At 43.3% G+C, this 144,179-nt stretch overlaps 4 protein-coding genes and 1 long non-coding RNA gene across 12 annotated transcripts in view; 3 read left to right on the plus strand and 2 right to left on the minus strand.

The window, feature by feature from the left end:
- The first annotated feature begins 748 nt into the window (after positions 1–748).
- Positions 749–13,453, plus strand: FAM83C (family with sequence similarity 83 member C). The gene is made up of 4 exons (XM_053243658.1): positions 749–1,297; positions 3,996–4,163; positions 6,871–6,995; positions 12,458–13,453. Exons 1-4 carry the CDS (start codon positions 749–751, stop codon positions 13,326–13,328), a joined length of 1,713 nt encoding a protein of 570 aa, XP_053099633.1. The 3' UTR covers positions 13,329–13,453.
- A 7,183-nt stretch (positions 13,454–20,636) lies between these two features.
- On the plus strand, positions 20,637–31,834 carry EIF6 (eukaryotic translation initiation factor 6). Its single transcript, XM_053243602.1, has 6 exons — positions 20,637–20,888; positions 22,469–22,554; positions 24,397–24,572; positions 26,125–26,301; positions 28,284–28,465; positions 29,395–31,834. Exons 1-6 carry the CDS (start codon positions 20,782–20,784, stop codon positions 29,402–29,404), a joined length of 738 nt encoding a protein of 245 aa, XP_053099577.1. The 5' UTR covers positions 20,637–20,781; the 3' UTR covers positions 29,405–31,834.
- A 2,584-nt stretch (positions 31,835–34,418) lies between these two features.
- MMP24 (matrix metallopeptidase 24) lies at positions 34,419–80,858 on the minus strand. Of its 7 annotated transcripts, none has more exons than XM_053243595.1 (10): positions 80,650–80,787; positions 68,214–68,290; positions 66,947–67,095; positions 64,089–64,205; positions 55,628–55,932; positions 45,199–45,360; positions 43,303–43,514; positions 37,015–37,153; positions 36,197–36,463; positions 34,419–35,679 (listed from the first exon to the last, which is right to left on the minus strand). In XM_053243595.1, the coding sequence occupies exons 3-10, from the start codon at positions 67,048–67,050 to the stop codon at positions 35,342–35,344; spliced, it is 1,644 nt and encodes a 547-aa protein (XP_053099570.1). In that variant the 5' UTR covers positions 67,051–67,095; positions 68,214–68,290; positions 80,650–80,787; the 3' UTR covers positions 34,419–35,341. The 7 variants fall into 7 exon arrangements, with proteins under 7 accessions (XP_053099570.1, XP_053099572.1, XP_053099569.1 ...); XM_053243597.1 differs by having other exon boundaries at positions 68,202–68,290; XM_053243594.1 differs by having other exon boundaries at positions 80,617–80,747.
- A 9,145-nt stretch (positions 80,859–90,003) lies between these two features.
- The window catches only part of LZTR1 (leucine zipper like transcription regulator 1), a 67,117-nt gene continuing 12,941 nt past the window's right edge, over positions 90,004–144,179 (minus strand). Inside the window, exons 5-20 of one of the 2 annotated variants that reach the window (XM_053243590.1) lie at positions 141,777–141,885; positions 138,160–138,243; positions 137,719–137,776; positions 126,651–126,790; positions 125,610–125,811; positions 124,370–124,480; positions 123,033–123,125; positions 120,101–120,196; positions 119,505–119,688; positions 108,556–108,725; positions 102,659–102,815; positions 100,754–100,880; positions 95,185–95,334; positions 94,248–94,353; positions 92,895–93,048; positions 90,004–90,278 (exon numbers count right to left, since the gene is read on the minus strand). In XM_053243590.1, coding sequence (XP_053099565.1) covers positions 92,896–93,048; positions 94,248–94,353; positions 95,185–95,334; positions 100,754–100,880; positions 102,659–102,815; positions 108,556–108,725; positions 119,505–119,688; positions 120,101–120,196; positions 123,033–123,125; positions 124,370–124,480; positions 125,610–125,811; positions 126,651–126,790; positions 137,719–137,776; positions 138,160–138,243; positions 141,777–141,885 — 1,940 coding nt within the window. In that variant the 3' untranslated portion in view covers positions 90,004–90,278; position 92,895. The remainder of the gene's footprint in view (positions 90,279–92,894; positions 93,049–94,247; positions 94,354–95,184; positions 95,335–100,753; positions 100,881–102,658; positions 102,816–108,555; positions 108,726–119,504; positions 119,689–120,100; positions 120,197–123,032; positions 123,126–124,369; positions 124,481–125,609; positions 125,812–126,650; positions 126,791–137,718; positions 137,777–138,159; positions 138,244–141,776; positions 141,886–144,179) is intronic. The other variant, XM_053243589.1, reaches the window with a different exon arrangement.
- On the plus strand, positions 102,122–108,566 carry LOC128322417 (uncharacterized). The gene is made up of 4 exons (XR_008305704.1): positions 102,122–102,572; positions 104,101–104,176; positions 105,760–105,859; positions 108,254–108,566. It is a non-coding gene; the product is annotated as an uncharacterized LOC128322417 (long non-coding RNA).

Genomic DNA, 144,179 nt, shown 5'->3' on the forward strand with positions numbered 1-144,179 from the left:
TTAACATTCCTACTGCTACACAAGCACATGTTTTCATTGGAGATTCTAAATAACTACTGTCCTACCCTGAATTATAGCAATTTGACAATCTGTAGCACAGGTGTTCATCCTTTCTTTACAGTGAGTAGGGGGAATGTGTGCTATGGAATGCATGGCAGTCTACTTCCCCATTTCCAGACTGGCTCAGTGTTATTACATGGTTGTGTCATTTGTGTACAGTACAATCATCACATTAATCCACATTGACCTTAGCACAGATTTCAACATTCACATTTCCTCTCCAGGCATGAGAACTGACAAAACAGGTTCCTGGGCCTTGACTACAAGAGATAAACTGGTTTAGGGTTAGTAAGGGCGGGAACTTAACTGAGTCTCATTGCTTGAGGAAGTGTGTCTAAAAGCAGCTACTGCTTAAGAAGATGGAAAAATCCTTCTCTGCATTTCCATGAGGAAGGGAACGTCAAGACAGACATCGAAAACCAGAATTTTGAGTAACAGTTTCTGCTGCTACAGACAAATTGAACAACCTGGAAAGTTTTTCAGAAGCCAGCTTTCTTCCAGGAAGGAACTGATATTGAAAAGAGATTGAGGATAAAGATAACAGCTCACGGGGACTCGGTATCTTCTGTGGATCTTCACTGTAGAAGAGCTTGGATTCTGGGTAACAGTCACAAAGACGAAAGTTAACAAAAAGAGAGAAAGCACGGACTGATAATTTCCCTCAGGAGAGGCGACACCAACTGGTATCATGTTTGGCTATCCAACAACAGATACAATGGCCTGGCTTCACAAGGGTTATGTGAACTCCCAAGGGTCCACTGGACAACTTAGAAGTCGTTTAGAGGATTTGAAAAAACCATGGCGGAAGGAAGTCAGCCCCTCATTGCTGCAGCACAGTGAGACTGCCAGGCTGGCTGTAGATGCTTTTCTGGAACAGGGAGAAGCTGGCTATCTGCGAGCCGTTACTGAAGAAAAAGAGCTGCCATTTCTTTCCTCGTTAGATATGGATTACATGAGCCAATACAGCCAAAGCATTGCAGAGTCTCCAGTTAAGGGGCGAGAGGCAGGGCTCACAAGAGAGGATAGTATGGACAGGGCTTCTCTCCTCTCTGGAGTCACATCTGGAACCTACTTCCCATTGATGTCGGACATTGATCCTCCCCAATTGGAACTGGGTTGGCCGGTGATGCCCCCTGTCAGAGTGTTTGACCAAACAGAAGTCAGCTTGTATTTCCAAAGAGACAAGACAAACAACGTTAAAGAAATACTTCGGTCTCTAATAAGCAAGGCTAAGACAGTAAGTAGAGCACTTGCTAGTATCAAAACCTTTGGTTTAAGATGAGACAATGCTTTAATCTAAAAGTGGGGAGACAAGGCTGCTCAACAGGATTCTTGAGTTACACTGGAAATACAGATATATAAATGGTTCCTATTTTTATAATGTTATACTGTGTACAATTTTATATAATAGATTTATTCTTAGTATATTTTTATTGTGTGAGTTTTGTATTTAGTGAAAGTTGTAAACAGTGAAAGTAGCAAAAGTAAAGAGTTACACTGCAGGCTTTGAGCTTTGATAGCTCAGTATTGTAGAATTCATTATGCTGTAAAAGGTTACAGCAGATATGGTCAGCATCAGTATTCTTGGGGCCATTCTACTGTGGGAAGTCCAAATGCCATAAATATATCTTGCTGCACAATCTGATCTATACATAAATTGTTAGGTTTTGTAGTAAAGTCAGTGCTACCTAACAGAGTAAATTTCACAACTGTGGAGCAAATATGCTTGAGTATGATATGGGCATTTGCTGAGGTGGCACAGTGGGGAAGCAGTTTGCCTAGGGAGCAAGAGGCTGTTAGTTCGAATCCCCGCCAGTGCGCTTTCCAGACTGTTTCTAATAAATATATATTTGTAGTCACCTATATCGGGCAGCAGTGATATAGGAAGGTGCTGGAGGTGGATGCTTACTTCAGCGACAATACAAAGGCATAATCTCATATTGCGCGGGAGAAAGGCAATAGTAAACCACTCCTGTATTCTACCAAGAAAACCACATGGCTCTGTGGTCACCAGGAGTCGACACCGACTCAACGGCACAATCTTTCCTTTCCTATGATATGGGCAACTCAAAGAGAAGCAACTATAAAATGGGGGCTCTCACAATTTTTGAAATACTTTTATTTTCTTTATGCATTAAGTGCATTGACAAAATGCTTATTGCACTAGAATTAAAATTTGTTACAACCTCTGGAGATCATATAATATTGCCCCATGGCTTTTCTCATTACTGTAGCACTGTGATGGAAAAAGGCACACCCGGTGAAATCGATGTTATATGAAACTCTTAGGTAGGGTTGCCATATTCTGGCTTTCCAAATCTGGGTGCCTAATTTGCATATTATGTAAATTGGCTTGAAAATAATTTTTGAGCAGAATAGTGACTGCAGTTTTGCTCCATAACTCCACTTCTACAAGGGCTATTATTTATCTTTTAAAAAAATGAAAGCTGAAATCTGGGCGAATCTGGGTGGACTAAGTAATCTGGGTGATATGCTTAAAATTCAGGCAAAACCCAGAATGTGGGGGGGGGGGGGCATGGCAACTCTACTCTTAGGGCAGCTTCTCATGCTACAAAAGACCATAAATGAGCACACAAACCTTTAATTCTTCCATATTTAACTATTTTAAAAGATGAAGGAAACCAGGAAACCAGGGGGTCCCAACCTGGGTTCCTCCAGATGTTGCTGAATTTATTGTGGCTGGGGGTGCTGGAGGTTATAATACAGCAACATCTGGAGGAACCCAGGTTGGGAATCACTGCAGTAAACAAACACCACCATTGCTGACACCACCCCCATGTGGGGAACAACAGTTAATTGTAGCCATGTTTAGACATACTTCAGATCATGGTGAATGCTGTACCTGGTTCACAATCTGAAGCACACGTGAAGAGGGCTTAACTGAGGGGCAGTTCATCTCTAATCCCCACCCACCTTGAAAAGGAAACAATAAAATTGGCAGCACCTGGGAATAAGGAGGTTTAATTAAAGACAGAGTAGCTCTTAAAAGTTTCAAAAGCACTTTACTAGTCTACCCTGAACAGGCTGGCACTGGAATTGCATTTTATTCCAAAGTCCTCATAACATCATTTATTATTATTATTATTATTATTATTATTATTATTATTATTTTACATTTATATCCCGCTTTTCCTCCAAGGAGCCCAGAGCGTTGTACTACATACTTGAGTTTCTCTTTCACAACAACCCTGTGAAGTAGGTTAGGCTGAGAGAGAAGTGAATCAAGTCTTAAGCACGGGAGGACTACAGAGGAAATACTGAGATGAAATTATTTATCAGCATCAGCATCTGGATTCAATGTAAAAATTGTGTGAACAAAGGATAACAATTCCAGAGGGTTTGTGTGGTAACAACCTAAGAAAGATGGCTTCAAAGTCATATTGCTAACTTGGCAAAGAGGCACCTTTTAACGTGGTGATTCTCTTTTATTTAGCAGGGGGAGAGTAACTGGCCCTGTCCACCCCCAGCACAGTACTTCCAGTGACTGTTGCTGGTGTCTATCAGATGTTTCTTTTTAGACTGTGAGCCCTTTGGGGACAGGGAGCCATCTTATTTATTTATTATAAATAAATTGTTTATTTATAAATATAAAAACATAGACTTGTTTTTATTCTGTTGTAAACCTCCCTGAGCCATTTTGGAAGGGCGGTATAGAAATTGAATTTTTATTTATTTATTTATTTATTTATTTATTTATTTATTTATTTATTTATTTATTTATTATTATTATTATTATTATTATTATTCCTAAAATTGGCCTCTGCCTCACTTTATTTACTTCAATTTTCTTTAAGCAAGCCAAATAACATGCAGAGTTTCTGGAATTCCTTGCTATATTTTTGGAAACATGTTTTAACAGCAAATCCACTGCTGGTATTTTAAAAATGTTATGTGGTTTCCCCCACCCTGTGCAGGTGATCGCAATTGTGATGGATCTCTTTACAGATCTGGAGATACTCTGTGATCTGATGGAGGCATCAAGCAAACGACGTGTTCCTGTTTACTTGATCCTTGATGAGAAGCATCTGAAAGACTTTGCAGAGATGTGCAAAAAAATGGGCCTCACTACGGATGATTTCCCAGTATGTTTCCAGTTGGTGGTTTTTTGGTTTGTTTGTTTTTGGTAAATTCAGGGCAATGTTAAAATAACCTGGGATGAAACATATGAATATGAAAAAGAAAACACACTTTTATAGCTCTCTTTTTTTTTTACCCTTCTCATTGTCCTGAAAAGCTGTTCAATTAGTGATTAGCTCTGTGTTCACTACAGGTGTATGAGAGTAAACTGTAAATTACTGTCAGTTCATGGCACAGATATAACCTTTTATTTGTACTTTTTTGAACCCTGAACAAGGAAGACTTCACTTGTTTCTGCCGATCATGCAGCTGTTGAATGCAAAGGAGCCCTGACAGCAAAAAAAGTGGCAATCTTCAGGGGCGGCACTGTAACTGTGTACACTGCACATGGGTCCAAAGAACCCGTGTGCAGCTGCCGCCAGGGCTGCCTGCAGCTCTTTCTGGGGTCTCCATGACAAGCACCTGGCGGTGCTCCTCCCCTGCATGACACCCTTTCTCTCCACGCTGCCACTGTGAGCACCTGGCAGCAGCCTTCCTCCTGACCGAGCAGCCTGGGGTAGGCTGCTCTGTCCCCACCACTCCGCTGAGCCCCACGTATGTGCGATGGCCACGAACGGTGGAGAAAGGGCAGCTTAATCCAGGCTACTTGGTCAGGGAAGCTGCCGTGCCCACACAGGAAGGAGAGAAGTGGCGCCAGGCGGGGGCTGCTGGGTTGGCGGGGACCAGACATGGGCCAGATATGCCTTCACTATGCCACTTGGGCTAATTCAGAAATACCTATATATTGCTCAGCAACACACAGCATAATTTGCGAGCTACCTTTATGGTAACATGAGAGTTTGGTAACATGCTCTGAGAGTTTGTTCTGTTCTGGCTGTCACACATAAAGTCTTCAGTTGCTGTAAATGAACATTGAATTTGTGTGTACAAACTGATCCAGGGCTTGAAAAATCCCAGGAGCCAAGGAGCCATACCACCTAGAAATTTAACCATGGTGCATAGACTAGCATATTCAGAGACATAGTTATTTAATAAAATATTTATTTATTTATCCCAGGCAAATATGTTTCTGTTCTAAGTGTAAAGGGGATAAATAGAAGTTCATGTACCCACAAGGTCCATCACAAACTCTTCTTAAATTTTAACTAGTGTCCATTGTCTGCCTCCTAAATTTTTAGGCTGTCTCTTAGATCCAAAGAAAAATGATCAAGGCCTCAACAAATCCTTAGAGCCAAACCACATGGGGTGTTAAAAACGTCATTGGAAGTGGACCAGGTCTATTTTCTTTTGTAAATAACATCTGCACTGAAGGGGGGGGGCAATCTGATTCAGAGACAGAAGAGCTGTATCATCTTGCCCCCACTGTGGTGGTCCCAATCCAATTCTCCCTCCCACACATGGGTGCTAATTTAAAGGGGGAAAGTTTCATTTGGTACCAGTGGGAGCTTTGTTTCCTTGTAAAATGACACCTATGGGGGGAATTGGGAATCAGTGGCAGCAAAGTGTTACAGTCCCCTATTATCACCATGGTTCGTTCCATTTTGGCTCCTGCATGTATGTTATTTATTTGTGGGGGAACGGGAGATGAAAAGCTCTGTATCGGGGCGTAGCTATAATTGAGCGGATGGGTTCAAAGAACCCGGGCCCCCAGCTCCACCCTCCCTATTTTCTTCATTATCTCCCTCATTTTGAGGGGCCGCTGGGGAGAGGGGCAAACACGGGCCCCCTCTCCCCTAGCTACACCCCTGAGCATAATGGAAGCACGCTCATTTTGTTTCAGTCCAAATCTGCCTCAATCACATATAATGAAGAATGGGGTGGGGATCCAATTTTCAGAGTAAAGGGGGAGAGTCTGAACCTTTCCTGTGTTCACAGCTTACCTTCTCTTAGCTCCTCCCCTCAAGTGTGTTTCCTGCAGCTGAGCTCAGTTCTGACAGTGGAGCTTGGCTGAGGAGAAAAGTGCCTCAGGGGGCAGAGTGTGAGGAAAGATGGCAGGCACATAGATATCACCCCTCATTTATGCATCCCTCTTACTTTATACACACACACACACAAGCACTCACTGCTTGAAATATTTGGGGGGCAGATTTGAGTTTAAACAAATGGATCTGATGTTGTCACATCGAATTTAGTCCTATTAATAGCTTTTTTCTTCTTCACTTTCTTCAGGAGTTAGAGAACATAAGTACTGACTTTGGGAATCAGACTAAGATCTATCACTCAGTTTCCATTTTTTAATAAATTGTCTGTTTTGCTCTCTTTTCCCAGGCCATACTATACTTGTTAGAGTGTGGAACAGATATTCCACTCTCACAGCTACTATATTTTTCAAATGTCCAAATAGGTCCAGGAGTGAGTAAAATGGTATGTTACACCCAGCAGTAGCTTTGACATGTCCCAGAAATGAGTTCCAACGTTCTATAATCTTAGGGTACTTAATCTTAATGTGAAGCAAATTGCCTTCTACTCCGGCACATCTCTAGCAGATATATTTTACCCTACATATTTAATCTGGATGGGTAACGTACCATCAGTACTGGGTTGTATAGAAACGTTTCCTTATTAACATACAGTGTTGATTTAGGTATATATTACAATAGCCAATCCCAAACTGAATGCTAATTTATTCATACATACACTTCATACAGAAAGGAAAAGGTGCCTATCTTGACTTTTTTTTATCTTCATCATGTTTTCTTCTTTCCAATTCAGAATATGCGCATACGCTGTGTGAGTGGAGACACATACTACAGTAAAGCTGGTAAGAAGTTTACAGGACAAGCTCTTGAGAAATTTGTGCTGATAGATTGTGAACAAGTTCTTGCTGGAACTTACAGGTGAGATATTATGAACCGATGCATCTAAGGACACTTTCATATGTAATGCTAAGAAAATGTTTGTATGTCTAATGTGTGTACATGTGGGTTTGTTTGTTTTTAATGTGAATATATAGTAGTTATGAGCTATCTAACATAGGAAACAGCCATTTTGAATCTATATATTTAATTCTTTAAGGCATACCCATGGCTAATCCCATGTGTGGCAGCTCTCGCGAGAGTTTGGAGAGCTGCTGGATAGGCTAGCCATGAGACGGGTGGGAGAGGGGGAAATGGTGGCGGTAGCAGTGGCCGAAGAAAACGGCTGCTGGTGGGCAGGTGGGCGGCCGGCAGCAGGACGAGCAGGAGGACAAAATGGTGGTGCAGGCGGGCAAAATGGCGGGGGATGGGCAGGCAAAACGGTGGTGATGGCGACTGGGGAAGAAGATGGTGATGGTGGGCGGGCCAGCGGGCAGGGGAAGGAAGAAGCTGGGCACGCAGGGGTGAGAGTGGGGGATAAAATAACAGAGACAGGGGAAACGGCAGTGGCGGACAGGTGGGGGGGAGGCAGCGGCTAGAGGTGCAGAGGCCCTGTGCCCAGCCCAGCTAGTTTGAATTATTCTTTGTGGCTATTTAATGGATGTGATGTGGCAGATGCAGAAATTTTAATACCACTTTTGTTCACTATAGCAGAAAAATAGGCATAATCAATAGTCTGATTCTAATTTTGCCTCAGAGAAATGTCGCATCTGGGAGCAAATATAGAACCGGGCTTCTCTTGAGCTAGTAAACTGTGGGTATGCTATTTGTAAGTGCATGAAAATTTTAAAAATTTAAAAACATGTCAATTTACAAAAATTAATTTAAGGCTGCAGTCATTAGCACGCTTTCAAATAAGCCCCATTGAACTCCACAAGACTTGCTTCTGAGTAAACATGTTTAGGATTACACTGTAAGTATCTCTTGTGAATTCAATCTAAGGCTGCAATCCTAGGGACACTTCCTTGGGAGTAAATCACATTGAATTCATTTGGATTTTACTACAACTTTAGAAAACCACATGGCTCTGCGGTCACCAGGAGTCAGCTTGACGGCATGCCTTTACCTTTACCTCTTTATCTTATCCTTTCTCCAAGGATCTTCGGTTAGCATACACTTGTACCCACCCCCTCACCTGCCCTTCACTTAAGAACTCTGTGAGGTAGGTTAGGTTAGGTTAGGTTAGGTTAGGTTAGGTTAGGTTACGCGAGTGACTCTAACCTAGGGATGTCAAACTGTGGCCCTCCAGCTGTTTTTGGACTACAATAATCCCCACAGTGGCCAATAGCCAGGGATGATGGGAGTTGTAGGCCAACATCTGCAGAAGGGCCACAGTTTGACATCCCTGCTCTAACCCAAGGTCACCCAGTGGCTAAATAGTATGCATAGGATCACGCTTGCCTCCAAGATTCAGATAAGAAATTTCTAAATTGCACAGATTATTTATTTATTTGATTTGATTTATATACCGCCCTTCCGAAATGGCTCAGGGCGGTTTACAATTAAGATGACACATTTCCCCCATTTCTTGCCCTCTTCCTTCCTGATGCCCTTACTACACCTTAATTTCATTGTCTGCTTTCACATCCTTCCTTTGTAGCTGCATGCCTTAATTATTCTGCCACGCCCTGCCGTTGGCTTTGCCATTATGTGGAAATAGCCCTACTTTGTTTTAAGTATAACCAACTGTATTTCCTTGGATTATACCATGCGCTCTCTCTTTCTTCTACTTAGACAATCCACATGTGCTTCCTAAACATTTACAATCTCCTGATGACTCTTCTTCTGTCCTTTACAACCCACAGAATTTTCACATATTTTGAAGCCATCTCAAAGCATACACGGTTCTGTTCAAGTCAAGACATTTTTCCCTTGCAACTTTCAACAGGAAGAATTATAATATTGACCTTGGGTGACTTGGTAGTCAGACATTTTACTGTCAAGGGCATAGGGACAAAATACTTTATTCATAGGCCAGCATTAGGCACCCACAACCAGGGGCGTAGCAAGGTTGGAGTGGGCCCAGACACAAGATTTTATAATGCCCCCCCCCTTCACTGAAGTTCAGCTCATAAAGTAAAGAAATCTTAAATGAGGCTGAATAGTGGTAACAAAAGGCATAGTAAAAAGTGTGTGTGTGTGTGTGTGTGTGTGTGTATCAGGGGTGTAGGAGATATATCTATATCTATATCCTATGAGCCACAATAGAACATCATCCTGAATTATTTTTAAAAAGGTTTTGTAAATTGTGGATGATGGAAATAATTTAATGGTACTAGAGAAAGACATGCTGTTCTGGTAGCTCCAGGTCTTAACATTCACATCAGTTTTGGAGGATGAATACAACTGAAGGAAGCCTGGGCGGGTGCGCGGCTGGGGGAGTCAGTCATGTGACTTGCCTCTGGGCCCCCCCCCAAGGCAGAGGAGCCCCCAGACAACTGTCTCCTCTTGCCCTATTATAGTTACGCCCCTGCCCACAACGTTTTATTGTCCCATCCCTCCAGAATTCCAAAGTTCCTAGGATTAGTTGCATTTCTTCACCTATTCTAGATTTTCAAGCCCTGATGGGGGTTTCCTTTTACTCCTTTCCTTATTCAGCCGTAGGGAGATGATTATATAAGAGATGACAAAGTATTTATTTATCAAGTTATTTATCTCTCTCCTTTCAGCCCTAAGAAACCTCCCAAGGAGGCCCACAGTCAAACTGTATAATAAAATAAAAACATACTAGCTTAACCCATGCAGAGCATCTGCATGCTAGTACTTGATTGCTCCCCTCACCCCCTGCCACAGACTCCCTCAACTCAGAGATCTCTCCATCCTCATCTGAGCCAAACTCCTGCTCCTCCTCCTCCATCTGGTTGATTCCATCCCCCTCACTCCCCTTGGTCTAGGCTGCAGCATTGCTGGCACCTATTGGCCAAGCTGCAGCCCCACTATCCCCAGAGACCTCTCCACCCTCACCCGAGCCTTGCTCCTGCTCCTCCCCACAGGAGTAACAGCAGCAGCGGTTGACCGAGCCCTTCCTCGCTGCCACTGCCACGGCCATTTGTTCCCATCAGGCTGCTGATGGGCCCAGGCCCGCACCTTGCCTGCCTGCCTCCGTCAATAGCCTCAGTAGCCCCAAACAGCAGCAGTGGTTGATTGGGCCCTTCCTTACTGCCAGTAGGCACCACCATGGCTGCTCGTTCCCCTCAGGCCGCTGACAGGCTTGGGCCCGTCCCTTGCCTTCCTCCTTTTTCTCTTCTCTTCTTTTTCACTCTCTCTCTTCTCCACTCACTTTCCCCCTCTGTCTTTCTTCCATTCCCTTCTTTTTCTCTCTCTTTCTCCCTTCCTGAGTTAACAGATCTTGTTCATCTTGTTTCCTCATCTAATTCACACAATGACAGCCTCCTCCTGAAAGGGATCTTTCCTCCCTCATGACTCCCCTCTTCGTAGACCCCTGCCCACTATCCTTTTATATATAGATATTCCCCTCCTCTACAATCAAGAATATCTTCTGACCAGTAAGAGTTGCATTTCAACTGACCTTAACCATCACAGGCTCCTACTCCCTATCTGCATATGGAATCTCCACTGCCCAATCACCACGGTGCTTCTGCTCGCGAACTCTCGCGAGAGCTGCCACACACAGGATTAGCCACGGGTATGCCTTAGAGAATTATATAGCGAGATTATATAACAATTAAATAAGCAATTACTAATCAGCAGTAAGTCAGTACAGTTCAGCAGTACAACCACACAGTGGAGTATATAATCTCTTATTTAAAGCTTGTTGAAACAAAAGTTTTCACTAGGTGGTGAAAAGCCAGGCAGACACTCAAAGGAGGGATGCCACAACCCAAAAGACTGTGTTGCACATTTGTCAGCTTTATGTAGGGTGAGGTAGTCCATCAAATAAGAAACTCTGTAGGAGAGAGAATTTGGGAAGGTGTAATGTCATGCAGGGATCAGAAAATCTGCTCCTACTGAAATTTCCTCTTCTGCACAATGATAGAGGAGCTCTGACCTCTGGTGCCACCCATTGGGCATTTTTGGTTTATTCATTCCTCCTTACTTCTTAGTGTGTCCTAGTCCCCAAATGTGCTGCCTAGGTCGTGCTATCTTAAGTCACCTAGTGGTAGGGTGGTCTTCCTGTTTGTTTTCTGTGGGCTCGTTCAGACGGTAGTAAACTGTGGGATATGCAAAGCATTCATGCAAGTTCCACACGTGATCTTTTTCTCCATACACATGCTAAGCAGGGACATCATGCAGTTTTCACAGCACCAGCTGCTGGCCAGCTCTTGCATCCCAAGAAGAGCCCACCTCTTCCCCCAGTCCCTTCTAGCATGAAAAATTAATTCCATTAATTTTTAATAATGTGTTCTATGAAATTTTGCAGGTAGTGCTGCAACAATCACACAAGGTCCCTACTTTGTATGTATACAGAAAATAAGACCATGCTAGAAGGGAGTGGGGAAGCCTGCTAGAGCGTTTGTATGGAACTTGTGCTAAAGCTTTGCACATCCTGCAGTTTATTGCCATCTGGAGGAGCTCTCTCTGTAGGGAGCAAAGCAAGTTGACAGCCACTTTAATGTACAGTACTACAGAAAAGATAAACCTAGGAAATCTTGGGTGTTGCTGGGAACAGATGACCTTTAGGAGAGGAGAGCTGGTCTTGTGGTAGCAAGCATGACTTGTCCCCATAGCTAAGCAGGGTCTGCCCTGGTTGCATATGAATGGGAGACTTGATGTGTGAGCACTGCAAGATATTCCCCTCAGGGGATGAAGCCGCTCTGGGAAGAGCAGAAGGTTTCAAGTTCCCTCCCTGGCTTCTCCAAGATAGGGCTGAGAGAGATTCCTGCCTGCAACCTTGGAGAAGTTGCTGCCAGTCTGAAGACAATACTGATCTAGATGGACCAATGGTCTGACTCAGTATATGGCAGTTTCCTATGTTCCTATGAGGTCTGCTTGAAGTTACTGAATATATGCCTACAATGCTAATAGCTAGACTGGCTACCTCTTGTTCCTCACTTTTGTTATGAGGATGTTGGAGAGAATAATCTATTACAACTGACCTGCTTCTTTGCATGTTCAAGTAATAGCTTCAGTTATCGCCTAATGAACATAATGTCCTGCTTGTGATCTCATCCTGAAATGCTGATCTTCAAAGTGCTCCAACCATTATTTTCAGTGGCATGTGCACAGAAATAACACAGGTGGCTGAATATACTGTTCAATTATCTTCCAATTAATTCCATTAATTTTTAGTAATTTGTTTTATGATTTTTTTTATTGTTTGTGAACTTTTAAGCTGTGTAACTTTTTAATATTTTACATTTTGTACACTGCCTAGAGATGTAAATATCAGGCAGTATAAAAATGTCGAAAGATTATACATGTTTGAAATTAGAGTGATTTTAATACAGTATATTCATTCATGTCTTTGGATCTTTTCCTTTCAGTTTTACATGGCTATGTAGCCAAGTCCACACTGGTCTGGTGACACACTTCAAAGGCAAAATTGTGGAGGATTTTGACAAAGAGTTCCGATGCATATATGCAGAATCTAGATCTGTGAATAAACTCAATATCCCCAGTGCTGAGAGATCCATACCCTCTCCTCGGAGAATATTTCAAAAAATGGAGCCAGTTTTCAAGCATGCTCAAATGAGTGAGAATGAAAACACAAGCCCTTCAAGTAGCGTTTCCAACTCAAGCATAGGAAGCATAAAGAGATCCCCATATTTGAACCAGTTAACCTCTAATGTACTTGGTGAAAAGAAAGGATTGGATCCTAGTGAAACAAGAGAGAACATTTCAGGCTTACTGCGGATTAGTGACTTGAATTACCAGCCTAGGCAGCAGCTAGACTCAAGTTGCAGCGTATTCGCTCAGTCAAAGTCTCCAGCCAATGATGCTTCTAATCTACTGAGACTTAAGACATCTTTGCTGTCAGTATCTTCACCAATATTAGGTGACAACATAAGAAATTATTCTCACTTTATGCCTGAGAATATTGGGACGAGAAGCAGCAAGTTCTCGTATACTGGTCAACCAATGGAAGATGGAAGCAAAATTCAGAAGGATGAGAAACCAGTAACTCATAAATACAGCAAACCAGATCTTATTAACAAGCCTATTAACCTAACAACTAGTGAGATGACAACCACAATTCCTGGCTCCTATGGCCTCTCTGATGATGCGGCAATGGAAAACAATAGCAGCATACATAGAAATGATAAAAGGATGACTCTTGGCCACAGTAAATTGGATCTGATTACTAACTACAACAAATCAAAAGCAAAACAAATTCACAGTCGATTTGAGTTATAATCTGTATTCCATGGCTTTAGAAAAAATGTTTGTTCTTTATCCAAAAGGAAATGAATGCAAATGTTAGTGGCATTTCATCTGTCATAATTAAGACACAAATATGGAAGTTCAACCTCCCTATCGAGCCTAGTAGTGCTGTTCAGGTTTTTGTGTGGATGGGGTGTTCAGAAGGTGAGACCGGTAAAGAACTAATTCATCTGCCCTCTTTGAGGCCTTTCTGTGCTGTCCAATATAGCATTAGTTCATCAGGTTTAAGGGTGGTTGCCAGCCCAGAACCTAAGCATTTTATTATTATATAATAGGCAGGGGAGGGGCTGGAGAATGGGGAAAAATTGAGATTAAAAAACTGTCCTCCCTACACTATACAAGGATGTTTCATGAAGGGAGGAAAGGAAAGGGGACATCCCCTTTTGAAACATCCCTCTATAGCAGGGTTTCTTAACATTGGGCCCCCAGATGTTGTTGGACTACAGCTCCCATAATCCCCAAGCAAAAGCCATTGCAGCTAAGGATTCTGGAAATTGTAATCCAACAACATCTAGGGGCCCAAGGTAGAGGGAGAAAAGTTTATTAATCTCATGGACATCCCCTCAACCGTAAGTCCCTCTGCTCAGAGATGCTTACAAAACTGCAAGAAGCTTGAGCAAATCAATTCCCCCTCTACCCAGCCCTTCACTTTCCTCCCCACCAGACACCCTAACATATATTTATTGCTCTCTCTTTTTTTGCATTTTAATGGCACTATTCTGCAAAAAGTCACAAAGCAGATATAAAACAGAAGCATACTGTTGAAGCAGGCTCAACTGCTCCCTTCCCTCCAGACTCCAAAAGTAGTGATGTGCACGGTCCGGAGAAGTCCGGACCGGCACCGAAGGGGGGCCTTGTTTCTAGGGCGGGGAGGGCTTGCTTAGCCCTCCCGCCTCCTTGCCCCCGCCAGCGCCCGTATTGAACAGTATAGGGGCGCTGGAAACCAGCCGCCCCCCCCCGCCGCCGCCGCGGCGAAATAACCCCCAAGGTCAGCCAGCCAGCCAGCCCTCCCTCCCTCCCAGCTAGCTGCCCTCCCACCCACCCACCCACCCGCTCGCTCACCCGCTCGAACACTGGATAAAAAACGAGAGGAGCTCCAGCACAGAGCTCCTCTCGTTCGGAAGGCCTCCTGAAGAATGGCGGCTTGCACGCGCGCGCATGCGCGCGCCGCAAAGCACGCCGTTCTCCGGAGGCCCGGTCTACCCGGCGGGAAAGGGCCGGGTAGACCGGGCCTCCGATCGCTGAGTAGACCGGGCCTCCGATCGCCGGAGGCCCGGTCTACCCAGCGATCGGAGGCCCGGTCTACCCGGCCCTTTCGCGCCGGGTAGACCGGGCCTCCGATCGCTGAGTAGACCGGGCCTCCGATCGCCGGAGGCCTGGTCTACCCAGCGATCGGAGGCCCGGTCTACCCGGCCCTTTCCCGCCGGGTAGACCGAGCCTCCAATCGCTGGATAGACCGGGCCTCCGGCGATCGGAGGCCCGGTCTACTCAGCGATCGGAGGCCGGGTCTACCCGGCCCTTTCCCGCCGGGTAGACCGGGCCTCCGGAGAACGGCGTACTTTGCGGCGCGCGCATGCGCGCGCGCGCAAGCCGCCATTCTTCAGGAGGCCTTCCGAACGAAAGGAGCTCTGTGCCGGAGCTCCTCTCGTTTTTTATCCAGTGTTCGAGCGGGTGAGCGGGTGAGCGAGCGGGTGGGTGGGTGGGTGGGAGGGCAGCTAGCTGGGAGGGAGGGAGGGCTGGCTGGCTGACTTTGGGGGTTATTTCGCCGCGGCGGCGGCGGCGGGGGGGGGGGCGGCTGGTTTCCAGCGCCCCTATACTGTTCAATACGGGCGCTGGCGGGGGCAAGGAGGCGGGAGGGCTAAGCAAGCCCTCCCGCCCTTAAAGGCATACCCCCCACCCGGACCCGAACCAGGCAGGGCCGGACCGGTCTGGCAGTTCGGCCATTCTTTGGAATGGCCGCCGGACCGGTTCGGGCACACTGCTATCCAAAAGGTCCTGGAAGCTCACAAGTCTGTAGTGATTTTTCTTTTTCTTTTATAAAAATTTATACCCTGCTGTGTACCTGTGGAGTACACATATCACCCCAGTATGTAAAAACAACCACCTTGTTTTGCGATGGCTCAGTTTCACTTCCAAACTGCACTTAGCTACCTAAATTTGTTGTTAGCACATATGAATAGTGGTTGCTGCTATTATTATTAAAAATATTTATATCCCACCCCTCCAATACTATACTGCTCAGGACAGCTCACAAGAGTAAAAATAATATAACATTTAACACAATAAACATTTAACACAATAAACTCAACAAAAAAACCTTTTATTGCACAAACAAGAAACTAAAAGTTGGTAAATATAAGATGTTTCGGTGTGACACACTACCCTCAGCTAAGTAAAACAAATGAGCACAGATGAAAATCTCAGTTTCCCAGCTGTAAAATTCCTCATATGTGATAACACACAGCTCCCTGAGTGACAGAGAGATTGTGAGGAGATTCTCACGATCCATTAGAAGTTGGCTAAGGGAGCCTCGCCTGCTTTGAGTGGATTGTGTGCTGCCACGGGAGCCGTGCAGCTCCTGGCAGCAAACTCCACTAATTCCCCCTCCCCTTCGCCGAACGCTCTGCTAACCGTGGCTTTTGGATTGTGTGTTGCCATGGCGCAGCTCGGCGCCGCAGCAACTCATGAGTAGACCCCCGACCAGGAAGCTAAAAAGCAGCCTCCTGGCTCGGGGGTCTCTCCAGCATGCCCTGCACACTTGTGCAGGGCATACTGGAACTCCTGGGGGCCGTGCAGCCCCTGAACTCCCAAGTCCACGCCGGCTCCGTGGCCACCCAGGCAGGGCTTGCTGCTCATCTGTGGGGAGAGCGGGCTTAGCCGCAAACCCTCTGGAGGCGGGTCTCATTGATCGTGAGACCCACCTCAGTGAGTGGGGGGAGGGGGAAACACCTGGTTCTTCTCAGAGGCTAATACACTTCATGGCATCGGCCAATGCTGATGAAACAAAACACTGTTCATTGCATATGAAGATTAAACATGAAGGCCAAATGGTGCCCACTAAAATATCTATTTTAGGGATTGAAAGGAACCTACAAGGAAGGAAAATAAAGGAAGTATTATTATTTATAGAGAAATTAATGCTCAGGAGGTGCTGGCCGATGCCATGAAGTTTATTAGCCTCTGAGAAGAATCAGGTGTCCCCCCACATCTCTCCCTCTGCCTTGCACATTATCTCTCTGCCAGTCAGGGAACTATGTGTTATCACATCTAAGGAATTTAACAGCTGGGAAACAGAGATTTTCATCTGTGCTCATTTGTTTTACTTAGATGAGGATGGTATGTCACACTGAAATGTCTTCTGTTTACCAATTTTTAGTTTTTCTTTGTTTGCGCAATAAAAGGTCTTTTTGTTGAGAGTTTGGAGTTAATATGCGCATTGCATCGCCAACATATCGACTTATTAACACAATAAAACACAATGTAGAATAAAAATAATTAAAACAAACCAAATTAAAATTGGGTTGGGTGGGAGTTACAGGATGAATTAAAACAAACCAAATTAAAATTGGGTTGGGTGGGAGTTACAGGATGAATTCTTCCATGACATTATAAGCTTCTAGAACTAATATAAAAAGGTAATATTCTGAAAGATTAAATATAATTGTCAGTCTTATTTGAATGATTCTGCCTTGTGGACATATCTAGAAGTTCTTGGAATAATTTGCAGAAGAAAGAACTAGTGCTCTAATTAGAGTGGTTAGGCTTGGACTAGAAAGACCAGTCCAAGTGCAAATCCCTACTCGGCCATGAAACTCTTCAGGTGATTGTGAGCCAGACACCATCTCTCAGCCTAACCTAGTTCACAGGGTTGTTATGAAGGTAAGAGAAGGGGAGAGGCACAGAACCGCCTTGAGCTCCATGGAGGAACAGCAAGATACAAATGTCATAAGCAAATAAGCAGCACTGATGGCACACTTTAAAGAGTTGGTACAGAGGCTGCACTGCAGGTCTTTGGTGAGACCAGACATCTTGCTGTACCCATTGCTCATTACTTTACAGTGCTCTCTATAGGTTGCTACTCTCCCATTTCTCTTTCCTTCTCACCCACTGGGGCAAAAACACAGGAATTAACATGTGCATAGATAAAAGACAAAATGAAATCTTTAAAGACGAGAAGAAATTCGCAATATGAAATTATGTGAAACCACTGTCTAAATAAATCCCCTTGTCAGTCATAGCTTTGGCTCTTGCAATAAAATCTGATCTGTGGTGTAGGGAGACAAGAAAACATTGCTTTGATAGATTGCATCTCTTTAATTGGCTGGTAAACTCTATGGTGGAACAGAGCATGGGAAGGGACACAATAATTATCTCTTGCCTTTTATGTTTCATAAACACCTTCAGTTGCACGGTAAGGACCTCAGTCATTGGGCATGTTGGTATCAAGTACACAAGCCAGTCCAAAGGGTGGATGCAGAAATGCCCTAAACAGTGAAACCTGTGCAACCTGAATTCTACCCTTGGTTTGGCACATCTTATGATGCATTTTTAAATAACATGAATGCATGTTATCCTAAATAGGTGGGCAGGTTTAATAACGGATGTACATAATCATAGCAGAACACCTTCCATGTGAGTCACTAAAGAAGAATTAGGGCACATAGTCCAGAATTGCATGCTATTTTGCATTTAAATCGACAGGACTTAAAGTCTTAAAATTTGATTATATAGTGCCTAATCAAATTGTTCAACTACTTTTGGCAAAATGTTTGAGATATTTATACAACACATAAAATCAACATGGCATACTCTATTTGTATAGCTTTGTTTACCAAATTTGTCCACTCAGGTCCCAGATAATTAAAGGCAATGGAGCGTGGGGGGTAGAAACCTAATTTCAACCTCGTTGCTTTGAAACTGCTATAGGCCAGTAAGTATAAAGATGGAAGTGGTGGGGCAGGATATACTACAAGAATGAGATTCCAATTTTTGGCATGGGGAATTGTTTGCATTAGGCTGGTGGTGTTTTTGTTTTTTAAATTTTTAACCAACTTTCCTTAAGGAGATCACCTGGCATTCTGTGTGTGTGTGTGTCTTGGGAACATAGGAAGCTGCCATATACTGAATCATTATCTAGACCTGGGATTATGGTCTACCTCAGTATTGTCTACATACACAGACTGGCAGCGGTTTCTCCAAGGTTGCCGGCAGGAGTCTCTCTCAGCCCTATCCTGGAGTTGCCAGGGAGGGAACTTGGAACTTTCTGCTCTTCCCAGAGCGGCTCCATCCCCTAAGGGGAATATCTTACAGTGCTCACACATCAAGTCTCCCCATTCACATGCAAGCAGGGTAGACCCTGCTTAGCTACAGGGACAAGTCATGCTTGCTACCACAAGACCAGTTCTCCTCTGTATGTCTCCCCTCTCCCCCCATCAACTTCACAATGCTTGGACCAATATGAACCAAATTGGGTACAGTTGTAGGGACACATAGGGACACCTCAGTGGTGTCATTTGTGATGATGTCATCCACCCTGATTCAAGGTGGCAAATGCTTAAATGTTTGAGGCGCATGTGGGCTAACTTGTGGACCATCTAACTTATTTGAACCAAATTTGGTGCAGTTGTAGTGAGTGACACATATGGACACCTCAATGGTGTAGCTTGTGATGATGACATCCACTCCGGGGTGTAGCTATGATTGAGGTCCTGAGGGGCCCCCAGCTCCACCCCTCCCTGTTTTCTTCCTTAAGAAAAGTTAGATTATGAGATCACCAAGCTCTTTGTGTGCATGTTTGTGTGTCCTCCTATCAACTTTAGAATGGCTGGGCTGATTTGGACCAAATTTGGTACAGTTGTAGGGACTCGTAGGGCATCTCAACAGTGTAGTCATCGACCCAATTCAATGATGATTATGTCATCCACCCCAATTCAAAATGGTGGACACATGACCATTTGAGCCTCAAGTGGGCTGACTTGTAAACCATCTAACCAATTTGGATTAAATTAGGCAGGAATAGGAAGGAAGCAGTGACACACACTTTTGCAGTGACCACATAGGAACACTTTAACAGCGTAGTTTGTGATGATGTCATCCAACCCAATTCAAAATGGCAGACATGTGACCATTTGAGGTGCAAGTTGGCTAACTTGTGGATTGCCTACCCAATCTGGACCAAATGTGGTACAGTTGTAGAGATACATGGGGACCCCTCAATGATGTAGTTTGTGCTGATATCATCCACCCCAGTTCCAGACAGTGGATGCGTGAAGGTTTGAGGCAGAAGGGGGCTAACTTCTGAAGAAGGTAATTATCAATTAGAATTATGGTGAAAAGAAAATAGGCAGATTAGTTCTTACCAGAACTTCTTGTACACAATGAAATGGGCCTATGTGTAAATTGCTTCCAGATGAGCAGCTGTGTTCGTTTTCTGCAGCAAGAACAACAGAGTGCCTTGTGGTGGTAGCATAAAAACAAATATGTTTGTTGTAGTTTTCATGGACAACAGTCCACTTCATCAGATGAATGAAGTGTTAACATGAGAACAAGAATACAAATGTAAGCAGTAGAGCCAAACAGTCATTAAATGCAAGAGATTAGTTTGTGATAATACTATGTAAAGATTAAATGTATACAAGATTAGCACAGTTAGAATTAAAAGCAAAAGCTGGTGATAAACTCTAAACGTTGATAAGTTACTTAACTCTATGATGTGACAGGATGGACAATGTAAGTTTATTTACCTTTCCTGTTGGTATATTGAAATCCAAATCAGCCTGAGTCAGCCCTACCTCTGCCCTGCCTGCAATATTAAAAATGGGCTGCATTACAGGAGTGATATAAGCCACTCTCTCGGCCACAATCCACTCCACGCCCATGCCACAATGTGGGAATAATGGGCTGTATTTGCATTAGCACTTTAATATTTAAAGCATATTTTTAAGTTAAAAATTTATTTTAAAAATCGAAATTGCCCAGCGAAATAAGTCCTGAGAAAGAGCATGAGAACTCCCCTCCACACTTTTTTATTTATTTATTTATTTATTTATTTATTTATTTATTAAAGCTGTTCGTTCGCGGGACGAGAACGGGCTGCTTTCCAATCACAGCTACACTAAAATCCTGGATTCTTCCATTAATTTCTGTGGAGAGCTCTACTTCCGCTCCGGGGGTGAAATCATGAGAAACCATGAAGTTTTCTACCAGACGCCTGACAATGAGGCGTGTCACTCTGTTAGGTTCTTCCTCTATGGTCACTTCACTCTTTTAGGTGTGACGGCGTAAAGAGACATCCTGGAAGCGGAAGTGACGGGTTTTCGCGTTTCCGAGCGACGCTGTCCGAGGCCTGCCCGCGTGTCTAGGAAACGGGCAAAGGAGGGCGCCGCCGACTTTTCCTCTCTCCGCTTCCGCGGGTTCTTGCGTGGCGATGGCGGTCAGGGCTAGTTTCGAGAACAACAACGAGATCGGCTGCTTCGCCAAACTCACCAACGCCTATTGCCTGGTGGCCATCGGGGGCTCCGAGGGCTTTTACAGGTGTGGAGGGCGGGGGGCTCCCTCCCAATCCAGCGCCGCCGTCGCCCCCTGGCTCCCCCAGCCGCCCCCTGCTCGAGCATCCTGGCCCCGCTCCTTGTCGGCCTTGTTTGTGGAGCGGGAAGAGGCGGTTGCCGCTCCCTGAAGGTGCCCGTCCTTTGGCCTCTCCCGGTCGGGCCCACGAAACCCTTCCCAAGCCTCTCCACGTCCTGGTCGTGAGAAAGAGGCGGCGGACGCCTTGGCAGCGCCTTCCGCGGCTCTTGGGTGTCACTTTCCCCGCTTCCTTGGGTTTCCTTCAAATGTCTATTATTGCTAGATATTTGTGGCTGTCAGAGGCTCATTTGAAGGTTACAGGAGAGAAGGCCTTCTCAGTCGCTGTTTCCAAGACATTAGATTGGTCCTTTCTTTGGGGTATTTCTTCAGCTGACTAAAAGTTATCTCTTTTGGCTGGAAGGCATGTCATGTTGGCTGCTATTAATTTCCTATAGCCTGCTATATATGAGGGTTTAATCAATAGCTTGATTAAAGCCACTCTGGGAGGTTGTGGCTGAGATGATCTCTCACATACTTAACTGTTATCCTGTTATACTACACCAGTAATCAGTGCTGTTTATATATTTGTATATTCTAAATGTGTGTATCCATCCATCTTGGACAGATGCTATGCTGGGCTGAATAGGAACAGTAGTTTAGCCCTTACTAAATATGAGAGTGTAAAAAAGTGTGCTTTTGAGTCGATGTCTACTCCTGGTAACCACAGAGCCCTGTGGGTTTCTTGGTAGAATAATAATAATGATAATGATAATTCAATTTCTATACCGCCCTTCCAATAATGGCTCAGGGCGGTTTACAAGAGAAATAACAAACAAATAAGATGGTTCCCTGTCCCCAAAGGGCTCACATTCTAAAAAGAAACATAAGACACACCAGCAACAGTCACTGGAGGTACTGTGCTGGGGGTGGATAGGGCCAGTTACTCTCCCCCTGCTAAATAAAGAGAATCACCATGGTAAAAGGTGCCTCTTTGCCCAGTTAGCAGGGGATACAGGAGGGGTTTATCATTGCCATCTCCCACGCACTATATGAGCCACCACTTTAAAAAGTGCCTCGTTGTCCAGTTAGTAGGTACCAAGTCTTGTACCAATTAACGTTGGTAAAGGCTTTCATATGATTGTTTGGACTATACATGTGCATTTTCCTAGCCATTGCCTTGCTGCCTCTTTACCAGAGCCTCCCCCGCCCCTCCAGAGAGTGAGTCTGCACTCATCCACCAATATACTGTGCTGGTGTCACCAAGACATTTTGGTGTGCTAGTAGAAGTTGTAAATCCTGAGCTTAAGCAAATGCAGCTGAAGCACTTAGCACTTGATTTCACTATTAACTTAAGCCGTGTTACTTTACTGCTTTGGATTGTATTCTCTCTTTTTTTAAAGATTTCCCCAGATTAGTGATAAACTGCTACGACATTCCCCACTTTGACTAAAATTCTTGATACTGTAGCTAGGTTCAAGTTTGCTTGAATTGAAAAAGGAATTCTGTATGTTCTTCTCTGCACTTTATAATTTCATTCTGTTGTGTTTTAGTGTGTTTGAAGGGGAACTTTCTGATACCATCCCTGTAGTCCATGCATCTATTGCTGGATGTCGGATCATTGGCAGAATGTGTGTGGGTAAGTTGTGTTGTTTAAAGTTGATGATTTGAGTGCCTTTGAAATGAAGATGTTGTAGCTCCTTGCTAAATATCCTTTCTCCTGTTGAGGCCTTTTCTGATGTACCAATGGAGGAGAATATACAGTCACTCAAAATAATTTCTTCTTGACCCCAATAGCTGCACTAATAAGGCATCGGATATAAACTTATTATACCGTATCATTCCTAATTATCCAGGTAAGTTTTAAACCAGACTTTCTTGTAAGCACTCTTAAGAGACTTGTGTGTTTTCTCACACCTTGACTAATACTGCAGTCTTAAGCATGTTGTTTAGCAGTAAGTTTCATTGAGTATAGGGAGCATTTTGTACTGGAGTCTTAACTTTAGGAATTGTGCTTCTGGTACTAGTTTGTGTCTATGTGTGTTTTGTTTTTTCAGGCTGCCTTTCATCTCTTGATCCCCAGGTGGTGTACAAAGAATAAAAACCCCAATCCATAGTGTAGCAACATCAAATAGTGAAAAACTAATTACAGCTAAAACATGCCCAGGAGCAAATAAAACCATGTCTATAACAGTGCCTAAAAAGTTCTCTCAAAAATTATCTCATGGTCCAAAATCTGGAGGAGAAGTGCTCTCTCTACTTGCCTGCTGACTTCTGTCATTGTCAATGAGCAGAGCCCCTAGCCTCTCCTGCCCTGAAGATCTTGTAAGGTGGATAGATTCTCTTGAGAATAGGTGGCCTTTTAGTATCTAGGATCCAAGTTGTTTAGGGCTTTAACAGTCAGTAAAGGTAAAGTGTGCTGTCAAGTCAGTTTCTAGTTCTGGCGACCACAGAGCCCTTTTGTAGAATACAGGAAGGGTTTACCACTGCCTCCTCGCACACAATATGAGATGATGCTTTTCAGCATCTTCCTGTATCGCTGCTGCCCAATATAGGTGTTTCCCATAGTGGGTGGTAGTCTCATAGGACTTATGGGACTATGTTTCCCATAGTCTGGGAAACATACCAGCGGAGATTCAACCGGCAACCTCTGGTTTGATAATCAAGTAATTTCCCTGCAGTACCAGCACCTTAAACAGAACTTGGAAATGACTGACAGCCAGTTTGGTTCTTTCAGTATTGAAAGTAACACAGGTTGATATAATCCACCTATGGTGCCTCTCTGCCACTTTCAAGGACAGCACTGTATGGAGCTCCTTACAATAATCCTGATGTGGCATGACTAAGACATGGGTAATGGTGGTTAAATCTGCTTTCTCAAGGAAGGGTCACAGCTGGCGCACAAGTTGAAGCTATGCAAAGGCACTTCTGGCTATGACTCTGGCCTTCCAGGAGAAACCCCAGCCTTCAGAGGGGTTCTAGCATAAGTTAAACCTCTTGCTCCCTGACTGGCTCTCCTGCTGACCACTGGGCTTACCTGGGTTAAGTTTTGTTTTGTTTTTTGCCTACATCCAGTCCATCACTGCCCCCCAATTTCCAGTTCAGCATGTCTGCTGACTCTGGGATTGGTTGATAGTGTGTGTCATCCACATACTGTTGACATTGCAGCCCAATATTTCTGTAGTCTGCCAACTCTGACTCTCCCCTCACGGTGACTCTCCACGCCCCACACTGTGGCACACTGTGGCTTGGATTGTGTGAATTGACCTGATTGAGGGGAGGGGCAAGGCTGGTGCAGCACGTTCTTCGACTAGGTTTATAGTTGTTTCCTTCTAGCTCTGGGGTTCTGTATTTTTATTTTATTTTTTTGGTCCCACTGGTTGCTTAATGGCATGGAGGTTTGTGGGAGGGATACCTGAAGGCAGGGATTCAGAAGCATTCTTCTCACATCTTAAGTGGACTCTTTCTTCCTTCCTTCTAGGAAACAGGCATGGGTTGTTAGTCCCAAACAATACCACAGACCAGGAGCTTCAGCACATCCGAAACAGCCTCCCAGACTCAGTGAGAATCCAGCGAGTGGAAGAACGCCTTTCAGCCCTGGGCAACGTCACTACATGCAACGACTACGTCGCACTTGTCCATCCAGACATTGACAGAGTAAAGGACTCCTTGTATTTGAATTTGTCAGCAACTAGCATGCTGTTGCCGTAACGTTGCTGCTATTTATATACTGCTTTTCAACAAAAAAAGTTCTCTAAGCAGTTTACATAGAGAAAATAAGATAGTTCTTTATCCTCAGAGGGCTCACAGTCTGAAATGAACATGGGATGCAGTGCTGGGGTTAAACAGGGGAAATAAATAAATCTGGAGGAATAGTTTAGAGGGAAAAGCTAAAGAAGCCTCTTTCTCCAGTTCAGGCCTTAGCAGTTGGGTAGGATTTTGTATGAACAGTTGTCATTCTTTTCAGAAGAGTTGTCAAGCTGCTAGTTGACAGCCCTTTAGATGTTTTAAAATGGGTACTTTGTGCAAAGGCTGGTTGTGCAGGCCATAAGTGGACAAGCATGAAAGTAACCAGTCTACATGCCTCCCAAATAGATACACCGCCTCTAAAAACAGTTTCACCACCCACTGGGGGGGGGGAGTTGAGGAGGGCACTAAGAAAACCAAGCTTGCGGACACAGGCAAAAAATGATGATAAATAGTGTTGCAAAGGCTTGAGAGCCAAAGGACATCTGTGTCCTAGTCTTGACCTGGGAGTTGTCAGTGTTCATTTCTTATTTCTTAGGATGATAATGTCCTTGTTCAGAAGACATTATTTTCTTTCAGTTAGTGCCACTGAGGAGTTTGATAAATTTCTAATTCTTAGCCCTGTGCTATACCTGAATTGGAAGGGCATGGGTAATGGTTTGGGAATTAGTCTCGTCCCTGTGTAATTGTGGCTGCACAGTTGCTAGTAGAATGAAGATGAAAGTTCCTGGGCTGCATCCTGCACACAGACTGCTTAAATCCCATCAAAATCAGTGACTTTGAGCTATTAACTACCGTTGGTATCTACTGCTTTTACATTCTTTGAGTTGGTGTGGAATCCGGATGACTGTTGTGCAAGGGTTGGACCATCAAACTGAAGAAATCTGATCCTAGTATTATCACTAGATAATGGTTAAGTCAGGCAAAGGAGACTTTTATGCTGATAACTTCTGTTGGGTTACTTTGGCTTCTAGATGCAACTATCTTCTCATCTAGATGCCATTCTCTCTCCTTCACCATCAGTTAATTGGTGAAGCAGAGATTGAAGGACATGGATCTGTCCAGGCTAGATAGGCATGCCGACTCCTTCCATTCTGAGCTAGAGATGATGACGAAGAAACTTCAAAAATTACTTTCTCTTGTAGTTGTAGAAGTTTTTCATTTAGTGAGGGTGAACTCAGTATGGATTTTCTTCTAGCAACAAGAATCACAGCCTAGATCCTTTTAAATTCTATTTTTGGAGGCAGCTGAAGCTGACAATGCTCAGTTGAATTGTCCCTCTTAACAATGCACGGTAGCTCCTGTTAATCATGAATTTGGTCCTCAAAAAGGTCTCTATACTGATGTTTTGTTAACACATAAATCAGTTAAAATGTTCAATTGGAGACAGATGACAAATTGGTTTTAAAAAGCATAATCTATTAACAGTCTTGAGTTCTAAACATATCCTCTGTTCTTACAGGAGACAGAAGAGATTTTAGCAGATGTACTCAAAGTGGAAGTATTCAGACAGACAGTAGCAGACCAAGTGCTGGTGGGAAGCTACTGTGCCTTCAGTAACCAAGGAGGACTAGTGCATCCAAAGACATCCATTGAAGACCAGGATGAGCTCTCCTCATTGCTACAAGTTCCCCTTGTGGTAACTATTCATTCTGTTCAGACTTTGGAGTGCTTGGTTCTAGTACTGTGAAGCAGATGACAAGCTGAGACTTTGACATGTTCAGACATCGCTGGATTTTGTTTTGTTTTTTGAGAGTGGACTGTTCATACTGAGTCCCAGCCATTTGTTTGCCAGTGTTTTGGTGTCAATAGCTACACCTCAGTCAATTCAGAAGAAGAGCTCCCTTTCTAAAGTCCTTTCCTAAATTAGTCCCTGAAACTACTTTTTGCATTGTGGTCATCTTGTGCCTCTGTACCTGCCCATAAGAAAAGCCCTGCTGGATCAGGTCCAACATCCTGTTTCACAGAGTAGCCCACCAGATGCCTCTGGAAAGCCCACAAGCAAGAGGTGAGGGCATGCCCTCTCTCTTGCTGTTGCTTGCCTGCAACTGGTATTGAGAGGCATTATGCTTCTGCAGCTGGAGGTGGCCTATAGCTACCAGGCTAGCAGCCCAGCAACATACAAGACAGGCTTTTCCCAGAACAAAAAAAATGCAGGAGCAAAATGGCATGGTAAGAGAACTCTAAAAGAGTTGTGAGGTGCAATGAAAAATGAGGTGAATGTTCATGGTAGGTAGAAACTGAAGAATAAGTGGAGTTATATTTGTGTTAACTTGCACTTAACATCATGTGAAACATCCTACAAGGCAGGAAATGCTTTGGAGTCTGCTGAGAAAGGAGTGACTTAGGGCAAGGTGGTGGTGAATAGGCAGTCTTGTGCATAAGCTCTGGGGTGGTGGTGTGCACGGAACCACGCGGCGCAGTCTGGCACTGAGGGGGGGTCTACCTTTAAGGGCGGGGGGTATAACTTATTCCTCCCGCCGCTCTTCCCCCTCTGGCGCTGCATTTTAGATTGAAGTTTTCAGGGCGGCAGCATTCCTCCCTGCCGCCTCTGCCCCCGTCATTGCCCGGAAGAAGCAGTAATACGAGCATGTGTGCGTCGCGGCGCACGCGCACCTGTCGCCGCTGCCGGAGGGGGAAGAGCGACGGGAGGGGTAAGTTCTACCCCCCCCCGCCCTTAAAGGTAGACCCCCCCCCCCAGTGCCTCCGAACCGGTTCGTGCACATCCCTACTCTGGGGGAAACACTGGTTTTGCTCTCTCTGTTGAATCAGTGATTACTCTGTAACATGTAGTTTGAGTCTGGATGTTGAGGAGGAACATTAAGGTCCCTTAAAATAAAAACACTTACTTGTGTGGGTGGGTGGGGGGAGTTGTTGGGCTCTCGTACAAAAGCGATAGCACTTGTGCTATAAGTTGTTTGCAAATGCTCCCCCCACCCCAACACTACTCAAATGAGTTTGTTGACTGGGATTTGATCCTGAGTCTCCTACATGCCATGGGGTCTTGTTAGAGTACCTTGCTAGAGAATCTTGTAAATTGGCTCATCTGGTATAGTCAAATACTTTGTTTAAAATATTTATATCCTGCCTTTTCACTAAACAGTACCCCACAGAACTAGCAAAATCAATAAAACTAGCTGACCTGGCACAGAGCATCTGCGCCCCTAGTTCTCCCTATCTCCCCCATCTTTATTTCATGCTCCCCACTTCAGCCCCAGTTTGTGGCCCCTCCAGCCCCATTTTGTCCTCCCTTGGCGGTCAGCTGGGCTGCTGCCATCTTCCTTTTCTGGGCGGCCGGCCAGGCTGCTGCTGCTGCCTCGCCTCTTCTCCCCTCCCTTGGCCGCTGGGTCTCTGCTTCTCCTCCATTCCTGCTCGGCCATTCTCCTGGCCAGTAGATTCTGCCTGTCCCCGTTGCTACCGTAATTGGCAGCTCGCTTGCAAACTCTTGCGAGAGCTGCCACACATGGGATTAGCAGTAGATACCTGTTATTTCCTTCTAATTACTATACCATGTCAATAATTGATCTAATAGTAGTATGTGGATTGTTGCTTTCATTGGTAAACACGAGAACACCTTTGTCTTTCATATGAATTAATAGCTCTGGCTACCTTTCTTGCCAGGCTGGGACTGTTAACCGTGGTAGCGAGGTGATTGCAGCTGGAATGGTTGTGAATGACTGGTGTGCCTTCTGTGGTCTGGACACGACCAGTACAGAGTTATCGGTTATTGAGAGTGTCTTCAAACTCAACGAAGCACAGCCAAGTACCATTGCTACAAATATGAGGGATTCTTTGATTGACAGGTAGGTAAAAGTTCTGTTTGCTCTCTCAAACATTTGAGCAAATGTCTCAAAGCTGGGTGGCAGGCTTGGTGATTGTTTTACATGATAATTCTCACTGCTTGTGAAAATGTTGCAGATAGCTCACTTCAGTTTTGCGACACTTTTGATGTCTGATCTTCTAGAAGTAATTCTAGCATTTTCTTAATGTACAAAAGTAAAACAATGTTTGTATCCCACCCCCATTTTCATTCTGACTCTTTGTGGAGCAGTTGGCCACTTGGACTGAAGCTTTCTGTGACTAGATTTTGTCTAGATTATTGGGCAGACTATCCTAAATTACATACATTGGCTCATGCAAAGAGCCTTCCCTACCCTTTCCTCTTCACAGCAAGCCCCCCCCCCAAAATCAAACCTCTCCATGTTGGGAGGAGTGGGATGGGGGGCACAAAGGGCCTGATGGAGGAAGAAAGAATCCCTAACACACTTTGTGAGTGGAGAGACCTTTGTGCAAACATCTTTCTGCTTACACACCTTGGGATCCAGGCCATTGTTCTTTAAACCAATCGGGCTTTCTTGATTTTAACAGTTTGGAACTGCCACCAGTGTGACTAAGTGTGTTTCCATCTTTGGTTTCTGGAATGGTAAAAATGGAAGTGTCATTGGGCTGGCTGCATTTCCTGGGCATGTCAGACCTCTAGACCAGGGTGAGACTTCAACACTGGCACTGATGTGCACAGAATGGCTGTCTTCCTTTCCAGCGCTAAGCATGGTTGATTTTCCTGTGTATATCCAGTTGATAACCTTCAGTGTTCATTTCAGTTCATGTGACAGGTTTTGAATTCTCATCTAGACCTTCCTTGATTTTTAGAGGACAGGAATGAAAAGGAGGCAGTCTTGTTGGAGCCCTATAACTATTTTTGACTAACCTTCATTTATGTTCCCTTTTATAGCTTGACATGATGTGTTCCCTGGCCTCTGGAGGAGCGAAATGCCTGATTATGATCTTGACTGCTCGCTGAAGTTAAATGTTCTGCTATTACTCCTTCAGGCCTGAAACAGGAGGGGCTGCAACTGAACCAACACTGCAAAATTGTTCATTGTTATAAAGTCCCTCTGGCAAACACTGAAAAAGAGGACCTCCTTTTGTCCCTCTTGTTACTACTTTGTTAATGTCGTCATCTGCTTTCATTTATTAATGAAATTATAAATCTTGACAGCTCTTGAGTTTGTTTAAAAGGCAACTCCTTACTGTAATGCATGTGATAATGTTTTAAAGGGCATTCTGTCTTTCCTGTATGTACCAACATACTATCTGAGCAGCCATCCTTTCCTGCACAGAGGTGGACAAGATCTTATCTTTGGAGCTTTTCAAGGCACTATCCACATAACTGGGAGCTTGTATTATTTACTGTCTCACATCCATTTGATAGCCAGAAGCTGTTGTCTACAGGATTGGAAGAAATAATTGAGATTGTCAGTAAGCTTTGCCAATGCCCTAGAATGATGACTGTCTCTAGTCTGTCTAGAGGAGCTGTTTTGTCTATGCTCAAGTTATTCCAAGTCAAAGGTTGCTGTATCTATTATATCTGTGGTTCCCAACCTGGGGGCCTTCAGATGTTGCTGTACTAAACTCCCATCATCCCCAAATCAGTTGTAGCTGGGGAAGATGGGAGTTGTAGTTGTGCAACATCTGGAGGCCCCCAGGTTAGGAACCACTGCATTATATAATTATAGAACCTGATTCTTTGGCAGAAATAGCTGAGTCTAGCTGAACATAATTAAGCTGCTAATGTATGTATATCCTTACCTGTTCTGTCATGCCAAACCACTCTACCTGTGTTTTAAGCATCCAGTCCATGATGAACTGTTTTGCTTTTCTGCTAGATGGGGCTGGAAGAAACTTTAGAACTAGATGGTTACAGCATCTCAGTGAACCAAAAGATGGTTAAATCTTTTAAAAAGACAGAAGAGTGCTTGAATGTTGAATCTGGAATTCTGCATTCGGCTTATCAAAATCATCGTGACGGAAGGCGTTCTTAATGTTTAGCATTAGAAATCTCTCCTATGGCTGCTGAATATTTTAGTACATAGCTATTTGCTTTCTCTTTCTTCCTCTACTGTCAGTGATCATGCCTATTGCACTTAGAGAGTTGCATAACATCAGGCGATAGATCTTGCCTTACCATGGCTGTGATGTGAAAGCAGGCTTGTCCATCTGATGTATGAAAGAGGGGCTTGGTGAGAGCAGTCATTGTTTCACACATTCTGTCATGTCTCTCTGCTTCTGGCTGGACAGTGTACTCTAGAATGATGGTGTAGTGGAGATAATGGTGAAGCACACACATTGCTTCTGGTCTTGGACTGCTGCTTATGCTGACTCTGTTACTTTCTCTACTCTTCCCCTGCTGCACTGGAGCTTATGATGCTGGTGAAAAACAGTAACAATTCACTAAACTTGGTGTTGGTAGGCTTGTGGTACAAGGCTACAGGTTAGCAACATCTTAGCATAGTATAGCAAATAAAAGTATTCTCTGGCTTGTAGTTGGTAGTCCATCACTACAAAATAGTTGAAGCAGCTTATGTGCCAGAAACAGTATGGCAGTTACTAAATTTTGCTGATTGCAATCCTGAATATTGATTTCTAATAAAACAAACACCATCCAAAAAGCTTTATATTAGTCTAAACTTAGAGAGGCTGCTCTAGGACCAGAAAAGAGGAAGAGAAAATGCTGTATCCTAGATATAGCCACTGGTTACTCCAATATGTACAAATTAAAGTGGCATGATGTTCAGTCATATCACTCACACAACTAGCAACTAAGAACTATGGCTGTAGCTGACCAGACATAGGGCCAGACATGATTTCGTGCAATTGTGTTGGTCTGCTCTGTGCTGAGCAATTGTAAGTAGCTGAACCAGCCCCTAAATTTGAAATCTTAATGAACAGGTGAGCAAGAGGACTATGTCGTAGTAACCAATTGCAAAGAGAGGCTATTTAGTTCCATTATTTTTAAACCTATCTTAGTGTGTGCAGGAAAAGGGATAACCGCAAGTATGCTGTGGGGTGGAAGCTGGCTGACATTACCAATGAGAAAATGTAATGAGGGAAGCAAAAGGACTTAAACTGGAGTACTTTATTTTACCAGAAAATAAAAACAAGCTGCCTTAAATTCAGCATATCTATTCAAGTTGGATCTAGGGCTGTCATAACAGTTGACAGACTTACTGGAACAATAAGCTGTGGAATAGATTCTTAAGAGGATTTAGAAACAAAATGATGACATGAAAAATGTCATGAAAGGCCTTTTTTAAAAAACATCTGGATAAAGATTGTGGGGACAAAGGAAGACAAACTTCTTAATAAACTTTGATATTTTGACTCTGCTATAACCATTTGAAATTGCATGGATTAGAAGGTAAGAGGTTAAAGTTTGAATGTGATCCAAAGACTGAGGTGGGAAATTATGACAGTAGCATTTTACCCTGGGAACTAGTGTGAGATCAGGTATCAAAAAGGAGGTATTTTCACAGCAGAGGTGCAAGTCAAAAATGAAATCCTGTTGGGTCCAATATGATCCAAAGCACTGACATCCATCCCTAGAGTTAAATGGATATCCTGACAGCATATGGAGGTAGGGGAAGTATGACTCCACAAATGATAATTTAATTAAGAAGGTTACCGCTCCCTCTTGACAAAGAATGAGCACAGTGCTTAAGATAATGCTTTCTTTGATCCCAGTGATTATACTGCTACATAGATAGCTTCAGAGCTCAGGCCAGCCTAGTTCAAGTGTCAGTAGTTAGAAGTATAGTGCTCAAGGAACATGGGCTTCAATTTATGAAGTATCCACCATGGTTGGGCAGGATCATGTGTAATTTTTATAATGTGGATTAAAAATCCACTTTACAAGTTGCCATAACAAATAAGAGACTCTTAAAAAAAGATTATATGTAAACTATTCTGGTTATTTTATGCTGTTAAATCAAGCCAACTCACAAAATTACAGATAAACCAAGTCCTGGGGCACAGTGAAACCATCATACAAGAGTTTTATGTAGCATAAGCTAAGTCCCAAGTTTGTAGTGTATGGCCACTTTATTCCATCCAATTCTTGGAAGCCTTTGCAGAAGTACAGTGAAATTTCCATGCACATTGATCAAGCAAGATTTGCCATTCCCTGAAAATGCCATATGACCACACATTACCAATCCACATTTCACTGCCTTTCCAGCATCATGAGGGGGGCAATTTTCACACACCTTTACGCTCATGGCACTAATTGCAATAGTCTGCAAAACAAAGCCCATACTATGCTACGTTTTCTATTTTATTCAAAATAATAGGAGCATGAGCTAAGAACCTGCAGTGAAAGGGCTGTGAACAAAGCCTCTGATCTGTAAACAAAAAAAGCAGAAGTATCTTACAGACTTAACTGGTTTATAGCATTTTAAAAGGCAAGTGTTCAAAGTAAGGTAAAGTGTGCTGTCAAGTCAGTTTTGACTCCTGGCAACCACAGAGCCCTGTGGCTGTCTTTGGTAGAATACAGGAGAGGTTTACCATTGCCATCTCCTGCACAGTACGAGATGATGCCTTTCTGTGTCATGTGCTTTAAAGTTGTAAACGTTTTCACTCTTGTAGAATCAAAACTATCTTGAATAAATTGCATTTCAACAAAGCTAACAGTTGGTATAGAGGGTATATCTGCTAGTTCATTGGTTGTGTCCTGCAACCAGGGTCAGAAACAGTATTTTCAGCTCTCTTTCCTTACAATATTAATGTTGGAGCTAAGGGCACTTGCAGGGGAAAATAAAGTGAGAGATAAGCTCATATATCAACACCCTTGCAAATGCCCTGTGACAGTTTCATCTTTCCCCAACGGAGTCCTGAAATTGAAAGTGAGCCCAGTTGGGGAAAATAATCTTGAAGGAGATTTGAGGAGAACTGATGGTTAGAGTCCCTGGGAACTTGATGGGTTAGAATTAGGCATTTTCCTTCCATTGATCCTCTGCAGTCCCATTATCTTGGCAAGTGGAGGGATGGGGCACAACTTTGCTGATTAACATCCAGTTTCACCCTGGCAGAAGTGATACTTGGGTCAGTTCATATATTAGAATATTCCTACATAGAAATAATGTCCATGTTTTAAACTTCAGAATTTGAAGAGAAGATTGTCTGGTACAGTAATCTTTTCAACTTCATTTATAAATGTAAGATCATATAACATGATTGACACAAGATTTGTGTGAATTCTTACCCAAGGAGAGTTCCATGTAGGAATCATTTAACATTGCCCTTTCTTAACCAACTTCGTACAAAAGACTTTTCCAACTTTTTTGGTAACTTAATAAATAACTTCTGTAATTGTCTTGATAAATAAAAATATTTAAATGTACTATATCCCAATGAACTATTTGCCACCAGATACATTGCTCCCCCTCCCCCGAAAGGCTCATGGGAAAGCTGCAAATGGAAAAACTCTAGAAGGAGCCAAAATAAAACATCTGGCCAGCAAGAATGATTACAAAAATATACCACACCATCTGAAACCATATACGTTGGCCTGACCTTTGAACAAGATTGAAATAAAGTTTTATACCTCCATAGAAACTGCCCAGCCTGGTATTCTATCAGGCCATCAAGATTATAATTGCACTCTAACAAGCAGATGTTCCACCTCTCCTTTTTATTTTTTATTTAAAGGGTGCATATATTAGTACCACTTTATGGTACTGATAATATTTTACAGGAACATTTTCCTTCCCCACTTTGGGTTGCTCTCCTTTCAAATTAGAAATGATATGAAGTGAAAGTTGCTTTTCACTGATGCCATTTAAAAACTTAATCTGGCAAGTTTCAGGATAACTTCAACTATGCATTTCCCTGGTTTATTCTCATCATTACCTCAACCAAAATTATTGCAATCCTGGTGATTGATGTCAGCATCCTAGTACACATGCCACTTACTTTTCGAGATGAAAATATCACAGAACTTACATTTAATCTTATAATGGTAACAATTTATTGTTGCCAACTTAAAATAGTGGTAATATGACATTTAAATATTCATTACATGACAGGTTCTTAAAAACAAGAGCATTAAGGGATGCATTCACATCATTAGTGTTTGGACCCAATTGCTTAGTCTTGTAGACTGTTTGAATTCAGAAATTTCTGTTCCTAGGTGCTGTTGTGATCTGATCTGGCTTTAGAGCTTTTTTGAAGTTGTGTTCTACACAGAATTCTCTCCTAAGAGCTCTTCATATGTATCTGCTGTTGCAGAGTGGGAACATGAGCTAATTACCATGAATGTACAAAACATCTGACCAGCAGGTATTGGAAAAACGGTATCCAGGTGATTGCCTGGTTCCTGTAATAAATTAAAATCTTTCAGAATGACTCAGCCTCAGAATGTCTTCTTCAAAAAGGTAATGAAGTGTTCCTTTTGTGTCCCACAGAATTATTATTTTCATTTTTTGATGAGACAAGTGTAGAAAAAACAGGACTGTTGAGAGGTGGTTGGCTACACTGGCAAATGCTGGGTTTAAAAGAGGGCACTGAAGAAGATTGCTCAGGTGAGTTGAAAAAAGGTTGAAGCAAACTCCTCTTGAGGTCTCCGACACTCACTGAGTGGGTCGGTGAAAAATGTCACACCGAGACACACACGGCACTGAGGCAGTCAGTCAGAAGGAAAGCGGCTCCACCGTGCAAGGCCACCTGTGTTTAATTGATTTTTGTTTTTGTTCTTCCATTCCCAGAATTCTGTCTGACTCATCTAAGTCTCTTCAAGAGTTTTTTGTTTGTTTTTTGTTTTGGCAGGCTATCCTTCAATCCATCTTTTAAAAATGTATGCAGCCCATCATCGTCGTCACATTAGCCCGAGTGAGCTGCTGAGCCTGTCATACCCATTCCTGGACAGGTCGTCTGTAGTAGGTCACGCTTTGCTGGACCTCTTTGTTTTTGAACTGGAAGATTGTATATACCAGGACAAGGATACACAGAGATAGAATGCAGGGAATCACAACTGCAATTGCATTGACAGTGCTAGGCACGTCGTTTATAGTCACCATAATATCCACATCGTTGTGAGAGAGGCGCTTGTCTTTGCTTCGTTCAACCTCCTTTTGGTTGCAACCCATCCAGTCCTTGAGGATTGACCTGGGATACCCCGGCTCCACCGTCAGCCTCTGGTTATCAAACTTCCAGTACTCCTTACCTTTATAAAAGTAGGTGTAAACTAGAAGAGAAAGCAGAGGTTACTCCTTTCTATACCTTTCACAGATTACAAAGGCGTGCAGATCAAAGAAAACAATGTTGCATATGGCAGAAGTGGCAACCGTATTCAGCATTTGGCCATACTGGAAATAAGTGTGATAAATCTACATGGCAGAAAATCTATTGTCTTACGTTTTTCTATGCAAAGAAATAATTTTTGTTTCCTTACTTGAGTGAAGAACAATTTGGGGGGCAGGGATAGAAGACAACAAATGAGTATTTATTAAGACCAGAGGAAAGAAATGCACAGATGGATTCCAACAATTAAGCATTTAGGAAGAATACTGAATATGAAACACACAGGTCTGCTTCGAGGTTACCTTGGAGAAGATATGTGCTGCAAGAGTAAGAATCTATCCATAATAATGTGTGTCTACAGTCTTGTGAACTTTCAAGTTTTAACACAAGATGAACATAAACTTCAGCAAAACAAGCATTTGTTACATGTGACCAAACTGATTAATAAGCAACATACTTACAGCCTTCTTTGCTGACAAAAGCTCCTTGTGGGGCTTGTGGGATTCCTTTCCATACGGTGATGGGCTTGGGATAGCCCGGATCTGTTGCTCTCTTGTCCTCATTATATCTCCAATATCGGTCTCCTTTGAAAAAGTACGTTTTGCCTACAGGTTCCCATCGTAAAGCTGTGTCAATCCCTTCCCGAGGAAGACAGTTGCCCAGCTCCACTAGGCTGTGTGGGTACCCTGGCTCTGCAGTCACCTCCTTAAAAACCCAGTATTTATCTCCTAGGCAAGAGGGAGAAATAATACATATTTACTGAGAGCCAACAGTTATCAATCTGAATACTTTCTTTTTCTGCAGGCCCAGCTTGACAGGTGACAGGAAGCTGAGTTAAGATTACCACTTACCAAACAAATTGTATCAAAGGCTCTTAAATTGTGGTATATGAACCTTGGTATTGATTGCATTGGTTATTTGTTGTTGAATTGCAATTTTTTCTGCAAAAGGAAGAAGTTTTAAGAATATAGTCTGCTTCAGTTTAGAAAATAGGCGAGAACCACTGACTTCACTGAAACAGCCAATATATCCCTGTTTATTTAAATGATGTAAGAAAGGCTTCAAAAGTTAGGAGTGCTTTTTCAGAGTTACATTCCTACATAGTTTGTTAAAAACAATCACAAAAGGTTTTGAGATAAACCAAGCCCCATCACAAATAATGAGAAACACATCTCTCCATTATCAGATGAAATTAGTTTTTTGCATTTAGCCATGCTTTTGATGAGTTGATGGATGCACATTACAGTACAATTATACAATTTAAAACAAAAATATGTACCTTTAAAGAAAACAAATTTGCCATCAGATCTTTCATAGGCAGCATCGATTTTGGCAGGGAGGCCTTTCCAAAACTGTTCAATCTGCATGGGATAACCCTCTTGGACACGATTATTACGGAGTCGCCAAAACCAGCGGTCCTACAAAATGGATGTGCAATCCCCCATTTACAGTTTGAAACGATCCAGTCAAAAATTTTACCACTTCAGATTACCATCTCATTCAGTTTAATGTGTGGATCAATTCTTAGTTATGGTTCTGGTATTCTAGAGCTTTCTACCTGCTATCTGAAGACATGGCTACTCCCAGCCACCGTTTTGGCATGTTCTGAACTACAGGGAATTTAAAAGCAGCAGCAGCAGCAGCAGCAGCATTCACTTTCCACAGTTGCGCCACAGCAGGGACCACAATTAGACTCTGCAACTGACTCAACATTTGGTTGATCCAGCCCTGCCTTTCATACATAGATTCGAATCTAGAGCAAGGGTTCCTAACCTTGGATCCCCAGATGTTTTCACAGCTCTCATCATCCCCAGCCACAATGGCCTTCAATGGCCAACACTTTTGCAATTTTCTTGAAGGACAGAGCTTTAAAACTTTAATTAGCTGACAACTGCAGCTAAGACCTAGCTTTCAAGTAAACACGCTCTATATATTCTAAATAGCCAATAAAACCAGTTATGAAGGTAGAATGGCAGCAGGAGAGGGGGTGCTTCCCAATGTATCGAACGGAGGAACAGAAGTAATAGATGTACACTCGGTACAAAGAGCTCCTGGCTCTCAAGGAATAAATTTGTTCCCTTGAAGCCAAGGTGACTGACCTGGAGAAACACAGGAAGACAGATGTATGTGGATGAGACCCTCAGGGATGTGAGAGGCATCCCACTCACAGGCTGAGAGCACCTTTGCTGACATGGAGGATGAATGTCTCAGGGAAGAAGGACATCAGTCTGAGAAAGAAGGGAATGCTCCCTTAGAAGTGACCCCTTTCCTTTGGTGATGCTCCTATATCCTCTTGAACAGAGGATACTCCTCCAGGGGTTGGGGGCCTCTTATTAGTGGGTGATTCAGTCATCAGGGGCATAGATGGATGGATTTGTGACCTGTGCGTAAACCACACAGTGATTTGCCGGCCTGTGCGAAGGTTGTGGATGTCACACAGTGTCTTGATAGGATGTTAGGCAGTGCAGGGGAGGAATCAGCATGTTGGCACCAGTTATGTTGGGAATTAAGTCGAGAGGTTCTGGAAGACAAATTTAGGCTGCTAGGTAGCATATTTATGTCCAGGACCCGCAGGATAGTGTTCTATGAAGTGCCACCTGTTTCATGTCCAGGGCTAGTGAAACAGGTGGAACTGAGGGGTCTCAATGCGTGGATGAGATGGTGATGATGGGAGGAAGGGTTTAGATTTGTTAGGCACTGGGATAAATTTTATTTTATTTATTTTATTTATATACTGTCCTTCCAAAATGGCTGGAGAAGCAAATCAGAGAGGCGTCAAAGAGAAGACAGAGCTGTAATAATGGTTGACGTCAACTAGTCATTCATTGGTTGGTTTTGCCGTTGAGTTGGTGTCGACTCCTGGCGACCACCACAGAGCCTTGTGGTTTTCTTGGTAGAATACAGGAGGGGTTTACCATTGCCATCTCCCGCGCAGTAGGAGATGATGGCTTTCAGCACCTTCCTATATCACAACTGCCCGATATAGGAGTTTTCCATGTTCTGGGAAGAACACCAGCAGGGATTCAAACAGCCGCCTCCTGCTCTCTAGGCAGGTTACTTCCCGTTGCACCATCAGGTGGCTTAGTCACACATCAGTCCTCTGCTAACTGAGCAAAGATTACCTTTTAAAAATGGTGATTCTCTTTATTTAGCAGGGGGAGCACAACTGGCCCTATCCATCCCCAGCACAACATCCCTCCAGTGGCTGTTACTGGTGTCTTTCTTGTGTTTCTTTTTTAGATTGTGAGTCCTTTGGGGACAGAGAGCCATTTAATGTATTTATTTTATATCTATGTAAACCGCTTTGGGACTTTTATTGAAAAGCAGTATATAAATATTAGTCATCATATTCATATTCAATTACCCTCACATAGATTGGGGGTAGTGATAGAGAAGCCAAATTTTGAAACATGCTAAGTTACTGTGCCTTAAAACAGTTGGTCATGGAACCAACCAGAGAAAAGGCGACCTTGGACTTAATCCTGAGTGGTGCCCAGGACCAGGTGTGAGATGTCAGAACTGTAGAACCATTGAGGACCATAGTGTTATCCAATTCAGCTTATATGCAAGTGGAACACTGCCAAAGAAGTCCAACAGTGATGTGTTGCACTTCAGAAAAGGAAACTTCTCAAAAATAAGGGGACTGGTAAAAAGGAAGCTGAAAGGGTAAGTCAGGAAGGCCAAATCACTCTAGAAAGAATGCAACTTATTTAAAACCACAATAAGAGAAGTTCAGTTGGAATGTAAACCAAGAAGGAGGAAAGGTACCACCAAGTTCAGGAGAACACCAGCGTGAATAAAAAGTAGAGTGAGGGAAGCTATAAAAGAGAATAAGACTTCCTTCCAAAAATGGAAGTCCTGCCCAAATGAAGATAACAGAAAGGAACATAAACTCTGGCAAAAGAAGTGCAAGGAAACAATAAGGGATGCAAAAAGAGAGCTTGAGGGAGATTATAGGTAGAAGTGTCAAGGGGAATAACAAAAACATCTTTAAATTGAATTAAAATTAAACTTCTTTGATTTTAACTGTAAATTGATTTTAATTGTTTTTATTTTAATGTAAATCGCCATCCATTATTGGAAGGGCGGCATAGAAATCACATGAATGAATGAATGAATCAGAAGCAAAAAACCTGCCATGAAGGCGATTGGACCCTTGGGTGATAAGGGCGTGAAAGGAGGGTATGGAGATTGCAGAGAAGCAGAATGTTTTCTTTGCATCTGTCTTCATGGTGGAGGATACTGAACATATGCCCGCTCCGGAACGGAGCTTCTCAGGCTTGGAGGCTGAAGGCCAATTTGAGGTGACGAGAGAGGATGTTCTAAACTGTCTTGAAAAAACTAAAAATTAACAAATCGCCAGGTTCAGATGGCATCCACCCAAGAGTTCTGAAGGAACTCAAATTTGAAATTGCTGAGCTCCTAGCAAAAATACATAACTTGTCCCTACAATCAGGCTCTGTCTGTACCAGAGGTCTGAAAAGTAGTTAATGTATTGTTAAGTAGCTTAACTTAACTTAGCTGGGTAAATTGATGGAACACATACCTAAGGGCAAAATTGTTAAACATACAGAAGAACAGGCCTTGCTGAAGGAGAAACAGCATGGCTTCTTCAAGGTAAAGTCTTGCCTCCCTAACCCTTTGGAGTTCTTTGAGAGTGTCAACAGGCATGTGGATAAAGGTGATCCGGTTGACATAGTATACTTGGAATTCCAAAAAGCTTTTGATAACGTTCTCTACCAAAGGCTCTTGAGTTAACTAGCAGTCATGGGATAAGGGGACAGGTTCATGTGTGGATTGGTAACTAGTTGAAGGACAGAAAACAGAGGGTAGGAATAAATGGACAGTTTTCATAATGGAGAGGAGTAAGAAGTGGAGTCCCCCAGGGATGTGTACTGGGACCAATGCTCTAACTTGTTCATATATGATGGGGTAAGCAGTGAAGTGGCCAAATTTGCAGATGACACTAAACTATTTACAGTAGTGAAATCCAAAACAGATTGTGAGGAGCTCCAAAAGGATCTCTCCAAACTGGGGGACTGGAAAACAAAATGGCAAATGCAATTCAATGTAAGCAAATGTAAAGTGGGCAAAAAATATTGTTGCAAAAAACCAATATTGTGGCAAAAAAAAACCCAGCTTCACATATACATTGATGGGGTCTGAGCTATCAGTGACTGAGCAGGAGAGAGATCTTGGGGTTGTGGTGGACAGCTTGTTGAAACTGTCAACTCAGTGTGCAACAGCTGTGAAAAAGGCAAATTCTATGCTAGGGATCATTTGGAAGGGAATTGAAAATAAGAATAGTAATATTTATAATGCTCTTAGACATATTCCGTATGGTGTGGCCACATTTGGAGTACTGCATACAGGTCTGGTCACCGTATCTTAAGGAGGACATGGTAGAACTGGAAAATGTATAGAAGAGAGCAACCAGGATGATCAGGGGTCTCAAGCATCTTCCTTATGAGGCAAAGCTACAGCATCTGGGGCTTTTTAGTTCGGAAAAGAGGCAATTACGGGGAGACATGATAAGGATGTATAAAACTGTGTATGGAGTAGAGAGTGTGGACAGAGAAAATTTTCTCTCACACACAGCTAGAACAAGGGGTCATCCTATGAAACTGAAGGTTCAGAAATTTAGGACCAAGAAAAGGAAGTACTTTTTCATACAGTGCATAATTAATCCATGGAATTCCATGCCATGGGATGTGGTGATAGCCACTAACTTGGATGATGTTAAAGGGGGTTTAGACAAATTTATGGAGGACAAGTCTATCAATGGCTACTTCTCTGGTGGCTATAGGCCACCTCCAGCCTCAGAGGCAAGATGCCTCCAAATACCAGTTGCAGGGGAGCAGCAGCAAGAGAGAGGACATATCCTCACCTCTTGCCTGTGGGCTTCTCAGACACATCTGGTGGGCCACTGTATGAAACAGGATGTTGGACTAGATAGTCCTTGGCCTAATCCAGCAGGGCTGTTCTTATGTTAACATCTGGGGACTCAAGGCTGGGAAACCCTGATCTAGAGTACTACTGAATTCAATACATTTAACTGGGATGGTGATGCATTTTGCAAATCACAGAGGGGGGAAAGTAGAAATAATAATTTTGTAGAAATTATTAAGGTTTTATAACTATTAATTTAGCAGAAATATTAACTTTCTTTTAACTTTTTTATTTTTCCTTTTGGTATGAAGGAGGATGTAAAAGGAATAGAAACTGGCACTTCAATGTTTATTGTTTTTTAGGGCTATCATTATTTTCAAATTAGCATTTTATACAAAGGATTAAGAGTAGAGTCAAACTAGATGTTATGCTAAATGCATCATCTTTCCATTGGTTTTTTACTTTTAAAAGAAATAGCAGTTTTAGGGAGGGGGCCAATACAGATAGGGACCATGTTGCCCAGGAGAGTTTTAAAAAGTCCTTTTTACAGTCCTGATCTGAACTAGACTCCCAAAGCAATTTGCCTTGGGAAAGAAACTGCAGTGAGTGCAAATAGTGAATCTGAGCCCAGTATGTATTGAGATGTGTGGAGACAGGGTGAGCTGGTCTTGTGGTAGCAAGCATGTGCTGTCCCCTTTGCTAAGCAGGGTCTACTCTGGTTTGTATTTCAATGGGAGACTACACGAGAGCACGGCAAGCTATTTCCCTTAGGGGATAGGGTCGCTCTGGGAAGAGCACGGGTTCTAAGTTCCCTCCCTAGCATCTCCAAGATAGGGCAGAGAGAGACTCCTGCCTGCCACCTTGGAGAACCCGCTGCCAGTCTGGGTAGGCAATACTAAGCTAGATGGACCAATGGTCTAACTCAGCATATGACAGCTTCCTATGTTCTTATGTTCCCACTGATACTGCAATCCCAATCTAAACCCCCTATACACAGCTATTTTTCTTTTTAAGTTAAAAGGGGGGAAACTACAAATACATTTCATGTCACATCTAGTTTGACATTAAGAAACTTTTTAACAGAGTGAGAAATCATTTTGCAAACTCTTCATCCAGGGTTTTTCTAAGATGTGTTGTAGTCTCAATAGCCTTCAAATGTTTTCCAAAAATAAACAGGAAAACCACTGTTTTAGCACCACTGATCAGCAAAAAGACTGACACTGTTGTAAAAATATCTTCCACATGTGCTTCATTGCACATGGTTTTGCCTCATTCATTTCAACTGAAGCAGGAGGTCTATCAGACAGAAGAGCTTTTTATGTGAATTGGAGTTCCCACATTCAGAAAGAATTGGTAGAGCAGAGGGAATGCTGAAAACCTAATCACTTTACATCTGCAGGGCTGTAAGCCACACACACAAAAACTTGAAAGCGAGTGAAAATGAATACTTTTGTTCTAAACTGAAGAACAGTTTAGCTTATTTAGGTATCACCGAAGGGGAAACATTATTTTTATGCTCATAAGAGAAACGCAAGCTAATCCACTGCGTGACACCTACCAATAAACCAAATTGCATAAATGAAAGCAATACCAGATGATTTTGTTGACAACTTGTAATTATGTTTACATGCACTTGCAATATATGGAAACAGTTCTGATAGGACATGGCTTTTACTACCTTAAAAACAAACATTTCTCCTCTAAACAGAGCTACTGTATTGAAGTTTCCATCACATATGTTGGGTTTACTGCCTGGAGCAGAAGCCCTATCTAAAGGGGGTCTAGGAGGTCTTGAATGTCTGTCATGCTTTCTGTCTGAACTGGAATGGATTCTACGGGCAGGTAGGGTTGGTAAAGGTCTGGTGGGTTCCAGTGGCTCAGCAGGTGGACCTAAACAAAAGAAAAGAAGAAAAAACTAATTAACAGCCTGAATATTCCCCAGTCACTTAATATATAGCCACAAAGCCTGAGCACTTTTTCCTAAGGATGTTCCAGACATCTTTCCTTTCTACACAGACTTCAACACAATCCTCAGCTTGCAAATACAAGCCTTGTTAGCTAATTTGGCTGTATGAGCACACCTGGTCTGCTTTTTAGTATAATCTACCAACAGTATCTGCACAGAAATTGACTTGTCGATCAGTTCAGCTTTCTGTCCCCAAGGCTACCATGTTTTAGTCCTTTACATCATGCTCTCCCAACACCTTAATTCAAGAGCTTCGTGATAGCCAAAAGGTTCCCATGTCCCTCAAGCAGAATGTGACCAATTATTTAAACAATAATTGCTCTATTATAGTGTCTTTGTCTTGACAGCTATTCCCAGTATCTGCCATTGTCTTTGCTATCTATCATCCTGGGGCCTAGATTACTAGTTCACCAAGCTTATATCAAGTTTATGTAGGTTTTATTTCCTCACCAAAAACCTTGTTGAAATGAATGTTCTATTGCCAGAGTCAGAAGAGGGTATAGGATGGAGTGGCTACCTCCTGGATGCTTTCCTGACTGAGCGGGAGGAAGTGGTATAAAATCCCATGGCTTACCCTAATGCTTTGAAGCCACCATCGGATTTTACACTTCCTCCACTGGGCAGGGGGGGAGGGAGGGAGAGAGGGAAGGAGGGAGAGAAGAGGAGGGGGCAGATGACAGGTGACTGACAGCTTTCCCTCCCCTCCCTCCCTGGTGAATTTGCACACAGATGCCAACTTCCAGAAGGCCTAGGAGGAGTTTGCCAGTGGCGTGTTCTCCAACCAAGCTTTGCGCACAGCAGCTGCTAATGTGGCCACTTGGGCAGTGAGCAGCGCCTTCCAACCATAACGGGAGGCAGGTTGGAATTAGCGGCTGTCTTTAATCAGCCGCTGCTCTTCCTCTGGCTGTATCCCATGATTTACACAAGAGCACCAGGTTCTTGCAAAAAGAGAGAGAGCAGAAAATAGTCTGCCTCTGTGCAAGCCACACTTGTATAGCTGCAATCCTATGCACTCTTACTTGCGAGGAAGCCCATTGAACTAAACCGTTTACTTTTGAGTAAACCCAACAAACATGCAACTGTTCTCAACACTTTAAAAATCAGCTACTATTTTGTAACGCACATACAACGCTTTAAACCTGAATTGCCAAGATACGATCCGAATGCAGGCTGTTGCTCTGTGAACGGAATGTTGCTGTTCCCGTATGCAAGACGGTGTCCAAACCCCAATTGTACGAATGCACACCAAGCCTATACATAGCGAAGCAATTTTAAGTTGCCGTATGGAAAGCACCCTGGTGACGGACATTAACAGCTTATTCCAGATGTTGCAAATTGAAACAGCCTACTCAGGGCCAACCTAGACACAACATTCAATGAGACCAGATGTTTTTAGTCCTGCATGTATGTATGTTTGTGGTAAATAGCAGCCACGGGGTGTGTGAACTAGACTAGGACCACAATTTAGCATTGGGGAAATCAACATTTTGCCCCACCACGGTCTAAATGCAGATTTAGGGGTTGGGAGAGACAGCTATTTCAATACCATGCACTTCCTGAGTGTTTGGGACAGCAAGAGGAATTTAAACAAAGTGAAAACTACCTTACCATAGATCTTCTGGATTCCTTGAAGATCGTCCTGTGGCAATTTAAAGTTGTGTGTTTCCATGTACTGATAGAAAGGAGCCATGATGGCACTGGGGTCATTGGAGTGCTCAAGGCCTAGCGCATGACCCAGTTCATGCACCGCAACCAGAAAGAGATCATTTCCTACAGAGGCAATACGTATAACTATTACTGTCTACAACATGTCAATAGCATCAGTCACAAACCCTCTATACATTCTGAAGAATTAAAACACTATCTCACAACTGCAAAGACTGAGCTTCTCTTTTTAAAAAGAAGCTTCCACAGAGCTGAGACACACCTAGCTCTAATCTGGATCATGTATTGTGTCTCTTACATATTGGCTTACCTACAGAGCAAGAATGCACCAGCACAGTGAGAGAGCAGCCTAATGGAATTTCCCAACTAACTGTAATGAAAAATATTGAAGTGCAATGATCCATGAACTAAAAATGGGCTACAGTGGTATTCAATATATTTTAGTTTTGGTAACTCTCCAGGTAACCAGAAATGGCAACTTTAACATGATCTGTTACAAACTATGAGCAGTGTTGAAACGATCAAGGCTTGATGCATGTTACTGCAACAGCATGAACCCTGAGCACGCAGAAGCAGATTTGGGGAGTGTCAACACTGCCATCACAGCATATGCAATAGGCTTCCTCTGTGGATTGGTTGTGGCACATGGCATGCCAGCATTCATACCAGCACAGTAACTAACCATAAAATTGCACACATTATGGAACCCCTAGCAGGCAGAAGCCATTTTCACAGCAATCACACCACCACTGTAATGCCTAAATTGAGCCACACAAGAGTTTTATGAAACACACTTGTATTTATGCAATTTCTATCTTGCCTTTCTGTACAATGAGTAAGGTAACTTAACCTATAACACAAAACAAAACCAGTACTCAAACCAGGATCTGTACATGCCTATTAAAAACAAATCTTTAAAAATTGGGAGGGAGACTTACTGAAATTATTTTAAAAACCCTGAACATTTTTTGAAGAAATAAACAAGAGACCATTTTGCCCCAGCCTGAGCAATTTACATCCAATTATCTTCCTCCAGCTTTGTGTAACAGCCTCAGAGGGTGGCTGACTTCATACTGTGGTATTAGCTACAAGAAGAATATACTGGGGATTTGAAGGATTTATATTTCCTACATAATCAGCATAATTAGAAGAGAGCATTTTGCACAGAAGTCTTGTTTTAAAAATTAACATTATTTATAGTGCAAACTTTGCTGGAAAGACAGCATGTCTCTGCACAAGATATAAAATCAAATCTTCTGAAAAACCACCAACTCCAAAGATATTTTGGCCTAAATTGAACAATACTCTATCTTCTCTAGGCACAGAGGGTGAGTGAAATTATGCCTTTTCAGTCCACCCAATGGACTCACTTATCTCATCTCTGAAACCCCCAGACATTTGCACATGCTGAACATAAAATTTGGGCAAACCCAAATTGAATGATCTGAATTCCAAAGCCCAGGAAATCACTATGCAACTTGGACCAAGATGTATTTGATTTTAGGTGTGAACACCCTATTCAAATGTTACACCTACACATGAACATCTATAGGTTTTGAGCTGCAACAACTTCATCCATGGGCAAAATAGGAAAGTGTGATCTTACTCTTACACTACACAACAGGGGAAAGGTAAGGGTGAGTAACACAGGAACAGAGCTGTCAAACAGCTTGATATCTGCATAAACTCAGTGTACCAATCTCAAGGAAGGAAGAGAGAGAGAATATACATGGGTGGATGGACGAAGGCCAGACTGAAGAAAAACTAGCTTAATGTACCAGCATTCCTGGGGATGAATGCAGAAGAAAGGACTAGGCTGAGTATGCTCATACATAAGAACAGCCCTGCTGGATCAGGCCCATCTAGTCCAGGATCCTGTTTCACACAGTGGCCCACCAGATGCCACTGGAAGCCTACAGGCGGGAGTTGAGGGCATGCCCTCTCTCCTGCTGTTACTCCCCTGCAACTGGTACTCAGAGGCATCCTGCCTTGGAGGCTGGAGGTTGCCTATTGGCCTCCGACTAGTAGCCGTTGATAGACCTCTCTTCCATGAAGTTATTTAAGCCCCTCTTAAAGCCATCCAGGTTGTTGGCTGTCACCACATCTTGTGGCAGTGAATTCCACAAGTTGATTATGCACTGTGTAAAAAAATATTTCCGTCTGCTGGTCCTAAATTTTCCAGGAATCAATTTCATGGGATGACCCCATGTTCTAGAGTTATGTGAGCGGGAGGAGAATTTCTCTCTATCCACTTTCTTCACACCTTGCATGATTTTATAGACCTCTATCATGTCTCCTCGCAGTCGTCTTTTTTCTAAACGAAATCGCCCCAGGTGTTGTAGCCCTGCCTCATAAGAAAGGTGCTCCAGGCCCCTGATCATCTTGGTTGCCCTCTCCTGCACCTTTTCCAGTTCTACAATGTCCTTTTTTAGATGTGGTGACCAGAATTGTATGCAGTACTCCAGGTGTGGCCGTACCATAGTTTTGTATAAGCGCATTATAATATTAGCCGTTTTATTTTCAATCCCCTTCCTAACTATCCCTAGCATGGAATTAGCCCTTTTTACAGTTGCCGCACATTGAGTCGACACTTTCAACGAGCTGTCCACCACAACCTCAAGATCCCACTCCTGGTCAGTCACCGACAGCTCAGATCCCATCAACGTATACTTGAAGCTGGGGGTTTTCGTCCCAATGTGCATCACTTTATACCTGCCAACACTGAAATGCATTTGCCATTTTGTTGCCCACTCACTCAGTTTGGAGAGATTCTTTTAGAGCTCCTCACAATCCATTTTGGATTTCACTACCCAAAAGAGTTTGGTATCATCTGCAAATTTGGCCACCTTGCTGCTTACCCCTACTTCTAGATCATTTATGAATAAATTAAAGAGCACTAGTCCCAGTAAAGAGCCCTGGGGGACCCCACTTCTTACTTCCCTCCATTGTGAAAACTCTCCATTTATACCTACCCTCTGTTTCCTGTCTTTCAACCAGTTAGCAATCCACACATGTACTTGTCCCCTTATCCCATGATTGCTAAGTTTCCTCAGGAGTCTTAGATGAGAAATTTTGTCAAAAGCTTTTTGGAAGTCCAGGTATACTATGTCAATTGGATCACAATCATCCACACACTTGTTGACACTTTCAAAGAACACCAAAAGGTTTGTGAGGCAAGATTTCCCTTTGCAGAAGCCATGCTGGTTCTCTCCAAGCAGGGTCTGTTCTTCTATGTGCTTTACAATCTTATTATTGAGGATGCTTTTCATCAATTTGCCTGGAACAGACGTTAAGCTAACCGGCCTGTAATTTCCCAGATAGCCCCTGGATCCCTTTTTAAAAATTGGTGCTACATTTGCTACTTTCCAGTCCTCCGGTACAGAGTCTGATTGCAAGGATTAGTTATATATTTCAGCAAAGAGGTTGGCAATTTCACATTTGAGTTCTTTGAGGACTCTTGGATGGATGCCATCCGGCCCTGGCGACCTGCTAGTTTTCAGTTTTTCCAGACAGTTTAGAACATTTTGTCACTTCTATCTGACTCAGTTCTTTAGCCTCCATCCCCGAAAAGCTTGTTTCAGGAACAGGTATATGCTCAGTATCCTCTCTCATGAAGACGGACACAAAGAACTCATTTAGCTTCTCTGCATCTTCCATATCTTCCTTAATAATCCCTTTCACTCCCTCTTGTCTAACGGTCCAACTGCCTCTCTGGCAGGTTTCCTGCATCTGATGTATTTAAAGAAGTTTTTTAAATTCTCCTTGGTTTTCGGCCTTCACCCGGTGGCCATTATGGAGCCCACGCGCCTACATACTTGGCCTCTGTGTGGGTGCGCGGGCTCCATAATGACTGCTGGGCTGCCGGGCGAAGATTGAAAACTGGCTGAAGAGCAGGCGAACCAGCCAAGGGGGACATGAGGAAGGCCAGCGGGTGGAGGAGGAACCACCGCACCCCCACCCCCCGCTGCCTCCAGGAACTCCTCCGAAGTGAATAAAGGTGGTTTTTGTTTTGTTTTTTAAAATTAAAATGGTCCGCGAACCCCCTGGGACGAAACCAAACTGGCGATGGGTTTGAGGGGGTGCCGGGCCAAACTGGCCTGGTTGGGCCAGTCAATTCCATGCGCATCCCTAGTGAGGATAATTGAAACCATCCATTAATACTGCCCTGCCTCTCCTTGAAGCCTCTCTGATTTCCTCCTGCAACTCCCAGTCACTGTCAGAGTTTTGATCCAGAGGGCAATAGCACGTCCACAGCAGCACATTTCCTTTCAGGCCTTGTATTGTCACCCACAGAATTTCTGTGGAGGACTCCGGTCCACCTAGGTTTTCTGTTTTGTTAAATTCTATCCCTTCTTTAACATACAGTGCTACTCCACCTCCAAGGTGCCCCTCCCTGTCCTTTCTATAGAATTTATATCCAAGGATAACAGTGTTCCACTGGTTCTCACAGTTCCACCATGTTTCTGTTATGCCTACTATATCTATTTCTGTGTTAGCAACCAAGCTTTCCAGCTCACCCATCTTGGCTCGGAGGCTTCTGGCACTGGCACTGGCACATAAGCACCTATACGCTGAATCTCTCACCTGTTGTATGCTATCTTTCTTTTGACTCTTTGACCATCCAGCACAGCCTTCCGTCTGCTCTTTATGTGGTTCTGCTCTGTCCCCTTCTGTTTTATCTGAATCCTTTGCAACCTTGCACTTTAAAGGATGGCATTTGCCGAACCGGACACTGTCCAGCTCCTGCTGGCTATTCCCCAGGTGTCATTTTAAAAGATGCTGTGCAACCTTTTTTTATTTTAAGCACCAGCAGTCTGGTTCCATCTTGGTTCAAGTGCAGCCCCGTCCCTTTTGTACAGGACTTGCTTGCCCCAAAATATGTCCCAGTGCCTAACAAATTTAAACCCCTCCTCCTGAACGTCTCATCCACACATTGAAGCCCCTCAGCTCTGCCTGCCTCACTGTATCTGCACGTGGAACAGGTAGCATTTCTGAGAATGCTACCTTGAGGGTCCTGGACTTCAATACGCTACCTAACAGCCTAAATTTGGCTTCCAGGACCTCTCGACTACATTCCCCCACATAGTTGGTGCCGACGTGCACCACGACAGCTGTCTCCTCCCTATCACTGCCTAACAGCCTATCCAGACGCTGCGTCCTCAACCTTTGCACCAGGCAGGAAAGTCACCATGCGGTAAACACGCAGGTCAAAAATCCATCTCTCTATACCTCTAATGATCAAATTGCCCACTACAAGGAGGCCCCCACCCTCTGGAGGAGTATCCCATGTGCGATAGGATATGGGCTCATCATCCATGGAAGGGGTCCCTTCTAAAGGAGCATTTCCCTCTTCCTCAGACCGATGTCCTCCTTCCCCAAGACCTTCGTTCTCCAAGAGCAGCGGAGCTATCAGCCCTGGAGTTGGATGCCTCTACCATGTCCCTGAAGGTCTCATCCGCATGCCTCTCTGAGATTCTCCAGATCTGCCACCTTGGTCTCAAGGGAACAAACTTGTTCCCTGGGAGCCAGGAGCTCCTTGCACTGAGCACACACCCATGACTTCTGCCCATGGAGCAAATAGTCATTCATGCAACACTCTGTGCAATACACTGGGAGGTGCCCCCTCTCCTGCTGGCTTTCTAGTTTCATATGGATTTTGTTGGCTGTTTACAATAATTAGAGATAGTTTATTACAAGGATAGGCCTCTGCTGTAATGGCCAGCTATTTAACTGTCCAGATAGCCTTTCTCAAGCATATGAGGGAGGGATTTGTACTTACTTTATCTTCTCCACTGGGCTCCTTGTGATCAATGGAGCTTGTTTCAGGCTCCCGCGCACACTTCCCGCTAAACTCCTGCAAAACTCCAGCATCCTGTTTGCTATCTCTGTTGCCTATGCTCTGTTCGCTATGTTCTCGGGCCTTCACCTCTTATGTAGAGAATAGGCTTCCAACTGAGACACAGGATGTGTCTGAAAGGAATGTGGGGCCTCCCCCAGCCCTTGCGTACTCCACCCCCCTCCAGGCAAGGACAAACTAAAACATAGGAGTTTGCTCTGTGCAAATGTCTCCACATGCCTCTGGATCAAATGATCCTCATGCCTCTGGATCAGTGTTCCCTCTAAGGCATGCATGTGTGCGTGCGCTCACACGGTTTTTGATGTCAGCTCAGTTAATTTTAGATCCCGCTCAGGTTGAATCAGGAAGCCCCCACTCTGAATGCACACGCAGACACACTGCCTTGATACTGCCACCCAGAACAAAAGTCATTCCGCACAAAGATGAAAAAAATTAGAGCGAACACTGCTCTGGATTCCAGATAGGAACATAAATTGGGGGTCTCTTTATCATACTTGTCCTTATTTGGAAAGTCTTTGGAGCAACTGATTACAAAAGAACATAAGAACAGTTCTGCTGGATCAGGTCAACGCCCATCTAGTCTAGCATCCTGTTTCACACAGTGGCCCACCAGATGCCTTCAAGAAGCCCACAGGCAGAGGGTGAGGGCTTGCTCCTTCTCCTGCTGTTGCTCCCTTGCAACTGGTATTTGCTCGCATCTTGCCTCTGAGACTGGAGGTGGCCTACAGCCACCAGACTAATAACCATCGACAGACCTGTCCTTTATGATTTTGTCTAAGCCTCTTGTAAAGCCATCCAAGCTAGTGGTCATCACCACATATACAGGAGCAAATAATCATAAGTTACAGAAACGATTGTAGGAGAGACCACAAAGTTCAGTAGTAGTAGTGGCTTAACATTCTACAAAATAGCTATGTTTTGGAAGAAAAGAACATTATAAGATAGCAGGAGACCAGTGTTCCCTCTAAGGCATGTGTATGTGTGTGTACGCGCACACACAAGGTTTTTTAAAATGTCCGCTCAGTTAATTTTAGATCCTGCTCAGGTTGAATCAGAAAGGCTCCACTCTGAATGCACATGCGCACAAACTGCCTTGATACTGCCACCCAGAACAAAACTCATTCCGCACATAGATGAAAAAAATTAGAGGGAACACTGCAGGAGACTAAAACAACTGAGACAGTAAACAATAGTAAGCAGTAAACAATGTTATAAATTGCTTAATGTTAACAAAGTGTTAAGGAGCTTTCAAGGAATCACTGGCTTACATCCAGACTAGTGGATCATGTGGTTGAGCAAGAGCAGGGCTGCACAAGTCAAATACCCTGGAACCAACCATGACTTGATAGGCAGGGGCCGAGGTATGTTTTCAGCACATTAATGATTACATTAAAATTGATTATTAAAAATATTAATGAAAGCAAGTATTAGTTACCCAGAGCATGAGGAGGGAAGAGGAGGCTCCTAGCAATCTTTCCACTTCCTTGGCACTTTCAAGTCAGTTTAAAATGGGGTTGACCCCCACCAGGTCCATGGAGCCAGGCAACATTTTGCACCTCACCTCAAGCATCACAATACTTGGGGCCAGCCCTGGGGCCAGCCAAAAAGTCCCCACGGGCCGGATCTGGTCCCCGGGTCTTATGCTGTGCAGGCCTGAGCTAGAGGGAGGACACAGTGAACAGAAAGAAAGGAACATCTGTTGCAGATGAGCCCTTGCGCTGGCAAGTGTTGACAAGTTGCACAGCAAATCACACAACTTTGCATGCATTGAAGAAGTGTGCGGAGCTGCACAAATTCTTGTTGTACTAGTGCAACACTAGTCTGGATGTCAGTCACTGGCAACAACAAGAGAAGACCCTTCACATCAACCATATCTCAGCCACATGCATTCCATGGGGACCGATCACTTTGTTCAGACTAAATGAAGTACTTTTTGTTATTCATCATTATTCTGAGCAAGCGGCATTATCTTTTAATCCTTCATTCACCTCCAACCTTCAGAAAACTCTCTGTCCCCATGAGCTAACAGCTGTACTTAGGAGACAAGCAATTAGTCAGACAGATTTCTTTCTAGTAAAAAGGCGGTGGATTTACAGAGTTGGCAGGACAATTGGAAGCGATAGGATTTATTAATTATTTGAAATCCTCATGATTTTGAAGATTATCAGTATCTACTGTGGTTGAAAAGTATTGAGCTTTCCCTGCTTTGTGAAAAATACTATAAACAACATAATCTGAGAGTATCTTAAAGGCTCAAGCCCACACATTTCTTCTGCATAATCCCCACTGCACATTAAGGTCATCTGAAGAGGTCTGTCTCCAGTTACCACCGGTATATCTGGTGGCGACAGAGGCAGGCCTTCTCTGTAGCCGCTCCTGGGCTGTGGAATGCACTTCCTGCAGAAATCTGTAATTTGAATTCCTTATTGGCTTTCAGGAGAGACCTCTGTTTGGCCTGGCCTTCCAGGGTTTTTAAATAGTTATAAATGGTTTTAATGTTGTAACCTGGTTTTTCAGGGTTTTTAAACTGTTTTGATTGTTTAATTGTTGTTTTATGGTGTTCTATAATCTATAAAATTAACTGTTGGTTAATTTTAATGGTTTTGTTTTAATTGTAAACTGCCCTTAGCCATTTTGGAAGGGCAGAATAAAAACTGAACAAACAAACAAATGAATAATAGCTATGTATACTGTTAGCCTTTAGATGTTAGACCACATAAAAGAAGAAAGGCCTTAGAACACTCAGAACAGGGTCATATAGAGAAGGGGTATGCAAACAGGCTCAAAATCAAACCAGTTCAGTTCAAAGGTTTGGGGTCGAGCCAACCCTCCTCTTCCCACTGGTTTGGCTCGACCCCAAACCGAAACACACACACCCCAGTTTGGGGGTTCAACAAGCCTTTAAAAAAAAATGTGCTGCTTCGGGGGGGCTTCTACAAAGTGGTGGGGGGTGTCATTAGAGGTTCCCCCTCCCCCTGCCAGCCTTCTGGACTTTAAAACCCACCAAGTCCGGGCATCTTCGACCCTTTCCGGGCCTATTAGCTGGTGCTGTGGCCATTTTGGAGGCTGCCGTGACTGCACAGAGGGGATTTTTTTTAAGGCTTGTCGAATGCCGCCCCCCCCCAACCAAACCAAACCGGGTGGGGTGGTTTCTGAAGGGGGCCAAAACCAAACCGGGCCAGGTGGTTTTGTGCACATCCCTGATACAGAGTCTGTTTGTGCTACATTAAATTTAGCAAATACAGAACCAGTTTTTCCTGATCCTTTCCCTCCATAGAGGACTGGAGTCCGCACAAAACAGTGCTGCCCAGTCCCAATCCAGAGAGGTGGTTCAGAAAGATACTAGTTGATGATACTGAAAACCACTGAGGTCCAGCAAAACCAAGACATACACACTCCCCCTGCCTAGATTCCATCATGAATTGACCAATCAAGGTAATCAAGGCAGTTTTCATCCTGAACTGAGGCCAGAAGTCATTAAAATGGGTTCAGATTATCCATCTCATCCAAAACCACCTGTAACTTTGGTGGTGTAAGGTTTGAGGGGACCCTGGGATAGGATTTGAAGATGCACAGCCCCCTCACACCTGACGGAATGCCCCAACTCCACGCCATTCTCTGGTCAAGCCAATGTGACCTGATGGTGTCACTACATCACTTCAGTGAGGCATGGCTGTCCCAATACCAGCCTTACCTCACTCAGCCAGCAGCCTGCTGCAAGTTGGGGTCAGTGGATGGGGGCAGGGAAAGACAGCTGGTGGCCCCCAGGCACTCCCCCTCATCTCCATTGTAGCCACACCCCTGTGAAGCTTCTATAAGCCAGGATAGGTGGAGACAGTGTAAGGGTCAGAAGCATAAGTGGTCAGTTTAACCCACTACCAAATACAGTGCTGTTTTTGTCCACTTCCTCACACTGAACAAGTTGATAAGTATCTATTGCAATAGAATAAGCAGTTTCATCAGACACATCTGCAGCTAGATCTTAACAGCAACTCCACTAAGTTTTTACTAAAAATTACTCTGCATTCTCCCAAGCAAATGGATCCGAGAGTAGCCATTACATCTTAACTCTGTCAGAAGCCCAATACTTCTGACTGGGTTGGCTTAGGGCAGTGTACATGGTAACAACCCTGTGAGATGGGCTAGGCTAAGAGATAAGTAGGCGTGGCTGAATGGGGATTTGAACTCAGATCTCCCTGGCCCTAGTCCAACCACAACACCACACTGTCAATCTGCCTTGTTTCTTTTGGCAGCAAACCCATTTTATTTCTCTTACATGGCACCCTCTAACATTTCAGCACATCCATATTATATTGTGTTGCAGGACTGCATGCTCAGCAGTTATAGGGGTACAGCTTCTGACCTTGAAAAATAAGTATTGTTGTGTTGTCCACCAGTATCAATCAAATTTGGGGTCAATGCTTCAGGCTTCCTTCCTCCTGAAAGTCTACTGCTGAATGAAATTTCATTTTTTAACACATTCAATTATAAAAACTGTACTGATAGAGATCTTACCATCATGGTTAGAATTTCCAAGTGTCCATGGCTCATCAGAGTCAAAATGAGTATCACCTCCTATTCCTGGTCCAGGAAAATAAGCATGGGCTAGGAATCCACCCTCCCCATCAAAAGGAGAGCTGTCACCATGAAAACCAGATGCAAAAAATATCATGATATCTGCCTCTTTTCTGTCACTTTTAATTTCATAATAAGGAACTTCTTCAAAGGTCAGTGGAGTCACCCTCTGCCAAACATCAAACGCTTGCCGAATGGCTTTCCTTGTATCAAGTTCTCCAACCTTGGGCGTATAGTTGTGTACACTGCGTGAAGAAGAGAAGGAATTTAAATAAGGGTCATATGCTACGATATTAAAAGCATATATTTTAATCTAATTAGCAAACTAAGTTTTGAACCCTTTGATATCTTTTGAGAAACTTTCAGGTATGTTATTAGGTTTAGAAATCTCCTCTCTACTAATTTGGGTTTTTTGTTTAGAAAACAACTAAAATATGGTCATGAATTTCAACAGCTAAAGCATATTATCAGATATCATTAGTAAAAGCCTTTTATTTTTTCAGTACAGATCTCAGTATATTCTAAATCCAGAACATCCAAAGATGAACAGAAGAGGAACACATGCAGGACTTCTTCAGAGAGCACTTCCAGAGCACCTGAATGGGTATTGCTATCAGGGATATTTATATACCACTTTGCAACAAGAGTTCTCAAAAACAAGTTTACATAGCAAAAGATAAGAGGAAATAGTTTACTGTCCCAAAAGGGCTCACAATCTTAAAACAACAACAACAAAACAAAAATTGGGGTGGGGGGAGAGAACCAGCAGCAACAGTCACTGGCAGCACTGGCTTGAGTTATAGTGCCACCCAGATGCTGCTGGCCACGTCCTCCCTCACGCCATTGCTGGTGTCAAGGGTGGCACCAGTCCCCCTGATGCCAACGCTTCTTTCTCATTGCCCTTGCTCAGCCTCTCCTAGCTTGCAGTCAGTTTGCTAGCTGGATGGTTTTCTTTCTTTCTTACTCTTTTGCAAGAGAGAAAGGGAGCCATCTAGCTAGCAAACTGGCTGCGAGACAGGAGAGGCTGAGGAAGGGCAGTGTGAAGGAACATAGGGAGCTGCCATATACTGAGTCAGACCACTGGTCTAGCTAGCTCAGTATTGTCTTCACAGACTGGCAGCGGCTTCTCCAAGGTTGCAGGCAGGAATCTCTCTGGAGCAGTTCTATCTTGGAGATGCCAGGGAGGGAACTTGGAAACCCTTCTGCTCTTCCCAAAGCAGCTCCATCCCCTGAAGGGAATATCTTACAGTGCTCACACACTTTCATATGGAATCAGGGTGGAACCTGCTTAGCTAAGGGGACAAGTCATGCTTGCTACCACAAGACCAGCTCTCCGCTGTGAGAGAGAAGGAGGATGTGCAGGCATCAGGGGGAAGGGCCAGTCTGCCTCCCCCCATCCCCATGACACCTGTGTGTCCACTGTGTCACCCTTCCCCAACCTCTCCTGGTTTGCAGTGAGGGGCAATGCATTGTGGGGAGAAAGTGGGGACAGCAAGGAGCTGCAGCGTGGCAGAAACAGTAGGCAGATGAAGCGGCACCCATGGGTGGTGGGGCAGGATGCTTGCACCCGCCACCCCAGTGTGCAGGCACCACCTGAGGTCATCACCTCACCTTGCCTCATGGACAAGCTGTCCCTGGCCACCTTGGGAGGAGTGCAATGCTGGGCTAAATATGCTCCCTGCTAGATTTTCAAAGCCAACACTTTGAAAAAGTGCCTCTTTGCCCAGTTAGCAGCAGTTTAGACGGCTTTAAAGAAGAATTACACAATCCCATGGAGTATAGGGCTATCAACAGTTATTAGCCATGATAGCTAAATAGAACCTCCATATTCAGGGACAGTCTTCCTCAGATACCAGCTATTGGGGGCAAACAACAGGGAAGAGCTCTTTCTTTCATGCTTTGCTTGTGAACTTCCTGGAGGTATTTGACTGGTCACTGTTGGAAAAAAGATGCTGAATCAGATGGACTCTTGGTCTAATCCAGGAGCATCCCACCTTTCCATCATGGAACTGAGATGGCCTACATGAGGTTGCCCTGCACTGAGTGGACGGACTTAGACCCACACAGATGTCCACAAGATGGCTATATCATGTTCTCTCAGAACATGCCCTGCACTGAATCTGGAAAGTGAGCCATGCAGATTGCACTGGCCTTATCAGCTACATAGACTTGATGAAACTGAAGCTGCTAGCATTTCTGGACAATGGAGAGCAAACTCAGCACTTTCAATCTCCACAATACTGTAGGAGCTTTCCCAGACAGCAGGCTTCACCATGGGTTTTCTGTGAGGCTTTACTGCGAGTTTGAAGTTGCCCCCAAAAACCAACACAAAAAGTGGATTTTTTTAAACTCCGGATATAAATCGGGCTACACTCTAGCGAACATTTTATTGGAATTCTCTATTGGTAGATATACATTCTCATGTTAACCTATTTTTCCTTCTTTCTTGATTCCATCTTCCATAGCCATTCTACCTGGCCTTTTAAATTAAACCAACCAACTCCACCTTCAATATACCCATTGATGAAAAACCCGAATTGTGTGTCAAGTGCTCCCTGATAGCTTGCAGGGACTTTGTGGTAAATTTAGTCAATATGTGCACACACACACACCTCTGTTCCGAAGAGAAGTGAACTAAAAGCCGGGTGTAAAAATCTTCCAGGAGATTGCCACAGTCTCCATCCAGGAACAGGAATTTCTGGAGATTTTTTAGAAGTCCTCAAAGAACATGCATTGTTATCAAAAGCTCTACACAGAAGCAAACCGAGGAAGCGTGCCCAAGGACAGTGGGACCCACCAACTGCTAAAGGTATTTTTCTCACCACTGGGACCACTTGTTGGGATTCACTCCAGGATCACCCCCTTATGAACTTCGGAAGAGTCAATAGATATCGAGTACAGAATCTTCTAGCACTGTTGGCTTCTTCTGTGAATAATGGTGACTAATTCAGAGACCTTAACTGACTCTGTATACTTCTAGTCACAAGAATGTATTGTCATAGATTTTGTGTGGGATGGAAAGCATATGAAATGTAATAGCATCATACAACTCAGTGGATTGCTTTCATCTAGAATACTGTGATCAGCATAGATGACAACCAAATAACAGGATACTGAAAGATTAGAATAATGTCAGTAAAGGATAAGAATGAATACGGATTCCCACATGAGGGAGGTGGGTTGGGTGAGAATAGAACAATCAAGATTTTAAAAATCTATGAGTCCATAGGAAGGAACTTAATAATAAATAAATAAAAATAATGTATGAGAAAGAAAAAGGATATTGGGAGTGAATGTTTGTATTATACAATATCTCCCTCTCATTTGTCTTAAACTCACCCCAGATTCAAAGCAGGGCTCACCGAATTATGAGAGGGAGATATTGTATCTTTCTCTCATAATTCAGGTCTGAGGATTAAATTTATGCAAATTACCTCAAGTAAACAAGCCCTTGACATAATGGCAGTTCGTACCAACTTGATCTTCCACCATAATCATAAAGTCTTTTTCAGATAATCACTTCTCTCTAGGATAGAATTCCCTCTCTTTTCAATATGACTAACATTATTTTGGTTTAGGTTTAAGACTGACATGAAATATATTAACTATCTTTGTCCTTTACTGATCAACTAGTAGTGTAATACTATGAGTCATCTATTATATATTTGGGAGAATTTGTGCAAAATAAAGCTATACCTCCCAAGTACCTACAGATATCAAATTTGGCATACACACTCCTGCCACTGAAATTAGCAGAATGAACTATTTTTTACCCTAGAATATGCTTGGGGAAATGTTAAAAAATGTATTTTTAAAGAATAAGTTCTGAACATAATCATATTTTAACTGTTTTTGTTTTCAACAGATTTAGTACTCAGTCAGATCAATAATTAAAAAATGACATCATGCCCAAGAGAAGATCTTTCTCAGATTCAAAATAACTATGAATCAAATTTACCATATATGGTAATTATTCAATAAATTGAATGCTGTTTGAAGTTGAAATCCTACAAATTTCAAATTGTTCTTTTACTTCCCTTTTGCAAGCACATGAACATTCTAACAACATATATTTAATTTATTGAACTTTCCTATAAGTGTAATCTATGCAAAATGACTTTGTCCAGACAATGATGGACACACACACACAGGCAATGGTGAGGGCCAACAGTGCTCCTCCATCTGCTCTGAAAGTGCACCTGCAAATTAGTACATATTTGGGAATTCAGGAGTTCCATGACTGATACTCAGAAAACAATGTGGAAAGTGTTTCCTGAAGACTGAAAAATTGAAAAACACAGCAGTAAGTTAACCATTGGAACCACAGCTATCTAAAACACCAATGCTTAAAAAGAGATTGTAGTCATTAGCAACAATCTCATATTTGTATTCATAACAGCCACTAGAGGGAAGCACAAGCACACATTATTAGGTCTGACTTTGAATTCTAAGCACAAACCTGCACACATGGAAAATACTAGCATTTAAGACCTTGTGTCTCTAGTTGAGTAACTACCAAATGTTCAGCTAAAATGTTGAAATAATGCATTCTGGAATCTTACTAGAAATTGACATGAAACTTGAGGCAATCAAATGGAAATCTGCTTTTTCTTTATAAATATATAGGGATCAGCAATTTGCATCTTGCAACTGCTCTAATTTAAGCAACATAACAAAAAACTGGCAAGAGATGAGTTTTTCAAACCATTTTCCTGTGCTACTTCTTACAAAGCAGTTTTGAAAACAACTGGTCCATCTGGCTTAAGACTGTACAGAAAGGGGAGAAGTTTGTCTAGTCCAGCAATTGCCTTGCAGGCCCAACACCTCTTTCAACCTGTAGACTCTCTCTGGATCTTTAAAAAACAAAATAAAAATAAAATAGAAATAAAATAAAATAATAAGGAACAAGAGGCAGTGTAAGAAAATGTTTCAAGAACAAAATGATGTACAAATACTGTAATGGGTTTATCTTAAGGTGCTGTTCTGTGAATGGACAAACTTCCTTTCATGCAATGGAAGAGGGATGATTTTTGCCCATCTCATTTCCCTCTGCAGCCCCTTGTGCCCCCCACATTTGCTCCTGAGGGCTGGGAAACCCTCCAAAACAGGACTTCAAATGGCAAGGTAGTGGGGAGGGGCTGCATATGCAGCAAGAAAAAGACAGGAATCAAATTGCTCAGCTTGCACAATTGCACAGACACTTTAGGGTACAACCCAATGTCATGTTAAAGGATAACGGTGCTTATGGATGCATATCATGATGAAATGTGTTGCCCTAGTACATAAGAAATGGCGACCACTTTACTAGTAAACTATTATCTAGTGGTTTCCTTCTCTGATCTGTACCAAGTGGGTAAATTAAGTCATTATAGCTACTTCCCTGATCCTCTACGAGCATTCTGAGAGATGATGCAATCTCCTTTTTCCAATGGAAGGGTATTGCTAATTTAGCAGCTGCTATTAGATTGATAATTGCTTCCATGCTGTGTGCATAAATATATGATATGTTCAGATATATCCAAGCACATGCAGCAGATCTTTAGGAATATCAACCATCTGTAGCTTTAAGAATGCCAGCACAAATGTTTATACTACTGCTGCACCACCTGCATTTGCCCAACACTCCATCTGCCCACCTTTCTCTCAATCTGCTGCAATAAGGAGGACTCTGCTTGTCCCATTGCAAACCAGCAAAAAAGGTGGGTGATGGAAAGCGCCATGACTGCACTCGCTTGATGCCTGGCCTGGGAGCCCTTAAAAACAAAGGCAGAACTTCCAGATGGGAACTGGCAACCCTCCATGGGCACACAGAAACGAGACTTACAAGGAATTTCATATTTACTTCAATGGAAGGGACAACTTGCATGCAAATAAATGTGTGCATGGATGGTTCAAAGCCCACACACATCATGGCAAAGCATACATGGGATCTGGAAGCCTTCCTTGAAGCCCATGTTAACATTTAAAACCTCCTTTTCCAGCAAGGTCAATAAGGTATAGATTGGAACCATAAATACAGAACCTTCCATTAAAATCCACCACTTCGGTAGACAGGAAATGTAGCATTCTGCCTGAAGGGAACTTGGTAATCACTTCTATCTTGTGAGTTTAGAATAAATTAAGAAAGAAAATAAGTATCGGTTGCTTTTTGAGCTACATTTAGCAGGAGTAATGTGTCAGACGTTAGATCAAAGAAAGCAAAAATAAACGATTAAAGGATTTATTTTCTCCTTTCTTTCTTTCTTTCAAAAGAAAAGGTCATGTCATCTTTTGAACAAAAAGTTGGTCAGATGGGAGGGTCTTTTTCTCCTTTTCCCTTCAACGTTTACCAATTAGTTTCTTTGTAGCGCAACATACCCAGGGCAAGCTGAGGAGCTGTTACAAAAAATAGTCCAAGGATTTTCAGTAATACAAGGTAAGAGCCATACAGAAGACTCGTGATATGCTATAAGATGGGGAAATGTCTTATTCAACCAAACATAAATATTTCCAACTTCAAAATGCACAAATATATTAAACAATCTATAGGGAACCTGTCATCATTTCCAAAACACATCAATTCTACACCCTCCTTCAATTTCTATGCAACCTTTAAAACATCAAGAGAAACCCAGATCTTAACATATGCTACAAGAGCCACCAGAGAATAAACACACTCCTAGAGCACCTGAAGCGACCTCATACTGAGTCAGATCATTGATCCTTCAACGTATTATCTACACTGACTGGTAGCAGTTTCTTTTCCATTTCAGATGGAAATCTTTTCCAGTTCTATCAGACAGATTTCAGAGAGTGAACCAGGGACCTCCTTCATGAAAGGTATATGCTCCACCACACAGCTACAACCCTATCCCTCTTACAAAGAAAAGGAATGCTGGTGAGATGAATGAAAGTTCTAATATCATCTGCAGAGCTTTCAGATATGTTTCTCTCATTCATACTCAAAGCCACTTAGTGAAGTAGACTACCATTTTACAATAAGGACCCAAGGCTAGGAGATAATGACTTGCCCTGGCCCACACAAATCCAGGACTAGGAATCTGCTCTCCAACTCCAAAGCTATCTACTGGACCATGGTAACTCTTAGAACTTAGAATGGAGGGCAAGCAATGTCAGAACACATCTGATTACCCTCTTGTCACATGTATGTTGTAACTGAAGCATATATCGTTTATGTTCTGTTAACAAAAGCACAGTTTTGTATGTACATTTACTCCACTAGTGCTTATTTATTACATTCATATCCTGCCTTTCTTCCCTCATGCAGTGCATATAGGTTTTTCAGGCAGTCACTCATCTAGGCACTAACCAGACCCAGATCTGATTAGCTTCAGCAAGGTGGCTATATCAAATGTCCTCAGACCATGCCCTAGGGCCTAGTGCTGAAATATTTTGTGGAATGCCCCATGAGCCTCTGAAGTGACTAATACCCCCTGGTATTTAAAATCTTTACAATATTTAGGACTATTTTGGAAACAACTTGTATAAGAGAGGGCTACAGCCACTTGCACTTGATTGATGCAATTTGAATGAATGAAGTGCACATAAACCCACTTTTAATAGCACTTACCTGACATTTCCTTTGTTCTCTCCCATGGCGGGGGGAAAACCCACACATATATACAAATCCCTTGGCTACTGTCTCATAAATCATGAAATGAGCTTGGCAATAATCAAGCTTGAAGAAATAGCACATTTGGACTTCATTTGACTTACATCCTTTTCTGCTTGAGTGTTTAGTATAAACTGCTATCACACATTCAACCTGTTTCTGCAACCACGGGGGCTTTTTTTTTTAATATATAAAGTCAAGAGGTTTAGGAGCTTAAAACTAATTAGAAGGCCTCTCTAAAATGCACAGGGGGTAGAGCTACATTACTTCACTGAAGCCATGCAGTCAAGCAACTAGATTATTTGGAGGCCCACTTTGTGAATGGAGTCAGGGGAGCAGGCCAAGACCCGACTCCCATAACTTAAAATGGCCTGCTAGCAAAGTGCCTTGTTGCTACCCATACCATGCCTTAGGCTTTTTGTGTGTTGAAAAATGTTTACCCTGACTACCAACAAAAGATAGAGGTGCTCAAGGCAGCTTACACGATTAAAATAATTAAACAAAAACTAGAACTGGCAATTTGGTGGCTAGACAGTACCTGCTTGGGGGACAGATTTGCCCTAGGGACCTCAAATTAGTGATCCCTACCAAAATGTCCACCCTTGGATTTTAAATATAACCGAGACTATCAGAAAAAATTACCCCAAAATGAGCAGGTATCCTGGCAATTTGTTACACATTACATGACATATATACATATATTCATGTGTGTACATACAGAGAGAGACACACACAATGCTACAAAGCAATATCCATGCACTGAAGTGAAACTAAGTCAGTGGATTATACCTGTATGTGATATGCTTCTGTCTCCATTTTTGTCCAGTTAGTGCATATCGCTTATTCCTTCGTCTATGGCTTAGATGTGGATGATCAGGAACACCACAACGAGGTTTCTTCATCCAGCTGAAAAACAAAATACCCAATATGATTCTGGAAAATATGCTGAACAATACTGTTATGAGCTATGCTATACTGTTCAGTGGCTTTCTCATAAGTAAAGGTAAAAAGTAAAGGTAGAGGTTAAAAGTAAAAGTACAAGTAAAGTGTGTTGTCGAGTTGGTGGCAACTCCTGGCAACCACAGAGCCCTGTGGTTTTTCTTTGGTAGAATACAGGAGGGGTGTACCATTGCCATCTCTTGTGCAGTAAAAGTAAAAGTACAAGTACAAGTAAAGTGTGTTGTCGAGTCGGTGTCAACTCCTGGCAACCACAGAGCCCTGTGGTTTTTCTTTGGTAGAATACAGGAGGGGTTTACCATTGCCATCTCTCCTGCAGTATGAGATGATGCCTTAACATATGCTAATTAGTGGGCATTCAGGATTAGCTAGGAACACAGGTCACACCTAACTGTCAGTTCAGGGGCTAAAACTAATATTTTGTCTGGAAGCTATATGCCAATCAGGGAATAACAAAGTAGTTTTGAATTGGACCAAGGACAGAAGTTTGAGGTTTTGGAGATAGTTAGCTAGCAAGAAGCTGTCTTGAGGGCCTGTTGCTGCTTTAAGGACTGAAGAGATTTTATGACTAGCTTCATGTGTGCATGCCCATTTCTCATCTGTTCAACCTGTACATTTGTAAAGAAATATTCTAAAAGGTTCTGAGGATTTCCACTGCTCTCCCCCTTTACATGGAAACTGCAGAAGGCAGTTCTGGCTGGGGGTCAAATTCATGTACTATTTGTGTTTGCTTTTTTTCTTGATTAAAATAGCAGCTGGGGATACAATCCAAATCGGGACTGCAGGGAGGAGGTATTTAACTCTTTCCCCTCATGCTAAAGTCCTGATTAAAATTACTTACACACACAAACACCCTGAAGCTTCTGCAAGCCTCCGGAAGGAAGCTTCTATTGGTGCCAGGAATCTGGTACAAGGGGAAAGTGTAAAATCTCAATACACACACACCCCCACAGTGCCAATCCTGATTGCCCCCCATGGCTGCTATTATTCAGAAAAGAACAAGCACAAATTATGTGTTTACTACTATATCTGGTTTTACTCTCTATCACTCAGGGAAACGTAAAATACTAATAATGTTACTTTACGTTATTATACATTAGTCAAAGCCTTCATGTTCTAGAGCATCAGTGGATTTACAAACGAGTAAGTCCATTCGTAGGCTGGAAGGCAGGAAGGGAGAAAAATCTGTACCCAAATGACCATGTCAGCTCTATGCTAGTATACATAAACAGCATTCTTAAGGTACTTTAAGAAATTATATAGTCTCTCAGAACATCACCAAGCCAAATGTTGTTATTTACACTGTATGGGTGGGAATCAATGAACTGAACATTTGTCTCCCATCTTACAGTTGTACTCCTTGCCTCCAGTGAGGGAATTTAATTCTTGGAGCAGAGAAAATATTAGAGATCGGCTCCTTGAATGGGACACCAGTAGAGATGCTGCTGCGGTACAGTCTTCAAAGTTCTCATCCTGGTACTGCCATTATTAAAAAACATAGAAGTCTCTCACAGTACCTGGTTAATATTACCAGTATACCACCAAGGAAGGCTTTTACAACTTTCTGTTTCCAGACTATGCCCTCAGCATATCTTGAAAGGAGATTTCACAAACTCCCAGTGGAACAGCGCCTTTGTCCTTGTGGTGCTGGTCAAGTGCAGAACATTATCCACTATGTCTTTTATTGCCCTATTTACGATGTGATCAGGGGAAAACACTGATGACAGATAAGGGGTCAGATGCAGAACATTTGACCTATCTTTTTGTGGTTGCAATTCCATATGTCAGCTGTCAAGTTGCCACCTTCTCTATGCTTTCTTTTAAACTCAGAAATACATTTACATGTTCTAAAATGTAGCTTTGGTTTTAGTTCAACCTAACTTTTTGGTATGTTGTATTTTTTCTTCTATGTTAAGCAATGTTTTGACCTGTGGCCACAACAATAAATTTATTATTTGCACTATGAGTACACATACATTATTTCAGTTTAACTGAAATTGGTTAAGTTTAGATTTAGATTACCTCAGGATAACTCATATGTGCTGAAATAACTTTTCCTCCGAGAGCATATAATGGTTTAGCTACAGAACTGCAGCAGCACCTTCCTGCAGATCAGATTTTAGACTGAAGTTTAAAAAACCCATTAATGGCCATCAAGTTGCTGGTATTATGCATTGTATACTAAGCCTGTTGGTCTTTTTATAAGAACTATGCAATGCAGAGACATATGCTTGTTAAACCAATTTAGTTAAACCAGTGGAAATCCCTCTATGAATACTCTCATGTTGGATTTAACATGGATTATTTCAGTTTATCAGTCAGTTTCTAGTTAACATTCTTTAGCAAGAAAAGGTTATTGACTTGTGTCTCAGAGGATGTTCTCTTCCAGAGGGTTTGGAATTTATGCAGGCCCATATTTTGTGGGGCTGTCTCTAATCAGAACATCACAGACAATGATAGGATTTGAAGTATTAACCCCAAGTCCATACAAAACTTTACCCACCATGCTACACTGGCCATTTTCATCTTTTTTCTCTCCCTACAAGTGGAGCAAATTACTACATAAATATACAGAAAGTCTCTCTTGATTGTAAGTAATCAACCAACAGTAGCTAAACAGTTTCATGCAGCAGTCATTGATTATTTGGGCAACAACAATGCTTTCAAGTATTTGCAAAAGTAGCTCTTACTCAATAGTGGTCTGGTCCAACACTCCCGTTACTGGGATGCCATAAAACTGCTGCATAGTGGTGACTGCAGACTGCATAACTTTTCCTGAGTGCAGAGCAGACATTCGGGTGTCATAAGGAAGCAGATAACCATACGTTTTTAACCAGCTCTGAAAAATATGATAAAACAAAGCCAAATGTACAATTTAGTCTGATTTGACAGAATGTATATAAGAACGTTAGCAATGTTATTTAATAAATGTCATACATTGTTAGTTTTAATGTCAATTCTTAAATAAAGCAGTTGTAATTTCTGTGCTTATTTTACTTTATTTGTCTGAATGAAGGGCATTTTGGGGATAACAGTACAAGGATCGCATGAGCAAAACCTGATTGTAGTACATGCTAACTTCCCAGAGGTGGCTGAATAAATGGCTGTGTGCAAATTTAGCTCTTTTGTCTGTACACAGATCATTAGTGTACAGATCTCAATTTCAGATACCTTATAGTTTGTGGGAAAGGTTGACCTGTTCCAAACTTTTCTGTCACGCTCTTTAAAACTGCACAAATTCTGTTTATGACAGGCATGTCATTATTATGAGAAGTGCTGCACAGGCTATGTACTGTTCAGGCAAGAATCAAGACTGTGATAAAAACAGGAATTTGTGTTCTTAAATATGAATAGTATTTGAGATATTTTCAGGTGACATTTAGGCTCAAAGTAGAGCTTTGAATTTAAAACCAGGTCTGCTCCAGTTGCATAAAATGTGGGGGTGGAGACCCACTTTTAAGAGAAAAAGGAGTGTGTGGGTGGGTGGGTGAGGAGAGCCGAACCTTCCCTCCCCATTCTTATGCCTTACCTCCCTGTAGTCTGCGGCCATTACTTTTTTCCCTACTAGCAAGCCTCTGAAGCCAGAAGTGAGACTGACTAGAAGAAAAGTGCCAGAGGGAAGGGAAGCCGGAGTTCAGCTATCCTCACTGATGCACCATTTTGCTCTTATAGGTCAGGCTCCCATCCCACCATTTCATGTGTAATTGAGGCATACTGAGGTTTAAATAAACAAAAAATAAAATTATGAGTAATTTGAGCTCTGAAATTTGGGTTAATTCAAAGGAAAAACTTGCAACCATTAGCATAGAAAGAATGTAAAGGAACTTGTAAATGTAACAATCTAGCTGCTAGTGAAATAGTTTAGAGTTTAGATTAAAATAAATTAGTTAACAAAATTAAACATGTTAGTTCATCCTTAAAAGCAAATCATAAATCAACCTTAACTGGTATTGCTACCTATGTATCCTATAACAGGTTTCACCAGGATAGTGCACATGGAAGTTGTAAATTCAGATGGCAAGATGTTTATGGACCTGTCAAGTATTGAACAAAGATCACAAGTTAAAGAAATCAACATATTTTCAACAGAATAGTGAAGTCACGGTCCACGACATCAACAAAAACAGCCTTTTGTTCAAATACTGCAGACTATTTTACTTGGAGTCCAGGTCTGGAGCAGAGACAGCAAAGTGGATATATTTTCATTCCCAGTAAGAATGTTAACCCATTAATTATTATTATTTATGTAGCATCATCCATGTGCCTAGCACTTTACACAAAGTGAGAAGACAATTACATTTGCACTCATCAATGAAAAAAAATTAGACAGCTTACTTTAACACAAGCTACAATTTAGAATGTCTCACCCCCACCCTCTGAAACAAAACCACAGTGGTTTGAGACAAGGCACCCTATTTCTAGATTGAAAAAAGAAAAAGAAAACATTTATCTGGCTAAAATGTATGTTTTGCTTACTTAATTATACATACTTTAAAATTGAAGACCTTCCTAAAAATATATAATTAAACAAACAAAAAACCAAAAGGTATGTGTAACTCAATAAGAGTTACACACAAGCAGCCCTACCCAGACCTGCATGGCCCTATCTGGGTAGGGCTGCTTGTATGAAGTGCTGGGATCAAGGCCAATCCCGGCACTGCCCTGCTAGGAAGCACAGGATTCCCCCCCCCGGGGTTTTACTGAGGTAAGAAGGCACACATGCATGTGCCTTCTTACCTCAGTCTCCAGTTGTTTGTTTGCTCAGGCAGCCCAAGCAAACACAGAGCTGGGCGCCTAGAATGCCTAGCTCACAGGGAAATCCCCCAATGTACTGTGCTCCTTGCATGGTGCATTGTGGGATTTCTGAAGGCTGGGCTGTGTTTCCCCAGCCTCCTGAAATCTGCACTGCTCACCACACTGGCGCTCGTCTGGGAGAGCAGTGCGATGACCGGGGCAGTGGTGTTGCTTGGTGGCGGTGGGTGGGGAGGGGGAGAATAATCCTGCTCTCCCCGGATCCAAGAAAAGGAAGCCATGTGTACAAACTCAATCTCTCTTGAAAGTATGTTCCAATAGTATTCTCAGTGGGCAACATCCAGATTAGCACCATTGAAATGAATAAAACAAGTTAGTCATTACTAATTTAAGTCCTATTAATTTCAAGAGGACTTAGTCATAACTAACATAACCTGGATGTTGCCCATTGTTTTTTTAAAAGTAACCAAATTCTCCTTTAAAGTGATTTAATCTATTTTTATCAATTTTAGATAGAAAAAATTACAATATACAACTGTTATTCAGAACTGAAATCTTAATTATATCCTACTAAATAGCTAACTGTTAACAAGTGGAACAAACTATAGAAAACATTTGGCTTGTCCTATACTAGGAGTGGGTTCTGACAATGCGGTGGCAAGTAGAGTTCCATCAACGTGCTCCTGGCGCAAGCCGGAAGTTATGCACATTTCAAGTAGTCCAAACCTGCCAATCTCCTGTTGCCAAGCAGCACTTACTTCCATCACCTGACATCTGCTGCCCAACTTCCAATCTTGATTACAGATGTTGGGTGGTGGAGGGAAGTGCTGTTTGGCAACCAAACAGTGGTGGGTTTGGATGACACAAAATGCACAGAACTTCCAAGTCACCTCCGGATCATGAGTTTGATGATAACTGGCAGTGGATGACACTTTACTTGCTGCCATGTTTGTTTGTGTTTGTTTGTTTGTTTGTTTGTTTATTTATTTTTGCATTTATATACCGCCTTTCGTTAAAAAGATAACCCCAAGGCGGTTTACAAAAGTTAAAAACATACAATAAAAAGACAATAAAAACATCATGTTAAAAGTATAAAAACATATAAAAACAGGCATAAAAACAATACAACAAATACAACAAATAAAAACACAGAGAAGCCGCAGTAGAAAACGATCATGTAAAAGCCTGGGTAAAAAGCCAAGTCTTTAAAAGCTTTCTAAAAGCCGTGATGGAGTCTGAGGAACGAATGGCCACTGGGAGAGCATTCCAGAGTCTGGGCGCAGCAACAGAGAAGGCCCTGTCCCGAGTGCACGACAGCCGGGCCTCCCTCATTGTCGGCACCCGGAGCAGGGTCCCCTCAGATGTCCTTGTCAAGCGGGCAGCAACCCTTGGGAGCAGGCGGTCCCTCAAATACCCCGGGCCCAAACTGTTTAGGGCTTTAAAGGTCAAAACCAGTACCTTGAATTGGACCCGGAAACGAACTGGCAGCCAGTGCAGCTCTTTCAAAATGGGGGTGATATGTTCCCAACGGGCAGCTCCGGATAAAACCTTCGCTGCCGCGTTTTGCACTAGCTGCAGTTTCCGGATATTCTTCAAGGGCAGCCCCATGTGGAGCGCGTTACAGTAATCCAGCCGCGACATGACTAAGGCGTGGGTAACCGTGGCCAGATCTGCCTTCTCGAGAAAGGGATGCAGCTGGCGCACCAGCCGAAGCCGTGCAAAGGCACCCCTGGCCACCGCCTCCACCTGAGCTTCCAAAAGCAGAGCCGGGTCCAGTAGTACCCCCAAGCTGTGTACTTGCTCCTTCAAGGGGAGTGCAACCCCATCCCGAACCGGTAAAATCTCCTCATCCCGATTGGCTCTCCTATTGACCAACAGTACCTCCGTCTTATCCGGATTCAATTTCAGTTTGTTAGCCCACATCCAACCCATCACGGCCTCCAGCCCCCGATTAAGGACATCCACCACCTCCCTAGGATCAGATGACAAGGAGAGATAGAGCTGAGTGTCATCCGCATATTGCTGACAACTCAGTCCAAATCTCCGGATGACCTCTCCCAGCAGCTTCATGTAGATGTTAAACAGCATAGGGGACAAGACCAATCCCTGCGGGACCCCACAGGCCAACGGCCACGGGGCCGAGCAGCAGTCCCCCAGCACCACCTTCTGAACCCTCCCCTCAAGAAAGGACCGAAACCACTGCAACACAGTGCCTCCGATTCCCATACTTGAGAGGCGGCCCAGAAGGATACCATGGTCGATGGTATCGAACGCCGCCGAGAGGTCCAGCAGAACCAACAGGGACGCACTCCCCCTATCTAGTTCCCGGCGTAGGTCATCCACTAGAGCGACCAAGGCAGTCTCAGTCCCATACCCGGGGCGGAAGCCAGATTGAAAAGGGTCCAGATAATCCGTATCATCCAAGACCCTCTGCAGCTGGGACACCACCACACGCTCTATCACCTTGCCCAAAAAGGGGAGGTTAGACACAGGTCTATAGTTGTCCAGGTTGGAGGGATCAAGGGAGGGCTTTTTTAATAGAGGTCTTACCACCGCCTCCTTAAGGCACGATGGCATCCTGCCCTCCCTTAATGAAGCATTAACGATCACCTCCAGCCATCTACCTGTCCCCTCCCTGGCAGCTTTTATTAGCCATGAAGGGCAAGGGTCAAGAGCGCACGAAGTCGCCCGCACACTGCCCAGGATCTTGTCCACATCCTCAGGCCGCACCAACCGAAAAGAATCCAACACAACGGGACCAGATGGTACCAAAGGTACGTCTGCCGGAACTGCCAAAACTCTGGAGTCCAGGTCAGCACGGATGCAACCGACTTTATCTGCAAAGCGGTACACCAGCAGAATCCCCAGCCTATCTCGGAGGCCCACCCTCAAGGACAAACACTCAAAATTCTGAGATTGCCTGACCGGGCACCTGGAAATGGGGAGGGTCTCTCGAAAGATGACCGCAACGCCTCCTCCCCGACCCTCGAGGCGGGGCTGCTGCACGATCTGGAAACCTGGAGGACAAAGCTGAGAGAGACCAACCCCGCCCAGCGCATCCAACCAGGTCTCCGTCACACATACCAGGTCAGCACGCTCATCCACAATCAAATCGTGGATGAGAGATGTTTTTGCGTTAACTGACCTGGCATTCAGCAGCAGCACCCTAATCCTCGAAGGAGTGTTCACAGAGCTCCCTAGGGTCAGAGGGTTGGTAGAAGGGCCGGAAAAAGGAACAGGCCTCAATTGCCTGGACCGTTTTCCCCTGTAACGGCCTGCCCAACTCCCACCGCCATATCTCCCTCTGCCCGCTACCCGTGATATTGCTGCCCCCAATGTTGTCTGAACCTGCTCAAGGTTAGGGAAGAAGAGACAAAAAACAGAGACAGAATTATATAGAGCTTTCCCCCCTTAAACATAAATTATTGAAAATAATAAAAGTGTGGCAGCTAAAGGAGATAAGCAAGTCAAGCATTCAGCCACAATTCTGCTAAGCAATTTACCACCACCATGTATGTGTCAGAAAATGTATTAATGGCATTCTCAGTACAGCATATTAACTTTCTCCTTTAAAAAAAAACACCTGCACACCAGTTCAGATGTTACTGGTGGCAATAGCACTGTTGGTTATATTGGTGCATAACTCATTATATTAACATCACAATCCTAAATTATTTTACTTGGAAGTAAACCCTAGCACTGGAAATCAAGGCCAGAATCACAGCTATGCTTTCTAAGCTTGTGTCTGCATGGTTGCTTTTTCCCAAGGCAGTAAGCACCAGCTTTGCCTTCATGCACAACGCCCCTATTAGTAATGCACAACATGTCACAGCATTGAACTGTAGTCAAGTCAGATTGAGGTGATAACTTGAGTGATATCATACACTCCAGATATGCATGGTCATAGGGTTGGTGTCAGCAGTAGATTGTCCTATATCACAACACCCTACTTTTTAAAGGTGTGAGCTGTCATGCAACCATTCTTTAATTTCCAGTGCATCAAGAGATATAAAATGGCTAAAACATATATAGTAGTAAGTTTATTGCGGTCACACACCAGATTAACAAACAACAACAATTAATAGCATTAATAACAAAATTCAAGAGTTAAAACATATATAAGGTAAAGGCATGAACCCAAAACAAACACTATGCAGTCAGATTCAATATATGTTGATCATTTAGCTGCACAAATTGTTTTGGAATATTTATGGAATGGGTTCCTTCAGATTTGGGACTACCTCTCAATTTCATATGCATATCATTAAAATGTAGGATCCTCTTTATTATTACTGTCAGTCAAAGTGAATATATTATTCTTAGGTTTGTTTCCAAAATTAAAATCCTACCTTGTTTGTCTTATTTATTATCCACGGATTTATTATCCACTATCCTTCGTACATCTAGGTAGTCCAAGTTAAAATGTGGGCAGCTTTGTTAACAAAAGTGTTATTCCTCAGTCCAACCAATCTCCTTGATCTCACACAGATTGCCATGCTTCGAGCTTAGTCTCTTTCGCTTAGGGTTTGGACAAGCCGTCTCTAACTCCAAGTGAAAAGTAGTCCTGTTCCTCAGAGAGAGCTGATGGACCCTCTGTTTTCTTTACGGGGTATATGCTCTAAATACTAATAAAGTGAGAGCAGTGGGCCCATTTTCAGAGCAGAAGGAACAGACTGTCCTTGCCACAATTCCAAAGAAGAATGGATTTCCCCATAACACACACACCCTTTATGACTCCTCTGTAGCTAAGATTTTTGGAAAATGAAGAATTACCTCCATTATTTTCGAAACCGAAGTTTCTTTTAAATCCTCTTGCTTTAAGTTTGTCTCATGCAGACTTTCAAGATGTATTAAGAACAAAAAGTGGGGGAAAGTTAAAACATAACTGCTGATAAAAATAACTGTTGATAATGCAGAAGCATTGCAATTATTAATCCATCTTCTGAAAACAGAAGTTGACAGACTGATTCCTAAAAATCATGAGATTATATGTAACATGAGCATAATTTCATTTCATAGTTAAAAGAAACTGCATATGATAGAAAATTAATCTTAATCATAAACTAAAATGCTTATTATATTGGTGGTTACATTTTTAAAATATTTCACTGGTGGTTACATTTTTGTTAACAGGTCATTAGAGGAAGGATTGTTAAAATATGAATAATAATGGCTGGCAACTAGTTCTGTACACTCTAGGAGACTTTGAGTGTTGGTTTCTCAGGCAGAAAACCCCCCTGCTACATCACAAACTGTATTTAAAGCTAAGATAACTTTTCAAAAACAAGTCACAATATGGGAAGTGGGGGGTCTTCTGTTTAAAGAGAGGGGGGGCTTTTAAAATATCCAAGCCCTTCAGTTTCTCTAGATTCTAGAACAATTCTTTAGATCTTTACCAACAACCTGCAATTATAGCACACATTTCAGATGTTCACAGTATTACAGATACATTATATTAGTATCCTTCCAACAGCTTTGAAACATATGCCAGTTTTGTCACCAAATTTTAGATTCGGGCGGAGGTGAGGATGAGAGAATAGAGACTTGCCCGAGTACTAGTGTCTATGTATTAGAGATGAAATTTGAATCGGAGACTTCTCATCTCACAGTTCTGAAGTAGATCAGAGTAATATAGTACAAATATATATTCAAATTATCAAAAGTAGTTTTGAACTGAAGATACCACCCTAGCTGCCTAAACTTACATTGCAAAATGCTTTTTCCAACCTTTTTTTCTCCAAAAAAGCATTACTCGATAAATTGACCAGGACAAGGGTGATTCGGGGGGGGGCATGGGGGGGGTGCAAGCAGCCCTCCACAAACAAGTGGCTTCCCCCTCACCCACTCCTATATTTGTTTCAGAACGTTAACCTGTGGGACATAGCTTGCCCATGCATAAATGCACTTTGCCCCTTCTGTGCCCTCCCTCAAATTTTTCTGGTACAGCCACTGCTACTCCAACTCAAAACACCTTGTTGCAATGAAGGAAGCAATATTTTTGTGTTCAAAAAGAAAAGGACTATCTAGAAATATATAGAAGATGTTTCTAAACAAATATCTAGAAATGTGAAACTCACTATTACTCTAGAATAAATGTTCACAAATCTGAACTAAAGAACCAAAAAGAAATTGCTCCTGGATCACAACATACATATGTTAAATACCAATTACAAAAAAATGCAGGAAGTCCTTGCTAAATGAACTTCCAGGCTACCTGCCTACTGATGGAACTACCCCTTTCTACTTTATAGGTGGGGGGAAGATTAAGCAACTGCAACTTGTGTGCACAATGTTGCTTCACTGTATGAAGAAGTGCCTCATTTCTTAACAAGTGAAAAGCAGAATAGATTGCTGATTGCTGCCACTCAAATATTTCATGCATTTATACTGCAAATAATGTTAAACTACTTGCCCCAGAGCAATAAAGCTAAACAATTACTTTGAGACTAAAGTACTCTATAATTTAGCTGGAATGGCCAAAAGGCAGAAAGTTCCGGGTTTGAACAAGGACATCCATCTAAAAAATAAAGCCATGCCTAATACTGCAATATTGTTAATTTTTCATTGTTAAACGTATTAATTTGGTATCCATTTTGCCCTGTCAATAGAAGTCCATCATTCCATAACCCAAAATACAGGAATGTTTGGCATAACATATTATATCAAACCAAGTATTTTCTCCCAAACGAAAAATTCTTAGCCCATTTCATTTGAAGCTACTGAGTCGGGTCTCACAATCAGCGAGACCCGGTTTGGGAAGGTAAGCAGGGAGAGAGCCCTGGGTGGCCGCCCACACAACAGCCGGCTCCGTGATGGAGCCAGTGGGGGCTGGGAGAATCAGGGACTGCATGGGCCCCGGAAGCTCCAGTATGCCTTGCCTGAGCACGCAGGGCATACTGGAGAGACCCCCGGAGCCAGGAGGAGGCTTTTTGCCGCCCCTCCGGGGGTCTACTCATGAGTAGCCACGGCACAGAGCTACACCGCGGCTACTCACGATTTTAAAAACTGGGTTTGAGGAGTGCTCGCTCTGCAAACCCGGTTTAAGGGGAGGGGTTGTTTGGTGGGTTAACTGTTGGGAGGCAACCGGGCTCGCCTGCGAGCCCAGTGGCTCCCACGATCAGCCAAAATCAGGCTAGGCTCCCCAGCCCGATTTCGGCTGATCATGGGAATAGCCTCACTAATTACTGAGAAATGCAGTGGGGTAAGTAGGGTTGGGTCATATCATACCAATATTAACCTATCAATTTACTAATCAGATTTCAAAATTGAAATTGAAATCCTCCAAAGTAAACCATTGTTATAAAAATGTTAAGTATAACTAGATGAGAGCCTAAGTCTTCCCATCTTCCTGGTGGAAGTGAGGATAGACATTAGCCTATAGTCACTGTATTTTGAGTTTAAACCCTGTCTCCCCTCTCCCTCTCTCTTTTTCATTGTTCTACAGAGTAGGTGTTTTATAGACAACAAGCAATCCCTTTTATCTTCTCTCTTTTCATTCTTACTGCATTGGCTACACAATCCAAAACACAGTGTCAGGTGAGGAGTTTGACTGGAGTGGTACACCTGTCAAACCTAACACAGGTGTTCTAAGGTGTGCTCAGGGTGCACAGAAACTTTCCGTGGAGCAGAATGGCAAAAGCTTGCTTGATCTTGATTTTCAGTTTGAATACAGTGGTGATGCAGCTCTTTTGAAGACTGTTCTTGCACTTAATTTAATTTTCGTTTCTAGTACCTATATGTTTCTCTGTGATTGACTTAGTACATGCTGCCTCTACAACATATGAGAAGCATATAACACATGAAATTGCAGCTCACACACACTACAGAATTTAAAAACTGATTTCTTTTTTAAAAAGTCAGTTTTAAAAGTCAAAATTTAAATTTGATTTTTAAAACTGACTTTATAAAGTCATTGTCTATGCACAGAATGTGTCTTGCATATATTGTAATCTTGGAGCTATTTCAGGAGCCAGACTAAGTTAGTCGTGTGATGGAAATCAGGTGATGGAAGTTAGCCATAACTAACTTAAGTCCCATTAATTTCAATGGGACTTAGTCATAACAAACTTAATCTACATATTGCCCATAACTTGTTAATATGTTTGTTTGTTTGTTTGTTTATTTATATTTTTACATTTATATCCCGCTCTTCCTCCAAGGAGCCCAGAGCGGTGTACTACATACTTACTTAAGTTTCTTCTCACAACAACCCTGTGAAGTAGGTTAGGCTGAGAGAGAAGTGACTGGCCCAGAGTCACCCAGCTAGTATCATGGCTGAATGGGGATTTGAACTCGGGTCTCCCCAGTCCTAGTCCAGCACTCTAACCACTACACCACGCTGGCTATCTGAAGCTGCATGTAAGATCAGGCAAAGGCTCTTCTTACTTGATGTTTTAATGCTGTGTTGTCAGCCACCCAGAGATCAATTTGTTATGGGGCAGCTAACAAATAAAGTTTATTATTATGTATTATTATTAATAATACTGTATGTGTAGAAGAAATTCTACATAACTCAGAATTCAGCACTCCAGACCTCCCCACTCACCCAGTTATTGCTACTTCATACATTTTGAGCAAACAAAGTGAGCCATAAATGTGTAGGAACATGGGAAATTGCCTGAGAGCAAATTGCCTTAGAGCTAAGTTGGTCCATCTCACTCAGTATTGTTTACATAACTGGCAACAGCTCTTCAAGGTTTCGGGCAGAAATCTCTCCCAGCCCTACCTGGAGACACCAGGGTCTGAACCTGGGACCTTCTGCATGCTAAGCAGGAGGTCTTCCACTGAGCTACAGCCCCATCCCCCACCCCCCAACCCCTAATATCTTACAGCAGACAGCATTCAGCCATTCAAATGCAAATCAAGGCTACCCCTGTTTAGCAAGGGGCGCAAGTCATGCTCACTATCATAAGACTAACCCAATCCCATAGTTTTAGATAGTGTGTACAGTATATCCACATGAAATCTATAATGTGAAAATTCTTGAGCTTCTAAGGGCAGTAGTAGTTATTGTTCACTCACATTGGCGTTTTAACTTGGTCCTCCTAGCCTAGCATGTTTGCAATTAAAGCAAGATCTTCTTAAAATAACAAACTCTACATAAACGAAAATGGATGCAATCTTCACATTATCCAGGCACAAGCATCACTACATCCAAGGGGACTTAGATGTAATTATTGCAGGATTGCAGTCATGATTTTTATACAAAACTACCACTGGAAATGCACATATACTGCAGTAGTTTCTGTGTTCATAGAATCAATCATATGCAGCCATATATCAAGGCATAATGCCTTGACATAGAGAAACTTAGTGACACAAGATAATCAGAGCTAAATCTCATTTGTTTCAATGGTACGTAAACATGATTGGGGCCTTTGAACTGGAGTGTATTGGAGGACATCATCCCCGTGCTACTTTTACTTATATACTGCTCTTCAAAAACAACAACAAAACTTCTCAAAGTGGTTTACATCAGGGGAGGGGGGGATAAGAAGAAGGTGGTCCCTGCTAAAAAGGGCTTGCAGTCTAGAGAAGAACAACCACTATCTCCACCTCAGATTCCCCACAAATAGTTCTATGACCAATACAAAAATTTTTTTTTAAGAAATCAGTTTTTAAATTTTGTATTGTGTGTGCTTATAGCATATAATAATAAAAACAGATGGAAGTTATTTTGAGTAGTCAACATACTCGAGGCTGGGATCCAAATGACTTATTTATTTTTGACATTTATATACTGCTTTTCAGGCAAACCTCCCAAAGTGGTTTACAAAGAAGGTTAAATGAAGAACAATACATCAAACCACAATCCATTTTCTCTCCTCCCCTCAGAGCCTGAGACATGTCCACAGCTTGAGAGCATCCAATGGAATTTTTGGCTTTGTTTCATTGAGTAGCAAACCCCTTCCCCAAAACTACTTTGGAAAGCCTCCTCATTTAAAAGGGGGTTTGCACTGTGGTATGAGGAGTTGCTATTTGAGCAATACACCAAAAGTCCCCTTGGGCATGCAACCAACCACCACAGGTAATGAGTCAGTATTATGAAACAGATCGGTCATGCATCAATAATTTTATGTGCAGGTTAGTTGGCCCAGCTGTCACCACTCCATAAAGGTATAGTAGCTGCAAAGTTAATTCTATGGCATATTGAGACTGTAATATTTGGGGAACTAAGTAAAGAAAGGCAGAGTCAGTAGGACTCAGGAAATGAGCTGTCCTTATCCTCCATTCATTCACATAGCATCATATTATGAATGTCTTCAAAATCTATAGATATAAAATCTATATATAAAATCTTCAAAATCTATATATAAAAGAGTCAGGATCATCACATCTATATAGTTCAATGTTGATGTTCCTGAAAATAAGACTGCACACCTCTTATCTGGTCAGCCTACTGTTTTGCACTTCCTTGAATGCTAAATAAAACTGTTAACAACAATGCTTATCTTCAAGTAATAAAAAGTTGCAAACAGTGGTATTTTCTTTATTTTCCTTTTAAATTAAGTATTCATTAGTAAAAACCCCATACTTGGAAAAAATATTAAAAATAAAAATAATACTGAATGTTCACTCAAGCTGTTACCATTAAACAGTATCCCACACAATGCCATAAAAGCCAGCAAAAAGGACAATTAAGGAATATAATTACACACCAACATCGACAGCCAAAAAAGCCCACTGGTTGTCACAGAGCACAACAATGTACATTAAACCATTGCTCTACTCCAACCTTTTTCTGTTTGTGTGCTGCCTGCAATAAAACAATATGGTCTACTCAGTAACATGCATATATTTTTCTATATTAACAGATTGTTTCACATAAAATCCCACGAATTCTTAACATATCTTTAGGAATTTAGAGAAAATAATCTGTTCAGGTCCCCCAGCTAGGGATGGCTCATCTGTCTGGGCAGAGAAGGGCATAATTCATCCCTCTCCCTGAAATCAATGTGCCCCAATTCACCCTTTTTATTGCTCTCTCTAGCACCCCGACTTCCCCCAGGATGCTTCCCCTAACCCGCACAGTCACCCGCTACCCCACCCCTTATTCCCTGCAGGCAGAGAGCAGCTCAGCCCGTGCCCCGTTCTGCTTCACTACTGCCAGGCTGTGAAGACCCCAAGCCAGCGAGCATCTCTCCAGGCTGGTAACACCCAAACAAATCTTCTACAGTCTTGTTCCTTCCCCTCAGTGGTCCTAGAGATAGCTACTCTAGAGAGAACGGGGTGGCAGCGGGGGAGAGACCCCAAAACACCACCACCACCACCACGGGGCCCCGGGGCGCAACCACGACCCACCCCAGCTTGTTTTAATTTAATTGATAACGCCATGCCAGGGACGGGGGGGAGGGGGGCACTCCAGCCAGCCGCTCCCTACTCTCCAGACAGGAGAAGGCTCATTGGTGTGGCTCCATCTCCCATCACTAGGGCGGCTGGCTCAACCTGCCCCCTCCCTTCAGCCCTGGCACCCAGCAGACCCAGGTTGGTACAGCCGGGGACGGGAGTTGGGGCGACGCCGCCGGCAATGCTGGCCCCCGGAGAAGGCGAGGAAGCGCTCCGGGCGGCCCCGCTGCTTCGCTTATTTGTCCCTCACAACAGCACCCACCAAGGCTGGCGGCTCGCCGTTCCCAGTCCCTACCGGGCCGACGCTGGTGTCCCCAGAAGCGCAGAACAGGACGCTGAGGAGGGGCAGGAGACGGCGGCACCCCCAGGCTGGGGCTCCGCGGCATCCCCGCTGCCTCTGCTCCATGGCGGGGCCCATCCCTGCACCTGCTCAGGCAGGGAGAGCAGGGCCTGGCCGACCGCGCATGCGCCTCAGCCGGAGAGGTAGGATGAGGATGCGATGCAACTCAACCCCGCTCAATTCCTTGAAGTAATGCTAAATGCGCCCACCCTGGCCTCTTGGCGCCGTGGGGCTCGGAGGAGGTGGTCACTTCAGGGATGCCTGCGGATAAACTGAACACGTATGTGATGAGCAGCTATAATATCGTCTCGCTTGGGGCGTGGGGAGGTTTTAACTAATTGCGGTTCCGAGGACACCACCACCACAAAGGTTCCGAGGTCTCAGAAAGAGGTTCCAACCTCAGAACGCATCGTCTTTCTTCAACTTGCTGCTCTGAGTGCCTCAAAGTTGGCTTAGCCTTAGGTACAGTACAGTAGGGGTGTGCAAGAAAGAGTGTGTGTGTGGCGGTTTACTCATGATACCTTTAAGCATAAATAAAGCAGGTCCTAATGCTCCTCTGCTGCCCCACTGCTTTTAGCTTCCTGCACATCCCTACAGTACAGGAGGAGGGAGAAGTTTGATGTGCAGGTGGTTACGAGACCACATTAAAGTTTTTGACAACAGAGACATTCTAAAATTAGTGTGGGAGAATGGCCACTGACATGCATTGGCAATTTTGCTCCTGCTGAATGCCTGTTGGAATGTGATAAATGTCCAAGTGATTGGAATGTTTACGCTCAGGCTGGTTATTGGCTTTTAGGAACTCACCCATATGACAAAATACAATAAAGTACCATTCCTCCAAATTCTCACTAAAATGCATTGGGATGGGATGGGTTGGGAATAATAATTACCAGCTACACTTTTATTTTTACACCCAAGTTGAAGACACATCACCCTGGAGAAAATCTATGTGGTCACTAAGAGTCGACTCTTAATCTATCAATCAATCAATCACTTTTATACTTGGCTGCATATGGTTTTGGTATACACAATCACTAACTGGAACTGCAGCCCAATTCTATGCATGTTACTCAAAAGTCCCACTATGTTCAGTAAGGCTTACTCCCAGATAAATTTGCAGAAGACTGAAGCCCTAGAATCCCTTACTTTATAAAACTTGCTTCAAAAGTATAGAGGGAAATTAATCTTTCATCCCTTGTATCTCCCTAATTATTATGAGACAAAACCATCACAGCAATTTTAAAATATGTTGAGACTAGGAAGAATATTTATATACGGGTTTTCAACAAAAGTTCCCAAAGCAGTCACAAAACATATTTTTGAACATGCAGGCTCTCTCCATCATACCAGCAAGTGAACATCAGGACTAATCCAGGTTTGGGGAATAGGATTAATTTGTTGCTTCTGAAGAAATAATTTCAAATGCGCTTCTTCCTTTTATGCTTTTGAGACAGAGTGTCCAATAAAAGGTACTTGGTTTTATATCTTTGCCTTGCTTCTCACTTGACAGACACAATCAGTTTCACTTGGATAAGGCATATGTACTTATCAAGTTTTTTATACCGATGTGACAGGCATTCATAACTCAGTTCTGCCAGAGGTGGTAAAAAGGTGACAAATCAAGAGATCTCTAGTGCAAAAGCTATTTTCTTTTATCCTGAGACTAAACAACCCATTAAGGTCTACTAGAGGGTTCTGAGCTCCAAGAATCAACGATGCAGAGTCATTTGGCAGTCTCTAAGACCAACAAAAAAATGTATCGTTTACCAGGTGTCTATGACAAGTGCCGTTAGAGATTGGTGATGAATGTACATCAGCTGGAGAAAACTCACTAAAGCCCAAGCGCAAGTATCTTCTAGATGTAGTATTAAAAAACACGTTACAGTCGACTTTTTTTGTTGCATGGACAATTCTGTACACTGCAAGACTTTAATGTTTGTTCTATTAATACCACAGATCATGTCACATATTATAGGTGCCCAGTCAAACTCAAACTACTGTCATACCTGTGTGTTTCATATACCAGTTTTTATACCCATGCAGGAAAAATGTAATGACTCCTCTAGAAGAAGTGGGGGGAAGGCATGACTATGGAAGAAAAAAGGTGACATAAGGGCTTTCTCTGAACTTACATTTGTCAAAAGGGATATGCTAATTAGAATTCTAATCTTATTTTGATTTGGTGGTTTTTATTTTTTGTAAGTGTTATTTTTTGTGTTTTAGTATTAAACCTTGGAAAAAGCCCTGTAAGGAAATGAAGACAATTTACTTAACTAATCTTGGTTCCCTATCCCTTCTTTAAATGATTTCCAACACATTTTCTGCATATATCTGAATATAAAATTTAAAATCTTGGTATTATTTATTTATTTATTTATTTTAAAAACTTTTATACTTTTTATTTATTATTAAAACTTTTATACCGCCCTTCCAAAAGGCTCAGGGCGGTTTACATTAAAACACCATTAAAATCAGTTAATAATTAAAACAAAAATTACAAAGCATAAAAACAATAATTAACAATTAAGAACATCGTAAAACAATTAAATAGTCAGAATAATTTAAAAACAAGTTTTTAAAAGCTGAGAAAGCCTGGTTGAAGAGATGTGTTTTCAGGTGTTTTTTGAAAATTGCCAGAGATGGGGAGGATTGTATCTCAGCAGGGAGTGCATTCCACAATCTCGGGGCAGCAGCCGAGAAAGCCCGTCTCTGTGTAACCACCAAATGAGTTGGCGGCAACTGGAGACGGACCTCCTCAAGTGACCTCAATGGGCGGTGGGGCTCACAGCGAAGAAGACGCTCTCTTAAATACCCAGGGCCTAAGCCGTTTAGGGCTCTATAAGTTATAACTAGCACTTTGTATTTTGCCTGGAAAACTATTGGCAGCCAGTGTAACTCCATCAACAAAGGAGTAATGTGGTCTCTCCGAGATGACCCAGAGACCAATCTGGCTGCCGCATTCTGAACCAACTGAAGTTTCTGGACTACGTACAAAGGCAGCCCCATGTAGAGTGCATTACAGAAGTCAAGTCAGAAGAGGTTACCAACAAATGTACCACTGTTTTGAGGTCATTGATCTTGAGAAATGGGCACAGCTGGCGAATCAGCTGGAGCTGATAAAAAGCACCCCTGGCCACCGCCTCAACCTGAGAAACCAAGGAGAGACATTGATCCAGAAGTACTCCCAGACTGTGAACCTGTTCCTTTTGGAGAAGTGTGACCCCATCTAGAACAGGCAGATCAAAATCGTCTCTAGAGTTTCTACCCTGCACAATAAGTACCTCTGTCTTATCTGGATTCAGCTTCAGTTTATTCTCCCTCATCCAGCCCATCACTGCTTCCAGGCAGGCATTTAGGGAGGATATGCCTACTCCTGAAGTTGACATGGAGAAGTAGATCTGGGTGTCATCAGCATACTGGTAACACCCAGCTCCAAATCCCCTGATGATCTCTCCCAGCGTTTTCATGTAGACGTTAAAAAGCATTGGAGAGAGTATGGAGCCTTGAGGGACACCATACTTAAGCTCAGATTTTGAAGAGCAACAATCTCCAATCAACACCATCTGGAATCTGTCCAAGAGGCAGGAGCGGAACCACTGTAAAACAGTGCCTCCCACCCCCAACACCCTCAGACGTTCCAGAAGGATACTATGGTCGATAGTATTGAAAGCCGCCGAGAGATCCAAGAAGAAATTAATTGTGGAGTCTCCATCTAAGTCGGCCCGTATCCGAGAGATTTTGTCTGCAAAAAATTCATTAAACACACCACAGCGGGTAACTGATGCTTCCAAATTCTGGTTCAAGGGAGAGGGGGCAGATACTAGTCCCCTCACAACCCTGAACAACTCCGCCAGTCGTGAACTCGCAGAGGCAATACGGGCAGAAAAGAATTGCTTCTTTGCCGCATGTATCGCCTGAACATAGATCTTTAAATGTGCTCCGTGTCGTAATCTGTCAGATTCAAGTCGAGTCTTTCTCCACTTGCGCTCCAGTCGCCTACCTTGCCGCTTCAGCCCCCGGAGATCTTTCCTAAACCAAGGGGCCAATTTTGAAGCAGGTTGGAGGGGACGCTTAGGAGCAATTGTGTCTACTGCCCTGGTGAGCAAGTTGTTCCAGTTCTCAACCAGGGCATCAACAGGATCACCAGCAGAGCCAACATTGAATCGCTCCAAGCCTTCTTGGAATCCTACTGGATCCAGTAACCTCTTCGGGCGGACCATTCTAATAGGCCCCTCGCCCCTGCGAAAGTGGAGAGCGGTTGTAATTCCAACCTTAACCAGATGGTGGTCGGTCCATGACAACGGGGAGATCATAGGAGTCCCCACCCATGGAACACCACCCTGATCAGAATAAAAGACCAAATCAAGCGTGTGACCTGCAATATGCGTTGATCCAGAGACCGCTTGGGATAGGCCCATAGTCGTCATGGCCACTATGAACTCCTGAGTTGCCCTGGACAAATTAGTCCCAAAATGAACACTGAAGTCCCCCAGGACCAAAAGTCTGGGAGACTCCAACGCAAATTCAGCGACCAAGTCCATGAGCTCAGTAAGGGATTCCGTTGGACAGCGGGGTGATTGGTACACCAACAGAAGTCCCAATCTATCCCTGGTCCCCAAACTCAAGTACACACATTCAATATGGTTCGATACCCTGACAGGGACCCTGGTAAGGCAGATATATTCCATGAGGTATGCCAGAAATACAACCAGCAAATGTGTTCAAGCCTACTTTAAGTACTTCCATAAATGTAATGCCTGTTTTGGCCCCTCTCCCAGGTCCTGTCCTTGCAAGGAAAGGGGGAATATCCAGTTTAACACAATAGCTCAAGTGTAAGAAGCCACCCATAAGGAGCATGTCCCCAACCTGGAGTGGCAACTAGTGTGGCTGACCCACTGCTCTCGCTGAATGTAGTCATGAGGAAGTTAGAAAGAGTGCAGAATGGGATGCATACATCTCCCTTTCTTGACATCTCTTTTCCCAGACCTCTACATTTCTCCTTTGAGCGTTATAAACAAAACCCCAGGGAAGCAGAGGCTAATTCACTTCAGTTAATGATATTATTTATATACTGCCATTGAATCAAAATGTTCTTAAAGCAGTTGCCATTGAAAAAGGAAGCCGATGATCTAAAAAGAAACACAGGGTAGACATTGGCAACAGCCACTGCAGGAACAGAACAGTGCACTGAGGCTGAATAGGGACAGTTGCTCTCCCTCTGTTAAATCTAAAAGAATGACTCTTTGCCCAGTTAGCAGGGTTGATAATCGGCCCTGAGCCATGTGTGTTAGAGTATGCATCCTCTGACAAAGAAGCCTAATTAGAGCACTGTGTACAATATGTGCAATACCAGGGCCTTTCTGACAAGGTATGGCATTCAGTCTATTTCCCCAGCTGTTGACAGTTCATTCTTACCATTTCAGCAACTTGTTTTGTCTATTCTGCTGCTATGAGGAGGAAGGTGTACTACCTATACATCCAAAGCTTTACTGCTCATAAATGTGCATGTGTAGAATAAGGGCATTAAAAACAATTCAACCATAGGGCTGAAAGGGATAGTCCCCAAATCCATCCTGTACCCTGGCTGAATCCCCTAGTTTAATCCACTCAATTGAGACAACAGTTTTGCTACAAACAGTGCACAGGCACACTAAGGAACATTCAGAAGAGATAGCTCCAGATTAGAAGGCTTCTTGGGGCCTAACTCAAGAAAGCCTATTCATTTTTGCTATATAGTTTTGATAATTTTTGTTGAAAAGCTGTATATAAATATTGTATTTATAATATTATGTTAATATTCTATATAATATTATAGAATATTATGTATTATATGATGATGCTATATAGAGAGAGAATGTTATATATATTATATTAAAATATGATTATATAATATTTATATTCTATAATAATATGTTATTATATTAACACTATAACCAGCTTTCTTGGTAAGCTCCAAGAACTTGCATTCAGGCTAATTAAAGCAACTACCTCTATAGATGTTTAATTATATTCTAATATCATAACAGGAATTAAGGTATATCAGCGCCAAATACCACAATAAATGGATCATAACTGACTCACCTGGAGACTTGTAGACCAAAAACCGCATGTGCCAGGGAAAGCTGCTATCTCCAATGCATCAGGACTATAGTTTTGAAAAATGTCTTCAGTTGTAGAGTCAGTAGTATACACAAGTGTTAAATATATCTTTTGCTCATTTCCGTTGGATAACATATAAAATGTAAGGATGTGCACAAAATTTGCCTGAATTCAATTAGAATCTATTTGATTTGGAACCACTGAAAGGAGTGGAGATTCATTTGAATCTATTCAAAATTCGTCCAAAGTCAAATAGAGTTGAATTGAATTCAAGTGAATTTGCCCAAATTTGAATCAATTCAAATGAATCTCCATTCTGTTCAATGGTTCCAAATCAAATTTGATTCAAATCAAATTCAGGAGAATTGTGTGCACATCCCTAATAAAATGTCCCAAAAACTCAGTTATCTGGCAGCAACACACAAACTGAAAACATTTATCTTGGAAATAACTTCTATTCACACACCTCATTTAAACTGTACACAAGGTTGATAACTAAAAAATGTAATTAGCCATTCTACAGTTATCCCAATTTTAATGAGAACCCATATTTTGGAATGGCTTCCAATTTCAATTACATCTGCTACTGCATTGACTACAATTTCATTATAATCTACTACAATTTCATTGTAGACACTAACTCACATCTCTGCATAATGTTCAGCATGCTAAACCATCTAAATGTTAGGACACAATCCATGGATAAAATATATTTTAAACACCACTGCTATTCCTTAAAACAATAGCATATTAACTTTAACAGTGTGAGTATAGTCAATAGTCTCTTTCAACAAGGTAACACTCTTCAGAAATTAGAGCTGGGAAAGAAAAGCAAATAGCGGGATGGAAACTAAATCTGACAGTTTTGATAAAGGCATGCAATTGCCAGACAGGTCTACAAGTATTGCATGTTTCCTTGAAAAAAAGAGCAGAAAGTCATATTAAAGGAAGGAAGGAAAAGCTGAAACGGATAAAAATGAGGCACTTTCAACAAGTAAATAACTTTTCAAAATTAGTTGGAAAGTCATTTCTGGGGCCAACTGAGATTTTCAGAGGAGCATGGGCACACATCTGAACAATCGAGGCATCTGTTTGATCCAACAAGTAAACAATGTAAATACTGTTGCAGTGTAGTGATATTCTTTGGTTGCCATGGTTTAAAAAAAACCCTGCTTCTAAGTTGTTTATTATTGCACAGATCACATCAATTGATCTGTACTTCTCTTTTAGCACTAACAACTGAAAAGAGATTGAATCCAGAATAGATGGGCACAGGATTCATCTCACTAGTTTCAAAGCATTCATTTCTAAAACGTTTACCAGGTAAACATGGCCCATTCTCCATCAACAATAGTGCAAATATTTTCACCTGTCATGCACACTTAAAGCTACAAATGGTAGGTAGCACAGTATTCAGCATACAGATGAATGCCAACATCTACCAAAAATCTACTAAGTACATGCAGCATGTCATATCCTCTTTATTTAGCAGGGAGAGAGTAACTGGCCCTATCCACCCCCAGCACAGTATCTCCAGTGACTGTTGCTGGTGTATTTCCTATGTTTCTTTTTAGATTGTGAGCCCTTTGAGGACAGGGATCCATCTTCTTTCTTTCTTTCTTTCTTTCTTTCTTTCTTTCTTTCTCTGTGTAAACCGCCCTGAGCCATTTTTGGAAGGGCGGTATAGAAATTGAATAAATAAAGAAATAAATAAAATATGTCTTTTCCTGCCTAAACATAGGCTTGTCTACAGTATCTTAGACCTGTCACTGTATGTATCTGAGTAAGGAAGGAAGAGAAAACATTCCAGAGAAACTAGATGAGATTATTTACAAAAAAGGGCTAAAGATTAACTTGCAACATACCCCAACTCACTACAGTCTTTCAAGCATCACAACAACTGCTGTGCCAACGAGTAAAGTGCAACCAGTGATGTGCATTCAGAAATCCAAGTGGGCAGCTTCCATTGTGTGGAATGTCAGTTGCAGCTGAACTCCATGTGATCTCCCTCACCTCCAGGAGTGTGTACTCTCCTCTCCCTGGTGCATCTACTTGTTTTCCAGGTTAGGAAAAGCTGAGGTAAGACAATCTTTTCTTATTCTTACCTACTTGCTTCAGAAAACACAAGCCCTGAAACTCATGAATCAGAGCATCAAATGCGAAAGCAATGAGCTGCACTTGTATGGCAATTTTAAAATTATTTTTACCCTACACCTGTTCTAACAGTGTTACATTTCAGTGTTTATTTCTCCAATCTGACATACCTATGCCTTTGTTACAAAAGCGTAAATATTTAATTATCCCCCAAACATGTATTTTTAGTTAACCAAAAAGTCTATTTTATTCAAGTACATTTAAAAAAAACCACAAACACAACACGAGAATCCAGAAGGAGCCAATAAAGAGCAAGTCAGCAGCTCAACTGAACCCTGTTTAAAAAAAAAAAAATACACTGCTGTCAATAGAGAAAGAGAGCTTTTACTCTGGCAGACAGAGAGACATATTTTATTGGACCAGTTTCTATGTTCATATTTTGAACTACATTCAGGAGGTAACTATATGAAATGTCAGACTTTGATCTTCCCTAATTAAAAGGAGAAGAATGACTCGGGTTTCAAAGAGCAGTACATATTAGTGCTCCATATTCCAATATAAATGTACAGTTCTTTGCCACTATATTTCGCAGGACGAATATTAAACCTTTAATTATAAATGTACACATACAGTAAAAGGGATGATATATCTGTTTCTAGGTGACATCTGCTTAGACACTAAGAAAGAAATAATTATTAGTCAGCAAATACATGCTGGATGCATTTTGTCAACAGATGCCAGTGTAGAACACAGTTTTAGCTGATCCACTACATTCATTGTTACTGGAAACCATCCCCAGCAGGGCCTGAGGTTGTCTCTGAGGCTTCTGTATTTCCATCCTCCTGTTTATAAGGAATCATGTCAGGCAGCAGAGGGTATGGATGGGAAGGGGAAGCAACTTCTTTGTGCTGTGATACAACTCAGTCCTAACAGTGGAAATCTAAAAACTATATTCTCAATGGCAAAGAATCATAGAGGTATGACTAATACTTATGCAAATAATTTATAGTTTGATCACGGCCAGGCATCATCTCACATCTTCTTTACACCTATAATAATATCAGATTAAAGTTCAAGCCTGTCGACAGAAAACCAGGAAGTTCTGCCACACACTCAGTTATAGTTTTGCTTTAATAAGACCCTGGGTTATATTGCAATGACATTTTCATCAGATCAGTGTGAATGAATGATGACAGAAGTCAGAGAGACAGAGATGGTACATATAGGAAGAGTGCAACTTCTTGAAGAATGAGTGCAAGATACAGGAAGTCTTAGATATCAGAGCCAAGCTCAGCACATTGTTTGTCCGATATGTGATTTGCTAATGACTCTATGATGTCAAGTAGGAGAGGCTGACTGAGGGACCGAAGATTTGGCAACTTGGAGACCTTCAGTAGGGAAAAAAACAACAAAAAAACAGAGTTATCACTAACTCCAATTAATGTCTCAAATACACAGAATAATCAAATCCACAGATGTTACAGGCACCATTATATTCTAATTCTAATAGTATAAGCTATGCTAAACTTTCAAAAAATCACAAAATTCCCATTTGGGACCAACATGAAGGTCTCATTTTTGAAATATGAAGCATACATTCACTATTTGTAATATGTATATTCTCATCTACCCCCTGCTTCCCTAAAATTGTGCCACCTGCAACAAGGTTTTCAAAAGAACACTACACTCCTGGTAGGAGAAAGAAACAAAGTCTTCTGAAAACCTGCTTTGATTTTGACTGCTGTTTTGAAATTCTAAGCCAAGACCATAATTTTCCTATGAGACAGTATAATCTTTACTGAAACAGGAAAAAAACATCATACACCATATTTCCTTTTCTTTGTAACAGTTCTTGTATTTTTTTCTTTACAGCATTAGAAACATGCCATTGTTTTTGTATTATGTCATTCCCTAATATTTTTTCCTACAGTTGCATGGGTAGATGTAAGTAGTAAAGCATAATGTATCTTACTGAAAGCACAAAAATGTATAACAGACCGCTACATATCATTAGTTTCATCCACCTATTTTTGCATCAAGCAAAGGAAAGCTGCACTATAACATTTCTACTTCAGAAATTTATTATATTCTCAGTAAACATATTTGGCTTTATAGGTCAAACGAAGTGGGACAGTAGCAGCATCAAGAGAATGGTGTTCTTAATATTTGTGGAAATCTGCCACACACTGAGGAAGAAAAGGGTACTGCATTATACTGAAGGGTTAAATCTCAAATACACAGAATAATCAGAAAATAAACTCCAGGAAAATGAAGTTATAATTATTTAATACCTAATACCCTTAGAACTATTCTACTTTGGACAAATTTTAATGCATCCATAAAGCTTCATCAAAATCAACATTGTTTCTTTACCCAAGCATAGGGATGTGCACGAATAATAATAATAATAATTAATCATCATCATCATCTTTGTTAGCCACCCCATAACAAACTGTTCTCTGGGCAGCTCACAACACAGCATTAAAACATGAAATAAAACATATAACACATTAAGTCGTAACAGACCAAAAGATAAAAACTAAACACAAAATATAATACAAATCATTTTTTTAAAAGTGCAGATGCACAATGAAAGTGCAGATGTGGACAGGCAGAAGTTCCCTTAATCTGCTGCTGCCCCACCACTTTTCTAGGTGCCGCACCTGGAAAAGCAGTGGGGCAGTAGCGGAGCAGGTAAGGGAACTTCTTAAGGGAACCACTCCCTGCTCCGCTGAACTGGTTCAGCTGCAGGCACCTGAGCCAGTTTGGCGCTTCCCAAAGGTGTTGCTGAACCGCCTTGTGCACATCTCTAACTAAGAAAAGGTGGTCTAAGCTAGACACAGGAAACTAATTCAACAAAACACATTTCATCATATAAGCACTGATGATTGAAAAAGTAGTTGATTCCTAAAATCCCCCCTTCCTCTTTCCTGGTCCTCATTATTCTGCAACTAAGCAAAGCATAGTTTTTCAGAAATCATGATGAGATTCTTTGAAATTCAACAGAAAAATGAAACACAAAATTATGACTTTTAAAAGATGAAACTTAAAAACACTTCCAATAGTTTTTAACGATTGTGTAAAACTAAAATGTAGGTAATTCAAATACAATGGCCAGGATACATACACAAGCCAAGAGCTAGTTAGTGTAATGGCAGATGTAATATAAAAAGAGAATTCATGGTGGGTAATTAAAATAAATAAATAATTTTTAAGAGTTAGAAAAATGCTCCACAGATAGAGAAAAAGTTTCATGGACACTGGACATAAGTGCCATGAACAGCTGGATTCTGTTGTAGCCTTGCAAAGGGTTTTCCACCCCACCCTCCCCCACAAGAATGCAACCCTGGAATGGAAAGGTACATTTAGACTGAACAGTGAGGGCACTACCAAATCAGCCATGGTGCTATAAAAATAATAGATCGTTGCTTCACAAAATGGATTTGAGCTAACTCAAAGGAATGTTTGACTACTGTCTTTTCAGCAGGTGACCCAGAAGACTGATGTTTAAAAACACAGGTCCAAACTTTTTAAAAACACAGGTCCAAGCCTCCTTATACTCACAGAACCAGTTTCACAGTTTTCTGGATCTTGGCCAATACAAAGTATCTTATCATTTCAGGAACACACTTATTATTATCAAAATGGGATGAAAAGTATTCCATTTCAACAGAAAGCTGAGAAAGTTCTATTTACAGTTATTACCAGAAAGTACACTGTATGTGTTACATGACCAATAAACAGCACACAAAGAAACATGTTGGAGACTTTGTACATGATACAGTAAATATTTAAAGAATACCACAGATAAGGTAATGGATGCTGAAAATGCCCTGAGCCATTTTGGAAGGGTGGTATACAAATCAAATAGATAGACAGATAGATAGACAGATAATCTTAAATTTTAAAAATGTCATCAGTTATATATTTTTCAATATTAAAGGCAGTTATAAAAACATAGCACACAGTCCAAAGGGAGGAACAAGAATGAAATGGAGGACTACCTTAAGCTGTTTTCAACCATGGCAGTGAAAGGGGACAGCAGATGCCCAGAACCCCAGAAAACATCCAACCAACCTTGGTGAACTGGTGAACAATGATATGCAGGCAGTGTCTCTTCATGTCCAGAGCCTGGGTCTTGTCAGCTGCCTCTAAAATCTGAAACAGAGCATTAAAGCTTTTTCATCTGTATTGGAAGGTACAAGAAGAGGTTTTACAGAATAAATTTTGCTGTCTCAAAGTCAACAAGACAAATTGGACAGAACTGTAGACTGATCATACACCCTTTCAATTTTATTATATTTTAGATTTTATTTTGTAGCCCTTGTCTGGAAAAACTTTGGACAATTTCTAGTCTCATTACATTATAGACTATTGCAGAAATATATGAAGAATCTGGTCCTTTATCATGGCCTCTTCACATTATGGGGTCAGTCAGACATAATGCTAGATTATGGTTTGGCTGGGGCTAACACACTCTCTCGCTTCCTCTTCCTTCTCTTCACAGATTTAAAGCTTCTAAACTTCTAAACGTTTGCTATCTCATTTGAGCATGGCAAACCATGGCTTGCCCACAAACCAGGCTTGCAAACCATGCAAGACCTCAAAGCTGGGCCTTCACTGCTTGTAGAAGATACATGTGCAATGATTTGTGCATGTGGAGGATCATTACATTATAAACTAAACACAGAAATGGCACAATTTCATACACAGAAGTGGCTTCTTGTAGGGAATTGGTAAAAGGAACTAGGGGGAACTAGTGTGCCATTGAGTCGGTGTCGACTCCTGGTGACCACAGAGCCCTGTGGTTGTCTTGGTAGAGGAGGGGTTTGTCTTGGTAGAGGAGGGGTTTACCACTGCCATCTCCTGCGCAGTATGAGATGATGCCTTTCAGCATCTTCCTATATTGCTGCTGCCCGACATAGGTGTTGGGAAACATACCAGTGGAGATTCAAACTGGCAACCTCTGGCTTGCTAGTCAAGTCATTTCCCTGCTGCACCATTAGGTGGTTGGGGGAACTAGTCACAGCTATATACTGTATACAGAGGTAGTTTATCAGGGAATCACAGTTGCTTTTTTGAACTAAGAGGCAAAGTATTCCTTATCATACTTCTAGATTTAGAGATAGTCAGATGCATTTAAATCTCAATGATTTTACAGAGAACTGTACAGTTTTCTAGGGGAAGGAGTGCATTTAGCTTTTTCTAGCTGTATATCTATCTGGAAACGTGAATTAATCTTAAAAATCCTCCAGGCAAAAATTTATGGACCTTATAAACTATTTCCCATAGAGAATAAGAAACCTGTTAGGGACTAATTACAATTAGTTTCAAACTGATTAGGTGGTAACAATTACCTGGAGTACATTTTCCACAGTAACATTCATTTCCAGGTTCTGCTTACAATATGCTTGGAGTCTGTTATTGTAGAATCCATAATAATAAGGGGCAGCAAAGAGATAGCTAAAAAAAGCCAGTTAAAGAGAATTCATGTTTCAAGTTGCAAGGAACAAAGGTACCATAAACCTAAATGAAGTGGCTATAAGGACGAACAGAGATTTGACCTCTGCCTGCGTTCTCTCTAATGTGTTATTGTTATAATTGCAGCTGGCTGCCTCTTTGAAAGTTGTCCTTGGCTCTGGGCCATGCATACTGCTGCCGCTTTGACTATGCAGCAGATGTTACCAGATTTTCTGTGAACTAAAACATTCTGGAAAGAAACATTATAAGCAAAAGGGGCGGGGGAGCAGAACTGTTGTCCTTGAAGAGAATCAGTTCTTGGGGTGAGCTAGATTCCTGAAAAGAATATCTGTCTGCCTACCTAAGATTAAAAAGGGAGGCGAGGGGGCAGGCTGTACACAAGGTCAGGGAGGAATGGTGCCTTGGAAATTATCCTGAGCTTTTTTTCCAAAACTGAGAACAAAGCAAGTATCCAAACAGCTTCCAGTTTTAACTGTCTTAAGTTAAGAGAGGGGAAAGAAGGAACTTGTATGAGCTTTTGAATGATTGCTCACAAGATGTGGTCTCAATTTATTTTTTTTCTGCTTTAATATTCAAAGAGATATCAATTTCCCCAAAATCCTATTATACCCTTAAAAATTCATTAAGGTAAATCCATTACTCTGGATGTTCGATTTATTAATTGCTAAAGAATTACTGGCTCATACAAGAAAGAAGAGTGAACTTGTACATTTATACTTCAGAAAAAACTGAACTGGAAATACAACAATGCTGTATTAAGTATGTTTTTGCACATTCGTTAAAATGAATCAGCTCCAGCATATTAAAGGATACAGGGAATCTTCAGGAGGCATGTTCACTTCACCATAATAAATATATCTTAGCATAGATTCAAATGCTTGTTTGCTTGGAACCATTTCACCTATAGAAATATTAACTTGCCCATCTTCTGGCATAAAAGAACGGAACATGGCTTCAAAGTAACTGGGAACATGCAAATATAGAAATGCAAGAAGAAAAACAGGGTAAGCAGTTAAAGTGGCTTTTCCACACTTGTCTAGTTTTCATACAATTACTTCACAGATTAAGTAGGGGAGAGGAAAGCTGGTCTTGTGGTAGCAAGCATGACTTGTCCCCTTAGCTAAGTAGGGTCTGCCCTGGTTGCATATGAATGGGAGACTAGAAGTGTGAGCACTGTAAGATATTCCCCTCAGGGTATGGAGCCGCTCTGGGAAGAGCAGAAGGTTTCAAGTTCCCTCCCTGGCTTCTCCAAGATAGGGCTGAGAGAGATTCCAGCCTTCAGCCTTGGAGAAGCTACAGCCATTCTGTGAAGACAATACTGAGCTAGATAGACCATAAGAACAGCCCTGCTGGATCAGGCCCAAGGCCCATCTAGTCCAGCATCCCGTTTCACACAGTGGCCCACCAGATGCTGCTGGAAGCCACAGGGAGGAGTTGAGTGCATGCCCAATGGTCTGACTCAGTATATGGCACCTTCCTATGTTCCTATTTGTTGTCCAGCAAGTGAAAAGTGGATGAACATAGGAAGTTATCTTATTTGGTCCATCTTGCCCAGTGTTGTCTATGCAAACTGGCAGTGGCTTTCCAGGCTTTTCAGATATGGATCTTCTCCAGTCCTACCTGGAGACCCTAGGGGTTGAACCCAGGACCTTTTGCATGCAAAGCAAGTACTCTACCCATCCCAATGAGGATTCTGGGGGTGAGGGGAAGCAGTAGTGGGGTATTCCTAAAAAATGAACCACAAATTAATTGCCTAAGAATCTTTCCTTTTAAAGAAGAATTTTAGTAAATTATCCTTTACTATATTCTATGTCCTCTCTTGAACAATGTATACATTAACTTCTTATCAAATTGATTCCCTTATACTTAGGAATCTGTTACTTCAGCATTTCTCATTGATATTCAGTTTTTGTATCCCTGTTATTATAGGCATTGAAAGGTGGTAGTTTAACTATGGTAATTAAACAGACATTTATTTTACTTGCCACTATAACTTAATCTAGTAATTAGTCAAATGTACACAATCAATAAAATTATCTTTGCTGTTATACTAAAATATAATTCTTAGGGACTGTTTGGTATCACTTCATCCCTGCCCCTCCACCCCAATGCCTATGTCGGGAATCCAAACAGGTTGCGGGCCACCGCAAGAGATCGGGCCGGCACTTGGGAACCTACCCTCCTAGTGTGGCTGGTATTGGTCCCTCCCGGCCATGCAGCCCTGGAGGTGGCTGCTTGCCCTGGCCAGGGAGTATCTGCCTGGCTCCCACAGGATAGCAGCATGGCGTTGCTTGAAGACGGTGAGTCATCGTAGGATCGGGGCAACTCATGCTAGCTCTTGGCCTGAGTTCTTAGGAGGCTTGCCCCACCTGCCAAGGGTTATATAAACCAGAACTGGCCAGTGATGAGGGGCCAGTCCAGGAGGAGAGCTCCCAGGAGGAGCTCTATCACCCCCTTGGAGAGCTGGAAGGCAGCAGTTTTCTGGGGCAGTCTGTGAAAGCAACAGATTGCTGGATGGTGGAACAGCACTTCCCCAGTGGCCATAATTCTGAGGCCATCTGGAACTCTCTACACAGGAGGAGGTGGAACCTTACAACTGGTGCCGAAACCCGGGATAAAGGAACACAGGGAAGTACTTTGGGGTTTATTTTGTGGGATGTAAAGGCACAACTACTGGATTGGAGTATGGATCTAACCCAGTTTGGGCAGTGGTTGGCAGAGCAGCAGGCCAACTACACTCGAGAGTTAATGCAGCAACAACAGACAGCACAAGTGGACCTGGTGAAGGTCATTTGCGAAGGGCTTGTTGCCCAGTTGCCAACTACTGCTAGGGTTGCTGGGGCTGAAGGGCTTTGGGGCGGTTACCACCCCACGGTGTTCCAATTCACCAGGCTAACGATAGATGATGATGCAGAAGCCTTATTACTCACGTTTGAACAGACTGCTGAAGCGACCCAATGGCCTCACCCTCAATGGGCCACCATATTGGGTCCCTATTTGACTGACCCGGCTCAAACTTCTGTAAGGGCACTCCCCACCAAGACATAGTCAACTATGAGGCAGTAAAACAGGCTATATTGGACCATTACAAGATAATGGAGGAGACCCACAGGCAGGGGTTTTGGTCCATACAGTTCCGGCTGGGGGATTGGCCCAGGTTACCAACTGGCAGGACTGGGTTGCATGGGGTACCAAGGGCCCCAACAGCGAGAGAGAACCATTGTGGGTCCCAGCTGTGCTTTCCGGCAGGCCTGTGCAAGCGCTTCTGGACTCCGGGAGCTCTGTTTCAATGATCTATGAGTCATTGGTCTCGACGCAGACACCTCGGCAGGGGACAGGGAGAGTGGCCTATGTACATTGGCACTGGAGACAATTGGATGTGATCCGTTTGCAAGTGATCCTGCGAGGAGAGCAGTGTTCGCCGAAACTTTTAGTGATGCCTGACTTGCTTGTGACTTGTTGGTGGGGTGTGATGCCCTGGGTTTCAGTGCCATGTTGCACAAGGCCACCCACCCCAAGGAACCCCTGGTCCTTGCTGCCGAGGAAGAGGCGCAGTCTAGATGGCCTACTGTGGAAGCTGATGACACTGCAGGCACGTTGGCGTACAAGGAGACGACCCGCTGTTACCTGGGTTCACTGCCAAACCCAACTTTGTCCAAGCCCAAGGGAGCAATCCGTCCTTACAAGTTCTTCATGATCACATAGCTGTAAAAGAGCGGGATGTCCAAGACTCGCAGCTTGCAAACCGGCTGCCCCGGACAGAACAGCGGGATGGGGTTTTATGGCTGGTGACACGGGAGGCAGCAAGAGGGCTGAACATGATACAGCTAATGGTGCCCAAAAGCTACCAGAAGGAGATTCTCCAAAATGCCCACAACTCTCCATGGGCAAGCCATCAGAGACCCCGGGATATGTTGGCCAGAGTGTTATGAGAATTTTTTTGGCCTTCAGTGTGCGAGGGGGTCAGGGCCTACTGCTGCTCCTGTCCAGTCTGCCAAAGAGCTACCAACAGGCCCCCTGGCAACAGGCCCCATTGCAACCACTCCCGGAGAACGCTGGGGGCCCCGTGGTTCCTATCCTCCCACTGCAAAGCCGGTAGGATAATACATGGAGCAATTACAAGGACTGAGAAATGTACAGGGAGCTGCCTAGGTCAACCTCTATGCTGCTAAAGAAGAACAATCATATTACTATAATAGAACCCCTCGGGAACAGACCCTACCCAAGGGCTCCTGAGCACTGGTCTGTGCAGGCGTGCTTCCGGGACCACATGCCAGCTGGTGGTTGGGTCCTTTTTGCATAACATGACAACTAGGGTCAGTAAACTATGAGGTCACCTGTTGTTCTGGCAAGAGAGCCTTGAAACAGTTCCACCTGAACCACCTTAAACAGTGGGTGGAATGAAGGCTGGATGAAGGAGGCCAGTGCTTGCAACAGAACACAGACACCAGTGCAGACATAACCCCCAGGATAGTTCCTGGGGTAATGGAGAGCCAAAAACAGCAGTTACAAGAAGAACTGTCCAGGTTCCCTCACTTATTCTCAAATACACCAGGACGTACTACTCAGACCGAACATCAGATTATAACCCCACCAGGGTGGTGTTATAAGCCATGTGGAGGTCTATGCCGTGGAAACAGAGGGAGGCAGTGATGAGCGAAGTGCAAGCTATGTTGTCCCCTGGAGTCATCGAGCCATCTCACAGCCCCTGGCACAGCCCCATCGTGATGGTGCCCAAGCTTGACGGTTCGATCCAGTTCTGCATAGACTTCTGTGAGGTGAGCAAGGTGGCATCCTTTGATGCGTATCCTATGCCATGGGCTGATCTGATGATTGAGCAACTGGAAGCCTCTGCTTACCTGTTGTCTATTACTCTCACAAAGGGTTACTGGCAAATCCCTTTGCAGGAGCAAGACTGCAGGAAGATGGCCTTCGCTAGTCCGCAAGACTTTTTTCACTTCATAATGATGCCATTCAGCCTTCACGGGGCCGCAGCAACGTTCCAAAGACTGGTCAACCAGATGCTGTCGCACTGTCGGGACTTCACCCTGGTCTACTTAGGCGACACAGTCATCTTCAGCCCCTCCTGGGCTGACCATTTGAAGCACCTGCACACAATGATCCAGGCCCTTACGGAGGCCGGCCTAACGGCCAACCTAAGGAAGGCACTGTTGGCAGCCTGAGAGTTAAAGTATCTGGGATACATCGTGGGACAAGGCCTGATACATCCCCAGGATGGTAAGGTATCCACTCTCCAACAGGTAGAGCCATCACAGACCAAAAAGCTCCTCAGGTGATTACTGGGAACGGTGGGGAATGGAAGTTTGTACCACATTTTGCCTCTCAGGCCACTCCGTTGACCAGCTTACTACGGAAGGGTGTGCCAACCAGACTTGGAACCCTGTGGTGGTATCTGTCATTGATGCCATATCGTTTTACTGTCTGTCACCAAAGGGGGGGGGTGTCGATAATGCCAACATGGATTTCCTTTCAAGAGCCTCCAAGGAGGAGGGAGGAACCTTGGCTTGGCAGTATGTTGGGGATCCCCCAACGGGCCATGGGCCACCACAAGAGATTGGGCTGGCACTCAGGAATCTACCCTCCTAGTGTGGCTGGTGTCAGTCCCTCCTGGCCATACAGCACTGGAGGTGGTTGCTTGCCCTGGCCAGGGAATGTCTATCTGGCCCCTACAGGATAGCAATGCACTGTTGCTTGAAGACAGCAAGTCATCACAGGATCAGGGGCAACTCGCACGAGATCCTGGCCTGAGTTCTCACAAGAGTTCTTACCCACCTACCAAGGGTTATATAAACCAGAGCTGGCGAGTGCTGAGGGGCTAGTCCAGGAGGAGAGCTGCCAGGAGAAGGAGCTCTATCATTCCCCTGGATAGAGGCAGCAGTTCCCTGGTGCAATCTGTGAAAGGAACAGATTGCCGGACAATAATTGTGAGGCCGTCTGGAACCCTCTACATAGGACAAGGTGGAACTTTACAGACATGCATAATAAGATCAAAAATTCTTTGGTCTCACTCATTTCTTCATCCTTTCTTTGTCTATAGAAGTCAATATCCAAACTGGGATGGTGATTTGAAACCAAATAACAATGGTTATTTCAGCATGGGATCTCTCAGGATTTGGATATTGAACCTGCTCAGTTTGTTTCATGTCTAGTGTCAATGGAGATCCTGCACTCAAACTGCAGCAGGATTCCTTAGTTCAGGTGTTCACTTCTACGTGCAATAGGAATAAGGAGGAGTGGGCAGGGAGTGCACAAGTCAGAGGCCTGTGCTCCATTTTCCTACACAGAGAAAAGAAAGTAATGTCTCAACATACCCCAGTTATAATTTTGTGTTAGTGAATGGCTGATTGGAGTGGACACATACCTGGAACGGCCTGCAAGAATAGCTTTATGAGCTGGCCTTGGGTGACCATCTAGGAGTAGTATAATATCACAGAATTCTAGTCCAGCACCTTCCAAGTAAGCTTTCATATCCTGAATCAATGAGGTTCCTTAATAAGAGCATATGGGGAACAAAATATGGATCACAATATATTTAACATTAAGCTTAACCATATCTCTGTGTTGGTTTTAGTTTAGTTTATTGATTGATATATACTTTGCTGCACAAAAATACATTCGAGGCAGCTTATGTTAAAAAAAAAATATTAATGAAAGCCAGCAACATAATAAAGCAAATTCCAGAGAGACTACTTTTACAAGGTCTAAAAAGCTCACCAAAATAATATGATCTTCACTGACTCTGAAGGATATGATCTTCTGCCCTTCCTGGGGTGGGGGGAGGGGGGCATTCTGTAGAGTAGGAACTACAACCTGAGAATGCCATATCCCTATTAGATAATTACCATGCCATCAATGGCAGGGGAACACAAAGGAGGGCCTCCATCGATATATTTAATTTTCTAAGGCATACTTGTGGCTAATCTCATGCATGGCAGCTCTTGCAAGAGTTCAGAGAGCTGCCAGATAGCCACAGGATGGGTGGGAGGGAAGAAAATGGTGGCTGAGTCCAGCTGCAAGCAGGGGGTGGTCAGCTGGGGGGTGGGAAGAGGGCTAGCCAGCCTGAAAGCGGTGGGGGGAGTGGAGAAGCGGGCACGGGGGAGACAAAGCAGGCCAGCTGGCCAGAAGCAGGTGATGGGGAAAAGAAATGGGCTGGCCTGAAAGCAGTGGGAGTGGGGTGGGGGAAGAAAAAGGCGGCCGGTGGGTGGGCCGGCCAGAGGTGCAAATGCTCTGCGCCCAGCCCAGCTAGTAGAAGAATAAAAGTCATGGCTAAGTTTCTATGAGAGGCAGTTTTTAATTCCCCCTGGTGCCAGGCCATTTAGGCCACTTAAAAAGGTCATAATCAGTACCTTGGAAACAAACTTGGTCCAGTATGTAGTCTGTGAAGTTGATAAAAGATCAGCATAACAAAATCCAATCTCTATGCCCCAGACAAAATCTTCTAGGCTACATACTGGACCAAATGAAGTTTTCAGAGTGTCTTCAAGGAGTCGTTCAAACTGGAGATGACTGCACTAACTTACATTTTACCTGGATTAAGTTTGATTTAAGCCCTATTTGGATGTTCAACTCCAAAGAATCCAAACACGGTTACAGCACCGTGATCCAGGCTGCTGATCATGGAAGCACCTGCCATCACAGTTACAGTGTTTCGTTCTTCAGATAAACACCATTGTAACTGTGAGCAGTGATGTAGAGGGGTGAGTGACAGGACATCCAACTTGTTTTGGCACTATGCGTGTTTGGATGCTTTTCAGTTGAATGTCTGAATCGGGTTTTATTCACTCTTCTAATACCAAACTGCCACAAAACACCAGTTTAGAACTTCCAGTGCCTCCCTAGATTATGGAAATGATAGAGCTGGGTGTCATCTGCAATTCTTTGGGGTGGGGGAGGGGAAGGGGAGAAAGGCTAAGCTGAATCCATGTCCCTCTAGCAGAATTTACCCCATTCTTCCTCAAGCTATCAGTAAGAACTAGACAGTTGTCAGATTTCCCTTCCCTCCCCAAAGAAACCTATGGTATCAAGCTTACATTTAAAAATCATATTATTCATCAAATTATTCAGTTTTTTCAAAACATAATTTTCCAGATGCTATTCTGCCCCTACATTTCCTTCTCTACTCTTGTAACAGCTAACAAAGCAGTTATCCACGCAGAACTACAGGAGAGCAACAATCTGAGGTATTCAGCATTCAGTATTTGAGTTCATGTCTACACTCATGCACGAATCTCAAGCAAACTTTGATTTAGGGAGAAAGGTATATTACCAATATCAAGAGGCTGATCGGAATGTGTTCGAAGAGGAGGCTGCTGTTTTCTTCGTACTATCTCTACTATCAAAGATGACGAAAGATGTTCAAACTCTTTCATCATTATTACCTGATTAAAGTGTGATTCTTTCACCACAAAATTCAGGCAATGTTCCTAAAATAAACACACAAATCATCACTCAGCAAAAGAAACAATTTTTTGTAATTTTTTTTTCTAAATTCCCTTTGAAAAATGTATCAACCAGCCTCTACTCCCTAGAGAATGTTCTATAATGGTACAAAATTAGAACTCCCTTTTTCTCCAATATTACAGCAAACTCTATAATGTTTGAGATGCTAATTCTGGTTGTCCCAATATGCAACAGCATTTACTGATGATTTCCCCGATGCGGCAGCTACATTCAATCTCCTACTTTATCCACTGTTGTCAGACACAATTTCAGGGCCAGTTTATCCTTATATTGTGTTCTTCATTCCCAGTTGTGTAAACAAGGCTCCCCTAAACATACCCTGCTCAACACAATCTGTTAGCTCCACATGCAATTGAAATAAGCTAAAAACTTATGGAGGTGGAGTAGCTCCATTTGCTCCTAGTGATTATGACTGGCTGCAAGAGGCAATCCTAGTGGTCTCATACAGACAAAAGGACTACATTTGCAAATAGCTGAAATGGATTCAGAAAAACAGGTTGCTCACCTGTAACTGATGATCTGGTAGTGATCCATTGACATCCATTAGAATGAGTTCTGTGCTTGCGCTGAAGCCTGTTGGTGTGGAGGACCACAGCTCCTCTCGATGCTTGCACCCTACCCCATGTGACCACGTAGCTATTTAAGGCAGGAGGAAGCACCAGTACTTCAGTTCCTTGAAGACCGCCGGAGCAACCAAACATCTTTGGAGCAAAAGATGAGTTCTATGTAGAAGACTTGAGCACTGCTGCAGAGGGGAGGTTCGGGAGGGTCTAATGGATGTCAGCAGATCACTACCAGATCATCAGTTACCGGTGAGCATCCTGTTTATCTGGGGTGTGATCCACTGAATCCATTAGAATGGATCTTCAGTTAGCTCCTTTAAGAGGAGGAAGCACTAGTGTCACTATAACACCCTTTTGGGATCACCTCACCCAAAACTAGCTTCCATTGCACAATGTAAGTCAATGGCATAGTGCCTTACGAAGGGCTGTTTTGAGGACCAGGTTGCAGCCCTACAAATATCCCGAAATGATATGCCAGATAAATGAGCCGCTGAGCCACCGTAAGCTCTGGTTGAATGTGTCTTGACGGACTTGGGAGGCTGGACTTTTGTAACTTGTAAGTCATTCGGATTAACTCTACTAGCCAGTGGGATAGCCTTTGTCTTGACAAGGCCTGACCCATAGACATTCCTTTGTAGGGTATGAACATTTTTTGTGTCTTTCTAATCATCTTTGTTCTTGACAGGTAGACTAGAAGGGCCCTTCGGACATCCAGGGAATGCAGGGCTTTTTCAAGAGCCGTGCTCTGAATGCTGAAGAAGGTAGGAAGCACGACGTCTTGGTTTATGTAGAAGTCTGTCACAACCTTAGGTAGGAAAGTAATGTCAGGACATAGCAGCACCTTATCTGTGTAGCAGTGTGCATAAGGCACATCCATCCTCAGGGCTGTAAGTTCACTTACCCTGTGGGCAGTTGTATAGCCACTAAGAAGGCAGTCTTTAGAGAAACCAGCTTCAGGCTAGCTGTAGCTAGGGGCTCAAAGAGTGTATCAGTTAGAGCTGAAAGAACCAAGGATATACTCCACTGTTCCAATGGCTGTCTTACTGGAGGATACAGATTGGTGAAACCCTTCAGAAAACTCTTGTAGCTGGGGTGGGAAATTACCATCTTTCCATTCCATCCCAGGTGCCTTGCTGAGATTGCTGCTAAGTGAACCTTTATGGAGACACTGGAAAGCAGGAAGATCTTTAGCATGGTTAGGTACAGCAGGACCTGATGGACAGTCACATTAAGAGAGTGGAAATTGTTTGTGGCAGCATAGCAAGTGAACCATTTCCATTTACTAGCATAGTTTCTCCTAGTGGAAGGCTTACTCTTGTTAAGGAAGATTTTATTTAGAAGCCTAGCTTCCATGATGTTATAGTTGTAGAGTGGGCACCTCTGGGTGCAGTACCTGACCATTTTCTCGTGACAGAAGATCTTGGAAGAAAGGAAGCCTCCTGTACATGTGGTTGGACAGTTTGAATAGATGCGGAAATCATGGTTGCTGAGGCCACCATGGAGTGATCAGGATGCATTTGACTTTGTAGATCAGAATATGAGCCACCATTCTCCCTAATGGAGGTAGAGGAGCATACATGTACAATAAGTGTTGTAGCCAGTCCATCTGGAACATGTCCCCTAAAGACTGTGGGCTGTGACCTGCTCTTGAACAGTATCTTGTGCACTTGGAATTGAGTGCCATCGCCAACAAGTCTATTTTGGGAACCGACAAGCTCTGAATATTGGAAGCAAGTACTTGTTGTCCAATTCCCACTCATGCTGCTCTTCCCTGGTGAATGAGCGACTCAGATTGTTTACTAGGACATTTTCCATCCCTTTTATGTGAATGGCCAAAGGGGTGATGCTGTTTCTGATGCACCAGTGCCAAATTTGTATGCTCAACACACAGAGTGGCCTGGACACTGCCCCCCCACCCCCACGCCTGTTTAGGTAGGCAATTGCTGTTGTGTTGTCCAATTGTAACTGCACAGTTCTCCCTCTGAGCATTGGTAGAAAAGCCTTCATGGCCTGGAAAACTGCCAAGTGTTCCGGGAAATTTATGTAGAATTGCCTTTGCCAGCGACTCCACTATCCCTGGCCACACCGCCATTGCAACACCACCCCCACCACCCCGCTCACCAGTGAGGCTTCTGTTGTCACCCATACTGATTGAGTCTGCAGTTGAAATGGGATTCCTCACAGCAGATTTTCTGCACGGGTCCACCAACTCAATGACCAGAGGATTTGCTGTGGAATGATTAACCTTTTGGGGTGGTTGTCTACATTCAGATGGAAGGTGGATATGAACCATAACTGTAATTTTCTCATTTTCAAGCGCTTATGCTGAACTGTTGTCTTTCAGGAGGCCATAAGGCCTAGTAGGCCTGAATCTGTCTTGCACGCTGTATTGGACCGGACTGGAACTGATGTAAAAGTTCCACAATGGTTTGGAATCTATTGTGGTAAGTAGGCTCTTCCCGCCTGGGTATTTAGAACAGCCCCTATGTAAGAGTTTGACGGCACGGGGTTTAGATGGGATTTCTTCCAGTTGACTTCTATCCCAAGGTCCTGGAGAAGGTGCAACAAGTACTGCATCTGAGAAATTAACCCTTCTCTGTCCTTTGATGCCAGGAGCCAGTCATCTAGGCATGGGTAAAATCGCCAGCCCTTTGGTCCGGAGGTGTGCTACCACCACTGCCATGCACTTTGTGAAAACAGGAGGGGCAGTACAGAGGCCAAATGGTAGCACCAGATATTGGTAAACCAAAGTCCCCATTGTGAATCTTAGATACTTTGGTATGAAGGTCTGATCCCTATGTGGAAGTAAGCATCCAGAAGGTCTAACGTTGCAAGCTACTGCTCCTGATGTAGAAGTGGCAGAATGTCTTGCAACATTGTAATCCTATACATTTTTACATGGACATACTTGTTCAGATGTCTCAGGTCCATTATTGGCCAAATTCCACCACCCCTTTTGGGGATTTGAAAGCAGCAGGAGTAGAACCCTTCCCACCTCTGTGCCCATTGCACCACGACAACTGCTTTTTTGCACAGTAGATCCTGTACCTCTTGTTGCAGAGCAGGAGTCACTTTTGTGAAACGAAGCCCTCTGAAAGTTGACCAGGCCTTCAACTCTATAGCGTAGCCTGCAGAGACTATTTTCAACATCCTTCGGTCCAATGTTATGTGGTGTCATGCTTGGGCATGGCTTGCCAATCTGATGTTGTTGATGGCTTAAGGTGGTGTTTGTGCCTAATAGGTGTTGCAGGCAGTCAAATTCAGTCCTCTGGTGTTGGGGAAGGCTTATGTTAGCAAAGTGTCCACTGTTGGCAGAAGGTGTGATGGGCTGATGCTGGCCTCAAAGGCGCTGCTTTTGGGCCTCTCCTTGTTTATTATGTTGGCCCTGGTTGCTTTTGTTCTTTTGTGGGTAATGTCTCTTAGAATAAGTTTGGTAAGTCTTTGGAAATCCCTGTAGTCCTGCTGTATAAAGCTGGAGCGTGGGCAGACGTGTGTAGTGGAATAGATTGTGAATAAGCTCTAGCCAGAGGATTAAACCCTGCAGACCTCCATGATCTGCCCTCCTCATAATTGTAAGCCATTCCTGGAGAGGTCTGGCCAAGGCCACTCGCTTGTCTAGTAAGAGACACGCCATGAGAGAATCCACATGTATGCTGATGCCAAAGTGGCCAATTGTGCCACCGTTAAAGTATAGGGCACTTCTGAATAGGTCATCTCTGGAGGTAGTGAAAGTGTCTCCCTCTCTTCTGTTTGTGGGAAACCCCTAAACGTTGGACAGGGTGGTCGTGTTGGAGTCCAATATTGACAGTGGAGATTGTGTGGTATTTGGATCCAACATGCTCAACTATCTGACACCTGGAGAGTCCTCCTCCTCAACCTTGAAAGTAACTGGCACTCGGTATTGAGATGCCACAGAGTCTGTTATTACCGGAGTGTTCAATGTTGAGGTCAATTGCTTTGCCTTCAGCGTTGATGGGGACCTCAACAGCTTGCTGCCAGTGACAAAGAAAGCGCTCTCGATGTTGGTGCTGATTTAGGTGCTGGTGGAGATAAAGGCCTTGGAGTCAATGGTTCGATGCTGAGAATGTCAGTGATGACACTACTATGGTCACTTCCCTCAACGTGGATGTCTGGATATTGATGGCACTCGTCGATGTTGATGGTTGATCTTTCAATGTTGATGATGGGTCTTTCGATGTCAAAGCCGGCATCAAAGTAGTTTGTTTTGGCGCTTCTTGTCTAGATATTAAAGCAGTCGATGGTCTAGATATCAACACAAAGACTACCTCCTGTGCCGAAGTCAGAGGAGTTGCTTTTGATGTTGAAGTTTTCTTTTTGGCGTGCTCTGATGCATCTGCCATTTTGTCCCCATGCCATTGCAGAGCTTTTGGAGACTTAAAAGTAGGTGATGAGGGCTTAGACTGGGTCGGAGCCACAGCCCCAGTGCCATTCTTCTTAAGAGATGGATGAGTTCCTGCTTTATATGGACCAGGGGGACTTAATACATCATCGTAAAGTGCAGCCCTCAAATGAAGCTCCCGGTTGCATCGCATTTGTTTTGAAAACAAATGCAGACACAAGCAGAGGTGTTGTGGGCTGCTCTCAGACATAGCAAACATAAATCATGGCTACCTTGTGAGGGTAATTTTGCTTTGCATTTTGAGCAGCGTTTAAATGTTTTTTCCTCCATTCTTTTTTCTAAGCATTTTGGAGTATCCATTGTCGTTCCGTTTTTAAAGCCAAAGTATCTGTCCAATTTTTCACCACAAGTAGTCCATTATACAAAATACACAGTCCAAAGGTCAGATAAACCAATAACACAATTTCTTTCTCTTTAGAACTCACTCAGATCAAGGAACCAGCACGAGGAACCATAGTGACCGAGGAACCGATTGCTACAGCGGTTGCAAAGGAACTGAAGTACCGGTGCTTCCTCCTGCCTTAAATAGCCACGTGGCCAAATGGGGTGGGGTGCAAGTGCCAGGAGGAGCTGTGGTACTCCACACCGACAGGCTTCAGTGCAGGGGCAGAACCCATTCTAATAGATTCAATGGATCACACCCCAGATTTTTTAGTAATATTTAAGAACCAATCTATTTTATATAAATTGTTTTGAATGAGCAGTCTAGAACAAACCTACCTTTAATTGGTCCAGCTGAAGTTTGTTTGCATTTTCACAAACAACAAGCACATTCTGAAGATCTACCGATGCTTCAATGTACTGGACGCATAGTTGTTCCAATCGGGAAAGTTTGAAGTTAAGGGCCAATTTGTACACATCCATGATTAGCAGTACATCTTGCACATGCCCTGTATAACACAAGTAAACCAGTTCATTCTATATACTGCACAGAGGCTGACACATGTGATAGCAAGCAGAGAAGACAGTTAAGATTCCCAACACTGACATCAAGATTGTTCTAACAAAGCGTTACAAGCCCAGGATTAAATTGCCCTGGAGGAAGGACACATCCCATTTGGCATTTGTGTCTTTTGCACAAAATAATGCAATGTAATGCAACAATGACCTATTTTATCAACCTATTTTACTGAAAATGATTTTGAGCAGAAGATAAATATTTAGTGAAGGGAACCAAGGGTGGATCTTCTAGACAATAAAACATTTCTAGCATATCTGAATACCAAAGCTCTATTAACTCTAGCACAGCTTGGGTCTGTTGGTGGATTACCTGGATTGATCACAATAGTATGGCTATAAACAAAGAAAAACAGGTTGCTTACCTGTAACTTATAATCGCGGTGGGGATCCATGGTCACCCACAACTGGGTCTTCTGCGTCTGTGCAGGAGGCCCTGGGAAGAACCTATAGCTCCTTTTAAGCAGAGGAAAGCTGGTCTTGTGGTAGCAAGCATGACTTTTCTCCATAGCTAAGCAGGGTCTGCCCTGGTTGCATCTGAATGGGAGACTTGATGTGTGAGCACTGCAAGATATTCCCCTCAGGGGATGAAGCTGCTCTGGGAAGAGCATAAGGTTTCAAGTTCCCTCCCTGGCTTCTCCAAGATAGGGCTGAGAGAGATTCCTGCCTGCAACCTTGAAGAAGCCGCTGCCAGTCTGTGAAGACAATACTGAGCTAGATAGACCCATGGTCTGACTCAGTATATGGCAGTTTCCTATGTTCCTAAGCACTCTCCAGCCCTTTATGATGTAGTGATATCGGAGCCTACAAAGCCAGCTGTAGAACGCCTCTTCAGTTCCTGAATCGGCCACTGCAAAGTGACTGACAACATTGGGAGATAGAGGAAAAACATACAATCCACAGCAGCACAGGTAAGTAAACATCGTATGTTAAGCTAGTAAAGGGGACAGCCGGGCAGGTGTTGTGAGTGACCATGGAACCCCACAGAGATTGTAAGTTACAGGTAAGCAACCTTTTTGTCTCTGTAGGGAACCATGATCCCTCACAAATGGGTGAGTGACTAGCTTCCGTAAAAGGAGGTGGGTGCTAGTGATTACCGTAATTTCTTCAAGACCACCCAAACAAAATTGGCGTCTGAAGGAAAACACAAGTCTACAGCATAGTGATGGACAAAAGGCATGTCCAAGGACCAGGTGGCAGCCCTGCAAATGTCCTTCATACTGATGCTTGACATGTGGGCAATTGAGGTAGCCATGGACCTAGTGGAATGCGGTTGAATTTTAGAGGGTGGCTGAACGCCTTATAACAAAAGACAATCAGTTGTACCAGCCAATTGAACAAAAAATGGTGAAACTTTTACTAGCTCCTGCAAAGAAGATGAACAGTTTGTTACAACGCCTGAATACCTTTGTCCGATCTAAGAAATAAAGGAGACACCTGAGGACATCTAGGGCATTCACTGAACGTTCAAGAGGCAAAGATGGATCACAGAAAAACATAGGTAGTATTATGTCCTGGTTGAGATGAAAGTCTGACATGGTCTTCGGGCAAAAGGCAGGATCAGGATGCAGGACCTTATCCGGGTTTCCGAGCAGACTTGGTTTGCAGTGCGCAGTCCACTACTAGAGAATTCGGTGCCAGATGTTTGAAAAGAAAAGGGCAGGAAGCTTTCTGGACCCAGTATAGGTTCTCCATCTTTTTTTTTGCAAAGGAGAGTAGAAGCCACTAGAGTTGACCAAGCAGCCTTAGAAGCAGCCACAAGGGATGGGAGCAATGGGAGCACGGAGGAAAGAGCTATAGATGTAGCCAGGTAACTGTATACAGGGTCTGTAATAGTATCTTCTGGAGGAGGAACCTCCACGTCCAAAGCCCTCACCATCTCTTGGATTTGCACTCGATAAGATTTAATCTCAGAAGACGAATCTGATGGTTGAGTCCCCACAGAGTCATTGGGAGAAGTGTTCAGTGGCACATAAGTAACATCAGAGTCCGGATCAGAGGGGCATAAGGACTCCCCATCGGAATCAGGGTCCTGCAGAACAGGGTCCCGTGGTATAGGCTGTGAAGGACATGAAGGCAGGGCGTACAGGGTCAAGAGCCACCAGAAAGGTAGGTGCCTGAGGGTGCTCAGGAGGTTCAGAAGCAGGTGACACTGGCAGCACTGGCGTGGGTGGTGGAATCATAGGCAATGGTGTGGTAAACTGTGAAAGTGCAGGTGGTATAGCAGGTTTCTTGAAAGGGTCAACAGGTTGCACATCCAATGAGTCTGGTATACCCCCAAGGTGCATCGTTTTCCAGAGTCTGTATTCATGAAAATCATAAGGCAAGGGAGGTGAATTATACAGAGAACAGGAATGAAGTCATTCCTTAGCTCTAAAACGCAGCAAATCAAAAGCCCCTGGAGAGCTATTATAGTCAAGGGGGTCAATAGGAACATGTGAGACAGAGAAATGGAACCTCTCCCTCCAAGGCAAAGCCAGAGAGCACTTTGGTGGGGAAGCAGAGAAACCACCTGTCGGTGTCTTATGAATTTGTACAGGCTACTGTGGCTCATCCTCATCAAGCCCTTGTGATAACAAAAATCATTTTAAAGTAAAGTCTGATGGAGTTGAGTTCACGGATCTCAGAAGGTGCTCTAGCTCTTGACGGAGTAGTACTTGCAATGCAGGAGAATCTAAAGAAGGCATTACTGGAATGACTGGTGAACGATCAGGAGGTGAATGTGCAGGAGTCAAAGTTTGAGATATAATAATGGGTAATGGTGGCGCTGAACTAACAGGTGAAATTCTATGGACAGTAGTGGCAATCGGCACCGAAGAAGTCGTAGGTGTTGACGGTGTTGATGTCAGAACTCTCAATGATGATGCATGTCTCGGTGCCAAATGTAGAGTCAACGCTGATGGAGCTGGCACTGAGTGAACCAGTACCGAAGGTCTGGTTGTCAAGCTGGTGCCGACTGATGTTGATTGCAGAAGAAAAGGCGTTACAAATGACTAGTGGTGCATAAGAAAAAAGAAGCCATGAAAGACAACTGGTCACGACTCATGCAGGCAGCCCATTCCAACAACTCAGCTGCCTTCTGGTGCATCACCACGTGCAACTATAGCAACAGCACAAATCTACGAGATTGACATATTTCCCCAGGGAACTGGGAAAAACGTTTCCAGGAGCTCTATGAGAACTTCTCCACATTAAGTGGACACCCTGGGCAAGATATAAACAACACAGCTGTGTGGACACCAGTGAAAACTACTGAGATCAAGAACCTGGTCTCCCAACTGAGAGCCAGGAAGGCCCCCTGGGTAGGACCTGATTCCACCTGAGGCCATTAAAAACAACCTGGAATGGTGGGCCCCCATTCTGGCCTCACTATTTATCTTCAATTATACACATGGCAGCATCCCCAAGGACTGGGGGACCGCAATAATTGTTCCCATCTTTAAAAAGGGCAGCAAAAACAACCCAGCCAACTACAGGCCTATTAGCCTACTCAACACAATCAGCAAACTTTATGAGAGACACTTGCACTGGAAATTACGGGACTGGTTGGAGCAAGAAAATCTGCTGGCGGAGGAGCAGGCTGGCTTCCATGAGGGCTGATCTACTATCGACTAGTGCCTAGTATTCCAGCACCTTGCTGAAAAGTACTTTTCCTCCAACACATCCTCCCTGAACATAGACTTCATTGACTTTAAAGCAGCTTTTGACTCCATCTCGAGAGTTAAGTTATGGGAGAAGTTAGAGGCCTCCTCGATCAACTGGCGATTGTTATACGTAATACGTATGCTACATACTGACACATCACTCAAGGTAAGGTGCAACCAGCAGGGACATCTAACTAGTGCCATCATTACACAAAAGGGTGTAAAACAAGGCTGCATTCTGGCACCGTTACTATTCCACTTCTACATCAATACAACGGTGGGGCAAATTAGCAACTTAGACTTCCATCCCCGTAAACATGCAGGAGCTCACATCTCCACCCTATTATATGTAGATGATGCAGCAATACTCTCAAGGACCCTAATTGGCCTTAAACGAGCACTGAAGGCATTGGCCCACTATTGCAAGGAAGATCTGCTGCAGCTTAATTACCACAAAACCAAAATCATGGCCTTTGCCAAAAGGCCCAAATCCCGCTCCTGGTTTATAGATGGGCACAAGATAGAACAGGTCCCTTGCTTTAAATTCCTCCAGCTCTAAGAAGACACATGGGGAGTATGCAGCACTAAATGCACAGAGGAGCTCCTCTGTTATTCTTAAGTTCTTCCAAACAAGAGGTGGCCACTATATACCTGTAGCGCTAAAACTGTATGAAGCTAAGTTGATAGCGCAGTTACTCTACAGTGCCCAGCTCGGCCCCTTCCCCAACTTTTCCACGCTGGAACACGTGCAATCAAAGTTCCTAAGAGCAGTTCTTTAAGTACCAAGGTGTGTATCTAATGCTATCCTGAGACTAGAGACAGGCCTAATGAAAGTGGAGGCAAGGATATGGATGACCATACTGAACTACTGGCTAAAGCTCTCCCTTTCCCCCTCAAGCCTAGCCCTCCAAATGCTATGTGATGACTTCCAATCCAGTTGGAAATAGACAGCTATGAATAAAATAAAGTCCCTGGGCCTATCCCCAATTCACTTAGTTAACTTGGGGTATGACCCGGCCAAGGCACTCATCAAACAACGTATTACGGATATAGAGTGCCAATCTGACATAGGCAAGACCCCTAACTTCCCTGTAAGTGAAGGATTCAGGTATGTCAGCGCCCCCTTGCCATATCTAATGCAATTGGAGGTCCTAAAGCATAGGAGGGCCGTTACACTGGCATGCTGCTATGTGCTTCCTTCAGCCATGTTTGAAGGTCGCTATAGGAAGATCCCAATCTCAGAGCGCAAGTGCCCCTGCGGCTCAGGGCAGGAAGAAACAGCAGGACATGTTCTTCTCCAGTGCCTGTTCTACAGGGACATCCGTGCCTCCCTCACCACTATTACATGGCTATCCTGGGTGAAAAGACCAATTTTACACATGTTTGCTGCTCTCCAATAGCTGCCACCTACAGTGTCGCCAGGTTCTGTGCGGCAGCAATTAATATTTGGCGGACGATGATCACGCGTGCCCAGAGGCCACCTCTATGAACCAGAGGATAGCCATGGCTACTGCCTTAGTGTGGCAGCCCAACAACCTATACACCCGCAACTTCCTGGCTACCATTTTACTGGTTTATATTTTTGTGGGTATTATATGATATCCTTTTAACACATATTATTAGCTCTTATTATTTTAAATGATGACTGTCATGTTTTTATGTTTTAAATCTTTTCTTACTTTATAAGCATGCAACGCAATCTAGGGTACTGCTACATGGTTTATTCCTATGCTTCTTATTGCAGCCATAGTTAAATCAAAATGTAGCCCACAGTCTACTATGACTCTTATTTATTTATTTATCTAACACATGTTTATACCGCCCAAAACACAAGTTCTCTAGGCGGTTTACAACAAAACAATAAAACCAACCAATAAAAAGATTAAAGCATTTCAACAATTAAAAATTTAAAACGTTAAAACTATTCCAACACAATTAAAACAATATCTAATGAAAAGCCTGGGTAAACAAATGCATCTTGATTGTTTTTTTAAAAGTTGTAAGAGATGGGGAGGCTCTTATTTCAGCAGGAAGTGTGTTACAAAGCCTCGGGGCAGCAATGGAGAATGCCTGTCCAAGTAGCCACCAGACCAACTGACCTGGGTTCCTCCCAGGCAGAGTGGAGAAAGAGTCTGGTGTGATTACTGACTCTGATGGGCTAGCCTGAGAGATCGATTCAGCAGTGTCTGGGGAGGTTCCTGGCCCCATATCCTGTGTGTTGATGACTTCTTCAACTTCCAAGGTGGTCTGAGGTTTTGTAGCTGATAGGACATCAAGGTGAGCCTGGTTACCCGTTGGACCTTGAAGGTTTTCTAACATGTCCAGTGTTCCGTTGGGTGTCATTGGACAAGGGCAGAACGGAACCCATCACTTGCACCTCAGAAGATGCTTCCCCTGCATCAGCAGAGGGGTGGTATAGTGTGTCTGAGGGTAACGGTGCACTTTCTTTGGTTGCCTCCATCTCCTCAGTAGTAAGGGAGGGCACTGCAAGACAGATGTGGGGTGAGTAACCTGTCTGGGGCAAGGAGGGCAGTAACACTGTCAAAATGAGAGTCAGTAGATAGCAAGACTCCTGGCCGGAAGTCAGCTGAATCAGAAACCTCTTCCCTGAATGAATTAGTGTGCTTGTTTAAGACAAGTGGGGGCCTGGGGGATTGTTCATAGCCAGAGCCACTTTCCAAGTCCATTTCAGACCCTGAGGAGTCTGAATCTGTTTCAAAATCTTCTACATTCACTTTTAGAAGCCTTTTCAGTGGTGATTTTGGTGGTGATTTTAACTGCACTTCCATAGGTAATGCCTGCTGAATTTCACTGTCTGAATTAGAGTCAGTAGTACCAGCACTGTGTTTATTAGGACTCCCTATTGGATCCAATAACCTTCTCGGGCGGACCATTCTAATGGGCCCCTCGCCCCTGCGAAGGTGGGGTGTGACTGTGAGTCCAACCTTAACCAGATGGTGGTCTGTCCATGACAATGGGGAAATCACAGGATTCCCCACTCATGGAACACCACCCTGATCAGAGTGAAAGACCAGATCAAGCGTGCAATCTGAAATATGCGTCGGTCCTGAGACCCTTTGGGATAGGCCCATAGTTGTCATGGCCGCTATGAACCCTGAGCCGCCCCAGACAAATTGGCCCCAAAGTGGACATTGAAGTCCCCAGCACCACAAGCCAGGGCGACTCCAATGCCAAACCCGAGACCAAGTCCATCCGCTCAGCTAGGGACTCCATCGGGCAGCGGGGCGATCGGTACACCAACAGAAGTCCCAGTGTATCCCTGGTCCCCAAACTTAGGTACACACATTCAATACGGTTAGACACTTCCACAGGGATCCTGGTCAGGGAGAGGTTATTCATATAGACCACAGTTTCTCAACCGCCGGTCTGCGGACTGGTGCCGGTCCACGACGAGTTGAGCGCCGGTCCGTGCCTTGGGGAATTAACACCACCACCCCCCACTGTGAAACTCTGTGTTTTTGGTTTTTTTAAAAAAATCTTCCAATTCCAGCCGCTATGCGGCCAAGGGGATGGCTGTGGTGGTGTGTGAGCCTTCTACACACACACACACCCAGTGGTGGCGGCTGCGGCTGCTGATACCAGAGCGACGCTGTGGCTTGATGTCTGGCCTGGCATTGCTTCCCAATTACAAGGTGCGCTTACGCAGTTAATAGACTTAACTGTGCAGGCGTGCCTCGCAGTTGGGAAGAGGTAAGACTTCCGATAGCTGCTGCAGGGGGGAAACGGGGGAAGAAAATGGTGGCAGGTGGCGGTGACCCATGCTGGCGGACGGGCAGAGAAGACAGACAGGGGGTGGCTGGGTTGCAAATGGTGGTGGGCAGCGGCAGGTGGGCGGGGAAACTGACGGCCCGTGGGCAGGTAGGGAAGGAAGACAGCGGGCATGGGGCGGCCAACTAAGGAAGGAGGCGCGCAGACAATGCTGCCCCGGGGACAGGAGGAAGCCTTGCAGAGCTGTCTGCTGGCAAGTTGGACCACAGCCATTAAACCACAGTCGGACCACGTCTGACCACAGCCACTAAACCTCCCCACCCATGTCCCCACACCTGCTCCTCAACAGAGTACCCTGGAGAAAGAACCTGAGACCAGACTGGGTCACCAGCCTCCCCCAGTCAAGTCTCTGTAATACATACCAGGTCTGCCCCTCCATCCAGACTCAGATCATGGATGGTTTCCGACTTATTCTGGACAAACCTGGCATTAGAGAGGAGCAAGGTGAGAGTCTGTGGGAGGTTGGCACTGCTCCCCAAGGTCAAAGAGCTGACAGGACAGCTGGAAGGGGAAACAGCTAATAGATTTCTGACTTCCCTTCCGCTGTAATGACGCACTGACCTGCCAACTTTACTTCCTCTATTCTTCACCACCACCACCGGAATAGCCACCCCACAGTCAGTGGACACACCCCGTCTCCTCATCCCCAGAAAAACCAAGACACATCTGAAACACCTAGGACCTCAAAACAACAGAAGCCAAAAACTACCACCAGGCCCTTGCACTCGTTGCCCCCCAAAGTGGCTCCCCCAAAAGGGCAACCCCCTTTGGTGTTGCCCATTTGGTGGTGGGCCTGTCGCCACAGGGCAGCAACCCTTTTATAAGCCCAGAAAGATGGCTAATCTGGGCAGCTGACCCTCAGGAACTGCTGACTCACTCCCTCTGGCCCCGATCCCTCACCCACAGGATAGCAGCCACAGCCCTACACATTAGGGGGCACACAGGCTGGCAAGCTGACAACAGCAGATAGCAATCACACAGACTCTCATCACTGGGCAGCTGCCGTCTCTGGGAAACATATGTTAAAGCCTCCTCCTCCCTGCAAGGCTTCTGACAACTGAGGCCATAGCTAGATTTTTTAGAGCCATAGCTAGATTTTTAGTGCTGTCACATGCCTATTTTAAATCATTTTATGTTAGTAATGTATTTTAGCATCTTTTATATTTCGTATTGTATATTTTAAATCATCTTATGATAGCCTCAGAGTATAAAATATATTGCTACTTAGTGTCAGGAGCCTGTCCGTCTGGTGTCCAAATCAAGGCCGCTGTCAAGGTCGGAGGCAGCTCTTCGAAGTCCTCCCCGGTCTCTGAGTTGGAGGCTTGGCTGTAGCGGGCTCAAGAGACTTGTTGCTTCCAACAGCGTTCACTGCCTGCTGGTCTTGACTTATAGTGCTTTGAGTTCCTCCTCCGATCAGCTGCCAAAGATTCAGCATTTATCTTGCTTGTTAAACAGCTGCTTGCTCCGACTGAGTGTTTCCAGCTGTCGCCGGCGATGCTCATATCTGCATTGTTGGGGTGTTACTGTTTTCATGCTCTCTGGCTCTGGGCTTGGCTCTGCACCTCCCTTCTCGTGTACAGCTTCTGACGGGCCCCCCGGGAGCTGCAGGCTCAACTTGGCCTGCCTCAGTTTCTTCCTGTGGCCCGACAGATGAACTCTCCTCCTGTTGCTCTGTTGGAGGGTTGCCAACTTCCTCCTCCTCTTCACTATCCAAAGGTAAGGGCATGACACTTAGGTTTTAAAATGTACTTTATGCTGATCTGTGACCGTAATAAAGATTGATGATGATGATGGATGTTGATGGTTCTGAAGGTCCCGGTGCTGACGGAATTCCTAGAACCGATGACATCGGAACAGCAATCTTTGAAGATGAAGGATGAAGGGAGTACAAAGTCCTAGGCTAAACCGATAAAGGCAATGGCTTCTTCGCCAATGGAGTTGAGCCCCTCGGGGCAGAGCCCGGCATCAATTGCAACCTAGCTGTTGCTGATGCCATCACGGTCACAGGAGGGTGTTTCTCCTTTTTCTTGTGGGGCTCTCCTGACACTGAGCAATGGTGATCATGCTTATGTTTATACGATCGCTCCTGCCCTCTTTCCTGAGGTTTCTTCACGGCTGCCGAGTCCAAAGTCAATGGTGCCAAAGCCATCGAGGCCAACGGCGCTGACAGTTTTTGGTGGGGACAGGGGACTCAGTCTTGGCGTCCCTGGGCGGAGAATATTCTCATACAAAGAAGCCTTGAGGTGAAGTTCCCGACTTAGGTGGGTTTTCTTTTTAAAAGATAGACACACTTTACAAGTACTGGTATTGTGCGAGTCACTTAAGCAGATGAGGCAATCAGAATGCCCATCGGAGGACATTCTGTCCTTACAAGTAGCGCACCATTTAAAACTCTTAGGAGCAGACACAGGCAAGTCCCCCAAACAGTCCAGAGTCAGCCAAGAAGGCAGAAGTAAAATGCCTAAGCTGAAGGAGAAAACTAAGCAAAGTCTAGAAACAATCCGTAGCCAGAAATGCAAGCAAATATCAGCCAAAAATCAGTCCAACACACAAAGAAAATAGTCAGGAAACAGTCCATAGTCAGCCAGAAATACAGAAAGATAAAAAATAAAGCCACAATCTCTTACAGGAATGAGGGAAAACAGGAACAGATCCTTCCCGAGGCAACACGAACAGCGGAAGAGGGAGGTGCTCTACAGCCAGCTTTGTAGGCTATGATATCACTATGCCTTAAAGGGCTGGAAAATGCCTAAACGGATCTATAGATTCTTCCGAGGGCCTTCTGTGCAAGCGCAGAAGGCCCAGTTGTGAGTGACCATGGATCCCTACAGAGATCCAATATCTGCAGTGTTCTGTAATGTTTTAAAAATCACTCCCACCCCACGCCCCCATTTCACATCATCCTGGTTTGTAAGCTGGGCTACTTGCCCTGGAAAAGTGAGCAGGGAAAACAATAGCACCAAGAATAGGAGGGCTCTGCTAGGCTTGTCCTACTGCAATCTTCCTTCCCCCTCTCCCTTGTTGCTCCATTGGAATGCTCACTCCTGCCCAGTGTAAAAGCAGAAAATTGTCAGTGTCCCTGACTAGGTTAAACATCTGGCACATTTCAGTCAAGAATATAGTTGGGTTTTTTTTTTAATACAATTCTGTGTTAACATAAGAACAAACAGATGAATGACAATGTGTTTGTGGATTGAATAGAATTCTCTCAGAGAAGCAGCCTAGAAGGAGATCAAGACAAAGTATCCTTCCTCCGAGGAGACAGATCTACTGTCCTACCTTTGCGTGGGTATTTGATTTTGTCTGTGTAGAGGAACTGCATGAGCACCTCAAATGGCTGGGCTTCAGCTTCCCGGATAGTCACCTCCAGCAAAGGTTGCAAGCGACTCAGCTTGACATTGTTGCCTGCTGTCTCCTTCTGGGGTGTTCCTTGTCCTTCCTCATCAAGCTCTTGCTTAGATTTCTAATAGGATATGGGGGGCGGAGCAGTAAGATATGCAAACTTTATGTATATTAAAATTAATCCATATGAACCATACACATATAGCATCCATTTACTTAACAAGTCAACTTCTTTTGGTTTCGCATAATGATATTAACCACAATGTATTTAGTATATGACTAAAGAAATAATGCTGACACAGGTATTTATCCAAGTTAACTGCATCCAATTACTGCATCAGTAATTTAAATAAATCATTTGCCCTTCCTCTTAGACAGAAGGAGTCATTATGTATGAATTTGCAAACCTGGAAATTATGGAACCACAGAACTAATCTTCCAAAAATGTGCCTCAATGTGCATGTCACTGATCATGATGGTGATAACTGATAATTAAGATACTACCCTAAGAGCAGCTTTTCAATAAGTCATACCTGTTTCAACCTCTCTCGCGCCTGAGTAATTTTCTTTCTAAGCCACCTGCAGCGAGCTGTGACAATAGCTGTATGTCCTCGAACCCGCTCTTCCTTCTGTCAGGAATACAAACACAGAGCACAGTGCTTTAGACAAAAAGGGCTACATTTACTGTAACAAATGGTCAGTGTTTTTGGGTAGGCAACATAGTTTCTTTTTCTGAAAAATATCAAACTATGACATCGCTATGCAAATGTACAGTTGGTAGCATAAATTCAACATGACCTTATTGTAGTGATTCCTAACATTAATATTACTGCCCCATGAATGCTGCCAATTTTTAAGCTTGACTAAAACATACCTCAGTAACTTAAAAATCCCAAAACTAGGTGTAGAAAAAAGAAAAGGCCAGAGATGAAAAAGAATTTTGCCATTTCCAGTTTTTCTTACATCAGAGCAGAATATGCCACCACCATCCCTATCACCTATATAGAGAGCCCTTTGGCTCTCCTTCTTACATGCTTGTACCTTTCCCTGACAATGTTCCTCCTAATACCTACTCAAATAAAGAGTTCAAACAATTTTTTTCTGTAAACATTCATATATGTCATGATTGCCGTTGTGCTGTTTTGAATATGTAATTAGTTCCTGCTAATTGAAGAAATGCTTTTATATTCCCTGTTATTTAATTGCTTTTACTACTAATCTTGTAAGAGGGAAATATTTAAACTAGAAGCACAATTTCTCTTATATCATGGATAAAATTTGAAAAATGATTTGATAGTATGGTATAAGACTGTGGTTAAGGAAACCCTAGCTGGGCTTCAAAATTATGAGAGAGCTTCCAGCCAGTTATTTTACCGTAATTTTACCCCTTGTTGTTGTCTACTTTTTACTTTTATATTTTTGTACATTAGGTTTTGGACACCAGTCATGAATATACGATAAACTGTCATCTTACTGGCATGTCAGGGCTGAGAATTTCAATATGGCTCTGCGCTATCAAGAAAAAGTCACATTCAAATTTCATGTTTTTTGGGTGGTTGGCATCTTCTCTCTTCATGAGCAACTCCTTTATATATCATTTTAACATAGTGATATTTGAGGGAGCCAGAGAAGAGGTTCAAAAACTGTTCCTCCATTCTTTTATATGTTTGTATCCTATACATATATCCTCTCTCATACCAGATTTCAGTTTCACTCTGTTTTGTTTTGTTTTGAATGGGATCTTCACAGCTGAGAGCTGAAATGTTTGGGTTTTTTTGCATTTTCTGTATTTTTATTACGTTATTATGGATTTTCTTGTGTTTTTGTTAAGAGAAAGAAAGACAGATCTTGCACGCGGAAACATTGTGCTCTTCGCCAAGGCACAATAAACAGAGATCATGCAGGTCCTTTGAGGGGAGTTTCGCTCTACAACCCTCGCACCATTTGAAAGATTTATTCTCTTCCGCCATATCGTAGAGTAGTCAAGTCCGTCGCGAGTAGTCAGGATCCAAGGAGTCGTCATCAGCCAGTCCAAGTGAAGAAGCCAGAGAATTCCCGTCAGCCGTTCCGCGTCACACAGCCAAGCATAGTCCGATAACCAGTCCAAATGTCAAATGCCAATAAATCTGATCACAGTAAGATGAACTCTTCATAGAAAACAGAAAAGAGGAACTTCCCGACTTCCCAGGCAGCAGACCGAAGTCCAAACACAAAGGCAGTCGAAAAAGAACTGAGGGCTTTGCGCCAAGGGCACGCCTTAAATAGCACGCTCTGCGTGGGGGTGTGGCCTGGCGCTTTGACTAGCTCAGAGGTAACCTTTTCTGTTTTTACTTATATTACTAATAAAAGCATCATAAAATCTTTTTTTTAAAAGTTCACACAATGTAAAAAAGTGACTTTTTTTTCATGGTGACCTAACCATCTGAATTGTAACCAGTAGTTATGATTTTAAAACCTTCATCAGTAGGTTTTTAATTAGATTTAAAGTTTTAATACTGGGTTTTAAATGTTTTTTAATGTTTTAAATGATTTTCATTGTAAACCACCCAGAGACGCAAGTTTTGGACGGTATAGAAATATTTCAAACAAACAAACAAACAAACTGCTCTGGAAATCTGGTAACAACTGGCATTGTTGCATAAGATATAAACAAATAAAAAGTCAGTTTATTATTTCTATTCATAGAAATAAACGCCTAAAGTCGATGAGTCCTTCACTAGTACATGTAAACTCCATTACTCGCGGGGGTTCCATTCTTCGCCTACAATTGCGAGAAACGAAACCACATGTAATGAGGCATTCTGCCTATGGAAAATGGGGGGTTAGGTTCAGAATGGGGAAAAAGGTCAAAACACAGCCAAAAAAAAAAGTGAAAGTAACAAAGAATTTGCTGTACCGTGCTTGCAGAGGTTCTCCACATGCCCAGGAATGCTCCTCCAAACTGGAAAAAATCATCTTTTTAAAAAAAGCAGAAGAGCCACAAAATGGCTCTGTTTCTTAAAATGGCCAGAAATGACCTCCATGGTCTTTTCTGCCCTTCTAGCAATCATGGATATGCATAGGTTTTCCGTATCTGTGGATACAGAGGTTTGGTGTCTTTTTGCGCCCCCCACCCCACCCATGGATACACGAAACTGCGAATAGTGGTTCCATGTATAACAAGGTTTGCCTGTATTATAATGCCTGATACGGCATTATAAATACACATGAGCGTATGAAGTTGCCTTACACTGAATCGGACCATAATGGTCAATCTACTTTGGTATTGTTTATGCTGACCAGCTGCAGCTCTCCAGGGTTCAGACAGAGTCAGAGATATTTCTCAGCCCTACCTCAAAATGCCAAAAACTGAACCGAAGATCTTCTGCACGTAAAGCATGTGCTATACCACTGAACCTCCCACAACCATATCTCTTTGGTAATGAAAGATAACTTCTGTTCAACATTTTACTAGAGTTCACCCACCTCTCCAAGAACAAACTCCAGATCACTGAACTGCCTGTTTTCCCACAGTCTTCCATAGTCATCATGTAACGTACATTTTGGATAACATGAAAACTGAAACCAAGAGTTAAAGTTCTGTTATAGTCTGAAACAGAAAAAGTTATGTCACAGTCAACCGTAGTTTCGAATGGCCAGGTTCCATGATGATTAACGTTGCCATTGGACTCAATGAGCCAGTGTGGTGTAGTGGTTAGAGTGCTGGACTAGGACCGGGGAGACCCGAGTTCAAATCTCCATTCAGCCATGATACTTGCTGGGTGACTCTGGGCCAGTCACTTCTCTCTCAGCCTAACCTACTTAACAGGGTTTTTGTGAGGAGAAACTTAAGTATGTAGGTACACCGCTCTGGGCTCCTTGGAGGAAGAGCAGGATATAAAATGTTATTAATAATAATAATAATAATAATAATGTGCTGTACCAATATTTGACAGTCAGCTGCAGTACAACCTACTTTGATATACAACATTTGTACAGGAAAGAATTGTGTGAAACATTCCAGCTCGGTTCACATGCACCAATAGTGACATGGGTGGTCACTTGAAATGTAACTGAGTGGAGATAGCCCTACACAGAAGGCTGTGTGTGTGTGAAGGGCATGCAGTTTTGGTGATTTTCAATGCATCCACTGGCCCAAGTTACATTAATGATATAGCTCATTGCACTGAGCTGTCCCAAAGTTGCTTGTAAAGAAGCCTTCCACACCACTTCTTGTGCTTGTGAATTAGACCTCAGCTAGCCTGGCAGAGGAGGGAACATTTCCATTACACTCTTGAAATTCTAAGGTGAGATGCGATGCTACATGTTTAGGTAGAAAGGTATATGCACTGGTAATGAAGTTCATGTGAGCCAGCCAAGTGAAGCTGAAATGAACATTAAGCCTCTGTTATGTTTAAGAAGAAACAGTGATGCTCAGGGCATTTGTTATTTGTCAGAGATAGATTCTTGTGCATGCAAACAAGGCAGACTCATATTAGCTTTATAACAAAATCCAAGACACTCTCTGGTAACCTGCCTACAGCACGGCTTTCAACATGGACATGGGTTTTGACATAGATGCGACGCTGCCTTCCTCATCACAGGACGATGCTTCAAGAAAAGTGTTATTTAAAGCAAGTTGTTCAAAACATTACGGAAATAGCTCAACTGATTCTGATTAAGCTCCTCCACTATAATTTAGTACGATGAACTGACTAAACATAAAGACTTATAAACTGAATTGTTCGTTTAGCAACAAAGATGAAAGTAAACAACTCTTATCTTCAATTAGTTTAAAAATACTAATGCTTTAAACATGTTACCTGAAATCTATACATTTCTCCACTCCTAATATTATTATCCACCGTCCCACCAAAGATGTACATTGCATCAGAGATGACAGCGGCAGCATGGAAAAGTCTTCCAGTTGGCAACTAGAAAATAAAGGGGGGAAATCGCACAGACACCTGAATAGATACTGTATTCATTAAATAATAGAGATATTGGAGAATGTTCTCTTATCTTCTTCCACTTGATGCTTGCTAGCCCATGGATGACTCCTGGTCTTAGAAGATGCACCTCTTTCTTATTTTATCTGTATAACAAGCAGTGTTTTCTTGAGCCTTTGCTTTGACTCTACACAGTAGGTAGTAGAGGACTACAGACACTCTTTTGTTACTGATAATCTTTCTTCAACATATGAGATTTCCATCTTTAAAATATATTTTCTTTTCATGTCTGGTTACTTAATTTTACTTGTTTCTCAAAAATCCAGATTTTTACAACATAAAGGAAGAACTGTATTTTGAAATTAATAAATAAGCGACATGGAGGAGAAAGTCCCTCCCCTGGTACAGTAAGACAGTACTCTGGGGAAAGAGCTATGAGGAACCCCATGAGTATAGACTGGGGTTGGGGGGGGAGTGGGACAGCCTTTGCACCTAAGAAATTCTATGCTCTCCAATGTCATATAACTAGAAAACTATATAAGGAATCATTTCACCGAAGCATGAAATCTGGCAAAACGTAATCATAACTTTTAAGGTAAAAATCTTTTTATTTTTAAAGGAGAAGGGCAGAGAGAAAAGAAAGGGTGACTAGGTGCAAAGAAAGTACCTTTGATAATTGTCAGAATTTCCCCTTCTACACAAGTGCAGCTGGTCATGCAAGGGGAAAATAAGGTGTATCTTCCAAGATAACCTCTTCACACAATTATCAAAGGTAAAAGAACTCTGTCCTCTTTGCATCTCGTCATCCTCTTCATTACTGTCTGGCTTTCCCCTTTTTTTTAAAAAAAGGCTTTAAAAACAAAACAAAATTGCAGTATTGCCAGTGGTACAATGCACCTTACATCCATGATCCATTTTCTGTCCTGAGCAACTAGTGGAAGATCAATGTATTAAGTTGTGGATGCTATGAAAATGCCTCTTCTCCACAAAGTTTGCTCCATTCATCTACCATATATGAAACACATATTTTGTTTCTTCTGGTAAATAAGTGGTATTTGAAAGGAAAATCACTTTTCTGATTGTGGAACTAATAAAAATCTACACTTTTTTTTACCTCACTATCTGGACTGGGCTGGATAACTTCCCAGGTCTGAGAGTCCACATCATAGCAATGAAGTTCATAAGGCAATGTGTTATCTGCAGCACCACCAAACACATAGAGATGGCGATCAAAGGCAACCATCGTGTGACCATATCTTCGTTGTGGAGGTGGTGGAGAGCCCCGTAGTAAGTGCTCAGTAGGAATTCGTGTCCAACTGGTATAGGAAACATGGAGCAGTTACAAAATTAGCTTTCAGTGGATCAGTTTCCAAAGAAATGTATTCAGTCATTGCAAGGTGAAACTGAACTTGGTATCATTACTGGAGCACTTTTCAATGCTTTGCATCTATTATTTTTTCTAAGATACGGTTCACTTGTTCTTTTAAGTCCCACTTGCTTGGATGCATTACTCTAACAAATTCAATTAAATGAAAGCAGTATAAAGAAACATGTTAATGTACAGCAAAACACAGCTACAGGTTCTTGTCATCTAAGTAACTGACTGTAGTTATCACATCTAAGTGCGGTGCAGTGCATCTGCATGTATATATAGCAGGAGGACACAGCTCAGCCCATTACTAAATTGTATTCTTATTTTTCATGGGCAAAAAGGGCTACACTACTTTTTGCTTCCTGGCCCAAACCTGGTGACAGATCTGAGAATAGCACATAATGTTGTCTCAAAATACCATTATTTAAGAACAAAGCAAATATTTACTGTGGATCTAGATTACATATGAAAACAAACATACTAGATAGTGTCAGAGAGTACTCAAGCAAATACACTATAGACACTGTAACATTAGATTTATGGAGCTCTACTTCTAAGCTCATTTTGGTAGATGACCACTAAAATTGCTACAGCTTCCCTTCTCCCTTTCAATTTTTATCAGTATTTTAATAACTCTCTACTGAATTTTTTTTTAAAATAACAATTATTTTTATGGGTATCTTATGAAAAATCACATGAAGCAACTCAACAATTTACATCCTAAGCTAAGACATTTTTAATTCAGCAACAATTCTGTTTTGCTTTGTTATTTCTGATACACACATTTTTTCCTTGAATTCAAACTGAAATAGATTATTGGTGATCTTTGCTCCACTCTGGCCAGAAAAGACAAACATCTTCTCTTTGCAAACAGCTACAGGAAAATTACAGCATGAAGGAGGAATTTCTCCACTTTGTTTAATCTGAAAAGCAGCAACACAAAAAACAAGTTACTATCACTTCATTTTGAAATTCAAGAACCTGGTGGAAGAATCACTAGCAATTTCAGTTTAAAAGTTTGGACTTAATCAAAATAATGTTCACATTATCCAGGTACATATAAAGACAACCACTTTAGCAAACTATGTAACTGGAAATGTGCCCATAATGTAATCAAAACTCAGTCTCACTATTACCTTAGTTACAATTTACCAAGAACAATAGACCTTGAATCCAAATGTCCAGTGGAGCTCTGGGCTTCTGTCTCAAATGTCAGCACCACATGACTAGCTGCTTTTGAAAGTAAGGAGACTTCAAAAGCAGTTTGCAATATGGTAAGATCTGCTGCTCAAATATCATCTGGCATGCCAGAAGAAATTATTTGGATCCTGGAATATATGTGCAAACCCCTCTGAAATACGCTGCATGACATAAGAGTAGCCTTTTGCATTGCATATAGCAGTTTTATGTCTGGCAACTTAAACTATTGTTCTCCTTACCGCACTAAAACATGATCAAACTGGGTTACTACGTAACTCAGTAAACTTAAATTAAGATACAAAGAGAAAATGATTGCAGTTCAAAAGTTTGTACAAAAATTGTTTAAAAGCTTAGATCACCGCAGAGTACTCTGAAGCAAAATTCAAATCTAAGAAGTGTTCAGTTTCAACAAGTTTCTAACTTCATTGTTGTGAAGCAATTTTGAAAATATGCAGACAATATATGTTGGGGACTCAAGCAATTGGGGGATTTTTGAAAGCCCTTTCCTGTCTATCAGACCTAAAAATCTTACTATTCTGTATTTCCCCAAGTCAGGAATGTTCAAAGCAGGTTTCAAAAGACCACTTGCCAGCTTACAATGGGCAAATGGCTCCTGACCTTCTGGTCAGATGTGGGCATTTGGTCAGTATTGCAAGGCATCGTTCTTTCCTTCTCCCTAGACAGGGGAAGAAAGGAACGGTTTCTCGTGTAGTGGTTCTAAACTTTGAGACTAGAAGTGCTTCTGCTGGCTCCAAATCTCACCACAATAAGAAACTTTCCCTCCCCAAGTTCTCCGGCATGTGAATAGCAGAGGGATTTGTGACAACCGAAGAACACCCAGAGAAACAGGCTGCTTACCTGTAAGAGGTGATCTCTCTGGTGATATATGTTCACTCATAAATGGATCTTCTGCACTTGCGCAGTAGCTCTGTGGAGGAATACATAGCTCTGATATGTCCTCTCTGGCATTCTGAGGCACGAGGGAGTGCCTATTAAAATAGGTGGGAGAGTGCACTTTACTTCCATTCCCGATTCGGATGCTGCACCAAGACTGACAGCATTCATGGAGAAATCCACGTAAGGCAGGTAGACACAACCACTACAGTGGATACACACTAGCAGTGGGGACAGTAGGGCAGGTGTTGTGAGCAAACATGGATCACCAGAGAGATCACCTCTTACAGGTAAGCAACCTGTTAATCTCTGAGGTTATCCATGTTCCCTCACAACTGGGTGAATTACTAGCTCCAGAGATGGGGGTGGGTGCTAGAGTACTGCCTGACCAAAGTTGGCCTCAGCAGCCAAGTACAGATCCACAGTGTAGTGCCTCACAAAGGGTAAGTCGGAGGACCACATGGTCGCTTTACAGATGTCAGCCATGCTCATCCCCGACATGGCTCTGGTGGAGTGAGCCTGCACTCTAGCAGGAGGTTGGACTCCCTGTTGTCTATAACAGGAGGAAATCAATTCAACCTACCAGTGAGAGAGCCTTTGACGGGAAACCACAGAACCCTTGTTTGGACCCCAGTAGAATATGAACAGTTTGTTAGTGTCTCAGAAGGGTTTAGTGCAGTCCAGATAGTAGAGTAAACATCTATGGACGTTGAGGGAGTACATGGAGTGCTCCAGAGGAGTGGAAGGGTTTACAAAGAAGGTGGGCAAAACAACCTCCTTGTTAGTGTGGAAGTCAGTGACTACCTTGGGGCAGAGAGTAGGGTCTGGGCGAAGAACCACTTTGTTCGGGTAGAACTTACTGGATGGCGAGTCAGCACACAGAGCTGAGAGTTTGCTGACCCTTCTGGCAGATGTAATGGCCATAAGGAAAGTAGTCTTGAGTGGAAGGTTCTTCAATGATGAGTAAAGCAGTGGCTCAAAGGGCGATTCAGTGAGCACAAGGGACAGGCTCCATGGTTTATGCCCTTGAGGAAGTGCCTAGAATCTGGGTGGATGAAAACTGAGTGTCCATCCCAAATCGGCTGACGGCAGAGATGGCTTCCAGATGGACTTTCAGAGAGGTGTTAGAGAGTCCCAACCTCTTTAGTGATGTCAGATACAAAAGGATTTGCCTGATGGTGGCTGAAAAGGGGTCAAACCCTTCCATGGAACCTTGGGGTGAAAAAACGTTTCAATTTACACACATCATTTTTTCTTGTGGAAGCTTTACATTCGTTTAAGAGAATTTGACCTAGTAGTTTAGCCTCCATGCTGTCACATTTAGAGTGCCCAATGCGTGGTGTAAGGACCATCCCTTCCTCTCAAGAGAGTAGGTCCCTTCTGTGGGGCAGACATCAGTGCTGATCCTTGGATAATCTGAGCAGGGCAGGGAATAAAGGTTGTCGAGGCCACCAAGAGGATACCAGTATGCAATGGGTTTTCTCTTGGAGGATCTTGGCCATCACCTTGGAGAGTAAAGGAAAAGGTGGAAACATATAGAATAAGTTCTGCTTCCAAAACCTATTGAAAGACACCAATTGAAAGGCATCTCCTAGGGACCTTAGGCCTATGTCTGCCCTGGAACAGAAGAGCTGACATTTGGCATTGTCCTGGGTAATGAACAGGTCTACCTTGGGTGTAGGAACAAGTCCCAGAGAACTTCTTTATTTAGATTCTACTCGTGAAGGGTGGAGAGGGGGAGAGTCATGCTCAGGGAGTATGCAAGGATGTTGTCCACTCCTTTGATGTGGGTTGCCTGGGGATGGATGCCGTTGTTCAAGCACCAGTTCTACAGTTGAAGAACCAGATTGTTCAGGGATCTGGAGACTGTGCCCGCCTGGTGATTTATGTAGACAATGGCCTCTGTGTTGTCCAGATGGAGTTGGACCACACGGTCGTGCAGTACCAGAAGAAAGGCTTTCAAGGCCAGGTACACTGCCGGGAGCTCAAGTTCCCATTGCTCAACATTCCTCAGGCCTTGTGACTGCAGATTGCTGCAATGGGCTCCCCAGCCTTGTAGGGAGGCATCTGTCATTACTGATATTGAGGGTGGGGGTGTAAAAAGGAAGGAAATACCCTGTGAGAGGGAAGGAGGCATTTTCCACTACAGGATTGAATTAAGAACATGGGAGGCAATGTCAACTATCTGGATGGTTTGTCCAAGACCAGATGAAACACAGACAGGAACCACAACTGCAATCTGTGCATCTACAGGTGGGCATGGGCCACTATGGTTGTACGCAATGCCATTAGGCCCAGCAGACACTGAATCAAGAGGGTCCTCTGTTTGGGTACAGCTTGAAAAGAGGATTTTAGGCTGGCGATGTCTGCCTTCCCAAGTGTGTTTTGGGGTTGTATCCAGTACAGCACCAATGTACGTCAGCTGACGTTGGGGTGCGAGTATGGATTTTTTGAGATTCACTGTCAAGCCCAGATCTGCAAGGAGAGATAGAGTAAATTCAATATCACATTTGAGAAAGACCTCATCCTTAGCAGTCAAAGTCAGTCATCCAGGTATGGATAAAGAAAGATGCCTTGGGTGCGTAGATGAGCCACCACCATGCTCATACATTTGGTAAAAGCGCAGGGAGCAAAGGAAAAGCTAAAGGGCAGAACTCTATATTGGTATGGGCAGGAGCCCAGGCAAAAAAGGAGAAACTGGTCTTCTATGGACAGGAGAGAAAGAATGGCTTGTAAAGAGATCATTCGAGATTTGCTTACATAAACAAATTTATTAAGGTCTCTTAAGTCCAAAATAGGACAAAGTCCTCCGTCGTGCTTGGGAACCTGAAAGTATCTGGAATAGAATCCGTCATACATGAACTCAGTAGAGACAGGCTCAATTGCATCCTTTTGAAGCAGAGTGGCAACCTCTTCCTCTAAGGTAGGGTTGAGTGGGTGTATTTTATGCCCATATACACGGGGAGAGTCAAAATCAATAACATAGCCGGAGGCGACTATGCACAACACCCAGGCGCCAGATGTAATGAGACACCATGAGGGAAGGTAGGGTGCTAGGCAGGAGGAAAGGTGGAAGGGAACATCAGGTACTTCTAGGACCAAATGATCAAAATGACTAATTCATTTGGTCCTGCTGCTTGGATTTAGCGCTGACATTGCTGATAGGGCCGCCTTGAATGGAATTTGGATGAGCGCAGCAAAGCTTTACATTCCTGAGATCTGCCCTGATAATGATGTTTTGGGAAGTGGAATGGTACCTTTGAGAGGAGGAAGGATATTGTTGGGAAGTTGGTGCAAAGGACTTTGCAGTGAAGCATGACTTTTAAATTTTTTCCATAGTATCATCCATTTCTTTGGAGAAAAGGCCTTCCCCATCAAAGGGGAAGTTTTCAAACTTTCCTTTCGTGTTGGCTTCCAAAAGGGTGGAACAAAGCCACTCTGTCTTGGTAAGGTGCTTGGCTGTGCTCAGGTGCTGGTAAGTCAGGTCAGCAGACTGGGAGAGAGTGTCCATAAATTTGGATCAGAAGGACTCAGGTAACTCTGATGCTTCATTTTTTAGATCCTCCTACATGGAATGGTGGTATTTGGCCATGCAGGCCATATAATTCAAAATTTTCAGTGATAGACAAGAAGCAGAGTATAGGTGCCTGCTAACAGCATCAAGTTTATGGCCCTGCTTATCTATAGGGGCAGAGTGTTTCCTAGCAGACTTGGACTGCAGGGCACAATCCACCACCAATGAGTTTGGGGAAGGAAGTAACTTGGACAAGGCGGTCGGATGGTAGGAAGAGGTGGCAGCAACAAAGTCATCAACTAGATCCTTCACCTCAAAAGCAGGCAGTGGGACCTCAAGGCCATCTCAGTGGGGCCTTGGCCATCTCAGCCACCTAAACCCTGTAGGACTTTGTCTCCGAAGGGTTGGTTGCAACAAGGCCATCAGGGGATGTCCCAGAAAGGGTATCTGGAACATCAGTCATCTCCTGAAGAGTCAGAAGAGGTTCAATCATCCCTATCATCAGGAGGAGACAAGTCAAGTCTCGGGTGCAACAAAGGAGCAGGCTGGGGAACTTCTCTCAATGGCTGAGTAGACGAGTCTTGATCCTTCAAAGGTGGTTGAATTGGAACAGCAGGTGCAGCCGAAATAGCAGGGGTAGTTGGACGTTTAAAGACATCAGGTTGAGGAGTGCCAGGATCAGAGTGTAGACCCTATAGCTTCATGGTCTTCCACCAACTGTAATTGTCAAAGTTATATGGCAGGCCAGGCCAGGTGTAAAGAGACCAGCCTCTATAATGTTCACGTTGATGAAGATGACTTGAGTCAAAAGCCCCAGAAGAGCTGAAGTAGTTTGGAGCATGTGGAGCAACTGGGGCTGAAAAATGGTGATATTCCTTCCATAAAAGACCAGGTGAACACCTAGGGGTTTGCCATAATGATGAGGCCGATGGAGTCTTGGGCACAGTAGGAGTAAGTGCAGTGGTGTCGACTTCAGAGATCTGAAGGGAATCTTTTATAGGTTGACATCAAGGGAGTGGTGTTTGTGGACCCCATTAAGGACTCCAATTGACATCACTTGGCATCTGAGCTGGAGTCGCCCCCTCTGGATGAATGCCCAGGTGTGGAGCAAGGTGAAATCACAATCTGCTTTGGAGGCCTCGAGGGAACTGGTGAGATGTGACCTATTGACACCAACGACATTAAAGGTTGGGCAGCTGACGTCGGAGTAAACGTGGCAGACGCTGTAGTGACAATCGATGTTGGGGGAAACTGCTTTAAGATGTCCCAAGCCGAACGATGCGACATTGGCGAGGTAAAAAGGGCACTAGGCAGATCTAGGTAGATCTAGGTGCCGCCAGAGCCGAAGATGGACGAGGTGCAGACAGTGAGCCCTGGATGAGTGTCAAGGTCTTCAACCAAGCACCTACTTTCAGTGTTGAGGTTGAAGCAGAAGCCTTTGAAATTCCCTTGGTAGTCACTGGTGATGGCGAGTAACTGACTCTAGATTGAGCACTAGAAGGAGAAGGTGTGTGAGGGGAGGCAAATGTTGCTGACCCCAATTTCGAGGCTGATTTTGACCCTAAGGAGGCAGATTTAGACTTAGATGCCGACTCAGTGGAGAGATGGCATTTGCTTCCATGGTGGTCACTAGAAGGGGATCAATTCCGACTTTTCTTTCTTTTATGAGAATGCTTGTCCCCTTTATCTACTGTCGCAGGCTTTCTAAAAGCAGAGCCCTCCCGATGTATGTAAGAGCTCAACTTCGAGGCAGCTGAGATTGATGGCCACACTGAAGGTGGCGGGCCAGACAAGGCATTGGAGGATTGAGAACATTTTCGTAAATAGCAGTTTTAAGTCTCAATTATCTGTTTTTTCTAGTAGAGTTGTTAGAGGAAAGGCAGATTTTACAGCTACTAACATCATGATTCTCCTCCAGACAGAGCAAACATTCCTTATGCCCGGAGGATGGCAGAATTCCTCTACAGGATTTACAGCACTTAAAAGTTTTTGGAGTGCTAATTTTTTTAGGAAAAAACCGAGGGCAATCCGAGTCAAGCCAAAATACAAGGAAAAAATACGGAGGAATTGTTGTGGGCAAGCCGAAGTCAAAACCAGGAAGCAGAGAATTACCAAAGTTGAGGGAAAATCCAAACGGTCTATGGCCGGGCCAAAAAACGGAATATAGTACTGACCAGAAAGGAGAGTCCAAAGCCAAAGTCAATAAATGACTTCTCTAGATAACGAACTAACAAATTCTCCAGGAGGGGGATGTAATGCATCTAGAGACCATGAAGCCTGTTGTTCTCATTCTCAGCCTTGTTTTCAGCCTACTTCTGATTTACCAGCGATAGATCTCTGTACTTCCGGACAGCTCCTTGGAGCTGTGGCATTTTCAGGGGCGATGGACCCATATTATCAGTCCGCCCCAGGCACTTAATGGAGCCCGTTGGATTCCAGAGGGCGCTTGGCGAATTTCCCAGCAATCTTGTGAGCAGCTCTCCAGTGCGATTTGTTGATGTTTGTAATATCAAGGCCACAAGGGTGTTGGATAAGATTGCTCCTAAGCAGCCTTTTACAGTCTGTGGGTCTCGTGCCCCTTGGTTTTCAGAGGAGCTAAAGGGCATGAAACAGGCCAAAAGACACCTAGAGCGACGCTGGAGAAAAACTGGGAGTGAAGACGATTGAACACGGTTGCATTCCTATGTCCAGGAGTATAACGTGGCAGTGAGAGTGGTGAAGTCTGCTTATTTCTCTACTCTCATTGCATCGGCAGAAGCCCATCCAGTGGCATTATTTTGGATCACCCATACCCTTTTGGGGAAACGGAAGAAGGAAGACCTTCCGAAGGCCGCTGTGATGTTTTTGCCAAATTCTTTGCTGATAAGGTTGCTCGTCTCTGCTCTGAGTTGGACTCTGATTGTGCTATGTCCATTGAGGTGACGGAGGTAATGTCTTGTGATGTCATTTGGGATACGTTTGAGCTTGTGGAGAGGGATAATGTGGATAGGGTTCTCTGTGGGACGAGTACGGCATCTTGTTCACTTGAACCTTGCCCCTCCTGGTTGATTTGTTCGGCCAGGGTGTGTGTCCAGGAGCTAGTGAATTCATCACTCAGGGAGGGAGAGGTTCCTCTAGCTTTGAAAGAAGCAGTGGTCCACCCTCTCCTGAAGTCTTCTTTCCTGGACCCAAAGATATTAGATAATTTTAGACCTATCTCCAACCTTACCTTTTTGGGGAAGGTTTTGGAGAAAGTCGTTGCTGCTCAGCTACAGAGAATCCTAGATGAAGTGGATTTCCTTGACCCTTTTCAGTCGGGGTTTAGGCCATGGCACAGCACGCTAATAGCATTGGTCGCTCTGGTGGATGACCTCTATCGAAGCCTTGATGAGCGGAGCGTGCCTCTCTTGGTTCTATTAGATCTCTCAGCGGCTTTTGATACCATTGACCATGATATCCTTCTGGATCATCTACGAGGGTTGGGAATCGGGAGCACAATGTTGTGCTGGTTCCGTTCCTACCTTAGTGGACGGTTTCAGAGAGTTTGCATTGGAGCTGAGTGCTCTAGCCCCTGGAGTGCCGCAGAGCTCGTGTGGAGTGCCGCAGAGCTCAGTCCTCACTCCCATGCTTTTTAACATCTATATGAAGCTGCTGGGTGAGGTCATCTGTCAGTTTGGAGTGAGGTATCATCAGTATGCTGATGATACCCAATTGTACATTGCCACCCTGGGCCGATCCGGGGATGCCATGAATGTGTTTGACCCAGTGTCTGGAGGCTGTAAGGGTTTGGATGAGCCAAAACAAGCTCAGGCTTAATCCCTCCAAGACAGAGTTGCTCTTTTTCAGTTCTCGATCTGGCCAGGTTCCGGTTTCGAGTGTTTCCCTTGATGAGGTCGCGCTCCCCTTGAAAGAGCAGGCCTGCGATTTGGGGATTATCCTGGACTCATGGCTCCTGCTGGAACAGCAGGTGGAAGCTGTGGCCAGGGGAGCCTTTGCCCAGCTTGGTCTGGTAAGCCAACTGTGGCCTTACCTTGACTGGCAGGCCCTGGCAACTGTAACTCATGCCTTCGTCGCCTCATGGTTGGATTACTGCAATGAGCTCTACCTGAGGTTGCCTTTGAAGATGACTCGGAAGCTTCAGCTGGCCCAAAATGCCGCGGCCCAGCTGCTTATGGGCAGCAGAAAATATTATCATGTTTCACCTTTGCTGAGGTTGTTGTATTGGCTGCCAGTTCACTTTCGAGTCCAATTCAAGGTGCTGGTTATCACCTATAAAACCCTTCAGGGTTTGGCACCTGTGTACCTTCAGGACCGCCTCTCCTGTCCAACTTCGAGCCGCCCTGTGAGGTCGTCTCAGGTGGGCCTTCTCAGAGTCCTGTGCCCAAGGGAGGTACGTGGGGCATGGGCTCGTAGGAGGGCCTTCTCTATTGCAGCCCCCTCCTTATGGAACATTCTGCCTCCTGAGATTCGTAATGCCCCCTCTTTTCTGTCCTTTAAGAAGCTCCTGAAAACCTATCTATTTTGCCAGGCTTTTAGTTTTTAACGTGTGTGTGGGTGTGTGTGTGTGTTTGTCTTCCCCTTTTCTTTCTCTCCCCCTTTCCCCTCATCTTCTCTTGTTGTTGTTTTAATTTATGTAAACCGCCTCAAGTCTAAGGAAGTCAGGTGGTCAATACATTTGCTAAAAACATAAATAAAATAAACAAACAGTTCAAGTCAAGCCAAAAATCCAATAGAGAACAATTTTCCTCACAGGAACAAACGGAGAAATGGAGCAAGGAACCTCCGCATGCAGCGAGCGTGGTGGAGAAGGAATCGAAGTAAAGTGCGCTCTCCCACCTATTTTAATGGGTGCTCCCTTGCGCCTCGGAATGTCAGAGAGTGCATATCAGAGCTATGTATTCCTCTGCAGAGCTACTGAAGACCCAGTTTTGAAGGAACATAGATCGCCTCGGAGATCTTGTGGTATACTGGGTCCAAATCTTAGGTGAACAATAAAGCTTGGATAGTATGTAGCCCACTTTAATGGAGACACACTTATATGTGTGTCTTATTTGCCATTCAATCAATTTGTGGCAAATGCCATATATATATTGTCTGTTTTTGTAATTTCCTACTGTTTTTATGAGTCATTTTCTCAGTTTACTGAGCCTAGAGAAGGAATGTTTTTTAAAAGAGTTTAAGTTATTTAAGCAGACATTGCTTCCCATGAGTTACACAAATATTTTGTGTCCCATGTCCTTGCCTCTGGTCTAGCTTGTTTTGAATATATATTTTTAAAGTACCTGCATAACTTGTTTATTAGAGGTGAAAATGGGGTAAGTGTACACACCACAAAGCAACAATCCATCTTCAAATAGCCTTCAGTGCCCTGGAAAAAACCCCTATCAACAGCCCCCAGTCTATGTGAAATCACAAAAGGGGATGGGGGTGTGGAGGGAGTATCCAATTAGAGAAGGAAAACAAAAAGGGGAAAATGCTGTCTTAAAGTGCCATTATGTTTTTATTATGCCCAGCACATTTCAGAAGACTCCGTCAGGAGTGATCTGGCTCAGAAACTCTGCCTATAGCTGTATACTCAAGAAAAATTGTGCAGACAGCACAATGTTTTTTCCTTTCAAATATAACTGTTCAAAAAACCTGGTTCTTTGGGAATGCATTTTGTCTTTTTTGTTTTCCTTCTCCAGCCTAAGTGAGCACAATAGGAGTTTTGGCAATCTCTTCTATATATATAATTATCTTAGATGTACGCATTGCTAATGCTAATCCCATGTGTGGCAGCTCTCGCAAGAGTTTGCAACTGAGGCGAGAGGGAGAGGAAAGTGACAGTGGAGAACAGAAGGCGAACGGCCAGGCAGCCAGGTTGGTGGGCGGGAAGAGAAAGCAAATGGCCAGGCAGCCAGGGAGAGAAAGCGGCAGCCAGGCCAGCGTACGGGGAGAGACAGCAGTGGCCAGGCTGGCCGGCCAGCGGGGAGAGAAAACGGCGACCAGGCTGGTGGGAGAGAAGCACGAGGGTTGCCAAGAACGAGGGAAAACTAGAGGTGCAGATGATCTGCATCCAGGCCAGCTAGTATTATATTAAGTTGGTAAGAAATTTCAATTTTTTAAAAAACCTATCCAAGTTTTTTCTCACATCATCAGTTAAAACTGGCTAACTTCCACTTCCACACAAAAATTATGTTTTGACAGGAGTGAGTTTTCTTGATCATGAAATAACACAAACTTATATAAGGAAATGTTGCATTTTTAAATATTCAGTCCTCTTACCTCTTCCCAGCAAGTTAACTCCCTGTCTTGTAAATTAATAGTCCACATGTCGTTTAATCTGTATTGGGAAGGAAACATCAAATTTAAACTACTTGCAATGTTTTAAAATGTATAACTGCCAACTATGAGTAACGCTCCAATCCCTTCAGGTGGCATTCCCTGCTAGTACAAGGAAGAGTTAAGACAAGCCATCTTCCTCTCCTGTCCTTTCTACTGCAGCCCCAGAATCACTAGAAAAAGCTGTTTCCAACTCTTGGCAATGACACTGGAAGCAGCATGGGTGGCTCCAAAGCAGGCAAACCCTGAAAACCAAGCAGAGACACCTTCAGTAAGGTGAACTCTGCTCCAAGGAAGCAGATGAGAACCCAATCACCTCTGCTTCCCATACTTGAGTTACTGACAGCAGCAAACCAGTTAGGAAATAACCAGAATGCTACCTACCGTGCATTCCCATCATATCCTGCAAAGATCCACAGTTTATCACTATAGACTGTTGCACCATGAGCTGACCGAGCAACTGGCAACCTGAAAAAAGAACAGACTTATCCAACATCTGAAATGACAATGTGATTACATATCAACAAGGGAAGCCAAATATCTGCTTTGCTGCCTAGATCAAATATTACCACTATATTACCACTATTATTGTTTGTAAACCGCCCACCAGGGCTACTATAGGGGTGGTATAGAAATGTAACAAACAAACCTTAAATGTTTAATTGACAGATAATCTTTCCCCTCTGTTTTAGTTTACCAGAAACATTTAGTTTCATTTTGGTAGTAGGACACAAGAGTACTGGCACATCATCTGCGGGAAAATCTGAACCTCAGGTTTCTAGTGCTCAAAAAGGGGCGGGGTGGCAGAGACCACCACCATCACCAGGTTGTCTGGAGGTTTGAAGAGTGCTTTGAAGGCAAGTAGCATTAACTAATGGAGCTACTCTTCATTGCTACAGTTGAATTAAATTTGGAGAAATTTAAGCTCTCCAAACTACAGTCTTGACTGCCACTTAATCTATATGTGCATCAATCAAGATTATTCATTCACTCAGAGAGTCAAAGTTATGCTTATATTTTGTAATATGATCTTTCACACTGACTGTCTGGAAATTACGTATGGATTTAAGATAAGCAGTTAATGCCAATGGTAATAAACTGGACATGCTCAAAGAAAATGATACGATTGTTAATCTTAAAGGTCATTCAAACAACCTTAGCTGCTGGGCCTGAGGAGGGCTGGGGAAAGGCAAGAACTTACCTGCCGTCCCGCACATGAGCAATGGCTCCCTCAGACTCTGCCACGCTGGGCGCCCATACAATTGGTGTGGTGGCGGAATCCCTCAGTGCAACAGGGGAGCAGTGGAGTGGCTGCTCTCAGTATTGCAGCCAATCCGCTGTGTGAGGCCACTCCTTCCCCCCAATATCTTCTGCTCAATATCTAAGAGGTCTTGATCTAGAGGTTATAACATCTATTTGGGATAGTTACTTATTTAAGTCGAAGAGCAAGAAGAAAAATCCAATATAATTCTGAATAGAGTCAAATAAGTAGAACAGATTGAAATACTAGTTGTTGTTTTCTGTAGTAAAATGTACATTTTAGATTTCGCCTATATTTCTAATCTGAAATTAAGGATGTACTTTCATCTGACTCTTTAATATGATGTAGTTTGTTTATACCTGTCCACACTTCACATTAAGTACAATATCAAACAAGATTAAATACATCACCTTATGTTAGTGAGAACTAAAGTAAGATCATTCTACATAGAGTACATTTGTTTCTGACACTACAAATCAGGGATCAAGATAAAAGCAAATTATACCCAAAAACCTTGGTATTAAAAGTAAAAAGGCTTTCTCTCAATATCCACTGGAGATGTATTGTTATACTTAAAAAACAACAACATGGTGGTGGCATTGCATTAAATGTATTTGGAGAAAATATTCATATATCATAGGACCAATCGAGATATCACATGGAACCATGGTTAAAGCCTGGTTCCACATGATAGGGATGTGCTTGAAATGTGAATCAGCTTCCGAATGCTGCATGATCTCTTTAAAACTGAGGGCTTCCACACCCCTTTAACATGGAGGAGAGCAGGTCCATACCTCTCCTCCTCCACTTGCCGCTACTTCCGTACTGGCGGTACTCCCTCCCAGAAATCAGCATGCGCTGGCGGCACTCTCCTCCAGCTGCCCCCATGTGGCGCTGGCATGCACACAGCCTCCATGTCTCCTCCATGTTCAAGGTGCTGTGGAAGCCCTTGGTTTTAAAGGGATTGTGCAGAGAGACAGAAGCCGAATTGCATTTCTAGCACATCCCTACCATATGATGTCCCTGAGCCTTGGGAAGCCCCGACAACCCCAGTCAGCCTCCCAGCAATTCTGTTTACAAGGTAGGTTTAAAAGAAACCAAGACTGGTCAGTTCACATGTCATAACCAATCTTGGTTTATTATAACTAACTCAATAAACCTAGACATGTAGTCTACTTCAAACTTTGGGTTCATATGTAGGTTTATTTCAAGAAAGTTGGTTATAATAAACCAAGATTGATCAATTCAGATGTAAAAACCAATCTTGTTTTCTTTATAAGCTAAATTGGGAGTTCCTGAAAGATTCACAAAGGCAGGTGAAGGAAGAAAGTATACCTCCAAGGCTTGGGGACATTGCATGAAATCAGGTTCTAGCTGTGGTTCCGTGTGACGCATGAACCAGCCCACTGGCTACAGAATGCCATCGTTGCTAGAAGTATGGAACCTCCTTAGAGCAGCAAAAACTATGAGCAAAAATGAGTTTAACAGTTACACTAACTAAAACAGTGACAAACTCACAACATATTCCAGGAGCAGAGCTGGTCTTGTGGTAGCAAGCATGAAAAGTCCCCTTTGCTAAGCAGGGTCCACCCTGGTTTGCATATCAAGGGGACACATATGTGAGCACTGTAAGATATTCCCCTCAGGGGTAGGGCTGCTCTGTGAAGAGCACCTGCATGCTTTCATGCAGAAGGTTCCAAGTTCCCTCCCTAGCATCTCCAAGATAGGGCTGAAAAAGACTTCTGCCTGCAACCTTGGTGAAGCCACTGCCAGTCTATGTAGAAAATACTGAGTGAGATGGACCAAATGATCTGACTCGGTATAAGGCATTATAACTCTGTATAAGTTTGGGAAATTATAAAAATGAACAGATTAACAAATTATATACATCTGTACAAAGGAAGACCAGCAAAACAATTCTTGATAGAAACCTGGCATCAATTCAGTATCTTTTCAAACCATTTAAGACAAATATGTAAGATTATATTTTATTTGGGTAATTTTCCAATAAAACTTCAATTATGTTTCTTCCTCTATTAATATAGAGTGACTAAGAAGCTAGAAAGATTTAAAAATGTTTTATTGTATCTTTTTATAGGATAACATTGCATATGGAGTTTCACTGTATAAATGTGCACATGCTCTGGATTTCCCTAAATCATACGCATGCTTTACTTATGTTTGTGCTTCCTGTCAGTCACTGATCCTTGTACTTAAGCACAAGAGTTGGGACAAGTGCTGCAGCACAATTAACTGGGGTTAACAGGTGCACAAATTTCTGGGTTTTTCCAGCTCTGATGTTTTAAAAAGCCAAGAACAAGAAATGATAAAAGTTGGAAGTATGCTGTCTCAGTAATCACATTCACAGCTACTGTCAGGATGACTGCAGTATGACAGGGCTTGACAAATCCTAGGTGCAGCAAGCAAGTCATAGCAGGGCACCTAGAAATGTAACTGTGGTGTCTAGATATTCAGAGGTTGTGATATTAAATACAATCTTTATTTGTCCTAGGCAGTCTTATTTTTTTATTTTTAGTATGTTACTTATAAAGGGGATAAAGAGAAACCCATTTATGCCACCTCCCCTACAACAATGTCTGTCACTAAGTCCAGTAATTTTGTCAAGAGTCCACTCTTTGGCTCCCAAATTTTTGAGTTGGCTCCTAGAACCAATTTTTTTTGGTCAAGGCCTGCTGTATGACTCCACCTTTTAAAAAAAGGCCTATACATAGATTCTTACCGTCCTTCAATCTTCCATTCAGTCCACTGGCCAGTTGCAAGCTTATATTCAAAAAGATCATTTTTATTCTTCAAATTGGAATTGGAATAAATGTCTCCAGTGTAGCCACCTGGTTAATAATAATGTTATAGAAAAAAGGGATATTTAGTACAATTACAGAGCAGAACATATCGTTTGACTAGATAGCAATCAATATGAGAAACTTAAATAAGGCCAGCCAATTGGGGTGCAAATTGGGGTGAAAAATGCACCCAATTGGGGTGCATAATGATCACCAGAAAACGTAAACTTTCTCTCTCACTTGCGAGAGTGGGGGAAGGAAACTAGCTGGTGAACAAGCACTCACTGGCTGGAGAGGGTGAGGGGCTATATGTTTGTGCCCAGCACTGGTCACACCCCCTATAGGCACGCTAATGCAGGGGAACAGGCGTGATCGTCGCTATGTCGCATGTCCAGCCTGGGCAGCGGGAGGCAGTGGAAAGCACAGCAGGGGAAAGGGGTAATTGAGTGGGGAGGACAAAGGGCACCCTGGGGCACCTTGGCGGAACCCCCAGACCCCTGCAGCACAGGAAAGACAGGTTGCTTACCTGTAACTGATGGTCTGGTGGAGATCCGTTGACATTCATAAGTTTAGATACTGCCCCAGCACAGGACCTCGCAATTTGCTAGCTCCTCGTGGCGTCCGTAGATTTCTGAAGTTAGGGTGCCATTTTGTTGGTTCTTGGACAGCCGCCATAGATAGATGATCATCCCATGAATAAAGAGCATTTAAATGTTTGTGTGTTTTCCAGTCTACTGCAGTGGGGAGGTATGGGAGGGTCTTATGAATGTCAACAGATCACTACCAGATCATCAGTTACAGGTAAGCAACCTGTTTACCTGGATCATGATCTCTTGGCATGTATGAGTGATTAGCAAGCTTCCTTAAAGGAAGAGGGGGCAGTAGCACATGGCATAGTTATTATAACACCCTTTTTAATACACTCCTCACCTGCTAACTTGGCAAAGAGGCACCTTTTAACGTGGTGATTCTCTTTATTTAGCTGGGGGAGAGTAACTGGCCCTATCCACCCTCAGCACAGTACCTCCAGTGACTGTTGCTGGTTACTATCTTATGTTATATTGTGAGCCCTTTGGGGACAGGGATCCATCTTATTTATTTATCATTTCTCTGTGTAAACTGCCCTGAGCCATTTTTGGAAGGGCGGTATAGAAATAAAACAACAACAACAACAAAACACAAAGATCTACAAATTGAAATTAAAAGGCTGTGGCAGAAAAAGACCCAAATAATCCCAGTGGTAATTGGCGCCCTGGGTGCAGTTCCAAAAGACCTTGAAGAGCACCTCAACACCATAGGGGCCACAGAAATCACCATCAGCCAATTACAAAAAGCAACTTTACTGGGAACAGCCTATATTCTGCGGCGATATCTATAACAGCAGCAACATTGACAATAAAATTCAGCCATCCCAGGTCTTTGAGATGTCTGGATAAAACAAACCAGTCAATAACACCTGTCTGACAGTGTAAACAAGAAATAATAATAATAAAAACTCACATCTGCAGCAGAGTGAAGATCTTATGCATAATGCTTAATGAAAGGCATATGGGAGGACCAAGCTGCTGCAGCACAGATATCTCAAATGTTGATGCCGAATTAATGAGCCACTGACGAAGCATAAGCTCTTTTGGAATGAGCCCTTATAGTTTGTTGGGGTTGCGTGTCTTGAAGCCTATAAGTCACTGAAATTAACTCCACCAGCCAATGTGATAGCCTTTGGCAAGAAATAGATTGACTTTTGGCCTTGTCCTTGAAGGCCACAAAGAGCCAATTGGTTTCATGGAAAGCTTTTGTTCTCTTAAGGTAAAAGAGGAGGCACCTTTGTATTATTATTATTATTATTACATTTATATCCCACTCTTCCTCCAAGGAGCCCAGAGCGCTGTACTAAATACTTGAGTTTCTCTTTCACAACAACCCTGTGAAGTAGGTTAGGCTGAGAGAGAAGTAACTGGCCCAGAGTCACCCAGCTAGTTTCATGGCTGAATGGGGATTTGAACTCGGGTCTCCCCCGTCCTAGTCCAGCACTCTAACCACTACACTATGCTGGCTCTCTTGTACATCTAGGAAGTATAAAGATTGTTCCAGAGGAGTTGCCGGATTCTGGAAGAAAGTAGGTAACAGAATGTCTTAATTGGAATTTGAGGTCCGTTACAATCTTAGGGCAAACATTTGGGTCCAAACACATAAGGACCTTAGCTAGGTAGAACTTAGTGTATCATACATGAATGTGTAGAGCTATCAATTTGCTCACCCTACATGCAGTGGTAATCACCACTAAAAAGCAAGTCTTCAGAGTCAGCCATTTTAAAGTGGTGGCAAGCTGCTCAAAGTATTTC

This window comes from Hemicordylus capensis, chromosome 4 (assembly GCF_027244095.1).
Source record: "Hemicordylus capensis ecotype Gifberg chromosome 4, rHemCap1.1.pri, whole genome shotgun sequence".
Classification (NCBI taxonomy): Eukaryota; Metazoa; Chordata; class Lepidosauria; order Squamata; family Cordylidae; genus Hemicordylus; species Hemicordylus capensis.

What these genes read in the sequence shown, in the direction of transcription:
- EIF6 (XM_053243602.1), top strand. Translation starts at nt 20,782, where the DNA reads ATGGCGGTCAGGGCTAGTTTCGAGAACAACAACGAGATCGGCTGCTTC. An exon ending in CATTGGCAGAATGTGTGTGG is followed by an intron (nt 22,555 to 24,396) that starts GTAAGTTGTGTT and finishes CCTTCCTTCTAG; the next exon opens with GAAACAGGCATGGGTTGTTA. An exon ending in TCCATCCAGACATTGACAGA is followed by an intron (nt 24,573 to 26,124) that starts GTAAAGGACTCC and finishes CTGTTCTTACAG; the next exon opens with GAGACAGAAGAGATTTTAGC.
- FAM83C (XM_053243658.1), top strand. Translation starts at nt 749, where the DNA reads ATGTTTGGCTATCCAACAACAGATACAATGGCCTGGCTTCACAAGGGT. An exon ending in TAATAAGCAAGGCTAAGACA is followed by an intron (nt 1,298 to 3,995) that starts GTAAGTAGAGCA and finishes CACCCTGTGCAG; the next exon opens with GTGATCGCAATTGTGATGGA. An exon ending in TCACTACGGATGATTTCCCA is followed by an intron (nt 4,164 to 6,870) that starts GTATGTTTCCAG and finishes TTTCCAATTCAG; the next exon opens with AATATGCGCATACGCTGTGT.
- MMP24 (XM_053243591.1), bottom strand. Translation starts at nt 80,772, where the DNA reads ATGGGCCCCGCCATGGAGCAGAGGCAGCGGGGATGCCGCGGAGCCCCA. An exon ending in AGGAATCCAGAAGATCTATG is followed by an intron (nt 43,515 to 45,198) that starts GTAAGGTAGTTT and finishes TCTTTTGTTTAG; the next exon opens with GTCCACCTGCTGAGCCACTG. An exon ending in CAAATTTGTTTTCTTTAAAG is followed by an intron (nt 36,464 to 37,014) that starts GTACATATTTTT and finishes CCTCTTGCCTAG; the next exon opens with GAGATAAATACTGGGTTTTT.